Source organism: Miniopterus schreibersii (genome assembly GCF_964146895.1).
Source record: "Miniopterus schreibersii genome assembly, chromosome: X".
NCBI lineage: Eukaryota > Metazoa > Chordata > Mammalia > Chiroptera > Miniopteridae > Miniopterus > Miniopterus schreibersii.
Window position 1 is genome coordinate 88,718,928 of NC_138104.1, and position 144,179 is coordinate 88,863,106.

The 144,179-nt window shown below is 40.4% G+C and overlaps 1 protein-coding gene and 1 pseudogene across 5 annotated transcripts; both read left to right on the plus strand.

The window, feature by feature from the left end:
* Positions 1 to 28,384: 28,384 nt before the first annotated feature.
* On the plus strand, positions 28,385 to 28,805 carry LOC308551061 (large ribosomal subunit protein eL32 pseudogene; annotated as a pseudogene). Its single transcript has one exon. The product of its transcript is annotated as a large ribosomal subunit protein eL32 pseudogene (transcript).
* A 5,221-nt stretch (positions 28,806 to 34,026) lies between these two features.
* Positions 34,027 to 98,355, plus strand: TAB3 (TGF-beta activated kinase 1 (MAP3K7) binding protein 3). 4 transcript variants are annotated; one of them, XM_081124984.1, is made up of 11 exons: positions 34,027 to 34,144; positions 49,544 to 49,646; positions 53,420 to 53,505; positions 61,051 to 61,119; positions 65,060 to 65,250; positions 69,892 to 71,332; positions 72,172 to 72,332; positions 77,699 to 77,792; positions 80,864 to 80,947; positions 88,521 to 88,622; positions 94,382 to 98,355. In XM_081124984.1, exons 5-11 carry the CDS (start codon positions 65,149 to 65,151, stop codon positions 94,522 to 94,524), a joined length of 2,127 nt encoding a protein of 708 aa, XP_080981110.1. In that variant the 5' UTR covers positions 34,027 to 34,144; positions 49,544 to 49,646; positions 53,420 to 53,505; positions 61,051 to 61,119; positions 65,060 to 65,148; the 3' UTR covers positions 94,525 to 98,355. The 4 variants fall into 4 exon arrangements, with proteins under 4 accessions (XP_080981110.1, XP_080981109.1, XP_080981111.1 ...); XM_081124983.1 differs by lacking the exon at positions 61,051 to 61,119; XM_081124985.1 differs by lacking the exons at positions 53,420 to 53,505; positions 61,051 to 61,119.
* Positions 98,356 to 144,179: the final 45,824 nt, after the last annotated feature.

Sequence of the window (144,179 nt, forward strand, 5' to 3'; positions counted from 1 at the left end):
TTATCTTCATTGTGGGCAGGGTGACATGCTGAGAGTTTATGCTGTTTTGCATCATAGTAACTATTGTTGCCTGACAAGATGCTGGAATTCCTTCTTCTGCTCCTAAAACACAGAAATGCTGGATAAGATATGAAAAAAAAATATTTTTAAAACATAGTTCAGCTCAAAAGCAAATCCCCAGGTGACAGAAGAACAAGGGATGTTAGAATCAAAGCAGTGAGGAGGAATTGAAGCCATGCAACTTTTGGAGTCTTGGCCCCAGAGACATAACTCAGGGGCTGTGCAACTGATTGGCACAAGCACAAGAGTGGGATCCAGGCTAAAGGAGCAAGTAAAACCAGGAAACCAGACCTAAGCTGTCTAAATAAAGGTGGGCACTAGGAAGAGTTTCCCTGTCTTTAGGCAGAAAGTAGAAGTAGAATGTATACAAGCACAGTGCCTATTGTGGACCACTGCAGGAAACAAAGCTACTATCAGAAACTGGAACTCCAAGCAGGATCTCTGCCTGGGAGCAAGTGTAAGTTTGCACTTCCTTAGAGTATGAGTTTCCTCTGCGGGGAAACTTGCTTGGAACTGATCTTAAATTTATGAATTTTGCAAGGCCAGAGAAGAGGCAAATGCTAAACCATCCAACTGAGACATCTCCTCAGCCTAGTGCACACAAAAGACTCTCATGGAAGATAGTACACACTGAAAATGAGCTCACAACACAAAAATTACAAAACACATGAGGACACTTTCTTCCATGAATGTCTGCCCTGAGTGATGCTATTAATCAGAGAATCCATTGCAAGGGACCACAGAGAAACCTAATAGGTGTAGGGGAACCATACTCTCCTTTCCCTTATTCTTTTTTTAATTTTATTTTATTTAGAATTAATTTGAGAGAGAGAGAAAGAGAGAGGGAGAGAGAAACATCGATTTATTGTTCCATTTATTTATGCATTCATTGGTTGCTTCTTGTATGTGCCCTGACTGGGAATCAAACCCACAACTTTGGCATATTGGGACGATGCTCTAACCAACTGAGCTATGTGGGGCCAGAGCTTCCCTTATTCGTAATGAACCTATAAAAAGGAACATTTGCCTCTTTAAGCAATGGAAAGAGTTGTGCCTTAGTGTGGGCACCCCCAGAAGCCAACTCTGAGACAGGATTCAAGTGCAAGCACTTGGGCTATATAAAGAAATCACCTTGGTGTTGGGAGTGATGCAGAGAAGGCAAGGCAGATAAGATGCATTATTAAGCCAACTGCTGTGGTGGATACCTGGAACTTAACCCCATGGTGCAACCCTGATGAAATGGTCTAAAATACACAGCTCCAAATTATCCCACCCAAGGGGCGGGGCCAGAGCTAGGGCATTAATCATAGATATAATTTATAATGGGGGATAATTATTATAATAAGAGTTTTGGCTAAAGGCTGTTCTCAGAAATTTGACTCCTGGGCACTTCTGTACTGCTATACCAAGCAGAGTAGTCCCAGGGGAAAAAACCTTAGGCACAAAATGCAGCTACTGGCCAGTAATTCAGAGGGAGTGCACTGGACTGATTAAGATGGGACAGCTGTGGATGGGGCACTAGTGTCAACTACAAGCAACTTTTGACTATGTCTCTACCTTTTCAATCTCTTTGACTAGGTAGAGATCAGGCAGAGTATAGAACCTCTTTTCGGGAACACATTCGTACGTTTCTTTTTCCCCTCTGACCCTTTCCTCTCCTAGTCCTGGGATGCCTTTATATAGCTTTAGGTGGTTCTGATTGATCTGATCTTCTTCCAGATCTTTCCGTGTCGACCCTGAAGCCTTCAGGGCCTTCGATTTTGATACCCAAACCACTCAGGCTCTTGCAATCCAAAAACCTCTCCTCTCATAAACAGTTTGCAAAGAGCTTCAACCTCTCAACAGTTCACAGAGAGCTTCAAAAGCATATTTCGTAGCACAAAAGTAAATGATTCTCTTTTTTCTCTTTCTGCTCATTTTAATAAGGAAAGAGATGTGGATGTATAAAGGGATTAGCAACAATGGAAAAACACATTAGTTTCATTTTCAAAATACTATTGTTACAGGAAATACGGCATTGCCTTGTTTTCTATAAATCACCTTAAATTCTGCTTTTAATCACCATTCCCAGCGTGTAGATGATCTCAATCATTCTCGGGACAATTCCCCTGTCACTGTTATATCAGAATGCAGGAGTCCTACAGAAGAAAGGAGAACGGGCCCTATGTATTAAAGAACTTGGCCTTGCCAAGAGTGGTCTGCTCTCCGTCCCTGCTCTCGGAGGTAATTTCTAAACATTTGGAAATTCCCAAATGCTAGGAGTAGCTCTGTTATTCATACTGAGCTCCGTTGACCACACCTGAGAGTTTATGTTAATGAGATGACTCAGGGTGGAGCCAGCCACATGCCACCACAATTCAATCAATCATACCTACATAACAAAGCTCCCCCCAAATCTCTGACCACCGAAGCTTGGGCGAGCTTCCTGACTTGGTAATATGCATGGAATATTGTTGGCAATACTCTGTGCATCGCTCCACATCAGTGTCAGGAGGGTAATCCATCCTGAGAACTGGGAGCTTTGAGGTTGGAACCCCGTGGAGGCCTCCCAGACTATGCCCTATGCATCTCTGGCTAATTTTAATGTATCTTTTTCCTGTAATAAATGTGAGTATAATAGGTTTCAGTGAGTTCTATGAATCTTTGTAGGGGATTATCCAACCTGAAGGTGGTTTTGAGAAACCCCTGCTTCTGCACAGTTGGTAGGAATATAAGTTGGTGTAGCCGTGGTGGAAAACAGTATGGAGGTTCCTCAAAAAATTTAAAATAGAATTGCCATGTGATCCAGCAATTCCACCTCTGGGTATATATCTAAAGGAAATGAAATCACTATTTTGAAGAGATATCTGCACCCCCATGTTCACTACAGCATTATTTACAATAGCCAAGACATGGAAACAACCTAAATGTCCATCAATGGATGAATGAATAAGGAAAATGTTATATATATGCCACCCTTATCTGCAGGGGATACATTCAAAGACTCCCAGTGGCTACCTGAAATCGCAATGGATAGTACTGGACCTATATATAGTATGTTTTTTGTCCTATACATACATACATACCTATGATATATTAATTTATAAATTAACAAAATAGAACAATTATAACATGTTGTAATAAAACTTATGTGGAAGTGGCTCTCTTTCTCTCTCTTAATATATCTGATAACCATTATGATAACCTAGACAGCTACTAAGTGACTAATGGGCAGGTAGAATATGTAGAGTGGATACGTTAGACAAAGGGATGATTCACATCCTGGGCAGGATGAAACGGGATGGCACAAGATTTCAGAGTGGCACACACAAAAAAAGTTGTTTATTTCTGGAATTTCCCATTTAATATTTTCAGAGCATGGTTTCAAACTGTGGATAACTGAAACCGTGGAAAGTAAAATCACAGATAAGGGGGACTACAGTATATATAATAAAATATCATGCAGCCATAAAAAAGAAGGAAATCTTGCCACTTGTGACAACGTGGATGGACCATGAGGGCACTATGCTACCTGAAATAAGTCAGACAGAAAAAGACTAATACTGTATGATCTCACTTACATGCAGAATCTTGAAAAAACAAACAAACTCATAAAAACAGAGATCAGGTTTGTGGTTACCAGAGGTGGGGGGTAGGGGATGGGGGGATTGGATGAAGGTGGTCAAAAGGTACAAGCTTCCAGTTAAAAGCTAAATGTTGGGGGCAGGGTTGTTGATCATGCTTTGTTAACCGTGATTGTGAAAGGGGCGAGGGCACCTAATAGGAACAGGCCCATAGTTGTCTAATGATTATTCATCTTACTAACTATAGATAAGAAGTTTTCCTACAGACCTTGGGAAACTGGAGGCTGCGCGGCAAGAAGAAAAACAGAGCTGTAAAAAGATAAGAGACACCTTGGGGCCTGGATGGGTCCATTGCACAGAAAAGAAAATGTATTTTGAGAACAGACAGAGGACAGGATCCACTTTGATTAGGTTGTTGTGTCTGGAGCCCAAACCCCCGTCCAGGAGTTTACCTCAGGAATGCTGACCATTCACAGGTACCAGGAACTGGAGGAATTGGGTTTTAACACCATTGAAAATTAACTACCTTGTTATCAGACTTCAAGATCTTGGAAGGAATCCAGCCAGGCGTGGCTCAGTGGTTGAGCATTGACCTAGGATCCAGGCGATCGGGGTTCGATCCCCGGTCAGGGCACAGGCCCGGGTTTCGGGCTCAATCCCCAGCAGGGGGCGTGCGGGAGGCAGCCGATCAATGACTCTCTCATCATTGATGTTTCTCTCTCTCTCTCCCTCTCCCTTCCTCTCTCTGAAATCAATAAAAAGATATATTTAAATTTAAAAAAAAAAAAAGATCTTGGAAGGAGACACATGGACCACAGACCCTGCAGACATCCTCCCACTCCCCCAGACCTTCTTCCTGGCATGCAGGCCCACATAACCAACCAAGTAATAAGGGAAGGGGAGAGCAGATTTTATATGGACAAATCCTACTGCTCTTCCATTTTGCCGACAAAAACGGAATAAATGCTCAAATGATTCAACCTTGTCTCTGCCTAATTGGCTGAAGTAGTGACAGGCAGCCCAGACTCATTGTGTTTGGTTTCATAAGTACTGGGGATGTAATGCACAACATGAGGACTACAGTTAATGCTACTAGATAGTACATTAACAGAGTAAATCCCAAAGCCCTGGCCAGGTAGCTCAATTGATTAGAGCGTCAACCCGATATGCCAAGGTTGTGGGTTTGAGTTCTGGTCAGAGCACATATAGGAATCAAGCAATGAATGCATGAATGAGTGGAGCAACAAATCAATGTTTCTCTCTCTCTAAAAATAAATTTTTTTTAAAAAGAGAGTAAATCTTAAAAGTTCTCATCACAAAAGAAAAAAAATTTTTTGCCTTTGTAAATATAGGAAGTGATGATATTAACTAAACTTACTGTGCTAATCATTTCACAGTATATGTATGTCAAGTTATTATACTGTATACCTTAAACTTACACGGTACTGTATGCCAATTATATCTCAATAAAACTGAAAAAAGAAAAGAGAAGAAACCCCTGCATTAGTAATTGGTGTCAGAATTCTTGGGCAGACTTGGCAGTCTGGAGGACTCTACTCTTTTTTTTTTTTTTAAATATATCTTTATTGATTTCAGAGAGAGGAAGGGAGAGGGAAAGAGAGAGAGAAACATCAATGGTGAGAGAGTCGTCATTGATCGGCTGCCCCCTGCACACCCTCAACTGGGGATCGAGCCCGAAACCTGGGCATGTGCCCTGACCGGGAATCGAACTTCGATCTCCTGGATCCTAGGTCGATGCTCAACCACTGAGCCACACCCAGCTGGGCTGGAGGACTCTACTCTTAACCTGGAAGTTTGACTAACTCCATGCAGGTCCCCAACCTTCATTTCATCCTACCTAATTATTCTGTTGTTAAAAACTAAGTTTTCCTTGAAGTATGGCAGTCCTCTGCTTTTTGTACCCTGCAGAGTTGGGTCACAGAATTTGCAGAGGTGTGGAACCCCCATGGATAGGGTTTATGTCCATTTTGCACCAATTCCTTTGAATGTTGCTGCTCCCTGAGATTCTGCCAAATCACTGCCCCCTGTAAATCCTTACCATCAAAAGTACTCATAGTAACACTGTTCATTAGGGCCCCAAACTGGAAAAAACCCAAATGTCAATCAAAAGTAGAATGGGTAAGTATATCGATAGTGGTATGGCATATTATACGGCAACAAGAATGAACAAACTAAATGACACACAACAATATGAATAAATCTCACAAACTTACTGTTGAATGAAAGAACCTACAAACAAGAATATAAACTGTATGGTTCCATTGATACAGATTTTAAAAACAGGTAAAACTAATCGAAAGTATTTTAAATAAGGATATTAATGAAGAGTAACAGAATATGACACCTTAAAATATGCCTCTTTGGCATGAGGATTGTTTCGAGGTGGCATATTTTTGAGAAAAAGCAGGCACAAGTGAAGCTCTAAAAACAGAGTTGAATTTACCCTTTTGTGAGGGAAACTTACATTTATAATGTTAATCTCCCTTTGTAAGGGTGTCTCCCCCTCTCTACCAAGAAAGGAAGGGTGACTCTAAATCACAAGAAACTCTTATCAACTGAGAAGGTGTGGACTACAATCTGCATAACAATCTAACTGTGTTTTTCCTGATAACTTCCCATGATGGACCTCCCCACTCTAACATTTTTCTTTTGTCTTTAGCTGAAGATGGTATTTAAGGTGGTATTGGGCCATTTCAGAGAGTTTTATACAGATCTCCTGGGCTATCTCCCATATATACAGGAGGTATACACGTTATTAAACTTTTTTCCTCCTGTTAATTTGTCTTTTATTACAGGGGGTTTCAGCCAAAGCTCAGAAGGGTAGAGGAAAAATTCCTCTCTTAGAAGGTTATTCAAGTGGGTCATGACTAAAAGGATACAGAGGGAGGCTTCTGGAATTCTGGAAATAATCTCTTTCTTTATCTAGGTACATATGTGTGTTCACTTGGAGAAATTTTGTAGAGCTACACACTTATGATTTGTGCATTATATATGTTATATTTCAATTAAAAGTTTACAATAATATGGTAACCTGCTCTCTTTTTTCCCTTAGGGACACTTCTCTTCAGTGAATTGAGGATTTAGAAAAAAATTCCAGAATGGGAGATGTTTGTATATGACTTCTGCCTAGGGTGACCAGCTTGTCCTGGTTTGCCCAAGACTTCGGTTTTTGTATTGAAAGGTCCATGTGCCAGGAACCCCCACTCTCCGTCTTCAAGTCCTGGGCAAACTGGGACAATTGGTTACCTTATTTATTTATTTATTTATTTTAAATTGATTTTAAAGAGAGAGAGAAAGAGAAACATTGATTTGTTGTTCTGTTACTGTAGTTAGCTAGATATTAAGGAAGTGTTATCATCATAATTAGCTAGCTAATATTAATAATAGAAAAGGAGCAAAGGGGAGGCCAGACATTATAAGCATGGCCATCTGGGCAGCTTCACCAGGAAGCTGCAGCTTCACACTCTCCAAGCAACCACCGGTCCATTCCCTGCAGATCACTGGGGGAAGGGATCAAACAAAGGGGAAAATGGGCACATGCACAGTGAAGATGGGGTGACATAGGGAAGGTGCTTGCCTGTCAGTCTAGCCTAGGGAACAAAGATAATTGGTTAAGGGGGGGTGAAGCCACTGTAAGCATGCGAAATCCTGTAGAGTTCAGTGGTTAAGCTCCTGGTTCTAATCCCCGAGACAAAGAGTTCTCTCTCTTGTGCTTCCATTTCTTGCCTGCTCTGTGCCCTGCACTCGCATGTGCTCTAGCCCACCATGTGGCCTTAGCAGTCACGTGGCCCATGGCCATGCAGACTCCACACGCAATGAACTGGAGCTGGGAACACAAGCTAACCTAGCCAGATGCTGGACTGGCCTGGGCTTTAATACGGAACAGAAACTCTGGGCAGTGGCTTTGATCTTAGCCCTGCCGAAGACAGGATTTGACTTTTTTCATGGCCAGGTGGAGGGAGAAGGGACCTTGGAAGGGAATCCCCTCAATCTTACGTCATCAATAAAGCTTTCCACAATACTTCATCTTCCCATGGGGGGCCTCAGGAAATTCTCTTCCCAGTGGCACCCCAAGAACCCCACTTCCACCAGTAACCCGTGGGGACAGGGAGGGCACCCCACCACCAATAACAGAGGCAAAGGGAATTGGACATTGTTGAGCCTAATGGGCTGGGTGGCATGAGCCTGTCTGCTTGCCTCCTCAAGGATTAACACCCCTCCCTTCCTCCCTCCAGTACTGGACTGTCAGTGGGGGGAGCAGGGGGAGGTAAGCACATTGGAAATAGATGTCAAAATGGCACAGGGGGAGGTGCTCGACCATAGAGGCCTGTCAGGGGGTAGACCCATCAAAAGCCTGAGAAAGCTTGGGAAGTTGATTGGCTATTTTGAAAAAGCTCCTGGTTCTCCCCAAACCTGAGAATACATAATCCCAGGGAACAAAGAGCTCCTCCCCTCCCCCCGCAGCGGGTAACGCACTCCCACTCGCGGTTCATTGCGCGCGCGCTCTCACCCGGGAACAGGCGACCACGAAGATCTAGCGGCCAACTGGGGCCTGCAGCAGACGGCACAGGCTCCAAAGGACTAAGCTTTAATATGAAAGAGAAATTCTGGACACTAGCCTTTGGTTTGGTCTTGATGAAGACAAGGTGGAATTTTTCCATGGCAGGACAAACGGAGATGGGACATTGGGAATCCAGGAGGGGAACTCCTTTGATTTTGCGTCACGAATAAATATTGCCACACCAGTCTCCCGTGTGTGGGCCCTTGGAATGTTTTCCTTGCGATCCCATGGAAGAACCCCATTTCCATGGGCAACATTTCCACTTAGTTATGAATCATCAGTTGATTCTTATATGTGCCCTGACCAGGGGTCCAAACGGCAACCTTGGCATATCAGGAGTATGCTCTAACTAAGCTACCAGGCCAGGGCTGGTCACTATATTTCTGCCTACAAATACAGGGTGGAGCAAAAGTAGGTTTACAGTTGTGAGTACAGGAAACATAGTTTATTCTTGTATTATTATTTTTAAAAGGGTTTATTAGGTCACTGCTAGCAAAAAAAAAAAAAGAGGATGGGCCTTAGGGCCTGGGGTCTAAACCCCCAGCAGTGTGTCCATGGTCCTGGAGTTTTGCAAGCGTTTTTCATCTATCAAGGAGGGGGAGAAATATGTAAGCCCAATATGTAAGCCCTTTTGACAAGTTTCCATTAGCTGTAGACAAAGGGGTGGGAGAAAGTGAATCAGGGGTAGTTCTGGGATAGGCCAGCAGAGTCCCTAAAGCTCATGTATAAGCAAGAGGCAGAGTCCTGGGGTTCAATGGTGCCTGGCTAGCCTCTCCTTTTAGATAATCTCGGAAATAGCCACCTGGAAGTTAAGTTAATAATTACAACCTACACTAAGGAGTATGAGCAGTCTTTTGTTGGTTTTGCACTGCAGTCAACTGATTGGCCCGTTTTTGCCTCTCTTTTCCACCCTCTGGCCTGCTGTAATTTAATTTAGGACATCTCAGAATTTTCTCCGTGTCACCCTCAATAAATCATCCCACCGCAATACTTAATAGTTTACTCATGGTCACAATCAACGCAAGATCTCTCTGCTTGGGAAATCAAAGACACTATATCACTTTAAAAGTCAGAATCTACATTAAGCTAAAAGCTCAAGAAACATGAGTGCACACACAGAACCATCTGAACCTAGATCCAGAGGGAGATATTCAGTTGGAAAGTTTACTTTTAAAAAGGTCAAGTTTTTCTCCCTGAAGTTACTGTAGACAAGTGATTTTAGAGATAGAGGCCCCTAGAGGTCTAAAGGAAATGCTATTACAATGCAAATAAACCTTCCTGCAACCCGAGGGGTGACTTTTGATACCAGAGAGCATATGACTGAAAATACACAGCAGCACTCTGGCTTTTCTCAAAGGAGGAGGGAATTGTCAGAGACAACAATAACTTGCAAGGACAAACCCCAAAACATGTGAATTTCCATTTATAGTTCATAAGATGAGGACACTGGGGGCGGGGGTGGGGGGTGGAGGGGCTGCAGAAAAGCTACCAAACAGATACTGGGTTCAGTTTTGGCCAAACAGCTCCCAAATGGGAAGCCAGAGAAGAGAGAACCCAGTTTAAATGAACTTCTCAGTCAATAAGCGCCTTAAACAACGCGTCATTCCTTTAACGTCTTCTATTGCACAGTGATTAAATGGGTGCCCACACAGCCCTGATTAAAAACATTTTCTAGGGCCCGCTTCTCCAATTCCAGCTCTATAGCACTTAATGTTCCCTCCAAAATTGCTTTGGGGAGAGCAATCTCATGTCAGGGAAATGAATTCAAAAGTGCTTCTTACCAGGGCTGAGGGAAATGCGTACCTTCAATCCACAGCTCGGAAAATATCAGGCTTTAGATTGCTTTGGGAAGTTTGCGAAATAAATTCAAGAATCCTGGTATTGAGTGAGGTAACCTTTAGACAGTCTACATACACATTTAGTCTTTCAAACTATCATTTTAAAAATAGGTGATTACCAATATTCTTCAGCAGAATGTACTTATTTACCCAAGTAAACTATTCAAACAGCATGTTTCGTAAGCATTAGCTTTTCTAAATATCTCCTTTTCAGAGGCCTTCATGACTTGGGGGCACACTATGTATTTAACCCCTGCACATGCACAGCTTAGTATTCAGGCACAGACTTCAAAGGGACCTCTATGTGGGTTTCTGTGTGTTTTCTGTCTACTCCCCTCCTCTCCAGTACTTTGCCTGGCATACACATCTCCCTCCACTGGACAATCTTCCTGGACTCATGGGTGAAGAGAAGCAGAATATGACACCCCAAAGTATGCTTCTTTGGATTATTGATTATTTTGATTATTTGATTATTTTGGGCTGATTATTTTTGAGAGGCTTCAGACACAGGAGAATCTCTGAAAACAGAGTAGAAGTCGCCCTTTTGTAAGAGACATACATTTTTTTTAGAGCAGCATATATTCACCAAATCACAATTTTTTTCCCCCAAATATGTTTTTATTGATTTTCTTTTTAGATAGAGAAAGGGAGAGGGAGAGCTAGAAACATCAATGAGACAGAAATATTGATCAGCTGCCTCCTGCACACCCCCTACAGGGGATTGAAACCCACAACCTGGGTATGTGCCCTGACCGGGAATCGAACCGGCAATCTTTTGGTGCACAGGATGACACTCAACCATCTGAGCCACAAGGGCCAGAGCTGTCCAGGCTTTTTTGATTATTTGCCCCATCAATAAAGTATTTTTAATCACACTCTCATATATACATGCACATATACTTTATTTATAAAATATATACATGTGCCAACACAGACACACACACAAAATAAAGAATTTTTATTTATTTTTAAGATTTTATTTATTTTTATTTTTTTTAATCTTCACCCGAGGATATTTTTTCCATTGCTTTTCAGAGAGAGTGAAAGATAGAGAGAGAAAGAGAAAGAAACATAGATGTGAGAGAGACACATTGATTGCTTGCCTCCTGCAGGGGATTGAGCCTGCAACGGAGGTACATGCTCTTGGCCAGAATCAAACCCAGGACCTTTCAGTCCCTGGGCCAATGCTCTAACCACTGAGAAAAACTGGCTAGGGCAAAATAAAGAATTTTCGAAAGTGGGAAACACTGCCTGGTTGACGTGGCTCAATGGTTGAGCGTTGACCTTTGATCCAGGAGATTTCGGTTCAATTCCCAGTCGGGGCACATACCCGGGTTGTGGGCTTGATCCCCAGCAGGGGGCATGCAAGAGGTAGCCGATCAATGACTCTCATCACTGATGTTTTTATTTCTCTTCCTCTTTCTTCCTCTCCCGGAAATCAATAAAGATATATATATATTTTAAAAGTGTGAAACACTAAATATGTATATACAACTTCTAATAATTTTTGAGATCATCAGATTGACTGGAAAAGCAAGAACCACAAATGCTGCCTATAAGAAACCCACTTTGAATTTAGAGATGGAAATAGATTAAAGGTAAAAGCATGGGAAAATATATACAATGCTAACACTAATCAAAATAAAGCTGAACTGGTTATATTAATATTGAAGTAAATTTCAGAGCAAAAAATAATACTAGGGATAAAGAGGGTCATTTAGTAATGATATGGGAGTCAATTCATCAAGAGAATATAACAATCATAATTGTTTATGAACTTAATCACAGAACTTCGAAATACTTGAAGCAAAAGAAACATAGAACTGAAAGGTGAAGTAGATAGTTCCATAATTAGTCAGATATTTAAATACAGAAAAATCAGCATACTTGAACAACACTATCAACTAATGTGACCTAATGAGCATCCACCAAGAACACAATATGCATCCTTTTTTTTTCTTTTAAAATGTTTTTATTGATTTCAGGGAGAGGGAGGGAGAAGGAGGGAAAAGGAGAGAGAAACATCAATGATAAGAGAGAGTCATTGATCCGCTGCCTCCTGTACACCCCTTACTGAGGATCAAGCCTGAAACCTGGGATGTGCCCTAGACCGAGAATCGAACCATGACCTCCTGGTTCACAGGTTGATACAGGGGAAGTTTTCTGTCATTATTTTTTCAAATAGGTTTTCAATTTCTTGCTGTTTCTTCTCCTCCTGGCACCCCAATAATACAAATGTTGGGCCTGTTGAAGTTGTCCTGGAGACTCCTTACACTATCTTCATTTTCTGGATTCTTTTTTCTTTTTGCTCTTCTGGTTGGGTGTTTTTTGTTTCCTCATGTTCCAAATTGCTGATTTGATTCTCGGTGTCCTCTACTCTACTGTTGATTCCCTGTAAATTAGTCTTCATTTCAGTTCGTGTAGCCTTCACTTCAAATTGGTACTTTATTATGTCATCGATTTTCTCAGTGGTTTCTGTAATATGATTCTGAACTCTGTATCTAGTAGCTTGCTTGGTTCTATTTCATTTCGTTCCTCTTCTAGAGATTTCTTCTGTTCTTTCCTTTGTGACATGTTTCTTTGCCTCCACATTTTGGCTGCTTCCAGGTGTTTGTGTCTATGTATTAGGTAGAGCTGCTATGCCTCCTGGAATCTGTAGAGTGGCTTTGTGTAGTAGGTGTCCTGTGGGCTCCAGGGGCTCAGCCTCCCCAGTCCCCTGAGCTGGGCCCTCTAGGTGCTCCCCTGTGTGGGCTGTGTGCACTGTCCTGTTGTAGTTGAGCCTTGGTTGCTGTTGGCGTCACTGGGAGGAATTGACCCCCAGGCCAATTGGCTGTGAGGACCAGCTGCAACTACAGCCAGAGAGCTGCTGTGCTGGAGACACCCCTGTGGAGCAGGATTTTCTTCAGTGGGGCTTTGGTGTTCACCAAGTGCACCCCTTGAGTGTCACTCGTGGATGTGGTAGGGTTGTCATCCAGCGTGGTCGAGTCTGACCACCAGGTGCACTGTCTCTGGGGCCTCCCTTCCCGGGAGGTGCAAAGTCAGCCTGTGCCAGTGCCTTGCCCAGGGCCACCCAGCATGAGCTGCACAGCAAACCGTAGTTGGCTGCTCCTTGTGCTGGGCTTGGCGGTGCCCAGGAGAGGCCAAGCCATGAGCCAGTGCAGCTGCCGCTAGTGCCAGGCCTGGGGCCGCTGATCAAGCCGTGTGGGGCCCGTTGCTGCTTGTTTGAGAGATTTTAGGAAAGTCCCAAGCATGAGGCTCGAGAGGCCACTTGCACAGAAAAGCCCCTGGAAATGGCCTGGATGAGCTGCAGGTGGGGAGGGGCGGGGCCTCTGGGAGTCACGGGGCGGGGCCAAAGGTGAGTCAGGTGCTGGCGACTCAAACATGGCGCCTGCCTGCCGGCTGTGCGGGGAGGACTCGCCACAGGAGCCATGGCCTCCCCAGCCCTTCTGCCCGGGAGGAAGCCGCCCTCCGCCTCTCGCCCGGATCTCAGACAGGTTAGTTCCCCCCCGAGTGTCCCGGGTCCCTTCAGTCCGCTGCCCGGCGCTGGGCTCAGAGGGAGCGTCCGAGTGAGTCCGCGCGCGGCCCTTTAGAGGAGCTGCTGGGGCTCCCGCGGCCTCCGCGACCCTCAGGGACAGTCCCCGCTGGGTTCACAGCCCAAAGCTGTGGGGACGTCTCTTCCCGGCCTGGAGCCCTGGGCTGAGGGCCTGCTGTGGGGCTGGGACCCCTCTCTCCTCCGGGAATCCTCCGCCGCCGAGATTCCCTCCCTGGTTTCCCCGCGGCACCGGGTGTGGGCCCGCGGCCGCGTCTCCGGGATCCAGCCCCGCCCCGCCCGCGTCTCCCCCTCCTCCTGGTCTCGGTGCTGCCTCAGCTCCCTGGTTGCGGGGCTTCTGTGCAGCCGGGTCTCAGGAGGCTCTGAGCGATGGTGGGTCTGTGTTTTAGTTGTGATTTTGATGTGGCTGTGGAGGCGGGTGCAGCTGTTATCTGCGCCGCCATCTTGTTTCCTCTCTCCAATGTGATGTTGACTGTCAAAGACCTTAAGGTCTTGGCTCTACCAATCATCAGCTGTGGGACTTCCACAAATGACCTCTCCGGAGTTCAATTTCCACGTGTGTAAAATGAGAATAGTAATAGAAACCACTTCTCAAGTTTGTTGTGAGACCAGGAGACTGTGAAGAACACTTGAAAATGTTGATTTCAATATTAATGTTGCCCATCATTTCGGTCAGTGTCTTCTCAGCTATCATCTACCACCAGAGAAGCACATCTGAGACACTATATCACAAAATTGTGTTCTCAGAGTTTGAGCCCCTCTTCCTCTCTCTCGGTGTGAATATTCAGAGACATTAAACTGAGGTTCAGTGTCTTTTCACCCAGTCTGCATGCTTCTACAAATTTGAATAGTCTAAATTATATAATCCCACTGTGCCGTCTAGTTCAAATAGAAAAGATCCAACTCTCTTGCAACTACTTTAGTTAAATATTTTCCAGTGGAATTTAGGATTATTTAAAAGAAAAATATCCAGCCTTGGCTGCTTTGGCTCAGTGGTTAGATCACTGGCCCATGGACTGAAGGGTCCCGGGTTCGATTCCGACGAAGGGCACATGCCTTGGTTGCAGACTCAATCCCTGACCCCAGTTGTGTATGTGTGAGGCAACCAATCAGTCTCTCTCTCTCTCTCTCTCTCTCTCTCTCTCTCTCTCTCTCTCTTCCTCTTCCACTCTCTCTGAAAAGCAATGGAAAAAAATATCCTCGGGCGAGGATTAAAAATAAAAAATCCAGCCCCTGGATTTTTGGTTAGAGTGTTGTCCTGATATGCCAAGGTTGCGGGTTCAATCTCCATTCAGGGTACATACAAGAAGCGATCAATGAGTACATAAATAAGTGGAACAAATGAATGTTTCACATTCTCTCTCTCTCCTTAAAAACAATTTTAAAAAATAAAAATGAAAAAATATTTTAAAAATCCATTAATACATTAATCCAATAAATATTTATTGAGTGCCCACTAAGTATTGTTCTATGTACCAGGTATACAGCAGGGAACAAAATAGACTAAGGTCCCTTATATTTCATACCAGTATAAATAACTACAATAATATAAACTTCTCAAAGTCTGCTGATTTTGTTCCAGAACTTCTGTTTAGAATGGTAACTGTCTCCATTCTCAAATAAAGTTGATATTTAATTTGTATTTTGACGGTGCAAATAAAGAAATCTTTAGTGTTAGAGATGAAGTAATCTGGAGTTTACCTGATAAAATGAACATCAAGAAAATGACACATAATAAAGAAAATGAGCATGCTAAGGAGAGAAAGAAAAATCTCTCTGTGACATTCATTAATTTTTCTCTTTCATTCTCTTTAAAGGCTTATATTATCATGTAAGGGAGGAAACATCATGAGATATTTATAATATATTAGAAGCTCCAAATCCACAATAAAAATATCTAAAACAAAATAAAAGAATTTTAGAAGTAACTACAGCAATCTGACCACCATATTGAAAGATTATAACAGTGCCTATGTTTTCTAATTTTTACAGTTTTAAAAGTCACTGTGTAGTTGTTTTACTATACTTTCAAAATCAAGTTTTTGATGGCCCAGAAAGCCAGCTTCATTGCTAGTTATGAGATAATCTTTGAACATTTATACCAATCAGATAAAAACTAGCAAAAGTTTAGCTGCAGTGCAGAGGAGGGGGGAGCTGTCTGGGTTTCCTTTTTCAAATGAGTCCTTTGATACTAATCTGAGGGTGCCAGTTTTCTATTTCTCTGGCCCCATGCCTCCTACAAGTTGCTGACTCATATGATGGAGTGGAATTAAGAACGTGTCTGAATCAATAGGCATTTGTAGCACAGAGTGCTAATTCTCCCCCAACATCCATTTCCTATTTCATTTGAGGAAATAGAAATTTCAGCTAGGCACAACATTACTAAAGGTCGGCAAGATCTTGGAAAGCAGCTCACAGGCATCAAAAGCAATAGCATTGGGGTAAATAAGAAAGATTTATAACATTCAGCAGTGTCTGCTGCTTCTTGCTACTTTTAGCAGCATCCTACAGAGGGATGGACTCCAGTCTGAACTAGCTAGATAGCAACCAAAAATGGAAGAGAGCATAACTCTGTCAAGAGTCATTTTTGTCCGTGGCCTGCAATTTCAGAGCCCCACACAATTGCAACTGCTTTCTGTAACTGCACAGTGCAGTTCAAAGAGGCTACAAAAAAGGAAGACTTGGAAAGAGATAATACTGGGCTCCCCAAGTACCCTCCTTCTTGACCTGAGAGCCAGAGCAGAGGTAAAGAGTATATTAAGAATGTCAACCTCCCACCCAAACCTATTAAGAAGAGCTTAAGGAAGGAACTATCAAGTTGAATGACAGGAAGGTGAGTCAGCGCAGAGCACAGAGAAAATGCAAGAGAATGTGCCTGGGAGAGACCGTGGGCTATAGTTATTTCTCTTTGTTTGTCTGTTTCCAAACTAGAGCTTTTGTCATCTTTTTACAGTAAAAAAAAAAAAAAATCTTATTGTTGGATCATCGTTCCTCTGCAGCTGTGTTTGGGGCCACTCTGACACTCAGTCTCTTCATTACCAGTTGAGGAGAGGGTCTCTTGGGTATGGCATAGCTGCAGGGCCTCCTTGAAGTGCTTGGGAGGCAGGAAGCTCTCAGCATTCCCTGCTGTCGGGATCACCCCATTGGCAGAGCAGAAGGCAACGTCAGGTGTCAATGAATTCAGCCACTTAGCAAATTGGCGAAGCAGATTAGGAAGGAAAGAAGTCTATTAAAGACAAGTGAGAAAGCTGAGTACACCGAGGCAGTGCACACTAGATGGAAAATAGTATGGCTCCCCAATTTACTTCTGGGGTCTAGCTTATATGGTCACGCGTTTCCTCCTCCCCCTTTCATGGGCTGGCACTCGACTCAGGCAGGTGAAGGACAGATCACTTTGTTCTTCAGTTTCCCACCAGCAGGCTGACGCTGGTTTGCGCAGGCAGGGTGGATTTCTTTGCTCTCCAGGTCCTTCTTTTGGCTGGCTGGCTCTGATTCGAGCAGGCGCAGAAGAGCTACATGCTCTAACACGCAACGTATGCTTCATTAACATCTTAGGTCTCCACTCAAGGGTGTGTCTTTTCCCTAGATTTGACTTGGGGTTAAGTGGCCTCCTACACAGGGAGTAACTTTGATTGGCCTGGGTGGCAGGGCCAGTGCTGGGGTCCCTCTGCTGCAGGGCAAACTGCTGCTTCCCATTGTTGTCCACCATGCACTGCACATCTTCAGCTGAAAATCTGCAAAACTGGGTCAGCTGCAGGAGGGCACCTAAGGACACAAAGCTGTTGACCCCCATGGGAAGTCCCAGCTTCAAAGCCCATGGTGCAGGGCTTGGTCAGGTTCTTGGGGTTTGTGAGCCCTTCTACCTCTGGGCCTTGCTCTTCCTGCCTCCTTCCACGAGAGGAGTTCATGGCCAAGACAGATTCCCACTGCCTGGCCGCTGGTCCTGCCGGATGGTTACTTCTACATGTAATTGAGAAGCAGCATATAGACCGGAAGCCTATTAAATGTTAGAGGGAGTCTGAAAGCCCAAGAAACTAAAACTTGGTTAGCAAATGCCTATGATGATTAGAGCTTCTGGAGGGAAGAAAAACTAATTTCCCCTCTACATTTCTAGGTTCCTGCCTGAGACTCCCCTGTAATAAAAGACAGACTAACAGGAGAAAAACAAACAGAAGTTTAATAACATGTATACCTCCTGTATACATGGGAGAGACTCAGGCAAACTGAGAGACTCTTGGAAATGATCCAAGCCACCACCTTAAATACCGCTTCCAGCTAAAGACCAGGAAGATGTTGCCTGTGGGGAGTTGGTTATGAGAGGGTGTCAGGCAAAGCACAGTAAATAAGGGTAAGGTTGTTATGCAGATTGAAGTGATTGCCTTCACCTTTGATAAGAGTTTCTCAAAATTTAGTCATCCATCTCTTCCTGCTATACAGAGGGAGACACCCTTACAAATGGAGATTTCTTTTACAAATGTAAATGTCTCTTGCAAAAGGATAACTTCTACTTGGTTTTTAGAGCTTACCCAGTATCTGCTGTTTCTTTAAAATAATTAGCTCAACATAATCCTTTTGTCAAAGACATATTTTGGGGTGGCAAATTCTGCTCCCCTTCACCATCAAGCAGTGTTAGTAAAACCAGACACAAGGGTTCCAGGCTGCCTGTCACTTCCTGAGCCAAATTAAGCAGAGACAGGGTTGAATCATAGGTGAGCATTTATTCCATTATTGCCAGCAAAAATGGGAGAGCAGTTGGTCACACTGGAAATTCTGCTCTGACTCCCCTCTCCAGTTGGCTGCTATATACCAGTGAGGGAGAAGATAACTACGTGCAGCTGTGAGCTACAAGTGTAACAGGGAAAGGGGAGGGGAGGGTCTGCAGTCCAGCCTTCAGGAGCTCAAAGTCTGATAACCAGGTGGCTAATCTTATATAATGTTACAAAGAGCTCAGCCTGTTTCTGGGACCAGAGAATGGAGTCAGGGAGTCAGAGCATAATTTCCAGGGTGACGGACTACTCTCCCATTTTTGCTGGCAATAATGGAATAAATGCTCACCTACAATTCCTGAGGGAAACTACCAGAGGGGGTCAGGGTCCCGGCACAGCAACCAAACAAACCATGTCCTGTCCTTGGTCTGTTCTCAAAATCTATTTCTTTACTGAGTAATGGGCCCACCGAGGCATCTTATCTTTTTACAGCCTTGTTTCATCCCCCAGTTTCCCAGGGTCTGTGAGAAAACTTCTTATCTGTAGTCAGTAGGGTGAATGATTATTAAGCAACTGTGGCTCTATTCTTATTATGTGCCCTTCTCCACTATCATTAGGACACCCAAACTGTTCAGCAGGAAACTGGCTGTGAAAGCTGAACAATTCTCAAGAAATGTCCCCTGCAGATGAGGCCATAATAATCACTGGAAATGAACCTTCCAGAGAGAGAGCAGAGACTAGGGCCATAGAGGACAATGGACAAGGGCTACCTTTAAGAGACCAGAGCTCAGGGCTGTCTGATGAGCTAAGGAATTTAATCAAATGCTAGCACAAGGAGCTTTTGCATTTCCAAGCCACTAGGACTCAATAATTGCCAAGAACAGATGACTGCTGAGTGGTTCTGTTGCTGGCAGAATGAATGGGCCAGATCTCCCAGACACAAGTGGGTGTGAGGTTGAGGTTCTTGGGGTAAGACTGAAATAAGAATTTTCAGAAGCCCCCCCCCACAGGAAAATGAGATGTGGTAAAAGGCTTTATTTGCGTGGAGTTACGTTTCTTGGGTTCCAAAGTCCCATGTCCCTGTAAACCAGCCCTGAAAGAGGGGTAGCTGGGGTTCCAGCAGAGCCCAAAAGCAAGGCCAGTGTCCAGAGCGTCCGTTGCGTGTGTGTGTGTGTGTGTGTGTGTGTGTGAGTGAGAGAGAGAGAGAGAGAGAGAGAGAGAGAGAGAGAGAGAGAGAGAACTTCCTTTGTTTAGATATGTAAATGTTCATGTTCCGCTTGCAGTGCCATGCCTATTCTGGCCAGGAATTTGTTTCCAGGTATGACTGACAGACACGTAGGCACCTTCCCACATCACTTAGACCTTACTGGGCATGTGTCCAAAATGCCTTTGTCTAGTCCCTTCCCCCATTAAACAGCAGGGAACAGACTTGGAGAGTGTTAAATTAGCAAAGCTGTGTAAATGGCAATGCCTATATTATCTAGCCTTCCCTTTACTCCTTTCCAGTTAAATAATAACCAGATTATTATAACAGTATTGGTTCCAATTCTCCCTTTTCAGTATCAGCATTTCTTGTCACCTTGCTCCTACTACACTATTACATTGTGGATGGGTCACATCACTTGTCTTTTTTTTATATATATATCTTTATTGATTTTAGAGAGAAGAGAGAGATAGAAACATCAATGATGAGAGAGAATCATTGATTGGCTGCCTCCTGCACGGCCCCTATTGGGAATCGAGCCTGAAACCCCCAGGCATGTGCCCTGACTGGGAATCAAACCAGGGACCTCTTAGTTAATGGGTTGACGCTCAACCACTGATCCACACCAGCCGGGCATGCCTTCTTTTTTATAGATTTCAGGACCACAAGGAGACACATCTAAACCTGACATAGGGGATCACATATCACTAAGAGATTCTGAACTTTGAGAGTATGTGGTATAGGAGAGGAAAAATAATTTTCCCTCTGTCCTTCTCTGCTCTTGGCTGAGACCTGACCCTCCCACCCCCCATAATAAAAGACAGATTAACAGGAGGGAAAAAAAAGTTTAAGTATATGTATACCTCCTCTATAATGAGAGCTCCCTAAGAAAACTGACTAACTCCCCCAAATTGTCCCAGACACCAACTTAATTTCTTTCAGTTAAGGACAAAAGAAGATGTTGGGGGTGGGGGAGGCCAGTTATGCTGGTTATCAGGAAAGCCCAGTAAACAAGGGTAAGATTGTTATGCAGATTTAAGTCCTAGCCTCTTCCATTGATAAGACTTTCTAGAGATCTAGTCTCTCCTCTTCCGAGTAAGCTCCATTTACAAATGGAGATTCCCCTTATAAATGTAAATGTCTCTTAGCCAAGGGTAACCTCCACTCCTCCACTTAGTTTCAGAGCTTCTTCTATCTCTTAAAAACAAGCAGATCAAGATAATCAATAGGCCAAAAAGGCATATTTTTGGAATGGTAAATTCTGCTTCCTTTCTGTAGTAACAGGATTGTACTTGGGAGTCCTCTCCCCTGGCAACAGGTATATTCTATGTGTGGGAAGGAGGGCATGCATAGATGTTTGTGTGGCCAGAATAATAGCATGGCAAAGGCTAACAGTTTCCCACTAATGTGTCTTTGTTCCTTCTCATAAAAGAATTCTGAGCTGAGTGTGTGTCCACCGAAAATACAAGCTTTATTTCCTAGTCTCCCTTATAGATAGATGTGGTCATGAGACTTAGTTCTGGCCAATGGCATGTGAGAGGGAGTGATGTGTGCAACTTCTAGATTATGCCGTTTAAGACTAAGCACACATCTTTCGCTTCCCTCCTTCCCACTAGTTAGACTCTGGAGGTGATAGAGAGCCATCTGGAATCAATAGACTATGGAAGCATTCTAAGGATGGCAGAACAAAACAGGAGCCTGGTTTTCTGATACTATACAGCACCATACTACCCTAGACTTTCATAGGAGAGATTTTATTTACCTTTTATACAGTCATAGCTTAATTAATAAGTAATTATATATCATAATCTAATTCTAGATACCACAAAGAAAATAGAGTACTTTTCAGCTTTGTATAAGAATGACAACTTCTTTAGCTTCAAGCCATATGAAATACAAAATGTGATAGAAAAAGGATTTATAACTATACCATACTAACAACTCATTCAAATTTATAAGAAAGACACCTAAAGCCTGTAGTTAAAAGAGAATAGTCAATTTATTCTTGAGGAAATACATACAAGTGAAGGAAAATTACTTGGAAAATGTTTTTCCTACACAGACATCAAAGAAGTGAAAATTAAACTCATTGAAGATTTTAGGTTACACCTAATAATTATATTAGCTAATGCTTATTGAGGAACTGTTTCATGGTAGGCACCATGCTAAGTGTTTTACATCATTTAATCTTCACAACATTTTATATATGAGAAACTGAGACTCGAAGAGGTTAAGCAAATCACCCAAGGTCACTAATTAAGAAGTGTTCAGAGCAGGATTTCAAACCCAGCGGTGTTTGACTTCAGTCAGTACTCTCAGCTACTAAACTGTGTTGCTTCCCATGCCAAAAGAACATTTGTAATAACACACAGTGCTGGAAAGACTGGTAAGGTGGCTTACCAGTTTGCTCTCAGATACCTCACTGCTCTTCTCTGCCTCTGTTTTGTATCAGAGGAAACTAAATTGTCCAGGTTCCTTTGTTCTTTGGCTGCTGTGTAGTTTTTGCCCAATGAACAGTACTTGCAGAAGATTGGTGAGCAGGAAGAAAAACGTTTCTAAGTATTTCTCTCTTTTTCTGCTTCTTACAACATCTTCTCCGTGGGTCCAGCTTTTGCCAGACCAAACCTCCCCTGATGGTCCCAGCTAGTACTAGACAGTTCTGACCAGGCAGACCCAGTCATGGTTCTAGTTCCCTCCAGATGGCCCTGGTTTCTCATGTAAGTGTCCCTCCATCCCTGGGGGCAACAGCATCTGTCTGCTGTTGCCAGTCTCTGAGTTATTTTACCACTGACTTCTCAGCTTCTCCATTACTTTTAACGTCAATTTCCTGTTTTTAGTTTCCCTCTGCTAAAGGTACCAGAGTGATTTCTGTGGGTTTTGGTGGAACTTGACTTAATATACAGACAACACACCCCTTTGCGGAATAATAGCAACAATGATGATCATGATCATTCATTTTGACCCAGTTTTCTACCCTTAAAAATGTAGCTTAAGGTTCCCTGGCCAAGTAGCTCAGTTGGTTAGAGCGTCGTCCCCATATGCCAAGGTTGTGGGTTCGATCTCTAGTCAGGGCACATACAGGAATTAATCAATGAGTGCATAAATAAGTGGAACAACAAATCCGTGTTTCTCTCTTTCTCTCCCTTCCTCTCTTGCTCTAAATATCAATAAAAATATTCTTTAAAAAATGTAGCTTGAGGAAATAATTTAACAAAAACAACAAAAATCTGCACATAGATATACATTTTGGCATTATTTATGATAGCAGAAAATTGAGAACTACCTAAATGTTTAATATTAGGAGAATGAACTAAAAATTTCAGGGTACATAACACAAGGGAATACATGCAGCCATTATAATTATTGTATTGATATTGTTGTAATTAACCTAGTTATTAATAACAGGAAAGGAGCAAAAGGAAGGCCAAATATTATAGGCATATCATTTGGGCAGCTTTGCCAGGAAGCTACAACTTCACACTCCCCAGGGAGCCACCGGTCTATTCCCCCAGACAGCTGGGGGAAGGGACAGGACAAGAGAGAACAGAAGCATGGCAAGTAAAGCTGGGGTGACTTCGGGAAGGTACTTGACTCTCAGTCACATCTGGGAACAGGTCATTAGTCAGAAAGGGCATGGCCACTGAAAGCACTTGGAATTTTGGGATATTTAATCCCCTAAACAAAGGAGATCGCTCTCTTGGCATGTTGCACTTGACTCCTGGCTTGTGGGGCTCTCTTGCCCTTACTTCCTGGCATTCTCCAGTGTGGCCTACAGCCATGTGGACCCCCCGAAACAGAGGGCTAATAGACTGCTGCTAGCTTGATGCCAAACTGGACACAGCTGCAACATGGAACACCAACTTGATATTGGCTTTGCTTCTAGCTTTATTAAAACTTTAGCTATACTTCTGTCTGGAATGGGACTTTGGAAACACAGGGATGTAACTCCACGCCAAAAAAAATCACTCATCCTCCTGTGTGAGTCTCATACAATTCTTTTTCTCAAGATATTGTAAGGACCCCGCTCCCAACACCCAGTGAAGAAGAGGATACCCCAATTTATCCAATAACAGTATCAGCTTTTGCTAGATTATGTTGCAGTAACAGCTGATCCCCAAATCTCTGATTTATCACAGGTTTATTTCTCAGTTACCTATCCTTTGCAGGTTAGCTGCAGCTCTGCTTCACCCCAGGACCTGGTTGGAAAGACTAGCCCCATGTTGGTCTCAAGGCAGTGAAAAAAAGAGCAAGGATAGAATTATACAATAGCTCTTAAAGCTTAGGCTCAGATGTGGGATATGTCACTTCTGCTCCAATTCCACTGGCCAAAGCAAGCCATATGACTAAGCTTGATATCAGTGAGGCAGATACTGCTCCTACAGGGAGGCCCACCAGGAATTGGCTCTGTAAAAATGGTCCCAGACGAAAGGGGCAGCAAATATTTTCAACAATCATAACATCTACCACAATAATCAAGACTATAAAGTAAGGGTGGGGAATGTCTGGCCCACGGGCCTTATAGGGCCCGTAAATCATTTGGTCTGGCCCTGCCAAGGCAACTGCAGGCAGGACTCGAAATTCAATAAATCTAGGAGCTTTTTTCATAGCTAATTTTTAAGTTGCTAATTTTGTGTGGCCCAGCAAATGTTATAAATATCCAAATGGCCCTTGGCAGAAAAAAGATTCCCCGCCCCTGCTATAAAGAAACATGAAAAATGTTTGATATAATGAATCTACAAAAAGATTTTACATATATTATTGTGGTTGAGTCTGCTAGTGGTCCACCAAAATCCATTCTAATGTATTTCCTGGGTATATGAAGTTACATATAGTCATATGACTAAGTTCTAGTCAATGACGGTATCTATCTGAAGATAGTATCAGAGCCCATAGGTGAAGGGCTCAGTCCTTCAGGACTGCCCCTTCCCTCTTGACTTCAGATACCAGCTGCAAGTCCAGTTTGTTACCTGATCTTCTGATTAGCTGGCCATAAATTGGAGGTTCCTATGAGCCTTCCTTGTGCTTGATTTATTTACTAGAGCAGCTCACAGAATTTAGGTAAACAGTTTACTTGCTGGTGAGTTTATTATAAAAGGATATAGCTAAGGAACAGCCAGACAAAGGGAATGCCTAGAGCAAAGTAAGGCACACCACCTTCCTGGTACCTCCACCTGCTCACCAACCCAGAAGCTCTCTGAACCCCCTCCTTTTGCACTTTTATGGAGGGTTCATTAGAAGGCCCAATTGATTAAATCATTGGCCATTGCTGATTTTTATTTTATTATTTATTAGAGAGAGGGAAACACTGATGTGAGAGAGAAATATCAATCGGTTGCCTCCTGTACCTGTCCAACCAGGGATGGTACCCACAACCTGGATATGTGCCCTGACCAGGAGCCTAACCCACTACCTTTCGGTATATGGGATGATGTTCACGATGCTCCAACCAACTGAACCACCTTGGCAACCAGCCCCCATCCTTAGGGGCTTTCCAAAAGTCACCTCATTAACCTAACCTCAGGTGTGCTTGAAAGGGGCTTGTTATGAGTAAAAAAAGGCACTTTTATAACTCGTATCACTTCAGAAATTCCAAGGGTTTTATGAGCCTGAGGCTAGAATGGAAACAAAAACCAAATGTATATATTTCTTATTATAAATAACAATATTATAAGGACCTACTCTCATGCACCCTGATTTACCATCTCCCAGCTTTTCCCTCCCACATCACTAGGCTCAGGACAATGGGTCAGAAGATTATAGAATGAGAAGTTTAGAAAGAATTCTTGTGATGCTACCACTCTCTGATTGGGAGCATGAGATTTGAAAGGAAACAAATTATGTTTTTTAGGTACTAAAGGGGGATGAATAACTGCGTGCAGAAGGTTTATTGATAAATTCTCTTACGAAACACACCTGTAAGGAACTAAGGAAAACAACGTTGGGCAGAGGGAGACACTGACCCAGAATGAAGCTGCAACTAAAGCTTCAGCCTATCTCACATGAAGCTCTGAAACTGCAATGGTCCTTCAGAGTTGTCCCAAATTAATGCAAGGATAGCAAGACTGTGTATTTCCACAGCAGCCAGTCACTAGCTGTGGGTCACCTACTGAGAGAGTGCCTAATCTTTGTGAGCCAATTGCTAGTGAGGAATATAGATGTAAACTGTCAGGAAACAACAGCTCCAGCAACTCAGGGACAGGTGTATTGCCCTGAAGAGGGGATCTTGGTGGAGCACCACAATTTCCACTACAAATGCTCTCTACCTTTGTTATAATCCTTTTTTTTAAAAAATATGTCTTTATTGATTTCAGAGAGAGGAAGGGAGAGAGAGAGGAAGAAACATCAATGATGAGAGTCATTGATCGGCTGCCTCCTGCACGCCCCCCCACTGGGGATGAGCCTGCAACCCGGGCATGTGCCCTGACCAGGAATTGAACCTTGATCTCCTGGATCATAGGTCGATGCTCAACCTCTGAGCCATGCCAGCCAGACCTTTGCTATAATCTTAATGAAGTCACTCCATATAAACTCTTTTTAATTCACCTACCCACTCATTCTCTTCTGTTTGCTTAGCCAAAAACAGTGTTTTCCTCTCCTGTCTTCTCCTACCACTGTTGTCCACCCAGTGGATCTATAGCAAACCTACCTTGCTGCCTTACTAGACAAGAGATTTTTCTGAAGAAATCTCTTTGTGATTCTCTCAACTTGAGAGTTGAGGAAGGTGGGCAACTGTCAGCCTCTGTATGAGGATTCTCTTAGAGCATCACTGAGCTGACCTAGCATTAAGGAAAGATAAATTGAGAGTCAAAATTAATTTACTTAGAAGAAGATATTGAGCATGTTTTCTATTTGAAATGTACTTTTTGGGAAAATAAATTAGAGATTACTTTGTACTGGTTTAAGAGAATTGGCCCCTTAAATGTTTTTATACCTATTATTAAACTTTGAGTCCAAACAAGGAAAAGATGTTGAACCAATTTTAATTAAGCTCTTTCTTCTGAGAAAGGTTACCACTCCCAAGATAACAGCTTTGGTAGAGATGGGCCAGTTGGGAATTGGCCACTTGGTGGAGGCACTTGGTGTTTAGGAGTAGGGAACTAGCAGGGAAAGGGTTGATCCTGGTCACCAGCTGGAGTTACGGAGATTAGTATACTGTTTTCATCCAGTTCAGATGATGGCCCAAGACCCAACCCAACTCCTCTGGCTTGTCCCAAAAAGAGTCCTGGTGAGTACAGGTGAGTCATGTTCCAGTAGGAGTACTAACCCATTATCTATCACCAGAAACACAATTCCCAAGTCAGAGAAAGCTGAACCAAGAGACAATGAGTATGTCCCCACGGGTGAAAGGGCAACTGGTGTCTCTTCCTTCTTTATCCTTTGCACTTAATTAATAATTTTATTTCCACTTTGTAAGTGTCTTGGTATAAGACAGCTCAATTCCTTTGTTGCTTGTAGTTATAAAAGGGAAAATTAAAATAGTCTGCCTTTAGTTCTTCTAGCAAACTCAGTAGGCATTCTGACACACTCATTATTTAGGGTATTGTCCAGTACAGGGACAAGTGCTGAATGAAGGCTGTTAGGTGGGGAGTATAGAATACAGGAAAAAATTTAGATTGTAAGGAACCCCTTTCCCATTGAGAATCATCGAATCACAAGGTAAAAATCAATCAAAGGGTCTACGCAGAAGTGAAAATTAACGTCATTTAAACAGAGTATTTTAGTACAAAGAGCACATTTGTCTGACAGTGATCCTAAGAACTCATGCTGGGTTGCAGGCAAAAAGCTAACTGGAAGCAGGGATCTGCTCTTCCCCCAGAGGGATGGTCTGCACCCAAGCTTAGCTTCCCATGGGATTTCCTCCCCTTACAGGAGGACAGTAATATCCATTCAGTCTCAGGGTCCCAGACAATGCCTATAAATAGCTGGCACCCTAAATCCAGATTGCCTGGCACCAAGCAGCCCAAGTAGTCCATCTCCCACAAGGTTCCTCGTAGGCTTGCTCTATAAGAAGGGAGAACCCAGGATCACCCTTTAGGCCAGACAAGGGCTCCCTCTCACCAAAGTTCAATTAGCTACTACTTGCCCAACCTACCACCCGCAGAAACCAACACTGAGCCACAGTATGGCATAATTCCTCAAGGAAACCAGCCAGCCACTTGGGTAAATTGATTACTTTGGATGCCTTCCACATGGGGTGTGTGTGACCGTGGGGCAGCAATTCATTCTTTCCAGAACTGATTCATACTCTCATTATGAGTTCGCCTTTCCTATCCACAGCTCCACCAGCAGCTCCACCATTGAAGAGTTTACAAGATGGTCATCTATTAATGTGGTATCCCATACAGTATTGCCTAAAACCAATGGACCCCTGTTACTGCAAAGGAGTTGCGCGTGACCATAAAAACCACTGGTGTCATCATTATACCTCATCACTCAGAAGCAGGCAGCCTACTGAAATGGCCCATTAAAGGCTCAGCTAATTTTTTAGCTTTTAGACCATACCCTGTGCAGTTGGGGTGACTTGCAAAGAGGGAGCTCTTGTTGGTCTCATGAATAGCTTCAATTCTTGTGACCATGAGTGACCCTGGGTGAGACCAGAAGAAGAGCTGCCCAGCTGAGCCCAAATCAAATTGCTAACCTTCTCCATAATGAGCAAAAACAATGGTTATTATTTTAGACTATTATGTCTTTGTTATGTGGCAATAGATTATTGATACAACAAGTAAGCCCAAAATATCTGAAATGGTACATAAGATGTATCTGATACAGCTGAAGAAAATACAGGCTAAGTTCTATCACATTCTAAAGAGAGCTTCACCAAAAGGCAGCAAAACCGGTTCTATGACTATCACCTAAACACCTCCTCTAGCCTGAATAAAAGATGACTAGCTCTGCCTACGGAGCTGGCAGCCATCTCCTACTCAGAATCACGGCTGCCCTCAGACCCCTCATAAAACCCAAGATTGTAAAAAAGAACCAAGAAGTTCATCCGGCACCAGTCAGACCCATCTGTTAAAATTAAGAGTAACTGGTATGGAACATTCAAGGGCCAGATCTTCATGCCCAATGTTGGTAATGGGAGCAACAAGAAAAAAAAGCACATGCTGCCCAATGGTTTTAGGAAGTTCCTGGTCCACAGAGTCAAGGAGCTTGAAGTGCTGCTGATGTGCAGCAAATCTTACTGTGCTGAGATTGCTCACATTTCCTGAAAGAACCGCAAAGCCACTGTGCAAAGAGCAGCCCAGCTGGCCATCAGAGTCACCAATCCCAATGCCAGGCTGTGCAGTGAAGAATATGAATAGACAGTTTGTGTGCAAACTGCATCTGTGTTAATAAAACCATAAAATTCTGCTCCCCCTCCCCAAAAAGACTAGAAGGGAGATTTTTACTACTTACTACTTTTGAGGAAACGTAGATTTTCTCTCCCACTAGGGAGGGCAAAGCCAAGTGAGGGGGCCTCCGAGAGCTGAGTGAGGAGTGTCTTCAAGATGTATCACCTTGCCCGGCTGGCATGGCTCAGTAGTTGAGTGTCGACCCATGAACCAAGAGGTCACGGGTTTGATTCCTGGGCAGGGCACATGCCCAGGTTACAGCTAGATCCCAAGCAGGGGGTGTGCAGGAGGCAGCCAATCGATGTTTCTTTCTCTTTCTCTCCCTTCCTCTCTCTTTCTAAAAAAATTAATAAAAACATTAAAAAAAAAAAAAGACATATCACCTTCCAGCAGCTTGGTTACTGAACAGCAGCTATCTGTAGGTTGAACCCAGGCAGAGAATTTTAGAGAGAGCTGGCCACATATCCTTGGAGTTTGGAGACCAGAGTCAGCAGAGACGCTGGTGGCTGCCTATTGCCATCAGAATTATGAAGACAGGAAGATTGCTGGAGCAGCAGGACAGGGTGGTATGTCTCTTCAGCATAGCAAGGGCATATGAGTTTCCCATGGATCAAGCGAACATCAAAAAAAGCAAACAAGCTTGTGCCTTGCCAGTGGATGAGGGGATCCTGGCAGTAAGAAGTTGTGATTATTCCGCAACAGGCAGGGACTGAGAAGTTAGAAAAGGCTGAGTCCATGCCAAAGAACCGTACCTTGAGGAAGGTGCTAAAGAATCACGCTCACCCCATGAGAGAGCCAGCATTTGGGGGCCAGTCGCATAGAAGGCATTCCCAACTAAGAGAGGACTTATAGCAGTATCAAAAAGTGGAAGAGACCAGGGGCTGAGGAAAGAGAGGCCAGACAGAGGAAAGAGCATTATTTGTGTCCTCAAATGTGTTATCGAACCTTCCCAGGGGAAACCTAAGAACCCCTAAATGAAACCAAGAGAGAAAGAGCCAATTTTAGGCATCTGCCATGTGCAGAGAAGACAAAGGCATCTTTTTTTTTTTTTTTTTTTTAAATCCTCACCCGAGGATATTTTTTCCATTGCTTTTCAGAGAGAGTGGAAAGGAGAGAGAGAGAAGCATCGATGTGAGAGAGACACATCGATTGGTTGTCTCCCACAAGAGCCCCGATCGGGGCTGGGGATAGAGTCTGCAACTGAGGTAGGTGCCCTTAGCTGGAATCGAACCTGGGACCCTTTGGTCCGCAGGGCAATGCTCTAACCACTGAGCCAACCCAGCCAGGGCGACAAAGGCATCTTAGGACTGCACCTGTAAAACAGTAACTTGCCCACCTCCATCCCCACCCTCTTCATCCTTGCAGGAGAAGAAACTGTGGTTAGCAATCTGGGAGAGGAGATGTAGAAGCCTATGGCACAGAAAGAGAAGGCTTATACCTCCTCCTTTGACCTTAAACTCCTCACTGGTGAGAGAGAACAAGGTATAACTTTATTTTTACTTTTAAAATTTTTTTATCTTTATAGTTGAGAATATTACAGATGTCCCCTTTTTACCCCCATTGATCCCCTCCACCCCGCATCCACCCCCTGTCCAGGCCTTCCCCAGACCAGTGTCTCTGTCCATAGGTTATGCTTATAAACATGTAAGTACTTTGATTAATCTCTCCACACACACTTCCCCCTCCCCACCTTCCCTCTGAGATCCCTCAGTCTGTTCCATGCGTCTATGTCTCTGGATCTCTTTTGTTCATTGGTTTATTTTGTTTATTACATTCCACATATAAGTGAGATCATGTGGTACTTGTCTATCTCTGACTGGCTTATTTCACTTAGCATAATACTTTCCAGGTGCCTCCATGCTGTTCCAAAGGGTAAGAGATCCTTCTTCTTTACAGCTGCATAGTATTCCATGGTGTGAATGTCCCACAGCTGTTTTATCCACTCATCTACTGATGGGCACTTGGGCTGTTTCCAGATCTTAGCTATTGTAAATTGTGCTGCTATGAACATAGGGGTGCATAGACTCTTTCTGATTGGTGTTTTGGGTTTCTTAGAAGTGGGATCACTGGGTGAAATGGAAATTCAATTTTTAATTTTTTGAGGAAACTCCATATTGTTTTCCATAGTGGCTGCACCAGTCTGCATTCCCACCAGCAGTGCACTAGGGTTCCCTTTTCTCCACACCCTCGCCAGCACTTGTACATTGATTTGTTGATGGAGCCATTCTGACAGGGGTGAAGTGATACCTCATTGTGGTTTTAATTTGCATCTCTGATGATTAGTGACTTTGAGCATTTTTTCATATGTCCCTTGGCCATCTGTATGTCCTCTTTGGAGAAGTGTGTATTTAGGTCCTTCGCCCATTTTTTAATTGGATTGTCTTCCTTTTGTTGAGTTGTATGAGTTCCTTATATATTTCAGATATTAACCCTTTATCAGATGTGTTGTTGGCAAATATGTGCTCCCATACAGTGGGCTCCCTTTTTGTTTTGTTGATGGTTTCTTTTGCTGTGCAGAAGCTTTTTATTTTGATGTAGTCCCATTTGTTTATTTTCTCTTTTGTTTCCCTTGACCTAGGAGACGTATCAGCAAACATATTGCTCCGAGAGATGTCTGAGATTTTGTTGCCTACGTGTTCTTCTAGGATTTTTATGGTTTCACGTCTTACATTTAAGTCTTTTATCCATTTTGAGTTTATTTTTTGTATGGAGTAAGTTGGTGGTCTGGTTTCATTTTTTTGCATGTACCTGTCCAATTTTCCCAACATCATGTATTGAAGAGACTCTCTTTACTCCACTGTATGTTCTTGCCTCCTTTGTCAAATATTAATTGACCATAATGGCATGGGTCAATTTCTGGGTTCTCTGTTCTGTTCCATTGATCTATACCCCTGTTTTTGTGCCAGTACCGGGCCGTTTTGATTACAGTGGCTTCACAGTATAACTTGATATCTGGTATTGTGATCCCTCCAACTTTGTTCTTGTTTCTCAAGATTGCAGTGGCTATTTGGTGTCTTTTTTGGTTCTATATAAATTTTTGAAGTGATATAACTTTATATTAAGTTCTCAGTTTTGATTATTTTATGGGGCTGCTAGTTCTCTCCCCAACCTTTTTTCTAAAGTCATAGATTTTAGCTAGGTACAAGACTGCTTAGAAGAGGAACACATTCCCCAGTCTCCCTTGCAGGTAAATACAGTAATGTGATTAAGTTTTTGCCAAAGGGCTGTGAACACAAGTGATGTTAACAACTTCTGGGTTGTGCCCTTGAAGGAAATGGGTAGGACTTCTCCTTCCCGCTGACTGGAATGTGATGTGGTCCTGAGCCATTCTGGACCAAATATACTAGGACAACACTCTAGGGATGGCTGAGCAAGAAAACAGGAGGAGACTGACTCCTGCTCACTTTGTGGAACAGAACTGCTATATTATCCACTTTTGCCATGTAATAGGCAAAAGTTTCATTGCCATATTACAATGCACATTTGTTTTTCACTCATGGCTTTGTGAGTTGGCTGGAGCAGTTCTGTTTGATATGAAACCCTGAACCTGAAGCAGGTTTTCTACAAATGTTTTAACACGATGGTCCCCACTATGTGGGATGTGCAACAGGAGCGAATGGCCCCCTTTCTGACCACATCCAGCTTCCAAAATGAGTGGCTCTTAACACCCAAACTGCTCTGCTTCAGGATGTGGGTCAAATTCAGCTCTGCTCTATATGTTTCATTCTCATCAGCAGGCTGAAGGGAGATTAGAAGCTCTCAGAAGGACAGTGGCAGTTTCTTCCCATAGCATCACTTGGATCCCGTTTGCACACACTAGTGGAAACAGCATCTTGAGCCCCTTCAGAGACAGCAGTACCAGAAGATGCTGCTCTGTCCTCACAGGTCTGAGTTTCAGTTCTACAAGCCCCCTCCTCTAAATTGTAATAATCAAAACCTCTTCCCTTAGTTCCCCAAGCTCTAGGCATAGTAGCTGCTTCCTGTAGTTGCTATCTCCGTGATATATTGAGTTCTCTTCTTGTTTTTCCAGTTACCCAATTGCCAATTCTTTATTTAAAATTCTTTGTTAAAATGATCGGGGTGGTTTGTTTCCTGACAGCACCCTAATCCTATGCCTGTGAGACTCCCCTCAATATATTTTCTCAATGATATATTTCATGACAGCCCACCCCCAGTATCTGTCACTCCCCTGTACTCATTTTTATCACGAAATTATCTGTGAACTGTCATTATTGTTGTTTTTTTTTTCTCTCATCCAACTCCATCTCGGGCTAATAGCTCCCTGAGGTCAGAGCACATGGGTTTCCTCAGCACCTGGCACATAGGAAACTGAATGACACACGTTTGAATGAATGAATAAATGAATGAGCAAGGAAAAATAAAACAGGACCAGAAGCAGTAAATAGTATGAGATTTGGAAGGTTCACACAGCGCCAAAATGAAAGAGAAAGTTAGACGGTGCTGTGAGAAACAGGAGGGCTGTGGCTGCGAGCCCAGCTCTGAATACACATTAAGCTCGCAATAAATAAGCAACAGCGGCATGAAGGGACAGCTGAGGCTTTGCAAAGAATGCTCGGTGACAGGGAGGGTGAGAAGGGTAAGGCTGGAGAACTCCCGGGGACGCCCTTTGGGCTCTAGAGGGACGACCCAGCGCTAAGGGACGCCTCTCACTTAGCCAACGGGTCGTGCCCAGCCCTTTCCGGAGTTTCATTGTGGTTCCTCCGCCCCCTCCTTCTCCGCTCCGCGCCTCCAGAGGAAACAGGTAAAACACGGAGTACCGGGGTGCTATTTAAGGGGCCTTTCCGGGCATGCGTGATCGCCCGCGACCCGCCCCTGCGCAGGCGCATTAACCTCCTGCGAGGAGCACTGCCCCTCGCCGATTTGGGGGAGCGTACGCTCCGAAGTCGGCTCAGCTAACTCTGACCACCTTTCCAGGGGGCCCCCGCCCTCGGGTTGCTTTAGGGAAAGGCTCGCGAGATCGCCCTCGGCAGTCCCCGACGGCGCCATCTTTGTGCCTGGCGAGCGACGGCGCCCGAAGGGAGACCTGAAGCCGGCGGTTCGCACGCCGAGTTCTCGCTGAGAGCGGATCCAGGAAATACGAGGCGGGCCTCGGTGGGAGGGACGCGCTGAGGGAGGAGGGAGGAAAGGGGGCGGTGGCGGCGGCTCTCACCGTATCCGGGCTCCGCGCGGCGCGCACCCGAGGGGGGGTCGGGCGGGGAAGCAGCGCCGGCCCGGACCCCCCGCGGGAACAGGCGGCGGGAGTGACTGCGAGGCGGCGGCCGCGGCGAACCGGGAGCAGCGGCTGCCGGGTGAGTGTCCGTGAGGAGGCGCGGCACCTGCCGGGACTGGGGCATAGGGGTGGCCCCGGGGTCCCCACGGTGACCCCGCGTCCGGGCGGTGGGCGTGTGCGCGGCTGCTTGTGGCCCGGGGGCTCGGCTCGGCCTGGGACTGTGGGGCTGCGGGAGGTCTGCTCAGGGCCTGGCGCGCCCGCCCGGGACGCCCGGGGAGGCCGAGGAGAGGGAGTGGCCGGGGGCCTGGGTTAGCCCTGGCCCCCCGAACGGAGGGGATGATGTCCTTCCTCGCCGGACCCCGGACTTTGAAGCCCCGGCAAAGCGTTTGGGGAGGGGAATTAACGCACCAAGGTTGGAGTTGTTGAGAATCGTGGGGAAGGTTAATAGTAATTGTTCTGAAAGAGGTTTGCAAATGATTGTGGGCAGGTGTAGAGTAAGGAGAAAACATCGTCTGCGTTCAATTAAAGATCACACAAGCAGCCCTCTGAGGTCCAACACAGAGTTATTACCAGTGGAGTTCTATACTTAGTCCTGTGTGCCAGCTCATTAAAGTTCATAAAAGCAGGATTTTGGGGGGTGTCATGGGGGACAAGGCAGATTATAAAGTAAGCTGCATATAAAAGTTCATACTGTTGATGAAAAGCATTTTTGCCCTTTCTGAAACGAAATTTAAAAAAATTGCTTAAGGAAACTTGTCACCTTTGCTCCAGACAGGGCTTGTCAATTCCATGTGTTCTTCAGTGAGGTTTGTCGAACAGACAATAATTTTGGCATGTGATGTATTTACTTCTGGTTTGTGAAAACAAGACTGAATGGGAAAGAAGAACAATTTGACAAGCTTCTTTTACACACTTTTTTTGTTTTGAAAGTATAAGGGGATTTATTTTTTCGTTGCAAATTTTTTGCAGTAGTATGCAAGAACATTTGTAAGAAGAAAAAAACATTTAGATCAAAAAAGGGCTTTTGAGATGAGAGTTTGATTTTTTTTACAGTATTAAATTTTAAAGGGTATCGTTGCTCATGGTATGTTGTGTGATGGTGTCTTTTTATGAACACGAAGATGGCAAGCATGTACACATACATAATTTTAAATCAGTGTATGAGATGAAGTTTTTCAACTTTAACTCTCCTCCCATTTGCTTACAACTGGTTTAATCCAGGGAAAGACTTTAGGGAAGGTAAATATTAAATGTGATTTTCATCTTTACATTTGACAGAATATAATAATCTATGTTTTGTCACTCTGAATTTTCTTCCACATATTTGACCGTTTTCTTGATTATAGATACCACACTCTGTACACTTTGTGTTGGAGCAAAGGGAGTTAACATTTATTCAAGCACTGGGCTTGGTGAATTATGTACTTTTGCATTTAGACCTCATTGCTACCCGGTGCCAAAGATAATGTTGTTATCCCTGTTGCACAGATAACGACACTTTCGTCTAGTCTTCAGTAACTTTCCTGAGGAGGTCGTTATAGCTGGTAAATTGCAGAGCTAGAACTCACACTCATGTGTGTCTGATTCTAGAATGTGTTTTTTCTTTTCTACTATGCATAAGTGTATGTGCTGACTGATACAAATTTTATGAAAATGGAAATTTTTGTCACAAAGGGACCTTTCAATTCTGTTGCTAATCTTGAAAGCTTTCAGTGTTCTTGGCTGAAGATTATCTCAAGATTTTCCCCCCCAGATGTCTTCGTTTTCTAGCCAGAGGTAACATTTTAGCAGGTCTGCTGATTAGTAAGGATTCCTAGTAGCCGTAATGACCTATCTGAAATTCAGATGTTTTCATTAACTTTGCCTCCAGTTTCAGCATGCCCAAGATGCTTCAAATATTTTGTTTATTCTGGTCCTGAATAGTTTTTCAAGTTATATTATTAAAATAAAATACCAGCTATTTATAGGGGTTTGAATTTGCTTTATCATAGCTTGGAGGTATACAGACACGTACCCACCCACCTACTCCCTTACCCAGCTCTACCCTCTCTAGCAAGTGGAGTACTTGATAACGGGCGCTGGTTTTCTTCTCGTTAATTTAGTACAGAAGTTTTGGACCTAGTTAGTTCGTGGTTTGCAGAAAATACAGTAGCTATTCTGGGATCCAACATAATCTTCTATGGGGCTAGGGAGTGAAAGACTTTGGAGGTTCCCAGGCAGTATCTTAGATGAAGTGAAACAGCAGGAATATCTTGCTAGTGCCATTGGTTACTTTTATCCCTCACTGGTCTCTGCCTTTGCATTTTTGATGTGCTGCTGAGCTTGCCATCCTGGTCATTATCTCTGCGTAAGAGAGTTTAACTGGAAGAGTAGCTGCTGAAATATAAAAATAAAAAGGATGCTAGGTGCTGGCGCTCATCCTCCAGCAGTTCCTTTGGTTAGGTTTACCTGTCCAATTAATTTTCCCTGGATGGAAGTTCTGGAGAAGTTATTATGGAAATTGGGATTTGCTGCTCCATCTTTTAAGAAGTAAATTGGGGGTCTTCAGTTAAGAGCCATGTCTCATGGAAACATGGGCATTAGAGGCAGAGAGGAAAAAGAAGTCCTGTGCTCCTCTGGATGCATCTGTGTGTGTGTTATATGGAGTTTGGAGCTTTGCTTGAAATAAAACCTTGGAATCCTGATGGGCAGTGTTTGGTCTGAATGAGCAAGTTTTTCGTTAGAGTTAGAATTCCAAGAAAGAGTTAAGTATACTTCCTTATTTGTGAAGGTAATTACTCGTGGTATTTGGGCTATTGGAGTGAAAAAATCGAGAAATGATAATGTAACTGAGTACTCATCAAGTAAATAAAGCCTTTCTGAAATGATTTATATTGCTGCTATATAAATAAAAGACACCAGGAAATTGTCTCCGATGTTTTTAGAAGCTTATCTTCATGCCTTCTCCATAATAAACCTCAATTTATTACCATGGCCACAAATATTCATTTGTCAAAAAGTGAAATGGAGCTGATGAAATACTTGGAACTGTCAAAATGAATTAATCCTAAATACTTAAGAACATTTATTATAGTTTAATTCATTGGCAGGTCTATTAATTTGTTCGGCTCTGCAACATCCCACTTCTTCCTGCTTCAAATTTCTTTCCTTACTTTCCCTCCTCTCTTTCTGACATTGTTCCTGCTGGTATCTGGAACCTTCCCATAGTTCTTAGTTGTCACTGAAGTCTGGCAGAGTGGATGCTGACAGGGAGGGCAACAAAACTTGAAGTCCACTCCTCTTCTTCAAATCACTGTGATCTAGGAGTTCAAGAGGGACCTGGACAAGACCCCGTAACTCACTTCATTCTTTTTTTTTTTTTTAATATATCTTTATTGATTTCAGAGAGAGGAAAGGAGGGGGCGAGAGAGAGATAGAAACATCAATGATGAGAGAGTCATTGATTGGCTGCCTAGCCCACAACCCAGGCATGTGCCCTGACAGGGAATCAAACCCCAATCTCCTGGATCCTAGGTCGATGCGCAACCGCTGAGCCATGCCCGACCGGGCTCATTCTTGTTTTTTGTTTGTGTTTTTTTTTTACTTTACTGAGAGAGAGACAGAGACAGAGACATGGACTTGCTGCTCCACCTATTTCTGCATTCACCAGTTGACTCTTGTAGGTACCCTGACGGGGACCAAACCTGAAACCTTGGTGTATCGGGAGAACTCTAACCAACTGACCTACCTGGCCAGGGCTCCATTCTTTCTTTCTCTCTCTTTTTTTAATCTTCACCCTAGGACATTTTTTCCATTGCCTTTTTTTTTTTTTTTTTTAATATATCTTTATTGATTTCAGAGAGAGGAAAGGAGAAGGATAGAGAGATAGAAACATCAATGATGAGAGTCATTGATCGGCTGCAGCCCTCAACCCCGGGCATGTGCCCTGACCGGGAGTCGAACCCCGATCGCCTGGATCCTAGGTGGACGCACAACTGCTGAGCCATGCCCGGCTGGGCTTCCATTGCTTTTCAGAGAGAGTGGGGGGGGGAGGGGGGGAGAGAGAAACGTCTATGTGAAAGAGGCACATCAATTGATTGCTTTCCGCATGCACCCCAACTGGGGCCAGGGATCCAGCCTGCAACCGAGGTACATGCCCTTGGCCGGAATCAAACCAGGGACCCTTCAGTCCCAGAGCCTAACCAATGAGCTAAACTGGTTAGGGCTTCATTCTTTTTTGAAAGTAGCCAGAGTGAGGGAGCCAGTGTCAAGACCCTTCCCACGGTTTCTCTCTCTCTTTTCCTTCCCTCTGCTAAGTGTTAGAGGAAAGTTTGTAAAAGCCTGTCTGCTTCAGGAGCAGGCACTGTTCCCTTGTCCTCTTTTGCAGCCCACCCCAACTCCCACACTTTTTCTTTGTTTTTTTTAGCGGCTATCCCCACCCTTCATCCTTCTATCCCAAGTAGGTCTTGCCTTCCTCATCCCAGGATCTCCCTCTGCAACTCTGCCTTTTTGTCCTAACCCTGAGGCCTAATGCACTGCCCGCCACCCTCCTTGCCTTTCCTTCATGCCTCTGCTTTGATCATGGAAGCCTGGGCCTTTAGTCCTAGGGGAGTCCAGACTCCCATTTGGGAGAGGGAAGAATTCTACTTCCAGGGCTGAGTGGGGCAGGGGTAGATGCTTTTATTCTTAAGTTGAATGCTAAATGGGTTTTCCTATAGGTTTGGTAATTTATTATACTTCTGTAACCTTATGGGTGTTTAAGTTTTTGCGGGTTGGCTTGGAAGCCTGGCATATAGACCTTTGTTTCCTGGGAAAGCAAGTTCTGAGGTTCAAATAGATGATTTTAAAAATCAGCTTGTGCTCCAGAAGTTTGGGGTTGCGTGCTTTTTGTTAATTACTCAGTGGGATGGTAGGGAGCACACCTTTAGCTCTCCAAAATTAGATGTGTTATGTGGCTTAGATGGCTCTTCTGGGAGATAAACTGATAGCCTTTTTAGATTGTCAGTGAAGAATTTCTTAATTCTTCTGAGAATTCAGGGACATGTTTTGAGTTCAGTCCATCCCAGGTTAATGTTTGTCATTAAAGCAGATGTTAGTGTTGTGGAAAGAACAGTTTTTCTTTGTCATAAAAGGAATATCTTGTTCCCACTATATTTTGCTGCTGTTTTGAAACTTTTCAAGGGTATTGGAATTCTTAGTTATTTTACCCTAGTTTACTTAGTGGTAAACATTGACAGTGGATTTTACCTGAAGATTTTAAAATAAAGTTTTATTTGTCTGTTGAAGTTACATGCAGTTACAGCTGTTTGTAGTGTTCAATTAAGTGAAGGATTTCAAAGTGATAAAAGCAAAGCAAAATATATTTTAAGTTTATTCGCCATAAATGTGCTCAGTTTTAGCTTGGTTGAAGGACATATTCCTAATAAAAGGCAAGATGGGGGGGAGTCTCCAAACCACTTTTGTTTTATAAATGAATTTGAGTCAGCCCCCTTTATGTTGAGAGTTTACCAAATTATTTAATTACACATAGAGCGCAATGGTTAAAAACATGATCTCCAAGGGTAAAATGCTCAAATATTCAAATCTTACTTTTGACACTAACTAGCTTGGTGATCTTGGGCAAGTTGCTTAATCTCTGACCTGTTTCCTCATTTTTGAAAATGGGATAGTGTAATATCTACTACCTCACAGGATCTTTGTAATGATTAAAGGAGCCAGAGGATGTATAGTATTTAGAACAAGCCTAGCAATGGTAAATGCTCAGTTCTTTTTGTTGTTATTACTTTGTCATCGTCGTTATTGCTGCTACTATTACTACTTTGGCTACGTTCTGAGATGACACACACCCCTTCTGTTATGGGTGTGTGTGTGAAAGATATTTATTTGGTGGTAAGTTTTAAATGTAAAGTTTATTGCGGGTCCAGGCAGAGGAGTATAGTAACTGTTGGATACGTCCAAAATTGGCCATAGTGAAGAAAATCCATAAAATACTCAGCTAATTTTCCCCCCAGTAACACCATTCCTATTATGTTGGGTATAAGGAACTGTGCCACTTTGAGCAAAACTGGCGTATTTGAGTAAATGCAGTGTCTTCATTAAAATTTATTTATATTATCTTGGGATTTGGGAACTGGGTAGAGGGATCCTCAATTTCTAAATGGTCCAATTATAAGAATTTCTTTTTGGAAATCAACTCCATTTTCCCACCGGAATGTCACATATGGCCTTCAGATTCCCAGGCCAGCCCAACATATCTAAACTTGAAAACTGATAATACTGTAAAAACTAGCTTCTATGTATAACAGTGTCTCAGCAAGAATGGCACTGAGTGCATCAGGTACTGAAAGACTATGAACACAATGTGGTGGAGTCACATTCCTTCACGATCCTAGCAAGGACTCCCAAGCTTTGGGCAGAGGGATTTTTTCCCTAATGGAGGCTGAGGACAGGGTGAGCAGTGTGACCTGGTCTCTAGAAGGCAGGAGCATTTTCCTGGGCTGGCTCCTCAGAGGCTGTATAGTATAGTGGTTGCCTTCAAATCTCTGTTCTATCAGTTATAGAACTTCTCATCTGTAAAATTTATTTATAAGTACTGCCTACCTTACAGGGTTCTTGGGAGGGTTAAAGGTGTTTATATAAAGCACTTTAAAAAGCACCTGGCCCATAGGTGAATGCATAGGAAATGTTATATATTTATATTTAGCTTTACTGTTCTAATATCTCTAGAATACCCCTCTCTACTTGGTGGCCCACTGTCCGTATCTATTGTACTTAAATAGGATTGATTGTTCTTCTTTCCCACTGAGAAATGGTTTCATAGTTTTTCATGTTCATCCCTCCCTAAAGTAAGGATATTTTTTGGGGGAGGCTTTTCTGGGGTTTATTTTATTTAGTAATACTGGAGAAATAGGTAACATTTAGAGTCCTTTCTGTGAACCTGTCCCCATCCCCTTTTGGCTTTGTGGGGATGGAGATACTTTACTTGAAGATACTTGAATGTGGACATTTAATTGGGTTAGAATTTTGAGGTACAAACCTACTGACTTTTGGTGGAAATTCACTTTTTTGGAATAATTTTAGATTTGCAGAAAAGTTGCAAAGATACTACAGAATTTCTGTACACCCTTCACCCAGGTATACATAACCATGGTACATTTGTCACTAGCATTGGTACATTACTATTAGCTAAACTGCAATTTTATTCAGTTTCACCAGTTTTCCCACTAATACCCTTTTTCTGTTCTAGGATCTAATCTAGGATACCATATTGTATTTAGTTTTTAAGTTTTAATTGTTTGTGTTTATATCATTGACACCTCTAGTTCTTTAGTAAATGAATTTCTGTGGCCGTAAAACCATTTTCTGATTTAAGTTTTCTTTGGGTCCTCAAAAGGCCAGGTATTTCCCCTGGGGATGGAAGTCCAGGGATTCATCTTGGCACTGAACTTTATAGTTTGAAATAAAAGGAGAGAGTCCTGTGATAGAGGCAAAGATCTTGGTACTGAACTTTATAGTGTGAAATAAAAAGAGAGAGGCTTATGATAGAGGAAAGAATGGTATGGGAATAGAGTGGAAACAAAAGCATTTTTATAACTTAAAAATGTTTTCACAGAGCTAAATGAGCTGTTTTATGTAGTGTTCACTTTTGATGGATTTTGCTTCAAAATGACATCATTCTTTAAAAAATGTTAAAGTTAGTAGAAAGCATACTTCGTGCTGGAGATCGAAGCTAACTGGAGTGAAATGGGGAAATTGGTTTTTAGTACTTATGATTGATTTAGTAAGGAATTAATACTGTTAGTACATATAATAATTTATTGTCCCTAATTAGCACACTTGTTTGTTTATGTGTACTGGTTGGTTTGTGGTCATGATTGATTTTTTTAAGTCTTTTTTTCAAGGGTACCATATGCTGTAGGTGCCATTGTCATTCTAAATTATCACGTATAGCTAAGTTTGATGTCAAAGTTGTCATTTAGTGTAAACAGAAAGTTATCAGTTGGGTTGCACATCATGAACTTTACTTTTAAAAGTCTTATCTTTTCTGCCCCAGAAATAGCTTTTGGCTATTAGTCATGGATGACAAAGAAATTAATTTTGAGTTCGTAACATTTGGATGAAAATATTTCATTGAATATGGTATGTATTGAGGGACACTGCCAGTAAACTAACTCTCTTGGTGGGTGGAAATCCCCTAGAACTTCCAGAAAATTGGTAGAGGGGTGAAGTTAAATGACTTCAGTTGTTTCTACTTATCAGGAGTTGCTTATGACCTTGGACAAATCACCCAACTGCAAAGGACCTTGGTTTCTTCATTAGTAAAATTAGATTTGACTAGATATGTGAATCTATAAGTTCATTTCTGAGCAACTTTAATAAAAACCTGTAAGACCAAGTTGCTTGTTTTAGACCTTTATAAATCAACACTAGTCACTAAATCGAGATATAAATAAATTTATTTGGTGGGGGGAAATTTCTTTCAAATCAATGTTACTGTGAGTTTGAGTCACTAGTTGGCTTGACACCTGTGAATACTTTTTTGTAATTAGCATGTTGTGTAATATACCTGCTTTTAAGTTTTTGTTGATTTATTTCTATGCTTTCACCTGAAGCAGTGTGGAATTGAAACCTTGTTGCTCTCATATCTCCTAACCAATTTTTAAAAATAGGTACTCTTTCACGCTTAAAAGAATTTATTGAAGCTTAATAGCTTAAAATACATGCATAGAGTGCACATCAGTAGTGAACAGTTTGGTGTATTTTCACCAACTGAGCACACCTGTATATCAGCACCCACATCAAGAAAGTGAACATTACCAGCCACTTAGAAGCTCCTTTGTTTGCTCTTCTGGTCACCTATCCTATCTCACAACCATCACCCCGACTTAACATCACAGATTTGTTTTGCCTGCTTTTGTACTTTATACAAATGGAATCCTCCTCTACTCCCTTGTGCAGCATTATGAATGTGAGATTTATCAATAGTGTGTGTAGTTGTACACTATTCTTTCTCATTACTATATATTCTGTTGTGTGAATATATCACTATGTATCATTCTGTTGTTGATGGGTATGTAGGTAGGTCTCAGGTTTTGGAGAATGTGATCTTGGCATAGGCAAAGATTTCTTAAACAGGACTTTTAAATTTGTTCTAGAGTTTTAAGTAGAGAAAGAATGGGGGAACTGGTTTATTTTAATATAGGCATCTAAATTTTTTAAAAATGTTAATATATAGTAAAGTCTTTTACTCTGTAAATCTCAGGGAAAGGGTCAGTATTTATAACTAAATCTTCTAGGTGACAAAGTTTGTGCTTTCGTAACTATATTGGGTGGAATTCCTTAAAAAGCGTCAGGTAGTTCCTTGCCTATTTTGACTAGTACTAATGTTAAATCAACTTTGCGTTCTAGGAATAAACCCAGTTTTGTTAATACCACATTTTCATTTTATTTGCTTAGAAAATTTGGATCTTTGTTCTTGAGTGATATTGGCCTTTATTTTGTTTTCTTGTACTGTCCTTGTCAAGCGAGACAAGGCCTTGTAAAATAAGTTAAGGAATATACCTGTTATTTCTTGTTTTTTAGATAGTACATATAATAGAGATCATACAGTATTTGTCTTTCTGTCTTTTTTTACTTAGCATAATGCTCTCCAGGTCCATCCGTGTTGTCACAGATGGCAAGATCTCGTTCTTTTTTATGGCTGAATAGCCCACTGTATATGTATACTACATTTTCTTTATCCATTCATCCATTGATGGACTCTTAGGTTGTTTCCATAACTTGACTGTTGTAAATAATGCTTCAGTGAACATGGTGTGTATTAATCTTTCTGAATTTGTGTTTTCCTTTTCTTCGGATAAATACCCAGAAGTGGAATTGCTGGGTCATATGGTAGTTCTATTTTTAATTTTTGAAGAACTTCCATACTGTTTTCCGTAGTGGCTGCACTTGTTTATATTCCCACCAGCAGTGCACAAGGGTTCCCTTTTCTTCATATCCTCACCAGCAATTGTAATGCTGGCCTTGTAAAATGAGTTTGGAAGCCTTCTCTCCTCTTCTATTTTTTGGAAGAGTCTGAGAAGGATTGGTATTGGTCATTCTTTCTCCTCACTAGTAATCTGTCCAGATTTTCTATTTCTTCAAAATTCAGTCTTAGTGGGTTGTATATTTCTAGGAATTGGCATATAATTGTTCATTGTAGTCTCATGATTATATTTCTGTGAAATCTTTGTAATGTCTTCTGTTTTATTTCTAATTTTGAGTCCTCTCTTTTTTCTTGATGAGTCTAAAATTTTGTCTATTTTGTTTATCCTTTCAAAGAACCAGCTCTTAGTGTTGTTGTTCTTTTCAGTTGTCTTTTTCATCTCTTTTATTTCCTCTCAGGTTTTTGTTATTTCCTTCCTTCTGCTCACTTGGGGCTTTGTTCTTTTTTCTAGTTCCTTGAGGTTTAATGCTTTGTTGTTTGAAATGGTTGTTTCTTGAGATGAGCATTTATCGCTATGAACTTTCCTCCTTAGACTTGCTTTTGCTGAATATATAAATTTTGGTATGTTGTATTTTCATTTTCATTTGTCTCAAGGTATTTTTAAAAAATTTGTCTTGATTTTTTCATTGACATTAGTTTTTCAGCAGCTTTTTGTTGAATCTCCACATATTTGTGAATTTTACAGTTTTCTTCTTGTAATTGCTTTTTAGTTTTATACCATTGTGGTCAGAAAAGATGCTTGATTTTTAAATTTTTTTTACAACTGTTTGATAAATTATATTTTTATAAAAATTTGTCCGTTATATATTTTGGATATTAACCACATGTTGGAGCTGTTGTTTGCAAATATCTTCTCCCATTTGGTTGGTTGCCTCTTTGTTTTGTTGGTGGTTTCTTTCGCTGTGCAGAAGCTTTATAGTTTGACATAGTCCCATTCACTTATTTTTGCCTTTACTTTCCTTGCCTTTGGAGTCAATTCATAAAATTTCTCTAAGAACAAGGTCCATAAGTTTAGTACCTGTGTTTTCTATGTAATTTATTGTTTCAGATCTTATATTTAAGTCTGTGATCCATTTTGACTTAATTTTTGTATATAGGGACAAAGAGTATAGTTTCATTCTTTTGCATTTGGCTTTCCAATTTTCCCAGCACCGTTGATTGACATGGCTTTCTCTTCTCCATTGTATGTTTTTGGCTTTTTTGTGAAAAATTATTTGCCCATATAAATGTGGGTTTAATTCTGGGCTCTCATTTTATTCATTTATCAGTTGATGGACATTTGGATTGTTTTCACTTTTTGACTATTAGGATGAATAATGCTGCCATGAACATTCATGTACAAATTTTTGTGCAGACATGTTTTCATTTCTCATGAACCTTTTTTATTCTTTTTAAAAAAAAAAAAGTTTTTTTATTTCAGAGAGAGGAAGGGAGGGGGGAGAGAGCGAGAAACATCACTGGTGAGAGAGAGTCATTGATTGGCTGCCTCCTGCACGCCCCCTGCTGGGGATTGAGCCTGCAACCCTGGTATGTACCCTTACTGGGAATCGAACTGGGATCTCCTGGATCCTAGGTCGATGCTCAACCGGTGAGCCACGCTGGCTGGGACCCTTTTTCATTCTTGATGCTGGGTTTATGTATCTTTTTCCTCTCTTTTAAAAAAAATTTTTACTAGAAGTTTAGCAATTGTAGTAATTTTTCCAAAGAACCAATTGTATGGATGTTTTTCTATTTTGTTAATATGTGCTTTTATATTCATTATTTCCTTTTACTTCTTTAGGGTTTATTTTGCTTTTATTTTTCTAACTTTGTAACGGGTAGTTAGGTATTCATTTGCACCCTTATTGCCTTCTCAACATGCATGTAAAACCACACCTTTCAATTTGAAGTATTGTTTTACCAGCATCCCATAATTAAAAAAATTAAAAATATGTTTTTATTGATTTTTTTTTTTTAAGAGAGAGGAGAGGGAGAGAAACATCAATTGGCTGCCTCCTGCATGCCCCCCCTGTGAATCGAACCCACAACCTCTCGCTGCATAGGACCACTCTCAACCAACCAAGCCACACCAGCCAGGCGTAATTTTTGATATATAATATTTTCATTATTAATTTTACATTTTCTAGTTTTCATTGTAATTTTTTCTTTGATCAATGGGTTATTTATTTATTTTTAAAATATATCTATTGATTTCAGAGAGAGGAAGGGAGAGGAAGAGAGAAATAGAAACATCAATGATAAGAGAGACATCATCAGTCCCCCCACTGGGGATTGAGCCCGCAACCTGGGCATGTGCCCTGACTGGGAATCAAACCACAATCTCCTGGATCATAGGTCAAAGCTCAACTGCTGAGCCATGCCGGCCGGGCGGATTATTTAAAAATGTATTTAATTTCCAATAATATGAGAATTTTCTGACTCTGCATATTTGATAATTGCTGTCTGGTTTTATCAGTTTCCTTAGAGAACTTTCTTTGAGTGATTTCAGTCTTTCAAAATTTCTTGAGATTTACTTTTGTGGCTCAGCATGTGGTCAGTCTTTTGTAAGTATGTAAGTACTTGAAAAGCATATATTCTTCAGCTGTTGGATATCGTGTTATATATATGCCTATTGACCAAGTTTGTTATTTGTGTGTATCTGTGTCCTCACTGATTATTTTATCTGCTTATTCTTTCACCTACTGAGAGATATCTTAAAATCTGCCACTATGATACTGATGTTTCTCTGTTTCTCCTAGTAGTTCTGTCATCTTTTGCTGTATATATAATTTGAGGCCATGCTATCAAGTGCAGGCAAATTTAGTTAATTATATTATTCTGGTGAAGTAAACATTTTATCATTCTCAATATGACTCCTTTAACTCTAGTGATGCTTTTCTATTTTGTCTGAAAATAATTTAGCTATACCATCTTTATTTTGGCTAATGTTTACATGATGTATTTATCCTTTTACTTTTTTTAAAAATATATATCTTTATTGATTTCAGAGAGACGAAAGGAGGGGGAGAGAGAGATAGAGAAACATCAATGATGAGAGAGTCATTGATAGGCTGCTTAGCCCGTAACCCGGGCATGTGCTCTTACCAGGAATCCAACCCCAATCTCCTGTATCCTAGGTCGATGCTCATCCGCTGAGCCATGCCCGGCCAGGCTATCCTTTTACTTTCAACCTTTCTGTATTATGTTTTACATGAGTCTTTAGAAAGCAACATATATTTGTAGATATTTAAAAATCTAGCCTGATAATCTTTTTCTTTTTTGGAACATTTAATGTAACTACTAGTATTTTGAGATTATATACAGCACCACATTGTCGTCCCACTCATTCTTTATTTCTTTTTCTCTTCCTTTCATCATTTTCTTTATTGGTTCAGATATCACATATTCATTTTAATTTTTTTTATGATTACCTTAGCATTTATGAAAGTCTAGTGTTAATTGATATGTTTACCTTCCTCCTGGTTGAAGCAAGAACATTAAAAATACCTTAATTCCATTTACTTACCTCCTGACATACATGCTGTTGTCTTATAATTCAATTTTCTATATGTATATATGTGTGTGTATAAATATATACATTCAAAAGCTATACAGATTTATTGTATATAACTTAATAAGTTTAGAGATAAGTTTCTGTACATATTTTAACTCCCTTAAGAAATTATTATACAGTGTTCCATTAGATTTCTCATGTTTACTTACATTTTATGGTTCTTCATTTCTTTCTGCATCTGTAACCTTCCATTTTGCTTCAGTTTTCATTGCTTTATGATTTCTTGGTGGGGATGTGCTGGATGTGAACTCTTTTTATTTGAGAATATTTCATTTTCATTCTTGATGGATATTTTCTCTGCAGTACAATACTAGGTTGGCAGTTTTTCTTCTCTCTCTCTCTTTTTTTTTAAATATGCCTTTATTGATTTTAGAGAGAGGGAGATCGAAACATCAATGATGAGAGAGTCATTGACCAGCTGCCTCCTGCACGCCCCCCCACTGGGGATGGAGCCTGCAACCTGGGCATGTGCCCTGTCCGGGAATCAAACTGCAATCTCCTGGATCATAGGTCGATGCTCAACTACTGAGCCACGCCGGTTGGGCTCTTTCTGCTCTTTAGAGATACCATTACACAGTCTTTCAGCTTTCATTTTTGTTGTTGAGAATTATGCTATCCATCTAACTGTTGCTTTGAAAGTAATATTTTCTACCCTGGGGATGCTTTTAAGTTTTTCTTTGTTGATTTGAACCTAGGAATTCATAGAGATTCTTAAGTTTATTGTTTGATATCTTTCATCGTTTTTGGAAAATTTCTGTCATTCAAATAATCCTGTCTCTCTTTTCCTTCTGGGATTCCAATTAACTGCGTTGGATGTAAGACCTCACTGTATCCTCATATTTCTTACCCTCTCTTCGTTCTGATCTTTCTCCCCTGACCTATCTTCTGATTCACCGTCTCAACTGTGTCTATTGGCTGTTAAAACTGTTCATTGAATTCTTAATTTGAGTTTTTGTATTTTTCAGTTACAGAATTAGTCTTTGCTTCTTTTAAAAATCTGCTATGTCACTTTCTATGGTTTCTACTTAATTGCTGAGATCAAGTTTGGTTTTCACCTCCTTGAGCATAGTAAACATAATTTAAATTCTATATTTGATAATTCTAATATTTGGAGTACTGGTGAGCCTCTTTGTGTTGTTTATATAGCTTTGAATTTTGTTGTGTTGTCTCCTCATGTGCCTGGTTGTCTTTAATTTTGTGCTGAAAAATTGTTTAAGAAATCTTCTGAGACCAAGGATGATGTCTTCCAGAAAGGATTTTAAATTCTGTGTGTGTGTGTGTGTGGCATCTCTGAGGGAATCCAGGATTACTTAATTTCTGCTTTCGAGATTTTTTTTGGCCAACCAGATAACTCAAGGCCAAGCTGCGTTCTGTGTATGGCCTGATTAATTTTTGGTTTACCCCTATTTCTGAGGTGCAGCCCTTCCAGTTCCTAACCTGAAGGTGGGGGAAGAGGATTTTCCTTTTGTCCCCCTCGGCCTATCAGGCTGTCAGTTTAACCTCTAGTTTTTCTAGATTACTTGGCTCTCTGAATTCCAGTCCTTTAATGGCTTTGGCACAGTTTCATAATCAAACCCATTAAAATTTAATAACTAGTACATCATGGGGAGCTGTGGGGACCCCTAATGGTTTGCCAGGGATGCAACTAAAGTTCCTCTTGCTAGCTTTCTCTAAAGCCAAAACCTCAGAAAAGCTTTAGCTGTCCACTCTGCTGTTGCCAGCTCTGCCTTAGGTACTAGAGGTGAGTGACTGGGAAGTGGAGCAGGGTGGTTCAGGCAGTCAGGTGAACTTTCTGTTAGTATCTAGCAACATAAACTTCATTCACTGAAATTTCAGATAGTAAAGATGAACAAATGGCTGCGTTCTTTTTTGTCATCTGTTTGTATACTGTAACACTTGCTCATGCTGTCTTCTTTAAACCTTTCACGGTTTGAATCTTACCTCTTTGGTCTTTTTTTTAGGACACTGTTTTCAGCCTTTTCGTCAAGGTTTTTATTGTGAATTATCGCATGTCAAACTGGACAAAGTATCATAGTTGAAGTTGCACCAGTTGACAAATTGGAGGTAAGGAGTGTATGTTTGTGGCTGGTATTCCTGTAATATATTAGAGTAAAAACTTTTTTGAAAACAAATCCATGTTGCTGTTAATATCACCCCACCCCTTCACCCTCATCCCTTTTGTGCATTTGAGAGCAAGGAAAAGATGTTCAGGTGATTTCATGTGTTTAGATTTACGCCCTAAATCAGGACCCTAAGCAAGTTTTTTTGTACAATTCATTTGCTATTAGAAAGCTCAGCACCAAAAGGAAGGGTAACTCAGCAGTTGATTTTGAATAAAAGGTGCTAATCTATCCTACCTAGTTCCCAGATCCCCAGTGGTTGGAGCTGGTAGAGCTTGAAAGACTTGCCCTATGGAGTAATTGGGTGTGCAAGCATATTCTGATCTTCTAACTTCTTAGTTTTTATTGTAATTTTTCTTATTCTAAGATATGTGTTCAGTAACTAAATCGTATAGGTGATAAATCTAGTATTATGAACAAATCAGGGTATAATTTTAAAAATGTAGCATAATTCTTGCTTTGAGCCATTGGTAGATTTGTATCAAGAAAAGTTATTTAACAATATCAGCTTTGATTTTTAGATAGTTTGTTTTTCCATCTTACAAAGATGTTACCACTCTTTTTAACAGCTATTTCCTAGTATAATAACATATGTGGGTGGATGTTTTGACTTCAAACTGGACAAGATGTTATGAAGTCTGTTTTTAAATCCCTCTACACAGTTACCGTGTTGTATAAAACAAGGTTGGGTTCAGGGTTTCTTAGCTTTGGCACTATTGATATTGGGGCCACATAATTTGTTGTCAGGGGCTGTCTTTTGCACTGTAGGTTATTTAGCATTGTCCCTGGCCTCTGCCCACTAAATGCCAATAGTGCCCCTCCCCAGTATGATGACCAAAAATGCCACCAAATTTGCCTTGCAGGGCAGAATCATCTCCATTTCAGAACCACTGAGTTAGATGATGTATAGAGTTCCCTCCATCTTTATACTTTCATTATTTTTTAATTCTATTTTCCTTTGCACCCCAGCTTAAATATCATCTCTTCCATGAAGCTTTCCTCAGTGCCCCTTTTCCTTGTCCTACCTTAATTGTTTCTTTTCCTTACAACTTATAGGTCTTGGTCTTGTTTTTGTTTTTTTAAATATATCTAGTGATTTCAGAGAGAGGAAAGGAGAGGGAGAGAGAGAGAGATAGAAACATCAATGATGAGAAAGTCATTGATCGAGCCCGCAACCCGGGCATGTGCCCTGACTGGGAATCGAACCCCGATCGCCTGGATCCCAGGTCGACACTCAACCCCTGAGCCACGCCCAGCCGGGCTAGGTCTTGGTCTTAACTTCACTCCATTATAGCTATCGGTGTTTCTCTCACTTGGAGGACATGAATCTTCTGTGTCTCTAAGTGGAATGCTCAGATTTTATTAACTGAACAAGGCAGGAGTATTGTCAGGCTAGACGTTGTTAAATAAATGATTATCAATGGCATTTTTGTAAATCTTTCAAACCCTTACAATAGGAAATTCCCACAACTTGTCATCTTGAATTTCTAGGTTAATGAGACTGGTAACTCATTTTTTAAAAAATCTTTTATTTTTATTTAAAATATATCCTTATTGATTTCAGAGAGAGGAAAGGAGAGGGAGAGAGAGATAGAAACATCAATGATGAGAGAGTCATTGATCAAGCCCGCAACTGGGCATGTGCCCTGACCGGGAATCGAACTCCGATCGCCTGGATCCTAGGTCGATGCTCAACCGCTGAGCCACGCCTGGCCGGGCAAAAAAAAAAATCTTTTAGAAGGCAGGAGCCTCCAATAGAATGTGAGGGAGTTGCACAAAACACATCGAGGCTGTATTTAAAGAAAAGTCACATTAAAATTTATAACAGTTTCAACTTTCACATCCAGAAGTTTCTCAAATAACTCCATTTTATAAATTCAAAAACTGCCAGATAAAAATGAAAAGAAAAGGTGCTAAATATTTTTCTTACATAACCTAAAATACCTCATTATATTCTAGTCAGTATTTCTCAAAGCAACCCACAGTAAGAAATACATTTTAATCATTATCTAGAACATATACATCCCTCAGACAAGTTTTTGGAATCAGTATTTACCATTACTATGTGCGAAGCACTGACATATTTTCTGTTATGTTTCTTTCTTTTTCTTAAATACTTGTCATTACCCGATAAATTTATTGTACAATTCACTAAGAGGTTACAACCCATCATTTGAAAAACACTTTTCTAAATAATCTATTAAGTAATCAAATGTGGAGATGATCTTCCTGTGGCATATGTTATGAATATGTTGTCCTGTCTTTTTAAATAATGCCATTTAATAATTGACCCAACTGCCCTAGCCGGTTTGGCTCAGTGGTTAGAGCGTCAACCCGTGGACTGAAGGGTTCTGGGTTCGATTCTGGCCAAGGGCACATACCTCTGTTGCAGGCTTAATTCCCGGCCCCAGCCAGGGCATGTGCAGGAGGCATCCAATCAATGTGTCTGTCTGTCTGTCTGTCTGTCTGTCTGTCTCCCTCCCTCTCCCTCTTCTTCTTTCCGTCTCCCTCCCCCCCCCCTGAAAAGCAATGGAAAAAAATATCCTCAGGTGAGGATTAAAAAAATAATTGACCCAACAAAGACCTCAGAACATCTCAACCAGAGAGAATTAGTTTTTTAATTACTTAAAAGTCCTACAAAGTATTTAGTGTGCACAAGGCACTATAGCTACAAGAGTATGTTTGGTTTTCATTCTCAAGATGTATAGTGATAAACTCTAGAGGAGAATTAAAAATTAATAAACATTATTTCAAGGGCTGAAAGTGATACTACACAATGACTTTTAATAGGCCTTTAGAAAGGGTAGAAAGCTATGCTGATTGAAGTTGATAGGAGAAGGTTAACATGAATGTGGTGTGGATTTTGCATTGTCATGCCAGGAGATTGGAAGCAGCAATTATACATGGTAGAAGAGAGCATGTATGTAGGTGCACAGTACTTCTTGCTCATACTTGAAGTTCATTTTTGGGGTAATGTTTAAGATAAAGTAACAGAAATTAAGATAAAGTGCTGAAATTATACAGTATAAGCAAGGTATGTTATTTTAGCTCTACTGTGGTTTATAAAATGAAGTTGAGTCAGGAGATTAATTAGAAACCTGTGTGCATGATGATTCTGATATAAGCCAATATTTGCCCTAAAATGGTAAAGTTAACATTAAATTAGTAGGTTTACGGGGAATGAAGATAGCTTCTAAATGATGGGGGGAGAGAATGCTCATTTGTCAAAATAAGCCAATAAAGCCACTACTATTCTATATACTATATAATTGTTCTTCCTAGAACAGAAATGGGTTATATAATAGTATTTTTAGAAAAGTTATGTTATTTTGGCTATGCAATCAAAAATTTTATACATGCTTGATAGGCCCAGGCTCATCCTTTCTTCTCTAAATAGAATGGGGGGGCTTAGGATGGCAAGTCACAACCAGGTATGTTGCGAAAGCCTTAAGAAAATGAGCGGTGGACTATCCTTTTGTCTTTCTGAACTGCTGCTCTCTTCTGTGGGATAATGTATAATTTAATTACTGTAGAAGAGATTTGTGACCTAAAGGAAAAGAGGACAATTCAGCTTGTGATGATACTTGGGAAAGAACCACCTGCCCTAAAAGTGTGGTCTAGCCTTCTGTTACTATGTCACCAGAAGGCTATGAGTTTTTGTCATTCTTCCATTTGAGTTCTGAAGTTAGCAGAAGGATAACTGTCTCATTTTGTCAGACTTCCAGACTACTGAAAAGGTGCTTGCTTACAGAGCTGGAGATGTGAATAAGACTCCTATGCCAGGGCTCCTGAACCACTTTGAGGTAATTAAAAAAATTTTTACATAGATTTTATTTTTCAGAGCAGTTTTAATGTTATAGAAAAATTGAGAAGATAATACAGGGAGTTCCCATATACCCTGCACCCACTCTATTACTAATAGCTTACATTAGTATGATACATTTGTTAAAATTAATTAACCAATATCGAAACATTGTTATTAACTAAAGTTCAGATTTCCTTAGTTTTTACCTAATGTATGTTTTCTGTTTCAGAATCCCATATTACATTTAGTCTTCATGTCTCCTTAGGTTCCTCTTAGCTGTGATAGTTTCTTAGACTTTCCTTGTTTTGATGACAATGACAGTTTTGAGGAGAACTGATCAGGTATTTTATAAAATGTCCCTCAATTGGGATTTGTATGATGTTTTTCTTATGATTAGACTGGGGTTATGGGTTTTGGGGAGGAAGACCACAGAGGTAAAGTGTCATTCTCACATTCTCATCACATCAGGAGTACACACTATCAACATGATTTATCACTGTTCGTGTTGATTTTGGTCACTTGGCTGAGAAGGTATTTATCAGGTTTCTCCACTGTAATGTTACTCTTTTTTTAAAATTTCTTTCCATACTGTGCTGTTTAGAAAGAAGTCACTATGTATATAGCCCACACTTGAGTAGAAAGTCATGTTCCATCTCCTTGAGGGTGTTCTGCATAAATTATTGGGAATTCTTTTGCCACTTATTTGTTTATGGGCTAATAGATATTTATTTTATACTTGTGTTATAATCTAATACTACTTTATTTTGTTGTCTAAATATTTCCAGCTTTGGCCCTGGCTGGTGTGGCTCAGTTGGTTGAGTGTTGTCCTGTGCACTGAAAGGTTGCTGGTTTAATTCCCGGTCAGGGCACGTGCCCAGGATTCGGGTGCATTTGGGAGGCAGCCAATCGATGTTTCTCTCTTTTTCCCTCTCTTCCTCTCTCTCTAAAGTCAATAAAAAAAATTTTTTCCCCCCACCTTTGGTCATTGAAAGTACTTTTGGTTGGCTCCTGTATCACTTTGACATGCCCCCATTCTCATAGAGTTGTTTTGTTTGTTTGTTTTTGAGCACTTCCTTACTTGCACTACCATACATTCCAAGCTCATCCTGTATATCCCCTGTTCCAGTTCTAGAATCAGCAGTTTCTCCACAAAGCCCTGTTTCCTTTTATTAGAGAATACTTTTGGTAATCAATATCCGGGTGCTAGGTGTGCTCATTGCTACTGGAGTATTGCTGCTTCTGGGCCCTCATAGCTGGAATCTTGTGTATATACTATCTGTATATTTATGCATGTCTATATTTCTATGTATCCATTTCTATAAATCTCTGTTATATATAAATATGTATCTGCATTTATCTGCTAAATATGAGTTTATACTGATGTCTCCATCTCTGATGCATTACCACATGGATCGTTCTAGTCTTCTCCCCTTGCTTATCTATAACCTCCCACTCCAACAATGAGAAACATGGCTCCTGCCATTCACCATCATTTACTTAATTGTTCAATCCCAGTATACATTTATAGATGTATATCAGTTTTGTTAGCCTAATACTCCGTATCTGAATTGTTAACCTGTACTCCCACGGGAAACAACTTTATCAACTGTTTATTTTTTAATATCCTACCTCCTTGTTATTAACCTCAGAATTGGGAAGCGAACCCAAGTACCTTTATTTTTATTTTGGGGGGAGGTTGATAGGGGAAGGCAGAGAGTGGCACATATGATAAGTCCTGTATAGGTGGTAGCTGGCAAATATTCACTTGTGGAGAGGAGCATTACATTTAAATTTAATCTGAGTATACTTCTATTTGTTTCTAGGGGCTATATTTAACTTGACAGTGCTTGTTTATATTTATTGATTTCAGAGAGAGGAAGGGAGAGGGAGAGATAGAAGAACATCAATGATTATTGATCGGCTGCCTCCTGCATGCCCCCTACTGGGGATTGAGGCCCCAACTCGGGCATGTGCCCTGACTGGGAATCGAACCGTGACATCCTGGTTCATGCATCAACGCTTAATCACTGAGCCATGCCGGCTGGGCCTGACAGTGTTTTTGATGATTCTTTTTTAATGTGAATAGTATTTTGGTCCATAGTATATCTCTTGAGAATATAACAGAATGTGAAATAGTCACATATTTGCTGCATCTATTTCTAAATGGTTTCCACTGTAATTAAAATCCTATACGACAATTGTTTTAGAAATTATTTGGAAGGCTCATTTAGGGGAAATAACTTATATTCTTATCTTTCCCTTGTTATTTGGTAGCACCTTTATATATATGCATGAAAAAACTTGAAGTTAGGACCCTTACCTCTGCCAGTAAAAGATTATTTGTTGTGGTTCAATATTAGCCATTTCTTGTTGCCGTTTATCTTGAAGAATTCACATACTGGTACAAAAACTCTTCTGTTTTAAAGCAATTTTGGGGTTAAACTTTACACTGTCTTTAAGAGTTATGACATCAGGCCTGGCTGGAATGGCTCAATGGTTGAGCATCGACCTAGGATCCAGGCGATCGTGGTTCGATTCCTGGTCAGGGCACATGCCCGGGTTGCAGGCCCCATCCCCAGTAGGGGTCGTGGAGGAGGTAGCCGATCAGTGACTCTCTCATCATTGATGTTTCTATCTCCCTGACTCTCTCTGAAATCAGTAAAGATATATTAAAAAAAAACCAAAAAGTTATGACATCATCAAAGACTTACCATGTATCCAACAATACAGGAGAATAAAGGTTAAAGCATAGACTTCAAGTTTGTATCCTCTTTGCTGCTTAAACTGTGTGACCCACGGGCAAATTATTTACCCTCTCTGAGCCTCACATTTCCTTATTGGTAAAATATGGATGATATTACCTCTCCTATGGGATGATAGTACAGATTAAATGTGATTAAGCCTATAGCACAGTGCCTGGTAGTTAGGATCAGCTCAATAAATATGATCTAAAACCAAAACCTTCAAAGCAGCAAGAAAATGGATAAAAGTTCCAAAGATTTATACTAGTATACATCTCTTTGTTCAACAATTATTATTTGGACCAGACCATTCAGAAAAATGGTCAAAATGAATGATTCTTTTATTTTTTAATCTTAAAAGTCCTCTCAAGAGAAGGCTGACTCTTCTTCAAACCTGGGAAATGCTCACCTCACCAAACTTAGCATGCTAATAGTGGTTGTCAGCATGAGATACTGTTGTCTCCCTAGGCCCCACTTTGTGGGGTGTTCCTGGGATCTTACAGGAGGGGCCAGGATGCTAAAAACCTTGTGACACATGGAACAGGCTTGCATGATGAAGAATTGTGTTTCAAACTACCACAATAATAGTATACTATTAAGACACACTAGACTAGACTGATACAGTACTATCTTTAAGCTTCTCTTTCAAACACATTTAGGTGTCACAGATCAGCAAATGTGTCAATGAATAAAGCACGGCCAGGCCTTAGTGTCCGGGACACAGTAGAAATTAAGCAAGATGGAGAGTATATGTCCTTTCTAAACCAGAGAGTGACTCCTCACCTTCAACCAGTTGTTGCCTACTGTTGCTAGATCTTCTGATTTTTCAGAGGAAAGCTAGATATTCACATTTTTAACTCTGCCAAAGCAGATGGGTGGGTTGGATTCAGCTCACAGACCATTGGTTTGTGATATAATTACTTGAGTAAGTTAGCTAAAATGCTGGCAGAGGAAAACAGTCAGGGCCATTACAGCCTCAGAAGAGTTTGTGGAAAGAAAGCACTAGGTGTCAAGGTCATTTTCTAGGGGTTTGAGAGTTGTAGCATCAGACCAGAGCTCTTGGGGAGCTTCCTCTGGGAGGAGGAATTCTGTTGGGAGAAATCCCAGCAGCTGCTGTGTCCTGTGATGCCGCCACTACTGAATTGGGGGGGGGGGGGGGGTAGCTGCACTACTGGAGGAAGCTTGAGTGATTCCACTGCTAAGCATGCTATCCCAAACACCCACTCTTCATCTTGCCTTCAGAAATTAGGAGTCCCTGCAAAGCTCACAGGCAATAAAGGCTTGACCCCACAGAATCTCCTGGGTTTTGTGGCTTTGAAACTGTGATTTATGCCTTCACTATTTCTTCTTTCTTGATCTAGGGTTACCACCTACACAGCTGTGTCCATCTGTGCTTTAGTGGGGGTGTCTCAAGGGCCTAGGAATTTGGTCACATCCTAGCCTAGCCAGTACAGGTCAGATACTGCTTGAGTCCTCTGCCTGTTTTTGTTTTGTTTTTTAAAATATGTTTTTTATTGATTGCAGAGAGAGCAAGGGAGAGGGAGAGGGAGAGGGAGATAGAAACATCAATAATGAGTCATTGATCGGCTGCCTCCTGCATGCCTCCTACCGGGGATTGAGCCTGCAACCTGGGCATGTGCCCGAACCTGGAATCGAACTGTGACCTTCTGGTTCATGGGTCAACACTGAACCACTGAGCCACATCGGCCAGGCTCTGCCTGGTTTTAAGGTATCAAATCATTATTCATCACTTTAATATTGTATAAAAACTAGCATCCCAGTATAATGTTAGACAAACTCCATGTGTACTTTGCATAGTTGTTGCATACATTGATATACAGTTGACCCTTGAATTATGTGGGGGTTTAGGGGTGCTGACCCCCATGCAGTCAAATATCTGTATAACTTTTGATTCTCCCAAAACTTAATTGCAGTTGTCTTTCAGTATCCGTGGGGGATTGGTTCCAGGATGACCCCCCCCCCCCCCCGCAGATACCAAAATCTGCAGGCGTTCTAATATCTTATATAAAATGGCATAGAATAGTGGATACTGTTGGCCCTCTGGATCTGTGGATTCCCAACCAAAGATCAAAATAACTGGTTTTGATCCGCAGTTGGTTGAATTCGCAGATGCGAAAGTCAAGATTACACATGGCCAACCGTACATTTATTGAAAAAATCTGCATAAAAATGGACTTGCGTGGTTTAAACCCATGTTGTTCTAGGGCCAACTATATATGGACAAGAATAGATTGTTATGTTTTGATCTGTATCATATCCAAATATAAGATACTATATGACAGTGCTTCATTTTTGTTGTATTCCGTGGGCTTAAATACAAAAATATAGTGTAGGACATTATTGTAAAATTAAGTTTTGTGGGGTTTTTGAAAAGATTTTTTTTGAGAGAGGGAGAAACATCAATGTGAAAGTGAAACATCAATTGGTTGCCTCTTGCACACCCCCTACCAGGGATCGAGGCCTCAACCTGGGCATGTGCCTTGACTTGGAATCAAACCAGCAACCTTTCAGTGCATGAGACAATGCTCAACCAACTTAGCCACACTTGCCCGGGCTAATTTTAGCTTTCTTAATGTGGCTACTAGAACATTTAAAATGACTCGCATTATATTTTTATTGAAAATGCTGCCTTAGAGTTTCAGTGACTTGCCAAGGTAGGACTCCTGTGACTCTAGTTAGGACTCCTATGACTGCTGTAAAATTATAGATTGCCTTATTGGGAAAAATGGAAGTAATGTTTGATCAAAAAGGTGGGTAATTCAAACACTAAGAACTTTGAAATAATTTAGTTTTTATTTTTATTTTTATATCTTCATTGATTTCAGAGAGAGGAAAGGAGAGGGGGAGAGAGAGAGAAAGAGAGAAACATCAACGATGAGAGAGTCATTGATCAGCTGCCTCCTGCACGCCCCCGATTGGGGATCGAGCCCACAACTCGGGCATGTGCCCTGACCGGGAATCGAACCCCGATCGCCTGGATCCTAGGTCAACGCTTAACCGCTGAGCCGGGCAATAATTTACATTTTAAATTAAAGCCTATATTGTTAATCTGGTAGAATCTCTCAGCATTTCGGACTTGGGATGTTTTTAAAGGGGCAAACTGGAAAAATATACCCACTGATTAAGTAGCCTAAACTCATTTTTCTTTTTTCCTAAGCATTCACAAATTGTTCTATATAGGTGATCCCTGATAACCCAGTATTTTATTGGGATGGGTGTGCAGGAGGTGGGGGGCAAGGTTCATCTAAAGGTTCATCTATAAATTTTTCTATCTTTCTTGCTAGATTGGTTTAGTATAGTAAAATTAATTCTTGTCTGGCTGGGTATGGCTCAACAGTTGAGCATCCGGGTTCAATTCCTGGTCAGGGCACATGCCCAGGTTGTGGGCTCAATCCCCAGTTGGGGGCGTGCAGGAGGCATCCAATCAATGACGACTCTTTCATCATAGTTGTTTGTATCTCTCTCCCTTCCTCTCTCTGAAATCAATAAAGATATATTTTTTAAAAATTTAATTCTTTTTCATTTAATAAACATTTGAGCAGATACTAGGTAAGGCTCTGGAAATGTAATGGTGAACAAGGCATAGCCCCTGATAGAACTACAGGCTTTCTGTTTGCTTTTTGTTTTGTTTTGACTTTTAATTTGGAAATATTTCCAAACTTACAGAAATTACAGGAATATAGTACAAAAGAACACTGTATACCCTTTACCCAGATTCACCTACTGTTAACATTTTTTCTTATTTGCTTTATAATGTACCACCTCTCTGTGTGCATGTATGTGCATACATATTTGTGCATACACACATACATACATTTGAGAGTAAGGTACAGATGTCATTCCCTTTACCCCTAAATGTTGCATTGCATAATTCCTAAAAAGTAGGGATATTCTCATCTATAAGGACAGCACAGTTATCAAGTCAGTAAACTTAGTAAATTCAATAAATTTAACATTAGTAGAATACTTTTTGTAATCTACCATCTACATTTCAATTTTTTCAGTTGATCCTTTCATTTATTAAAATATTTTCCCCATTTAGTATAAGATTCAGTCTAGGATTGGGTATTCAATTCAGTTGTCATAGCTCTATCTCCTTTAATCGCTGATATTTTTCTAGCCTTAATCTTTTATGACACTGGCATTTTTAAGATGACATTCCCACCCCCTCCTACCTTCTGCTTTTTAAAAAATCTTTGAGGTTCATCTCTCTCTGTTTTTTATTTCAAAGAGAGGAAGGGCGATAGAAACATCAATGATGAGTCATCATTGATCAGCTGCCTCCTGCACGCCCCCTGCTGGGGATCGAGCCTGCAACCTGGGCATGTGTCCTGACGGAATTGAACCGTGACCTCCTGATTCATAGGTCGACACTTAAATACTGAGCTACACTGGCCGGGGCTGCTCTTTTTTTTTTTTTTAAATAGAACATGTCTCATATGGGATTTGTCTTTCCTTATGAGTCGTTTCAGGTTATGCATTCATGACTGGAATACTATAAAGTGGTATGTTCTCTGGTTATCACATCTGGAGGCATACGTTGTCCATCTGTCCTTCATTGATGGTGTTATTTTATTCACCCAGTCAAGATGTTTCTCAATTTATCCACTGTATAGTTAAATTTTTTCCCCTGCAACTAATAAGCAATTCTTTGGGGAGATACTTTAAGACCATTTATATATCCCTCATTCAGATTCCCCCCTAGATTTAGTATCTATTGATGATTGTTGCTTAAAGCAGAGTCTGTATACTGTGATGGCTACAAGTGATGATTTTTTCAGTTCCAGCACTCTCTGCATGTTTACCAGTTGGATTCTACTGTAAGCAAAAGCTCTCCCTTCTCCACCTATGTAAGTGTGTATTTCACTATTATTGATATGGACTCATGGGCTCCTTTTTTCTACAGGCCTATAATCCGTTACTGTCCTTAATTATTTTGGTGCTTAAATTGTCACAGATTTGGCCAGTGGGACCCTCTTTAGGCTGACCCATAGGTCCTGTGACCAGCTCCCATTATTTTTTGAGCTCTTCCTCACTCTCTGGCATAGCAGCACATTTCAAGTAGAGCTACAGTTTTATATGAGACCCTCTGGTACACAAGTGGCTTCAGTATAGTGTGTTCGGTACTCCCGTGAGGAGCACAGCCTGACGTGGTAGCACAGTGTAAGGTCCTCTAGCCTAGTGTAGGAAGAGAGGCAAGGCAGTAGGACTAAGGCCGAGGGTGGGGTGGAGGGAGTGTCAGTGGAAGGTGCCACCAGTGCCAACATGTAGGGTATCAGTATGGCTTGGAAAAGCAGAAGGGAGGGAGGAAGATAGAAAAGTGCCTCAGGCAGATTATGATCATGGGCTGATGCCCTGAGAAAAGGTGGCACAAGGACATCCATGCAAAGGATCACACATGCTGTTTGGTTTGGAAAGAGAATGTACGAGACATGATCAGATTTGCATGTTAGAAAACAAATATTCCGTCTGTGATGTGGAGGAAGGCAAGACCTATAGAGAGATGAGCAGGAAGTTGATTAGAATAATATTCAGACATGCCCTGAATAATAGTAACTAATGTTTCCTGACTTACTACTGTTTTCCATTTAAATTCTACTGTTATTTCCATTTTATAGATGAAGCTTCAAAGGCCTAAGGATTGAATATCTTTTCTTGAGACTAATAAATGCCCGAACCAGGGTGTAAACCATGACCCACTTGATTTCACACAGTTTAGTTGGTTATGCAAGAACGGGAAGTCACACCCTGGTTTCTAATTTTGTTAACTGAGGGGTAACATTCATGGAGAGAACAGAGAGTGTTTGTGATAGAGTTCCTTTTTGGATATAGTGACTGATATCTTTGGGCACATTCTTATGGTGCTGTGTTTTAGGCAGTTGGTTATTATGTGTCTGGAGTCTTGGAGAGAGTATGATGCTTAAGATACCAATTTGGGAATCATCAGCCTTTAACTGTTTTTGAAACCTTAGTAGTGGGTGTGATCACTGGGAAAAAACAGCTAGAATGAGAAGAGGCAATTTAGGGCAGAAACAAGGGGAACATTACTGTGATGAGAAGTGGGAAGAAACCAGGCTACTAAGATGTCACAGAGGCTGCAAAAAGGAAGGAGTGGCCTGGCTGGGCGTGGCTCAGCGGTTGAGCGTCAACCTAGGATCCAGGCAATCGGGGTTCGATTCCTGGTCAGGGCACATGCCCGGGTTGCGGACTCGATCAATGACTCTCTCATCATTGATGTTTCTCTCTCTCTCCCTTTCCTTTCCTCTCTCTGAAATCAATAAAGGTATATTAAGACAAAAGAAATGAATTGCAGGGATCAGAATAGTACAAGGTGGCCAGAAGGCCCATGTATGTGCACACTGGAAGTGATCTATATTCTTCATCCACATTTTACATTTTCCTCATGTTTCTCAGACATCTTTCGTGTTGGTGGCTGGAAATCATTAAGCAGTCCTTAACAGTTCTTTTTACCTATGGTTAGGTAGAGTCTTATACATAGGAGCTTTGTTGCCACCTTATAGATACAAAGGGTGCATAACTCTTGATAGTCTTGGCTCAGAAGGAAGAAGAGAGACATCTAGATGCTCAGTAAAAGTCAGCAGATTGCATACAAAATGAAATTCTTTTTTTATTTTTTAATATATCTTTATTGATTTCAGAGAGAGGAAAGGAGCGGGAGAGAGAGAGATGGAAACATCAATGATGAGAGTCATTGATTGGCTGCAGCCCACAACCCGGGCATGTTCCCTGACCAGGAATCGAACCCCGATCGCCTGGATCCTAGGTCGACGCTCAGCCGCTGAGCCACGCCCGGCCGGGCACAAAATGAAATTCTATGCCTATAATGAAATTCAAATTAGAGATTCCATAGTATTTTAAAAAATTACCCACTTAGTTATAAACCAGCAAAAGTAATTCAATATTTTCCTTAAATACTTTTAAATTTTCTCTAACTTTAAAAAAAAATTGATTTCAGAGAAAGGGGAAGAAGGGGGGGAGAGATTGATGTGAGGGAGAAACATCAATTAGTTGCCTCCTGCAAGCATCCTGACCAGGAATCAAACCGGCTACCTTTCACTGCATAGGACAACGATCAGGCAGCTGAACCCCACTGGCTGGGGCAATACTTTTTCTTTGTAAAGCATTCTCTGTAGTTGTCTACATTGCTCTAAGTAATACTTTGCTTTAAAGTTTTGGGGCCTGTTTGTAAGAAATAGAAGATTTGGTGTGGGATGACTCTCCCTTATGTGTGTGGTTTAAACATGTGTCTTATAATTATTGTTTCCATGGAGTCCTATGAAGATGTAGGTGATTACATCTCATTCTTAAAAATATTTGACTATCTAGTGACTGAGCACAGCAGAAATATTATGAGATTGTATGGTATACACTGTATTTTTTTTTTGCCTTTAAAAATGGAAAATAGTAAGCCCTAGCCATTGTGGTTCAGTTGGTTGGAGCGTCGTTTCATATACCAAAAGGTGGTGGGTTCGATTCCCAGTTGCAGCCTGTGCGGGAGGCAACTGATCTGTTTCTCACATCGATGTTTCTCTCTCTCTTCCTCTCAGAATCAATTTTTTAAAAACGGAAATAAAGATTATAAAGCGGATTGGTTAATTGCCCTTTGATGCTGCCAGTTGATTTATGATTTCATTATTACTGCATGAGTTACCTTATTTACATGGGTGCTTAACTCAACTAATGCCAGTAAGATTCTAGTGCTAGTGTCAGTTTCCTCTACTTAAAATGGCAGGATTTGGGAGTACAGTTTAACATGTGGGCCAGCGGCATCACAATTAGGTGAAAACTTAGCTGGGCAGGTCTGGCTAATGATGGGCCACCAGCATCATTTTTGAAAACAAAAGATTCCACGTTTCCATTTTTGTTTGCCCGGTTATTTCATTTAGATATTGGGTTTCCTTCACTCAGGCTTCAAATTCAAACCTTTTGGCTTCAAAATACAGGGAGAGCCTGGCCGGCGTAGCTCAGTGGTTGAGCATTGACCTAGGATCCAGGCGATCATGGTTAGATTCCCGGTCAGGGCACATGCCCAGGTTGCAGGCTCCATCCCCAGTTGGGGTTGTGCAGGAGGCAGCCGATCAATGACTCTCTCATCATTGATGTTTCTCTCTCCCTCCCTCTCCCTTGCTCTCTCTGAAATCAAAAACATATTAAAAAAAAACTGTAAACAACTCAAAGAATTCTAACAAACTCACGTCTTTCTCCTACTCCCAAAAATAAGAACTATTCCTAATATGCACTTGACAAGTTTTCACTTGCTCAAACTATACAAATTTTAAGAAACACTGTGCCAGATGTAAAAGATAGCTATTTAAAAAAACAACAACGGGAGAATATAAGGCAAACAGGACAAGCATGCTTTGTGGTGATATTATCAAGTCTTGTTTCCTTATTTTATTACTTCAGACATCAAAATAATTATGCTGCTTTAGAGAAGTGCTGTGATGATAGCCCTTGGGAAAATGAGTGATTTTATATAAGTATGATTTTTCAAGGCTAGAAAAGTATAGTTGCCAAATAATACTACTATGTATTTTTAATGTAGTTGCCTTTGTTTGTTTGTGTTTTTTTTTTAAATGATTAAATGAAATTGAAGTTTGAGGGGTTTTGGCTTTTTTTGTAATATGTGGCTATATTACATCAGAAAAGTCTTTGGCTAAGTTGAATTTGTCAGTTTTCCAACTTTCCATTTTAATATATTAATGGTTTCTATTTGAATAAAGTGACATACGTAATTAAAGTTAACCATACCTTGATTTCTTTTCATAGAAAATGACTGCGGTGTTGGAAGACCATTGCTATTGGAAGGCCGGTTAGCATCCATTTCCTAGAGAAACTTGACCACCATTTGCTCTGGCATGGCGCAAAGCGGTCCACAGCTTGATATGCAGGTTCTCCTTGACCTCCGACAACGTTTCCCTGAGATTCCAGAGGGCGTGGTGTCTCAGTGCATGTTACAGGTAGATTAACCACCAGTGATAGTGATTAAGCTACATATTTCCTTACTAGAGGAGCTAGCTTTGTGTGTGGCGACCAGAACTCGGTTAAATTTTCTTGTGTAGGGGGAAGGAATGACATTTGGAGCAAGATTTCTCAGCTTTGGCACCATCAACATTTTAGGCCGGATAATCTTTGTTGTGGTGGTCTGCCTTGTACATTGTAGGATGTTTAGCAGCATCCCTGACCTCCACCCACTAGATGCCAATAGTATCCCCACACTTGTGACAGCCAAAAATGTCTCATTGACATTTGCAAATGTCGAATGGAAGGCAAAATCTTCCCCATTGAGAACCACTGATTTATTAGAGAAAAAAGCAAATGTAGCCCCGCCGAAAAGGTAGTAAAAAAGATTCTCCTCACATTTCAATTGCTTGGGCTGTCATCAGACCCCAAAACTGTAGAATTGAATTTTGAATCTCAGATTTATAACTTGTTGGACTATATACTTTTGAGTCTATTTTTAAAAGTTTGTAGAGTTCACTCCCTTTCTTAATGTTTTTCTACTTGGTAAATGCCACTAAGGCCACTTTCTTTAGTTTAATCACATTCCTTTTGTCTTGTCTTCTAGTGGAATAAAGGTCTTTCATCTCTGGTAGACCATGCCTTCTGCTCAAGGCAGCAGACTTATATCATCCTTCGGAGGATCTTGGGGTTTTGGGTTATAGTGTTTCCCTATTTGGTTGACATTTGGGAGCAGCACTTCTTGCCTACTGGATTCCCTCACACAGTCAGTTCAAACTCTACCTTATTGCAGTATGAGTGGCTCAGGATATAGCCTAGACCTGTATACAGTTGAGATTAATTACGAATAGAGAGACTCACAGAAGAGTGGTGGTAACAGAGGTGCTTTCTTTGTTTGCAAGCCCTTCTACTAGGTGTAGAACTTTGGGCTTCTGGTTTTAGCGTTATAGTTTCTTTGTTTTCTCTCACACACATTCCCAGTCTGAATTTCTGCTCTTTAGCCTCTTATTTTGGCCTCTGGTAGAGTAAAGGTGATACCAGACAAAGTGGGGGTTCCTCTTCTCCACTGGGCGCTGCTGGGGGTAGACTTCTTACTCCTGTGCAAGTCTCAGAAAATTCCTTTTCTCGGGAATTTTCTGAGACTTGCACAGGAGGATGAGTGGTTTTTATTTGCGTGGAATTAAGTCCCCGCGTTTCCAAATTCCCATTTCCTTCAGTCAGTCATAGAAGTGTAGCTGGGGTTTCAGTAAATCCAGAAGCAAAGCCAGTGTCCAGAGTTTCCTTTCTATGTTGGAGACAGGTCTAGTTCAGCATCAGGCTAGTTGCAGTCCATTAGTCCATTGTGTGGGGGCAGGGAAGCAGGAGCAACAGAGCCCCACAAGCCTACAGTCACATACGTCCCAAGCCAGCCAAGAGCATAAGAGAGTGAACGTCTTTGTTCAGGGAATTAAGTATCCCAAATCTTCATGCACTTGTGTGGCCACGCCCATTCAGGCCAAAGACCTCTGTTCCCAGGTGTGACTGATGAAAAGCACCTTCCCTAGACATCCCAATTTTACTGGACGTGTGGCTACCTTCCTTTTGTCCAGTCCCTGAGTGTTTTGCAGGGAACATGCCTGTAATGTCTGGCTTTCCCTTTCTCCTTTCCTATTATTAATAATTAGCTAATTACAATGGTATCACTTATTTTCCACTGGAGTGAAATCAAATGAGGCTCTGGTTTAAAGCACTAGTTCTGGTCTTTTTATTTTATTTAGTCCTTTATTACCTGTATTTTTTCATGGCTTAGTGTCTTCATGTAATGGAACTATAAATTCAACTCAGTGAACATTTGGTGATAACTTACATTGTCCTTAGTCTTACTTTTTTGTTCCTTTGGGATTAATAGAGTTAACTGATATGGAACTTACCTCCTACTGGGTCTGGAAATACATGATACTCAGTAGTTTTCATTTAATACATAAGCCTTACAGCCTCTCTCTGGGCTATCATCCCTCAATTTAGGATCACTTTTTGAGAGTATGATCCTTTTTTGCATTGATGCTTTCAAGAGTATTCATATATTTCTTCATAAAAATTCTGACCTCTTTAAACAGTTTTGATTTTTTCATGTTTATTGTTTGAAAAGTTTTTTTATCCATTTTTTTTCTTTTTAAGACATTTATCAGGTTAAATATGACATTTGAATCTATTAAAATATCTTTTTTATGTGATTTAAAATTTTTCTTCATAGGAAGATTTACTCAACTTGTCACTGTAGACACATTTGAAATAGGCTGACAAATCCAACTTTGTATCATTTTTAGTTTGGATCCTTTGTGCAAGAGTACTAATTAGGCTACCTGATTCAATGTAGAAAACATGAAATTTCAGGATCATTAATAAAAATGTCAGATAGTAAAGTGTTCATGACTGCTTTAGGTTTCAAATAAAACTCTTAAGTTTGTGTTCTTCCCTTAATCCATTGGTTTATAAAAATACTTTAAGGAGATAGTTTTATTTTCACTTTTCATATTTTTCCCCCTTCAGTTATGTCAGTGAAATTTCTAGTTGGCAATCAGTTTGAATCCTTTGGCTCCAAATTTGCGTAATATCTAGCTTTTCTCCCTTGACCAGTGCGATTTCCAAGAAAGATAAGAAAAAACCCAGACTTTGAGTTCTAATTATTTTCTTCTTAAATTTCAACATTATGGTTTTCCTATGGCTGAGAAAGTATTTTTAAACGTATTTGAATTTGAGTATCAAAAGTTTTATATAAGGAAAAAGATAAAAGTTACCTATGGAATTTTCATAACACCAGTTTAAATTTCTGAGAATTCATTTTGCAAAAGTTTGCTTGACCAAATCTTTGTACTTCCTAAAGCTTTATAGTAATGTACTTTTGGCCTAGCATCCTCTCCCTTGAAGTTTTTGTTTTAGGGGAAAGAGCACTGGAAGTCAGGAGACCAAGAATCTAGCCCTGGCTCTCTTGTTAACTAGTTAAGTGCTTGTTGGCAAGCCGTGCAATTTTCTAGGCATCACTTTTTTTATCTGTAGATGAATTGCATTGGAGTAGATGAACCCTAAGAGTTCTCCCAGCTCTAAAATTGCAGCATCGTATGTCCTATCTTAGATTTAACCTTATTTGGTTCTCGGTAGAAGTATACTTTTCCGTAAAATAAATATATGGTGATAGGTATGTGTATATATTTATGAACTACCGAGAAGGTGATGATAATTGAGGGATGTTAATAGATTATTTCTTTTCTTTAAAACTTTTGAAAAAAAATTTTTAAATTGATTTTGTGGAGCCCTGGCCACTGTGCCTCAGTGGTTAGAGCATTGGCCTGCGCACTGAAGAGTCATGAGTTCGATCCCCACCCCTGGTCAGGGAGCGTGCAGGAGGTAACCAGTTGACGTGCCTCTCTCACATCAATGTTTCTCTCTCTTCCCCCGCCATCCTCTCTCCCTCCCACTCTCTCTGAAAAGCAATGGAAAAAATATCCTCGGGTGAGAATTAACAACAAGAAATTTGATTGGGTAGGGGAGAAACATTGATAGGAGAGAGATACATCTATTGGTTGCCTCCTGTACATGGCCTGACCGGGGATTGAACCCTCAACCTTCCAGTGCAAGGGATGACACTTCAACCAGCTGAGCCACACCGGCCCGGGCAAGAAACGTTATTAGATTATTTTAAAGACAATGAATAATAGTGTTTTAAGCTAATAAAATAGTTGTGAATTTGTTATTTTAATGAAAAAACTAACTTATATCTTAAAATTTTTAAAAAAGGAGGAATCCTGTTAGTATTTTCATTACCGTCGATTGGAACATCTGAAATGTTTGTGTGCTATTACCATCTGTGTGTGTGTGTAACTCAAATGATTTTGAAAGTTTACCAAGTTGCCTTTCATTGGGTAAAAACTCAAAGACTAGACTGTAGGAGTGTGAAGAATTTCATTAAGTCAGTCAAGACCTGGTTTTGTGTTAAATTGCCATAACTTTGGCGAAGTTATGGAGCCATAGTTCAAAAAGTGGACTTTTCTTTTTTACTTATTTCTTTGTTTAGTTTAATCTTTCACAATGATACAGACAGTTGAAGTTATAGAGGGATACCTTTGGTTAAAAGAAAAGAGTGTTTTAGAATTTTTATTGTTTTTACTCTAGGAATTTTTATTATAATTTTTTTCTCCTTTCGTTCAGCTCCTTTAGAAAACTAAAGCATGGTTATTTTCATGTTTATCAGTTTAAATATTAATGATGGCTATTACTTACACTTGTATATTTGCAGCAATTGTGGTGAAGCCAAGATTAGCCCAACATTTTAATTTGTTGAGATGCAACAAGTATAAAATGAGTCCTGGAATTGGAGTCAGAAAAGTTGGGCTTGAGTCACAGTGTTCATTAGTAGGTACTTTATTTTTCTGTAGCAGTAGCAGTAGCGGTAGTACTAGTCATGTGAGCGAAATGTCTATAAAATAATATGAATCATTTGAGATATCCTTTTCAGGATAGATAACCATGAAGCTTTTTGTGCTTAAAATACTGTTCTGTTTATTCTGTAACAATCATATTTGCATAAGTTGGGCAAAGCTTGACTTCCACTATTAGGATTTGTTAATTTTGCTAATGTTACTTTTACCATTTTTCTCCCCTAGAATAACAACAACCTTGAAGCCTGTTGCCAAGCCCTTTCCCAGGAGAGTAGCAAATACTTATATATGGAATACCATAGTCCAGATGACAACAGGATGAATAGAAATCGCCTTTTGCATATTAACCTGGGTATCCATTCTCCTGGTAGCTACCACCCAGGAGATGGAGCGCAACTTAATGGTGGTCGAACACTGGTACATAGCTCAAGTGATGGACATATTGATCCACAACATGCAGCAGGTAAACAGCTGATATATTTAGTTCCGGAACCTCACTCGGCCCCAGCTGTTGTGGCTGCTACTCCCAACTACAATCCATTTTTTATGAATGAACAGAACAGAAGTGCAGCCACTCCTCCTTCACAGCCACCTCAACAACCATCTTCCATGCAAACAGGATTGACTCCATCTGCTATGCAAGGGCCTTCACCACCACCGCCGCCACCTCCTTCATACATGCACATACCTCGGTATAGTACAAATCCAATTACTGTTACAGTATCCCAAAACCTCCCTTCTGGACAGACTGTACCAAGAGCTTTACAAATTCTTCCACAAATTCCAAGCAATCCCTATGGGTCTCCTGGTTCTATTTATATTAGACAGACATCTCAGAGTCCATCAGGAAGACGAACTCCTCAGAGTACCCCATGGCAGTCCTCACCACAGGGCCCAGTGTCTCATTATAGCCAGCGTCCTCTACCTGTTTATCCGCATCAACAGAACTATCAGCCTTGTCAGTATTCTCCCAAACAACAGCAGATCCCTCAACCTGCTTACCATTCGCCGCCTCCTTCTCAGTGTCCTTCACCCTTCAGCTCTCCACAGCATCAAGTGCAGCCTTCACAATTGGGCCACCCAAGTTCCCACGTCTTTATGCCACCTAGTCCTTCAACTACTCCACCTCATCTGTATCAGCAAGGACCTCCTAACTATCACAAACAGGGAAACCATTCAGTAGCTTATCTCCCATACACAACATCTAGCTTACCCAAAGGACCCATGAAGAAGATAGAAATCACAGTTGAACCCTCTCAAAGGAGTCCTTCACCTATCAGTAATCAGCCGTCTCCACGGAATCAGCACTCACTGTACACGGCCACCACTCCACCTTCAAGTTCTCCTTCAAGAGGGATATCCAGTCAACCAAAACCTCCCTTTAGTGTCAATCCTTTGTATATTACATACACACAGCCAACTGGACCTTCATGCGCTCCATCACCATCTCCTCGGGTGATACCAAACCCAACTACAGTTTTTAAAATTACCGTAGGCCGAGCAACGACTGAAAATCTTTTAAATCTAGTGGACCAAGAAGAACCTTCTGCAGCCCCAGAACCTATTCAGCCCATTTCAGTGATACCAGGCTCGGGGGGAGAAAAGGGAAGCCATAAGTATCACAGGAGCTCTAGTTCTGGATCAGATGACTATGCCTATACACAAGGTAATTCTATCCCTTCTATGAAATTTAATCTTTGTGGTGGGGTGACAATCTCCTATTCAAAATGAAGTCATTTATATTAGCTGTTCAGTTTTAATTAAATGTTTAGTAGCATTCATTAAATATTGGGCAGTAGCACTGCTATTAAGAATAGGGTTAGTGCTTGAGGGCCATCTACAGACTTAATTTTAAAATAGGAAAATGTAGAATAGTGACCTAATAAGACATTTTTTTTAGGAACAACAGGCATTGGGAGAAAAATATAGACAAGTGAAATCGATACTGTCAAGAATACAAACTACAGAGTGGGGAAAAAGAGGTTTATAGAGGGTCAAGCTCCTCAAGGTGAAAGAATTGGAACCTTTTCTGTAGAGGATGGCTTAAAGGATGTGATGATATTTATAAGTTGGCTTGGTAATAAAGAACACTGTTAGATTAGTTAAAAATGGACCCAACTAAACGTACAGGAGAAAAGAGTTTTTTAAAGGCCTGTTCAGATTGTTTGAAGACATCTGAGAATTTAGCATTCTTTTAGTATGTAAGAAGGGAAGTAATTGATTGTAATTCAGTATGCCTGGTATTTAAAATGAGGAGAATCTTAGGGAAACTTTGGATGTCAGAGCAAGAGGGATGTGTAGATGATGTCATTTTGGCAGCAGTTACAAGCTAAATTAAAGCAGATATGGAGGTAGAATAGCATCAGAAAGACATGAAAGTAAATGCCAGCTCAAGTTGGATGACAGGGTTCCTCACAGGTATTCTGTACGTTAGCTGTGCATACGGAACTTTCCCGGTCACTTGTTCAATGTTATTCTCTGCAATTTATCTGTAACGCTATATAGCTTTGCTGTTACACCAGCGAGCAAGGATGGAGAGGTTAGCAAAGCAATTGAAACTTGAGAAAGAGGAGTTAGAGCGATTGAAGGCTGAAGTTAACGGTATGGAGCATGACCTAATGCAGAGACGGCTCAGAAGGGTCAGCTGCACCACTCCGATTCCAACGGTAAGTGATCTCTTGGGATGTGTTGGATAGGCAGGGGGTGGGGGGTGTACCTTGCAGTTTTTTGTTTTTAAACAATGGATGAAGAACTTTTGCCTTCAATGATTCTCATCAAAATAATTTCGTGCTTTATTTTTTTTCATATGTATGAGTTCCATAGGCTTATTAGTATTTTCAAATACTGACAATTATAATCAAGCTATAGATCTCATTTACAAAAGTTGCTTTCTGTCAAAATAGAAATGAAGAGTGCACCCTTAGCAAATATTTTATAAATTGTTCTCATGTATTCATAGCACATTACATATATTTTTCCAAACATTTAAAAATTATTTTTCTAAGTATATTAATTCAGATGAGGTATGATGAGATCAATATGAATTTTGGGAGTGTTGACTATAGACTATTTTAAGGCAGAGCAATTTTGTTAATTAAGTGTAAATAAATGTAGAAACTAAGATAGCAGTATTGACAACAGTCTTAACAGGAACTGCTCTAATGAAAAGATTTGGATAATATTTTTAACGTGTTGGTTAATATTTAATAAAGATCTTAAACAATTCTGAAAAATTTGAACAAACCTCTAAAATCTTATGATATCACAAACTTTCTCTGATCCAACCACTTATCATTTCACCTTTTAACATTCAGTCAACGATCATATTTTAGTTTGTGAATGTGGTCCAGTGCTAGGTTCTTAGTGCATACCTGCTAGTGGAGAAATAGGTATCAACAGATAATACAGTGGTAAGTGCTCTGTATGCTCATGGTTAGTGATAAGAGAATTCGTACGTTAACTAGTGTCTGTACGTACTCAATGCACTTCTCTGCTCTCTCATATTCCTCCTGCTGGAATGCCATTCTAAAGCTCTGCATGTACAATCCTGTTTTTCAGGGCTCAACTCGATCTCTACTTTTTTCAGAGCCATTCCTCATTTTCTTAGCCCCTCTAAACTAAGGATAATCTCTCTCTCAAAGTTTACAAGTTTAGAGAAGTGGGCATATATGTCAGGCCTCTTGCAGACAGATTGAAGGAAAAAGGGGTGAGGAACCACTGCCCTAAACAGTATAATATTGCTGTGTAAGCAGAGAGGAAAGGGGGAAGGCATTTTAGAAGGGAAAAGAACATGAGGCAATGATGACTTGAAGTCGAGACAGAGACTTTCAGGAAGCAGCAATTACAGTTCCCTCCCTTTAAGCTGAGATTTCTGATGTCTTAACAGGGTCATGTGCATAGGTGGAATGGGGCTTACGCCTTGAACTCCAGGTTGAGGTGTTTGACCTTTATTCTGCTGGTCATGTGAAACTAGTGGATGTTTTTGAGAAACAGGCAGTTTTTGTTTTTAAATTTTTATTTTTTTAATCCTCACCTGAGGACATACTTAGAGAAAGGGAGAGGGCGAGGAAGAGAAACATCTATCAGCTGCCTTTCGTACTTGCCCTGACTGGGGATCAAACCCACAACCCAGGTATGTGCCCTGATCCGCAATCAAACTGGCAACCTTTGAGTGCACAGGGGGATGTTCAGCCAACTGAGTCACACCAGCCAGGACTGAGAAACGGACATATTTAATAATTTAGTGAAATTTTTTCTAATGTTGAAAACTTGGAATATTACTAAGTTATCTTTAACTGAAAGGTGATATTTCTGTCTTATTTTTTCTCACTTGAAGTCTTAATTGAATCCTCTGATGAGGGGAGATACTGAAGAATGTAACACATAGGGAAACTACCTATGGTGGTTGGGCACAAGTCTTTTAGGTACTTGTAGGGCATAAACAAATTTTCATAGCATATGTTATTTTCTCTAACAAAACCATATAAGCTTTAAATAGCAGCCCTTTACTGTGTGATAATCCCTGCTAAAAATAAAGCCCTATTGGTTTTTTGTTGTTGGAAGTAGAGAACTATATAATGTAGCACAGGTTGGTGCTTTAAAAAACCCAGATTTTAGATGAGAGCTTGTATTGATGAGACTTCTTTAGAAAAAGTGGGAAGTTGTTAAAACTGCTGACCTGGGTTGTAATTTATTTTATAAAAAAAGTTAAGAGAATTTCAAAGATAAATAAAATAATGAACTCCCATGTAGCCATCACCCAGTTTCAGAAATTGATAATATTTGAGGAGTGAGAAATTTGAATGTGTGATTCCCCTGTGTTTCTGCTGCCAGGCCTAGAGTAAAATGGAGGACTATTAGGAGTGCATGGTTGAGGGACAATTACAGTTAAGACAGTGAGCTCTCAATTCAGGTGTGAATTTGAATCCTACTTCTGCTGCTCTCCTATCACTCATATATCCTTGGATAAGTAACCTTCTCTGTGCTTCTTATCTATAATATATGTCAGTACCCATCTGATGAGATTGTTGTTATGATTAAATAACACATTAAACAACTTCTATAATGCTCAACAAATAGTATAAAATTAGGGTTGGTTGCAAGATACTGTAAAAATCTGCTTGAGATATATACAAAAATCTGAAGCATTTTATAAAAATGATTTCCTTTTAACTTTGGGAACATATATAACACAAGAGTATATTATATGTAGGAAATTAATCAGAAAACAAAGGATTTTGTCAGAATTTCCTTTTTGTTCATAGGGGCTTATTTGAGGCACATGACATAGTTGAAAGAGTGCCCTCATAGGCTCTGGAGCTGGAACAGCTCTGGCACTTACTGGTTATATCTAATTTCTCTACAGTTGATTTTCCCTAACTAGAAAAGGGAATTATAACAAGTACATTTTAATAAAGAGACAGTGTATGTAAAGTGGCTGGCATGTTGTAGGTACTCAATAAATGGCTATCCTTATTTATCATTATGTAGGATTACATAATAGAGAATTGACTTTTTTGCTATTGAGCACATATTGCTACCTTCATGTTTTCAAACAAATTTATTTCTTACCAAGCAGTGTATAAAAAATTGGTTAGAAGTGTGACTAGTGAGATGGAACACACATCTCTGATCAGCTTGTGTATAATTGCAAACTTAGAGGAACTAAGGAGGGTGAATGTGCAAGATGCACGACCGCCAACATTTTTCTCAATATACTATTTGTAAAGCATTGTATTCAATACTGTAGATGTCTTCTCTTAAAGAGGTCTGTATGTAAAGTCTGTATGTATTTGTGTGCGTGCATGTGTGTGAGAAGAGATAATGCAAGGCAGTAAGTCAGAAGTGCTTGCCAACCTAATGGTAGTGATATTAAATGCCTTCAGAGTTCAGAGATAGAAATGTTTGTTTGCTGGTAGGGTTCAAAGGTGAGACAGTTTCAAGGAGAAGGGGGAAATTAAGATTTTAATAGGCAGAGAGCTGATACACACATACCTGTGCCCAAGTTTTTCCTCCCGTTCATCTTGTTCTGACTACTTGGGGTTTTGGACTAACCCACAGCACTGAGTCCCAGATGAATAATTGGGGCCAAGCCACGAAAGAACTTCAGTGGTCTTCAACCTTGGTCTCTGTGAGACAGCTTCTTAAAGTGCTGAAATAGTTGGCTGAAGGGATTTCTGTCACCTTTTGAAAAAAGTTTAGATATAAACATCTTGGTAGTTTACGAACAACTAAATTACGCATAGCGAATCTTGAAACCCCTTCATGAAAAACTGTGCTTTTTTGACAAATGATAGTGACTTCCAGAAACAGCTTTTTCCCCTCAACCAGAAGCTGTGAAAAAGGACAGGAATCTTACAGATAAACTGTTTAGTGAGTTCCAGTGGTTCTGCTGTCTTTGGAAATGAGCCTGTTGACAGCTTTTTTTGTTGTTGTTACTAGCAAATGTGTAGTAGCCTCTTGAGTATAAAGTGTAATACAGTATTTGCAGACTTAGTTACAGAGCTTCACTATTCAGGGACACTATGGCGGAAACATTCCCCCCCCCAATATATAGGAAGGATCAGCTCCTTTAGGTACTTGACTTTGCTGATATGATCCTACAAAGAAAACAGGTTCTTTCACATAGTCCTAGGAAGACAGCATCACTCTTTGAAATCCTTGAACAAGTGCTTTATCTTTAAAACATACCAGAGCATTTACGTTAAACTCTTAATATTGCCTGTTTGGTAGACAAGGTATAAGCACTTTACATGTTAATGTCACATAGGAATGAGAAAAGAAAAGCAATCCCTAATAAATATTTCTAAATGACTTTTATGTTCCCCTGGCATTCTAAGGGATTTGTAGCTCTTACTATATTTTGCCTGTAATAGCACTTATTTTAAACTCTTGATACCTGCTGATTTAGTGGGCATTCTCAGTTATTCTAGTAATACCTCCTAACAGCATAAGATCTTGCATTATTGTGAATTAAAGTAACCCTTTTTGCTCATTTTTCTTCACCCTTATCATAACATATTTAGCTTTTAGCAAAACACACGTTTTTAATAGAATGGGATTTTATTTTGTCTTCCTATCATAGCAGATTTTTATCTTGTACTTTGTAGAGTCACTTTAGAAACCAAGTTAATATCTAGGCTGTGCTGAAAGCTTCGGTACTCATGCCTCTGGTGTCTAAACCCTAACCTCTTTACATACATGTAAAATAGTAAAGGCATTCAGAATGACAGGAAATAAAGTCTTCCAAAAAGCCTTACATAACTGAAGAATAAGGCGCTTTTCATATTTCAGTGTCACATATCTGCCCTGAAAGGCCTGGGGAGTCGGCTGGGCTAGAAAGGTTGAGGGGGAAGGAAATAAAGTTGGAGGAAGAATGGAACCCATTTGTTCCTGAAATTTTCATGTACTAGGTTAATTGCTTCTATATAAGTTCATATAGATGACTTATATAAATTCTGTCTCTTTTATAACCTTGGGAAAATTATATAACCTCTGCGCTTCAGCTATCCTCATGTGTAAATTAGGGGTGATATTAGTATTTACCTTGAAAGATTGTTTTGAGGAAAGAATGAGAGAATTCTGATGAACACAGTGCCTGCCACTCAGTAAGTGTCAATTAAAATTAGTACTATTGTAATTTTAACTACCCTGGACAAAACTACAATCATGGATGTTGCTTGTTTAAAAGGTTCATACTTAATAGTTTCCCTTATAATGAAAACGTAGAAATAAAATATTCTCAGTGTTCTGTGATTAAAATGGTAGTATTTTGTATGATAGAACCGTCTAGTATTGTAGCCTGCCACATTATATGCAGATTGTTTATATGTGGCCATACTGATGTCCCCATTTTACCTGACAGTTCCTTGAAAAATACAACACATACGACTTCTTAATCATGCCCTCTTATGGACTAAGGCCATATTCTTGGTAATAAGCAATCAGAATGATTAACATGAATAGCAGTTCTTAAATGTTGGGCTTGATAATGACTTTCCCACAATTGCTATTTTGGGTCCTTTCTTACTAGCCTGAGGAAATGACAAGATTGAGAAGCATGAACAGACAACTCCAGATAAATGTTGACTGTACACTGAAAGAAGTTGACCTCCTTCAATCTAGAGGTATAGACTTGATTATTTGGTAAACCATAAGTAATAGTGTGGTGTTTTAAGCTGCTTAAATAGCAATCATTTTGGTTTTATAGACTTAAGAGGTAGTTTTTATCCATTATAAGATTACCATCTTGGTAAAGAGATCGCTCCACCCCATTGTCATAGATCAGATTGGGGGATCAGAAAACAGTTTTACTTTGGTAATTTCATCATTATTCTCTTTTAGTCATTTATTGTAAATATTTTATAAGTTGATGGGTTTTAATTCTAAAACTTAGTAGGTTCGTATTATGTGAGTCATCTAAAATATTTGTCAAAATAGGGATCCCAAATTAGAGTATCAGATTTCTTGGTTTTAAAGTTAAGTTCCATGTGCCATTTTTTATAAGTTTTCTGTTATATGAAAACATCCAACTATATCTTAGAGTTTTTGGTTTGTTTTTTGTTTTTGTTTTTTTACTTTCTTAGAGATGTATACTACAGTAGAAGCTTTTTTAACTGACTTTTGTTTACCCAGCTCACCAGGGTCAAGGTGTTCTTATTATTGCTCCCATCAGTATAATTGTCTGCTTACCAAGAGCCAGTTGTGCTATTTCCTAAACCTGTTTATGCCAGTTACTAAACAGACATGAAGGCAGGAGAAGTTGCTTTTCCTATAAAAATCAAAGGCAAATCAAATAGAGACTGTGAATTAGACATGGGTGAAAGTAAGTAACTGTAAAGGGTCAAGGAGGAAATTAAAAATCTAAGGGGATTCTGCCTTCAAATTAAATGTTCTTACAGTATCTTTCTTGCTCCATTCTAAATAAATGAAAACACAAAATTATAGATCAGGGTTCAGCAAATTAGCCTGCTGTTTAAATAAAATTTTAATGTAACATAGCCACACCCATTTGTTTATATATTGCCTTGGACTGCTTTTGTGCTTCAGCGGCACAGTTGAGGGCTTGCAACAGAGACCTGCATTACAGGTTCACAATGACTAAAGTGTTTATTATCTCCTTTACAGAAAAAGTTTGCCCACCATATTTTTAGCTAATCACAGATGTAGTTTATATAAGAAAGGCAATATAGAACCTTTAGTCAACAGGTAAAGAAAAGGTCTTGGCCTGACATTAAAATATTGCCATGTCTATGTTTTGTTACATTAAAGTTGACTTGTAATTTTTCTTAACAGTTCTATGTTTTAATCAGCCACCCTCCCCTTACTGTTCTTAATTATGGCAGCTAAGAGAGCTTCTACTGTATTTTAAGAGTTACATATAAAAGTACCCCATTGCCATTTTTAGGCAAGGTTAAACAGTAGAAGCAAGGAAACCTAAAAAGATATGGAACTATCTGAATAGAAGTAAATTTGAATGTGAAAGTTGAACGATCTAGTTAGGTGCCCTTAAAGTTACTTTCAGAAGTCTAGTTACTCTACAGCCTACTAGGTTTAAGCAGTGAAAGAATTACTATGCATAATGTGGGGTCTATACAAACTGTTGCTACTATATTAGAAGATAGCACTGATATTTTTCGTTTTGCTTATATGTTCTTTGAGGCAAAACAAACACTTAAACATCTGGTTAGAATATTTATAGTAAGCCTAATGGGATCTAGAAATTAGAATATCAGCTGTAACTTAAGTAATTGAAGAAATACATATACAGCATCTTAAAGCATAAAAAGATCCAATTAATATGTCAAATAGCATTGTGGCTTCCATGAGCTGTCATAGGAATTATTTTCAGAAAATATCTTAAAATAGCACAGCCAGATGGATAAAAGTATTTGTAATAGGACCTGCAAGGGAAACCATTATTAAGATTTTATAAGCAAATAGCTGTATTTTTGGTCTCCACTGAGCAACAAAGAGCTCTTTTTGGTGCTTAAACATTTCTAAATCTTTTCTATTCTCTGGAAAAATTTTATATGAATTTTCAATCTAAACTTCTTAGTGAGAGGAATCTAGACATTTGGGGGTAATTAGATTAGATGTAAATCAGTGCATGATTATTTTTTGAACTTTTTTAAAATTGATTTTTAGAATAAGAAGGGGGAGAGAGAAATATTGATCGGCTGCCTCCTGCACACCCCCTACTGGGGATCAGGGAATTAAGCCCTCAACCCAGGCACGTGCCCTGACCTGGAATCAAACTGGCAACCGTTCAGTGTTTGGGATGATGCCCAACTAACTGAACCACACCAGCCGGGGCAGTGCATGATTTGATGAAAAGCAGCTTTATTATTGGTTTTGGTGAGAAAAACTTTTGTTGGGGGAAAAATTAGGTCTAGAAATCAAGAGATCCAGTATTTGAATTTTATCCTCTGGAAATAAGCATGGGTACAGATAAAGCTTAATTGGAATTGTGCAGAACAAGCAGATTGTAGTGTTAGGGTCAATAGCTGGCCCTGGATCAAAACTGACCTTGGAGGAGTTCTGGCAGGAGATGGGGCTGAAATAGACACTAGACTGGGGAGTGAACATTTTAAGAGGGATGAAAATTTTGTGGCAAGGCAACATTCTTAGGGATTATTCTGTTACTCTGAAATTGGCACCATATCATCTTTTATCATTGATAAATCTGTAGGTGACATTTAAGATTCTCCTTTTCTTGAAGATAGGAATCTATGAGCTGCCCATCTCATAACACCTGAAAAATCTTTTAAAATTTATATATTTGGGTTCTTTGACAGTTTAATTTATAATAGATTAAATTTTAAGGTAAATTAAATCTTCATTTTGTTCATTAAAATCAAAACAGTTCAGCCATCCTTTCATTTCTCTCCTTCACTGACCTCCCTAAATGCGCCAAATGCTTAATCCTGCCTAAAGAGACTAGCTTTACTGTTAGAAAAATATTCCTTTGTATGAACACTGTAGATACACACTGGTGTGTTAGTCTGCTTGGGTCTTTTCTCACAATGATACAGAAAACAATTTCAGGGGGAAGAGAGTAGGATAATATAATGAGTTTTGAAACCCTGGAAAACAGTTTCCCTTCTTACATGTTTTATTTCCGTATTTTCCTTAACAAAATATTGAAATAACAGGAGAAAGAACTCTAAATGACCCGGTGATTTTATTTTATTTATAGGAAACTTTGATCCAAAAGCCATGAATAATTTTTATGACAACATAGCACCTGGCCCAGTGGTACCACCCAAGCCATCTAAAAAAGGTGAGTAGTGCCTGGCTTAGTGGTTGAGCATCGACCTGTGATCCAGATCTAGGTTGATTCTGGGTCAGGGCCATGTCCCAGTTGTAGGCTCCATCCCCAGCAGGGGGCATGCAGGAGGCAGCCAATCACTGACTCTCTCTCATCATTGATCTTTCTATCTCTCTCCCTCTCCCTTCCTCTCTCTCTAAAATTAATAAAAACATTTTTTTTTAAAAAGGTCAATAGGGAAATACCAAAAACATCATACAATAAATATAAATTTTTTGGTAGTTCACATTTATAGGTGAAGAAATTTCCACTAGAGATATTCATTAACTTGTTCAACATAAAAAAGTTAGCATATTGATGTTATTGTGGCAATAGTAAAACATCCCCAAACTTTAAAATTAACTCCTAGAATTACTGTCAAACGTAATTAAATGGGATATGTAGTTTAAATAAAAATAAATAAGGAAATAAATATATCTTGATTGATTGAAGGGAGAGGAAGAGAGAAACATCAATGACGAATCATTGATCAGCTGCCTCCTACTGGAGATCGAGCCCGAAACCCGGGCATGTGCCCTGACCGGGAATCAAACTGCAATCTTCTGGATCCTAGGTCAACGCTCAACTGCTGAGCCACGCCTGGGCATATAATTTATTTTTTTACGCTGAAGCTGTATTATATAGTTAAAATTTACCCAGCACTGTAAAAACTATAATCCTAAAAAATAATTCTTGCAAAATAATGAGAATTATAAAGGTCTTGTGTTAGAATGGAAAGTTTGATCTGTAGTAGAGCTAAGATTATGTGACAGGCCATAAAAGAATCCTTGTGTGCCCAACAGGGGAGCATAACAGTTAGATCCTATATAAATCCACGATTTAGGGAAATCACTTTTGAATAATTGTTAAATCATTCTCATGTAATATTAAAGGTATCAAATCTCTTTTCCTTACTTTTATGTACCAGATGTTTAACTGGCATTTCAGTTATCTTAAAAAATTAATTTGAATTAAATTTAAATGAGTCATTAAGTTTAACCTTTTTCTGCCCCAATCTTATGAATAACCCATGTTATTTTATAAATATAATTCTCAAGACTGAACTAAAGTATGCATTTCAGATTTTTTTTTTTTAATTGATTTCAAAGAGAGGAAGGGAGAGGGATAGAGAGATAGAAACATCAATGACGAGAGAGTCATTGACTGGCTGCCTCCTGCACACCCCCTGCTGGGGATCGAGCCCAAAACCCAGGCATGTGCCCTGACCAGGAATCGAACCTCAATATCCTGGATCATAGGTCGATGCTCAACTGTTGAACCACACCAGCCAGACTGCATTTCAGATCTTAATCCTTAAGGCTTTAAGCAACTCAAAATAGATTGATCATGAAGACATATACAATAGTGGAGAATGTCTTGGAGGGGATCAATGGGGGGAAAAAGGGGACATCTGTAATACTTTCAACAACAACAAAATTACCTAAGGGTGTAACATTTAAAAATCTCATTAGAATTATTATTAATCAGGGAGTGTGTAAATGTTACCTGACCTAAATTACTTAAATTTTGGTTGAATAACTTTCAGTGTACTTTAAAGCTCAGTACAGAGTTTTGTGTTTCATTTATAGGTTACAAGACAGTACCTGTTGTTCCTTTTATTGTTTAATACTATCATGGATGTTTCATCTAAAAATGGCACAAAGAAGAATCTTAGTGGATGACTACCCAGTACCAGATTTGGTGCTGTGGCAACATTATATACAGCTTCAAGTTGAAAGTCACTGGGTTATATATCACTGATCGCTTTAACCATTTGGATTAGTAATATATGAGTCTGTATTTTTTTGCCTGAATAGGTCTACTAAGGAAACATTACTCACTGGTAATCCAACAGATAAACTTAATTGATTCAAGGGCTGCCATGGAGCAATCACCCTATTTAAGGGAGTACGTTAGAAAATTGTGATCTGGGCCCTGGCCAGTGTGGCTCAGTTGGTTTGGCGTCGTTCCATGCGCATGTCCAGTTTGCAGGCTCAATCCCTGGTAGGGCGCATGCAGGAGGCAGCTGATCTATGTTTCCCTCTATCTCCCTTCTCCCTCCCTCTTTTTCTCTACAAAAAGAAAGAAAAAAACCCCAACTTCAATAAAATAAAATCTTAAAAAAAGTTGAACAAGGACGAAGTTGGTAAGAAATGGTGCATGGACAGTATGTCTGCCTTGAGCCACCTCATTAGCATAAACTTTCAGGTATGGTCTGAGGGTCCCACCATAAATAACAAGGACACTTCTATCACTTGGTAAACTTCAAGATTTTAGAGGTTATCTCCCAGGAGCTGGGGACAAAGCTAGACCCCTCTTTGGGCAACGTCAAATTCTTGAGTACACAATGGTTAAAGCAGTGTTTAGAAGGAAATTTATAGCTTTTAATGCTAGTACAAGAAGATCTGAAATCAGTGACCTAACATTCCACCTTAAGAAACTAAAAACTAGAAGGGAAGATAACAAAGCCAAAAGTTTGATCTCTGAAAGACGAAAATCAATATGCTCTAAAGTCAACTGATTATGAACATTTTTATGTCAAACTCAACACCTAAGAGGAAACTGACACATTCATTGAAAAATGTAACCTACAAAACTGAAAACAAGATGAAAATAGGAAATATTCATAGCTTTACATCTATAAAAATGGAATCTGTTTAAAAAAATTTTTCCACAAAGAAAACTCCAGACACTTAAGGAAGAGATAATACTAGTCTTACACAAACTCTGAGAAAATAGAGGAAAAAGTAAAGCTTCCCCATAACCTGGTAAAGACATTACCTACCCACCACTCCCAAAAGAAAACAAAATTATAGATTAATACCACTCATGGATGTAAAAGAAAAAATTCTTCATAAAGTATTTACAATGTATAAAAAAGATGATACATCATGACCAAGTTGGATTTAATGCAATATTAAAGTAAAGGGAAAAAGCCCATGATCCTTGCACTAGATGCAGCTAACTAAAAAACATCTGACATTTTTAGCAGTGATTGCAGATGACATAATTATTTGAAAAGAAAATCTAAGGGTACTGAAAAACAACTGTTAAAACTAATAAGGGAATTTAACAAGGTCTTGGGATATAAGTTCAGTATACAGAAACCATTTTTATCTATTTTATTTTCCAATGGTTTGCTAATACATATTCACAGTACCATCAAAAAACATGACCCATGAGTAAATTTAACCAGAGATATGTACATTGGAAACTATAAAACATTGCCAAAAGAAAATTAAAGACCTAAGTAGAGTAATATAACATTATTTCATGATTAAATCAGTATTGTTAAGGCTACGTATTCTTCCCATGGTGATTCATAGGTATAATGCAATACCAATTGTAATTCCACTAGGCTTTTCCTTTTTTGGGGGGTAGAAATTAATAAACTGATTCTGAAATTTATGTGGAAATGCAGAGGACTTAGAATATTAAAAACGATCTCAAAAAAGAGCAAAGTTGGAAGTATTATGCTAACCAAATTTAGGACTTACTATAAAGCTATTCTCACATAGGGATAAAAAAAATAACTGCAACAGAATAGAGAACCCAGGTGCAGACCCTCACTTACACTGCCATTTGTCTCTTTGACAAAAGCACCAAAGCAACCAATGGAGAAAGGAAAGTCTTCTCAATAATCAGTGCTGGAAGGACTGGATACCCTTGTGGCGGGGGGGGATTTTGATCCTTATACTATACATAAAAATTTGAGATAGGTCATATACACCTCACTGTAAGAGCTAAACTATAAAGCTTCTAGAACATAGAATATCTTTGCAACTTAGATGTAGAGAAAGATTTTTGGACAGGACACAGAAAGCAATGGAAAAAAATTGGTAAGTTAGCCTTTATTGAAGCCTCCTGCTCATTAAGAGACACTACACTAAGAAAGTGAAAAAGGGTTGCCCTGGCTGGTGTGGTTCAGTGGTTAGTGTTGCGCGCCCCCCCCCCCCCCGAAAGGTCGCAGGTTCAATTCCCTGTCAAGGGCATGTACCTGGGTTGCAGGTTCACTCCCAACCCCCAATCGAGGCTCATGCAGGAGGCAACCAGTCCATGTCTCTCTCACATTGATGTTTCTCTGTCTCCAAAAGAGCAATGGAAAAAAATATCCTCATGTGAGGATTAACAAAACAAAACAAAAAAGTGAAAAGGCAAGCCACAGATTTGGAGAAAACATCTATTGGGTAAAGAACTGGCATCAAGAATATATAAAGAACTTCTATGACAATAATAACCCAATAAAAAAGAGGGCAAAACATTTGAGCAGACACTTCACAAAAGAATGTATATAAATGGCCAAAAAGCACATGAAAATGTTCAACTTGAGTAGGCATTAGGGAAATGCAAATTAAAATATTGAGATACCACCTCACCCACCAGAATGACTTAAAATCCCAAATTTTGGAAAACAGTTCAGCCATTTCTTGTAAAACCATTCACCTGCTCTAGAACCCGTCAATAATCCCATCTAAAGATTTAGCCAACAGAATCTAAAGCATATGTCTACAAATGATTTGTTTTTTAGAAGATTCATACCATTCTTATTCACAATAACTCCAAACTAGAAATAGCTCAAGTGTCCACCAAACTGTGAATGGACAGACAAATTGATATAGGCGTACCAAATAATACTCAACAAAAAAACTGAATTACTGATACAGGAATCTCAACAACATAATGCTGAATGAAAGAGATAAAATACGAAAGAATATATACTACATGATTCTGTTTATATGAAATTCTAGCTAGAACAAGCTAAATTAATTTATGGTAAAAAATGTATGTGTCAGAACTGTGGTTGTCTCTGGAAGCTGAGGTTGGGGCATAACTGAGAAAGGTATGGATTGATTTTCTGGGCTGATGGTAGTGTTCTAAATCTTGGTAGGAATTTGAATTATCCAGGTGCGTTTGTTAAAACTCCTCAAATGGTACACTTAAGGTTTCTGTATTTCACTGTATACATTTTACCTCAAAAATTCACAAAGAAATAAGGAACATTTCTTAGAAGTAAGGAGCCCATATACTCAGAGTTTTCTAGCAATGGTGATAGAATTTTTGCAGATGTCATTTGGCCTCTGTCTTTGAGACCCACACCATGTATTTGAGGTAGGAGGTTCTTGTTTGGTATATGTCTCAGCTGGGAATTGTGCAGGAATTGCATTAATATTCCATTAATATCTAGCTTCATCTAGCTCTCCTACAAGTACCTTTATACTAAAAAGGCTCTTTTCCATAGAACTTTTAATTCTAACAAAATTTGCTACAATTGATAGTGGATAGTCCTTTAGAGTTAGTTGTAATGCGATTCCAATGACAGTCTCTTAAATATGCAGCTGGATTTTGTAGATAGATGCTTGATGCTACAAAGACATGACTCCTACCCCAAGCAGCTTATACTCTACATACACTGTTTTAATAAAAAGTATACTAGAAAGCCCTCTAAAAATATCTTTACTATAAACAGATCTCTGCATTAGAAATCTAATTGAACTTTATATAATATATACTGTGCGTGAGAGTATAAAATGATGCTGTTATATACACCCTCTAGTTTTTAAACTTTTCACCTTTTTCTATTAAAATTTATAAATAGAATTTGATTAAATTCTGTAGTTCTTTAGGAAGCCTTTTCATGACAGATTTATAAAAGCTATTCGATTTTTTGCTATAAAGTCAAATTTGTTTTCTTTTAAACACAGATTCTCTCTTTTATTTTAAATATATTTTTTTAAATTTCAGAGAGAGAGGAAGGGAGGGGGAGACAGAAACATCAATGACGGGAGAGTCATTGATTTGCTGCCTCCTGCATGTCCCCTGCCTGGGACTGAGCCCTAAACCTGGGCATGTGCCCTGCCCGGGAATCGAACCTCGATCTCCTGGATCTTAGGTCAATGCTCAACTGCCAAGCCATGCCGGCAGGGTCAGATTCTCTCTCTCAACTAAATTGGCCTTTTATGTTTACCTAGTTTGATGCAAATCATCTTGCGTACCACTTCAATTTAAAAAGCAAGTAAAATGTAAATAACGGTTAGAATAAATGTCTTGGGGTTATTACAGTTACATACTAGAAATCCAAATGGAATATAGACATTTTCCATCTGATTATCTGAATAATAAGTGTGATAATTAAGGAGAGAGAATGAAAGATAGAAAGGGAGACAAATTTGCACTGGATATTGTAGTTAAACAGTACAGTGTGCATGTAAGCTCCTGTGCTGATTCAGAAAGCCCCGCTACCCCCACCCTGTCATTGGTAACTCATAGTGGTGAGAGCACTGACCTTGGTGTCCCATCAGTTGAGTGCTGTTCCTGGTTGTCTTGGCCACCTGACCTTGTTCTAATCCAGTTTGTGCACCAGAGGTGATCAGTGCTGTAAAATACACAAGCTAAGTAAAGGTCAGTAAGAAGGAGGCATGGGATGCTATAAATGCTTTACAAATCTAAGAAGTAGAACTTTACCTTAGTCTTTGGAGCCTAAGGAGAAAATTTACTCTGCTTTTGTTTACTCTGACAATGGAGTGCTTTAGTGCCTAAGCATCACACTGAGGATTCTGGAGCATTGATTTTCCAAAGGTGGGCTGTACTAGGGGAACTGCTTATAGGCTAAGAACTGATTAGAAAATGCAGGATATTTTTTTGGTTCTTAAATTTCTTGTTTGTACTTACTACAAAGGACTACTTACTAATAAACTATAAATTAATAGACAGTATTCTAGCAAGAAATTGGGATGTCTGCAGTCCATTATTGGAAAGTATCTGCTGGGCTTTTGTACAGGTAGGTAATTGGAATTTATGAAATGACTGGGGAGCATGTATTGTCAGTACATAGGATTATTTTGAATTGGTTCTGATTTTTTAAGTACTGCTATTCCTGTTCCTTAATTATACAATGCTGTAGTTTAATGTTATTATTTTTTAATATATCTTTATTGATTTCAGAGAGAGGAAGGGAGAGAGAGAGATGGAAACATCAATGATGAGAGAGTCGTTGACTGGCTGCCTCCTGCACACACCCCACTGGGGATGGAGCCCGCAACCCAGGCATGTGCCCTGACTGGGTATCAAACCACGATCTCCCGGATCCTAGGTTGGTGCTCAACCACATAGTCACGCTAGCTGGGCTGTTATTATAATGGGTTCTTTGGTTAGCCTTAAATGGGCAGTTTGCTTTCAACCCATAATTTTCTAATAACTATTGCTTAATCAGGGAATTGCTAAAATATACTATCCCAGATTTTGCTTTCACTTTGACATTTCATTCCTGAGTTTGTACCCCGAACCCACTAGAAAGTGGGCAGTAGTAAAATAGGGCACGTGTCCCATGCAGTTAGAAAGGATGAAAGAGTCCTAAGAGCCACGACTCTGTATAGGCTGTAAAAGTAGCATTAAACATGGCACTTGCCCTCAAAGGGGACTTACGGGAATATGAGGTAGCAGAAGGATAACACTTAACTTGCATGCCCTGTGAAAATTTCTGAGCCTGACCATTCTTCTAAATGACTGGCTTGATCCCTTCTAACTGGCTTCACTTTTTCTCATGCAGATTCATTAGACCCCTGCACAGTTGAGAGGAAAGCCCGAAGAATTAGCGTGACCTCCAAAGTACAGGCAGACGTCCATGACACCCAGGCAGCAGCTGCAAATGGTTTGTACTTGTGTGTCTAGAGTTTGTGCAAAATGCCCAAAGACATGTAGAGCTATCATAAGTAAAGACTCACTTTTTTTTTTTTCATTTAAAAAAAATTACTCTCTACTGAGTTTCTAAGGCTGTGCTGTCCAACAGAAATGTTAGCCACATAATTTAAAATATTCTAGTAAACACATTTAGAAAGTAAACAAGTAAAATTAATATATATTTAAATCTAGTATATACAAGGTGTTATTTCAATATGAAATCAGTATAAATTGTGAGACATTTTACATCAAGATTTTTTTTTTTTTTTTAAATCCTCACCGAGGACAAGTTTTTTACTGATTTGGGGGGGGGGGGGGGGGGGACATCGATGTGAGAGAGGAACATCGGTCACCTGCCTCCCATACGGGCCCTGAACAGGGATCAAACCCACGACCTTTCGGTGCACGAGACCATGCTCCAACCAACAGCCATACCATCAGGGCTACCTTTTTTATTTTATACTAAATCTTCCAAATCTGGTGTATATTTTACACTTATAGAGCATCTCAATTTAGGGCAGCCACATTTCAAGTGGCCACCACTTTGGACACAGTACTCTAAGATAATAGTATCTAGAAAGCAAAGCCAAGTAAATAAAACTTAAAATCTCTGGACTTTATAACTTTTCACTGAACTTTTATAATGTTTCTTGAAATTTATCCTGTGATTCAGTGAAAATAAGGTTTCTAAAAATATTGTACATGTTTAGGTTTGTATTAGTATTCTACTTGATATTTCTTTTTTTTTTTTGTATACAAGGCTTAAAAAAAAATTTTTTTTTAATGTTTATTGTTGAGACCATTACAGATGTTCTCTTTAACCCCACTGATCCCCTCCCCAGACCAATGTCCGCATCCATACCAATAAACATACAAGTTCCCTGATTAATCTCTCCCACCCACACCCCCCTCCCCACCTTCCCACCTTCCCTCTGAGATCCCTTAGTTTGTTCCAAGATTCTATGTCTCTGGATCCACTTTGTTCATCAGTTTGTTTATTACATTCCACATATAAGTGAGATCGTTTGATACTTGTCTTTCTCTGACTGGCTTATTTCACTTAGCATAATACCCCCCATAGGGGTGCATAAGTTCTTTACAATTGGTGTTTGGGGTTCCTTAGGATATATTCCTAGAAGTGTGATCACAGGGTCAAATGGCAGGTCAATTTTTAATCTTTTGAGGAAACTCCATACTGCTTTCCATAGTGGCTGCACCAGTCTGCATTCCCACCAGCAGTGTACTAGGATGCCCTTTTCTCTACACCCTCGCCAGCACTTGTAGTTCGTTGACTTGTTTGTTGATGGTAGCCATTCTGACAGGGGTGAAGTGATACCTCATTGTGGTTTTAATTTGCATCTCTCTGATGATTAGCCACATTGAGTATTTTTTCATATGTCTCTTAGCCATTTGTATGTCCTCTTTGGAAGTGTCTATTTAGGTCCTTTGCCCATTTTTTAATTGGATTGTCTTTCTTTTGTTAAATTGTATAAGTTCCTTATATATTTTGGATATTAACCCTTTATCCGATGTGTCGTTGGCAAATATGTTCTCCCATACAGTGGGCTCCCTTTTCGTTTTGTTAATGATTTCTTTTGCTGTGCAGAAGCTTTTTATTTTGATGCAGTCCCATTTGTTTATTTTCTCCTTAGTTTCTCTTGCCCTAGGAGATGTATCAGCAAACATATCGCTATGAGAGATGTCTGAGATTTTACTGCCTGTTTTCCTTTAGGATTTTTATGGTTTCATGCCTTAACAGTTAAGTCTTTTATCCATTTTGTGTATGGTGTAAGTTGGTGGTCTAGTTTCATCTAGTTTCATTTTTTTGCATGTATTTGTCCAATTTTTCCAACACAATTTATTGAAGACTGTCTTTACTCCATTGTATGTTCTTGCCTCCTTTATCAAATATTAATTGACCATAATGGCATGGGTCAATTTCTGGGTTCTCTGTTCTGTTACACTGATCGATATGTCTGTTCTTGTGCCAGTACCAGGCCGTTTTGATTACAGTGGCTTTGTAGTATATAACTTGATATCTGGTGTTGTGATCCCTCCAACTTTGTTCTTTTCTCAGGATTGCCTTGGCTATTCGGGGTGTTTTTTGGTTCCATATAAATTTTTAAAGTGTTTTTTCTACATCTGTGAAATATGCTGTTGGTATTTTAATACGGATTGCATTGAATTTATAGATTGCTTTGGGTAGTATGGATGTTTTAATGATGTTAATTCTTCCAATCCATGAACATGGTATATTTTTCCATTTGTTTATATCTCCCTCTATTTCTTTTTGTTTTAGTGTCCTGTAGCTTTCTGAATAAAGATCTTTTACAAAAAAACTTTGGTTAAGTTTATTCCTAGGTATCTTAATTTTTTAGTTGCAGTGGTACATGGGATTGTTTTTTTAGTTTCTGTTTCTGAGAGTTCATTATTGGTGTATAAGAATGACATCAATTTCTGGATGTTAATTTTATATCCTGCAACCTTGCTTAATTTATTTATTAAATCTAGTAGTTGTCTGGTGGAGGCTTTAGGATTCTCTATGTACAATATGTCATCTGCAAAGAACGACGGTTTTATTTCCTTCTTTCCAATTTGGATGCCTTTTATGTTTTCTTCTTGTCTGATCGCTGTGGCTAGGACTTCCAGTACTGTATTGAATAAGAGTGGTGACAGTGGACACCCCTGTCTTGTTCCTGTTCTTAGGGGAAATGGTTTTAGTTTTTGCCCATTGAGTATGATGTTGGCTGTAGGTTTGTCATATATGGCCTTCATTATGTTGAGATATGATGCCTCTATTCCCACTTTGCTGAGAGTTTTTATCAAAAATGGGTGTTGGATTTTATCAAATGCTTTTTCTATATCTATTGATATGATCATGTGATTTTTATCTTTCAATTTGTTTATGTGATGTATCATGTTTATTGATTTGCGAATATTGTACCAGCTTTGCATCCCTGGAATAAATCCCACTTGGTCATGTTATATGATCTTTTTAATATATTGCTGGATCCGATTTGCTAATATTTTGTTGAGGATTTTAGCATCTAACAATTTAAACACTACTTCCTTATAATGAAATGAGCAGTGTCTTTTTTTTTTTTTAGGACCAACAATATTTCTAAATTAGGTGTCTTTTGAATATATTTGTTGAGATGTTACTTCAGAGTGCTTTATTTTTCCCAAATAGTTAGGGTATTGAAGGGCAGCAAATATGCCACCCCAAAATATGCCTCTGGCATTAGGATTATTTTGAGAAACTGCAGGTGCAAGAGAAGCTCTGAAAACAGAAGTTACCCTTTTGTAAGGGACATTTACATTTATAAAGGTAATCTTCATTTGCAAGAGTCCAGTGACTAAATCTTAAGGGAATTTTAGCAATTGAGAAAGGCAACTACTTAAATCTACATAACAGACCTTACCCTTGTGACTTTGCCATTCGGTCATTACCTTTCACAACTGGCCTCCCCCACCCCCAACATCTTCTTTTGTCTTTTGCTGGAGGTGTTATTTAAGGTGGTGGCTTGGGTCATTTGGGGGAGTTGCTCAGTTTTCCTAGGTGTCTCCCCTGTATACAGGAGGTATACATGTTAGTGAGCTTCTGTTTGTCTTTCTCTAACTTCCTAATCTATCTTTTATTACAGAAGGGTCTCAGCTAAGAACTCAGAAAGGTAGAGGGGAAAATGTTTCCTCTTTTACAGTACTGAACAGGGAAGCAAATCCCCAGGTAGCCTGGATTAGTTAGGTTCATGTAGTTTAGAGAAAAGAGGAATTTGAAAAACCTTTTCATATTAAACATTTGCACTGCTACAGTCTAAAATTGAAGGCTACATTTGTAGTTAGCATAAAAAGATGTGACAGTCACATCTTAAATTTTAACAGTTCAGTTTTCAGGGCATTTTGTTCTTTTAAAAGGTCAAGATTACTATAGGAGAGAGGATCTTTTCTAAAAATGAATGGCATGTAGAACATTTTTCCTCTAACAGAAAGCTTTGACAGTGTGCTTAATGTGCTTTTTATTCCTCCATGAGACCAAAAAAAAAAAAAAAGACTATTAAAAGGTGGTAATCACAGGTAAAAGCAACAGTTGAGGCTAGAGAAACAAGCCCATCTCCTTTTTACAGATAGGAAGAGGCTAGAGAACCCAGTGGTTTTCTCTTCTGTTGTGAGGCTATAAGATCACCTCCTGATTAAAGCCTGAGCCTTAAGTTTGTGGTAAGGTCCAGAGTCTAACACTCAGTTCTCTGCCTCTTGGAGAACGTTCAGATGAGCATTAAAGACAAATTGGTAAACCACCGTCAGCTCATTAACTTCCAACGGAACATATGCTTAACCCCAAATGGTAACTGATTAAAACTTCCAGATCTCAGTTTCTTTTGTTACCTGCTTAGGAAGGCTCCTTACCTTAGGTCATATGTCATCTCCAGTTCATAGTGAGGAATTTCCAGTGTTTTATGGTGGATTTTCACAGCCTCCTGACCTTGCTCCAGATTCCAGGGGAATTCAGTCTGGAGATCTTTAGCCTCTAGTTGCTGGTAGGGACTGTTCCTAAAAGGCAGGATTTACAAATTAACTGTAGAAGCACAAAGCCAGAGAATGAGGACCTAGGAAGAGTATAAGTTAAGTTTCAAGGTGTGGTTTTTCTTTGGTCTTAATTTTTTTTTAAGAGAGGGAAGGAGAGAGAGGGAGAAAAAGAAACATCGATTTGTTGTTCCAATTATTTATGCATTCATTGGTTGATTCTTGTATGTCCCCTGATGGGGGATTGAACACACAACCTTGGCGTATGGGGACGATGCTCTAACTAAACAACCCAGCCAGGGCCTAGTTTTGAGGTGTTTTTTTTTAATATATCTTTATTGATTTCAGAGAGAGGAAAGGAGAGGGAGAAGCATCAATGATGAGAGAGTCATTGATCGAGCCCACAACTCGGGCATGTGCCCTGACCGGGAATCGAACCCGGATCGCCTGTATCCTAGGTCGATGTTCAACCGCTGAGCCACGCCCGGCCGGGCCTGGTTTTGAGGTTTTAAAAAAAATATCCCAAGGACTAACATAAGGTTGCCGGCATTTTATATTGCTAGGTATAGACATTTAAAAAAATTAATAGGTAGGGAAGCATCAGAATAAAAGATAATTGTTTATAGTGAATGAATTTAGCTTTATGAAAATCTAACTGTAGGGTCTTTATCTTTCTCTTTTTACCATTTTGGGGAAAACTTTGTTATGAACTCTTACTGCCATGTATGAACCATTATTATTAAACGTGCATATTGTGAAAATGAAGGTCTCCTGGAAGAAGGCACACATTTAATCAGATGTTTAATGTCGTGTGGCTAGTATAAGAGGGAGTCCCAGAGGGCTGAAGATGGCAGGAGGTGGCAGAATTAATTTGAACATGCTATGTAGCACCTCACTTTTCATTTGGCTGGAATAACTACCCACTCTCTGTGGATAATGAGCTGGGAAGGTAATCTGTGCTGGACTTCTATCGTACAACAAAACAGTAAATCATTTAGAACAAAGTAGAATATATATCAGAAACTTCCTGTTTGGTTGTGCATTTCTAGTAGCTGTGTATACATTACTAATGTGAAAGCCAAAGCCAATTAGTAAAGTAGGAAGCTCCCTCCCTTTTTTTTTTGTTTTTTGGGTAGTTTTTAATTTCAGTTTGGATTATACTTGGGAAAAAGTCAATCTCTTTTCTTTCTCCGTCCTCACTTCCCTCAGAGCGTCTACCTGGCTCCAAACACAATCCTCACACACAACCCCGAGATGAAGACTATGAAGGGGCGCCATGGAATTGTGACAGCTGCACCTTTCTGAACCACCCAGCACTAAATCGCTGTGAGCAGTGCGAGATGCCCCGGTAAACCTGAGTTCAGAAGAGTCTGCACCAAGTTGACAGTGAAACGGAGTGACCATTAGAAGAGAAGGAAGTGCGGGGGTCTCCACCTGTCCAGCCTTTCCATTTCAGATTACATAGGGGGAGGAGGGATGGCACTGTAGCTGCCGGTGCTCACTACAGGAAACATGGGGAGGGGTTTTTTCTCTTTCTTAACTCATTATAGAGTGAGACAGAAAGGGATACTTGAAACTGGGAAAGGATTTATTCCTGAAAGAATGTACACAGAGAAGCCAAGAGCTCTTCTGTGGAATCCCAATTGTTCAAGTTACTGCTGAGTGGCCCTTATTTTATAAACTAGAACTTCGAATCATAGTGTGACATGTTACAGTTTATGCAGGCAAACTGTGAATCCCCAGAGCAGACTTACCTGGTCAAAGCTCTGGAAAACCAAGGCTTCCCATGCTTTTTCCTGTTGCTTCCTACTGAAGAGAAGGACAGGAAAAAGCACTCAGAATATGATTGGGAGGGTGGGGGCAATAATAAGGGTATTTGTAATTGCTGCTTTTTTTCAGGGGCAATTTCCAACACACAAACAAGATGTTTTAAAATGTGATTTGCATTAGTCAGGAATTAAGCATATTGTGCCCTTTGTCAAAAGTACAATCAGAAGTGATGAGATCCCTTTTGCTTGTGCAATGATTCATCAAGGTATATCAACACTGGTAACTAAGACCTAATTGCGCCACATAATAGATATATTTTTTAAGTTACTGCATGCTTTTATTAGGTCATTGGTTTTAAAAATAAACAAGTCCTTACAAAGTATGATTTTATGAATGACCTTCTCGTAAATCTGTGCTTTGCCAGTAGCACAGTGAATGTATGCCAAATGTAAACCCATTCCAGAATCCATTTGGAAATCTTGGGCTCAGCTGTGGTTCTACAAGAAATACTTGCAATGCGTAGGGCCTTTTTTGCCCCCTCCTTTCAGTTTTGTGAGGAATTCATGATGTTTACAGCACAGATAATACTTTGTGCCATAATCCTAACTTAGGTTAAAAAAAAATATTAGTTCGATAAATATTTATTTGCACATACATTAATGAACCCAGTGAGGGAAATTGCAGTTGGTCAGCATCATAAAGTTGCACGCTGCATTACGTGGGGAGGGCGAGAGGGCTGGTCAAGAAATGTGATTAAGAGCAAGGTGAGTACAGAGGACTTCAAAACTAAGAACGTCTCAGATTTAACATCCTGTACTCAGAAATAACACTGACTTTGTTCCAGGTAGCTCAGGTGATACTGAAGCACTCTTTATTTATGAAACTAGAACTTTAGGGTGTGCGTAACTGAAGAGAGAGAAAATCGTGATTCACTAGAATGCACCACTGGAAAATTATTAGTAAGACATTTAATTAAGGACTACCATCGTGGAGAATTGGATTTTGGAATCTTCCCCTTATTTGGGTAAATATAACAGCAGTAAAATCGGTAGGCTTTCTAATCCTTAAGGATTTTTCCTGAGGTTATAACTTTAGGAATATCCACACGCACCCCCCCACACACACACTTCGAGCTGTTGTATTCTAATTTGGCAGTGATCTCTGGCAGACCTGGAAAAATAAGCTGCACTTACTAGCATAATGAAACCAAAGGCATAACAACTCATCATAGTTTTCCATCAAAATCATACTTTCACACTCTACAAAGCGTGGCTATGTAATTACACTGATAAAACATCTCATACAACAACTGTGGCAAAACTGTGAAAATAATGGTGAGAAAGCAGATGGACTTAAAAGCATTGACCTGAAAACAGCATTCTTTAAAGGCTTTTGTAACACTGGTAATCTGTCAGTCTCCAATAACAGTCTATCAGTCCTGTTTTGTAATATGCCATTGCCTTTGCCTTTGTATGGTTACATATCTCTTTAGTGATGGTGGACCCCACTTGGTATTTAGTAACAGTTTAGGGGGAAATATATGTACTGCTTGGTGTTCTAGCTAAAGGTTTCCCAGTATTCTTAGTGATATGCTCAAGTGGCAGCAACTAACTTAGCCGTTGTCAGTTGAGAATGAAAGTAGCATGTATGGAAACAGTTTGATGCTTTATTAAAGCCATGTAGATGACTTTGAAACGATTGCATGAGCATCCATCCAGGTTACTAAGCTGCTATCATACAGTAGATGCATGGTTCCAGTCCTTTGGTGATATATCTAGTCAGTCATTGTTTTCACCTGCCAGGGAAAAGGAGAAACCAGTCTATCTGATAGGTGTAGACAGTGGGGTATGAGGCATCAGATTGATTTTAAGGAAGTTCTTTTGTATGTGTTCATTTCTGATTGCGCACAAGTTTCATACACCAACATAGGCTGTATTCAGTTTTTGAAATAAGCAAAATCATGACACCGATAAATTTGATACATTTAACTGTCCCATATATCCACTACTTCTTGCCTGTGACCAGTTTGGACAAGAATTCAGGCAACTTTCAAGGTAAAGGATCTCCTTCGGTATGTACAGACAGTCGGCATATAAATGGCAAGATACAAAATGGACGGTGTCCGCTTGCTGAGGGGTGCCTATGCTCTTTGGATCAATTGGTGCACTTCTTTCTATTAAAAAGGTTTTTTTTCTTAACACAGACCTAACTACACATTTTAAATATTTCACTGTTTTGTAAACTTGGTTTTTAGAAAGCACATTTACCATTTTGTTACAGTGCATGGCCCCTAAATTTTGGAGTAGGTCTTAAAGGTTTATAGAGGTAATAGAGGAGCCACAAACTTTCTAAGCATTGTAAAAATGGTTTAAATTGATAATGACCTTGTTTGGAAGAGGGTAGAGGCAGGGAGTTTTAAAGAAACAAAGAAATGCATTGTAAAAAAGTAGTTTTTAGAGCAGATTAACGATGGTGGGGAAAGTGTTGCTAATTTGTTTATTTCCCTGAAAGAAATGGGATGTGTGATGAGCAGTTTAATAATTTTTAAGGAGCTGGTCTCAATTTCAGTACTTTAATTATTTCCTTCAATTTTGTCATTGCTTTGTCCCAGTTATCTAGGGTTCGTATTCAACTTTCTGTGGCAACTCAAGTTTTATAGGATTTTAAAAGGTAATTGTAATGTCTGACAGTATAAACAAAAAGAATATAAGGTATAGGGAGATTGCTCTTTGAAAATATCAACAATATATCCTGGAATGTGAAGATGTCCCTTTATAGTTAAAATTGATTTCTCTTAATACTGTAGTCATTGTTCAGACTTTGAATGAGTTCATGTTACAGTGTGTCTGTATATCTGTAGAGAAGGAAAAATGATAATTGAAATGTTACTTTAAAAATTAAAAAATTGGGCACTGTCTGTGTTGCACCACTACTGTATCTTTCTGAAAGAATTAACAGTATTTTCTTATTAAAGTTAATTCTGATGATGTTTTCACATTGAGCAGAAACGCATTTTTTCCTACATTATGTGCAACCCCAAGTACTTAAAACAAGTAGGTTTTGCATGGCATGGGCATTCAGAGATTAATAGAATGGCTCAGTTTTCATTTTTAAAGCCATGAAAAGTTACTTTGATACTGAACAATTATGAATTCTTACAATGATACCCAGTGTCCATGTTTCCCTACTGTAAAAGAATTGATCAGTTCCTTTATTAAAACAGCAAGAACTTATTAAATCTTGTAAATACCATGTCTCTTAGATTTCTGTGTATGCTGTGAATCAAATTATTTTGGAGTGAAATTGTACAAAGGCATTTTAAAAGGCTATGCATGCATTGTACCTCCAAACAGTACATATTCGGAAAGTCAATGATTCCTGCAAAATAAATTAATAAACTAAAAGTAAACATTACATTCTGCATCTTTTCTGTGTAGTTAGAAATTACTTACGGTATCAAACTTATCCTAGTTCCACACTTACATGCTGTCTCAGAAACCTATTCTTTGATCACATTTCTCTTCTATTAAGAACATGTAGTAGTGTTAAGTTTGAGGTATTAAGTGTACATTACTCTAATTTTAAAATTGGTATATATAAGTATATGTAAGTAAATATAAAGTATTTAAAGTAAATATAAGTATATATAAGTAAATTTTATATAAAAGTTGGAATGTTAGGAACTTACATTATTTATTCCACTTCAGTATTACTTACAAAAGATAGTAATTTTCTTTTTTTATCTTTATATCATTTGTAGCTAGTTTTTCAAAGACAAATAATCACAGAAGCCCTGAACCTCATTTTGCTAGGGTCTAGAGTCAACCTTTCCAGCTTTTGCACAGAAATCACCACAAATGAATTATAGTAGATAGGCTTCCCAGTGATTAAAAATATGTATTTAAAGTCAAAATAATTTCTACTACATTTTTTACATAAAACATGTCAAACACAGGCAAGTACAGAAGAATCATATAATGACCCCTCATTTACTCATTACTCAACTTCCAAAATTATCCATATCTAAGCAATCTTATTTTATCTGTATTCTCATCCACCGCCCTGATTATTTTGAAACAAATCTCAGACACAGGAAGTCATTTACATTTAACCTAAGCACCATGTACTCATACCACACCTTACAAAATAATGTATTACTACCTATCCAGCGTTAAGTTACCCAAGTAGCCTCACGAATATTTTTTACAAGCAGTCTAAGGGAGTAAATGGGACACTTGATACTGTTACGTCTCCTGCATCTTTAATCTGCTTATATATTTCCCCTCCGTCTTTGTTAGAAATCATAAGGATAGTTGACATCAACTATTCGGTTATATCCATCACTGCCTCATACAGTAAATGCATAGGAAGAACATCAAAGATAACTTCTAAAAAAGTATCTTTCTTACTCCCCATGCCATCATTTCCCACATCCTGGGTTGTCTCTTGTAAGAATAATTTATTGATTTTTCGAGAGAGAGCAAGGGAGAAGGGGAGAGAGAAACATCCGTCAGCTGCCTCCCGCACACCCCCTCCTGGGGACCGAGCGGACACCTCGGACACCTCGGCCACGTGCCCCAACCAGGAATCCAACTGCAGCCTTTCGGGTACACGGGGCGACGCCCCACCAACTGAGCCACACTAGCCAGGGCTTGTCTCTCAAACGACTTACTTAGAAATAGAAAATTACTTCCAAAAGGAACAATAAATAAAAAATTACTTCAGATCGTTTGGTTACAGTAGTGATTCATCGTGGTGCTCATTTGGGTAACTAGGCATCTGTGAGCACATGATCTGTAATCTACCTGTATGATGATTTCTCTAGGTACTGACTAGCTCGGTTTCCCACCCAGAAGAGTGGGGGGCTGTTTGGTGCGGGATGCCCAGTGGGGAGAAAAAAGGACATCCGTAATACTTTGAACAAAAATTTTTAAAAAATGCAGGTGGGAGACAAACACTGGGCATCCCGCACCAAACAGCCCCCCCCCCACTCTTCTGGGTGGAAAGGGTTAGCATTCTGGAAGGAGGACATTATTCTACAGAATCAGAGCAGAAGAGCAAGCTTTAATTTCTAATTTTAATTCTAAACAAAATTTGCAGTAATGCCAATCTCAAAAAGGAGCAACCAGAAGGAATGGTTGCTTTCAAATGAAAAGTCATTTTTAGGACATTCTAAACTACGAATTCAGGCAGTAAAACTTCAGAAAACCGAGTCAACGGAGAACTTATTCAAGAATTAAGAAGTGTGACTTCTAGAGCCAAGAGATGCAATACGGGCCACCAGGAAGAGCAAACACAGCAGCTGGAGAGAGCAGCAAAGGCGGCACCGGAATTCTACACCTTTGTGTGAAACCTGAGCACACCTCCGACTTGAACACGCAAAGCAGACAAAACCGCGAGCTTAGCTGAATCTCCATACAATAAAATTTTGTATTTCACATGAACTAAATCTTTCAAATGTCTACCGAACTTTTTTTTTTCATTGACTTTAGAGAGGGAGGGAGGGAGGGAGGGAGAGAAACATCAATCGGTTGCCTGCCATACATGCCCTTATTGGGGATCGAACCCCCAACCTTCTGGTGTACTGGATGATGCTGAACCAACTCAGCCACACTGGCCAGGGCTACCAAACATTTACAAACATATATATGTATGTATGTGTGTATGTATAAATATATAAAACCTCAAGTTTTAAAACAATTATACAGGCCACATTTTTCTTTTTTTAATTTTTTTTTTTTTTAATATATCTTTATTGATTTCAGAGAGGAAAGGAGAGGGAAAGAGAGAGAGAAACATCAATGAGAGAGTCATTGATCGAGCCCACAACCCGGGCATGTGCCCTGATCGGAAATCGAACCCTGATCGCCTGGATCCTAGGTCGACGCTTAACCACTGAGCCACACCCGGCTAGGCTTTTAATATATCTTTATTGGTTTCAGAGAGAGGAAAGGAGATGGAGAGAGAATGATAGAAACAGTGATGAGAGAGTCATTGATCGGCTGCCTCCTGCACGCCCCCTGCTGGGGATCGAGCCCGCAGCCCGGGCCTGTGCCTTGACCGGGAATCGAACCGCGATCTCCTGGATCCTAGGTCGAAGCTCAACCGCTGAGCCACACCCGGCCAGGCCAGGCCAGGCCAGGCCAGGCCAGATTTTTCTGACTGCAATACATTAAACCCAAAAATTACTGAAACAAACCACAAGTAGTAAGAAGTCTGAGAAAAAATGAAGAGGTGCTTAATGGGAGCATCTTGAATTTGAAATCCATGAGAGACCATTACAGGATCCACACAGGTAATTGAGTGTGTATCTTTCCTAGCTCATCAAGTCTTGTCAATTTTATTCATATTTTAAAAGAATACATGTCTTTCTAACCCATCAATATGCTAGATTCCAATAGCAAATATGAATTACTCTCAGGATTAATGTATAGCTACAAAGAACAAAAGTTTACCTTCTAAATAGCCACAGTGAAGGAAGCAGAATATTAACCCCTCCATTTGTGTTCATTCTCTAAAATAAATATATTCCTCCAATTACAAGCACATGCATGCGCGCACGCGCGCGCACACACACACACACACACCCTTTTTTTTTTTTAATGCCACACAACTTCTTATGAGAGTGTTTTGTCTGTTTTAGGTGTGAGAAGTGCCTGACTATTAACTGTTAAGGATTCCAGCCGTGGAGGTAGACTACCTGACCTACCTACAACCTACTTGTTGCAGGACCTTCTATTGCCTGCTTGCTTTCTCTCAAACTCAGTCACCTCATCTGTGAAAGGTGGACAATAATAGCACTCTATCTCACTGGGTTGTGAAGATAAATTATTATATTTAAAGCACATAGAATAGTTCCTAGCATATTCTAAATGCTCAAAAACTGTTAGCTATTATGATTATGTTATTACTATTTTTGAACTATCACTATTATTACAAAATATATAAAGCAAACTGTCAATTGAAGGCAGAGGTAGTTCTAAAATAGTTGGAGATTTCAAAATAACACCTTAATGGATAAAACATCTAGACAGAAGATCAATAAAGAAACAGAACTGGAACAACACTATAAACATCTACACCTAACAGACACACAGAAGGCTCCAACAACAGCAGATTACACATTCCTCTCAAATGTACATGGAACATTCTCCAAAATAGGCCACATGTTAGGCCACACAAGTCTCAATAAATTTTAAAAGGCTGAAATCATGCCAAGTATTTTCTCCAACCATAACAGAATGAAAGTAGAATCAATAAAAGGAAAACTGAAAAATGCACAAATACGTGCAAATTGAACAACACAGTCTTAACCAATGAACCAAAGAAGCAATTACAAGAGAAATTAGAAAATACTAAGAGATAAATGGAAAACAACATACCAAAACTTTTGGGGTGGAATGAAGGCAGTGCTCAGAGGGAATTTTAGAGCTACGAATGCATGTATTTAAAAAAAAACAAAACAAGCCCGGCCGGCGTGGCTCAGCGGTTGAGCATCGACCTAGAATCCAGGAGATCATGGTTCGATTCCCGGTCAGGGCGCAGGCCCGGGTTGCGGGCTCCATCCCCAGCAGGGGGCGTGCAGGAGGCGGCCTATTGATGTTTTTCTCTCCCATTGATGTTTCTCTCTCTTCCTCTCCCTTCCTCTCTCTCTAAAATCAATTAAAAGGATACACAAATAAATATATGAGAATGTAATTTATTTTAAAAAATGGTTAACATGGCAATTTTGTTATATATATGTTACTATTAAAAATGGAAAAGATGACAATATGGGACATCTATTTTAAAAATGTAGATGATCACATCCCACCCTGAAGAATTCTGATTCAGTAGATCCCAAGAGGGGCCCGGCATCTTCACTGTAATAAGCCACCTAGCTCTTCCCTCAAGTGATTCTGATATAGGGAGTCCAAAGATCTCACTTTGAAAAACACTGGTACTGTTCCTCTGGTGTAAATATCACATGGGCCCTTTCCTCCACGGGGCTCTGACACCTAAAATTCTTATCTGGATCTTAGATAGAGGGAAAACTTTATTTTTATAAAAGATAATTCATCACCATTGTATCTAGTTCTATTTGTTCAGAAGGGTGGCAAGTGGCAAGTAAAGGTCCTTTGATGCCCTATTTCCACTCCCCAAAGACCACCAGTTATAATACAGTGGCAAAAGTAGGTTTATAGTAGTTCATATGGATAATAATACAATAGTTAATAAATAATACAAGAATAAACTGTGTTTCACATATGCATAACAAAAACCTACTTTTGCCCCACCCTGTAAATATACAGGGTGCACTCTGCAGAAAGGAAAAGAGGGCTGGCTTTTCTGTTGCATACCTTCTCAGAGCCTTTAATATGCTAATATGTACCAAGACTCTCCAAAATACTTTTTTTTTCTTCTTTTTTTTAAAAAATATATCTTTATTGATTTCAGAGAGAGGAAAGGAGAGAGAGAGAGAGAGAGAGAGATAGAAACATCAATGATGAGAGTCATTGATTGGCTGCAGCCCGCAACCCGGGCCTGTGCCCTGACCCGGAATCGAACCCCAATCGCCTGGATCCCAGGTCGACGCTCAACCGCTGAGCCACGCCTGGCCGGGCCAAAATATTTTTTCTTGATCCAGACTATATCCCAAGTCCCAGCTAGATGCGTTGGGGCACCACGTCCACAAGCTGCCAAAATCAGCTCAGTGCAAATCGCCCGTATAAAGACTATTTCTTAAAAAACATGGTTGGAATTATCTAACCTTGTTTTAGATATTAAAAGGTAAAGCAAATGATGGGCTCTGAATTGGGGGCTTTTCCTGCAAAATATTGTTTTTCTTCCTCCCCTTGAAAACCAGATGTACAGATCAGACCAGCATGCTTAAAGGTTCAGTTATGGAAACTGTTCTGTTTTAAAAATGCAAAATATGCTTCCCGGGGACCAGGTGTGTGGTTGAATTAGTTCTTTACATCTTGGCCTCGATGGCTCTCAGCTTCTCTTCCACGTTGCTAGTCCATGTCACTGAGCTCTCAGCATGCCTGGAAGGCAAATTTTTAGATGCCTACAGAATAGATTAGAAACCTAAAGATACAGGAAATCTTAGCTCTGTTCATCCATCCGCATGGATGGGCTGCTTTGCCAAAATATTTGTATATATTTCAATTAAAGCAGATAAGTAGTGAATATAATGATTATTTATAACTGAGATATTAACGTGCAGGAGTATCATTAGGTTTTTAAACTGCCATGTTATCTCTTAGAATAGCATAATTTATTCTGCAGAGTTAAATATCTTATGACATGACTTAAGAATTGTCGCATTGCCCTGGCCAGGTAGCTCGGGTGGTTAGAGCGCTGTCCCAATACGCGGGGCTGCAGGTTCGATCCCCCGCCAGGGCACAGGCAGGGAGCAACCACTGGTGCATGAATAAGTGGAGCAACAGATCAGTTTCTCTCTCTCCCTTCCTCTGTCTCTAAAAGTCAATAAAGAAAATTTTTAAAAAGAAAAGAAAGAATTGTCACATTAATTATAGAAAATTAATGAGGATAAAATTTTGAGGATATATGAATTTGGAAAGAATCAAAGGCTGACCCACTAATCATTATGCACCGTGCTCAATTTAGAGCAGATGAAGCTCAAACAGAACATGCTCTGCATTCTCTCGCATAGAATTACCACCTCTTACAGAATGAAAGGTTATCTTAAAAGAGCATGCCGCCGCTCCTTTTCTATGCAATCGTCAGTAGAACCAGATGAAATTACATCTGAGAGAAAATTATTTTGGCCAATCGGTTTGTTTTCTCTGCTGTAAATACTGACTCAACTCAAAACCATTAATATAAAACGCTGTCATGATATTACACCACAGTTATGTATGTCACCACTTAGGGGAAGCCGGGTGATGGGTTCATGGGACTCGTACTAATTTGCTACTTCCTGTGAATCCATAATTATTTCAAAGTAAAAAACAGTTTTAAAAATGATATCAAAGGCCCAGCCGGTGTGGCTCAGCGGTTGAGCAGCAACCTAGGATCGAGGAGATCGGGGTTCAATTCCCGGTCAGGGCACAGGCCCGGGTTGTGGGCTCGATCCCCAGCAGGGGGCGTGCGGGAGGCAGCCGATCAATGACTCTCATCATGGATGTTTCTCTCTCTCTCCCTTTCCCTTCCTCTCTCTGAAATCAATAAAAACATATATTTTTAAAAAACCACAGTACAGTATTGGCATAAAAACAAGCACAGAGATCAATGGAGCAGAATAGAGAGCCAAGAAATAAGCCCACTCCTATAGTCAATTAATTTCTGACAAAGGAGCCAAGAATATACAATAAAGACAGTCTCTTCAATAAATATTTTGGGAAAACTGAACCATCACATGGAAAAGAATAAAACTGGCCCACTACCTTACACCATACACAAAAATTAACTCTAAATGGATTAAAAACTTGAACACAAGACCCGAAACCATAAAACTCCTTGAAGAAGACATAGGTGGTAATTTCCCTGACATTGGTCATGGCGATGACTTTTCGGATTTGGCAACAAAAGCAAAAATAAACAAGCGAGACTGATAGTGGGGAAGGGCAGGTAATAAAAATAGGACCACAGTTGTTTAATAATTATTCACCTTACTAACTATAGATAAGAGGTTTTCTTACAGACCCTGGGAAACCGGAGGATGTGTTGCAAGAAGGAAAACAGGGCTGTAGAAAGTACATTTTGAGAACAGACCAAGGTCAGGGCATGCTTTGATTTGGTTGCCGTGCCCGGACCTTGACCCCCTGGGCCCCTCTGGGAGTTTGCCTCAGGAACGCTGACCACTCTCCAGTCCCAGGAACGGGCCGAGCTGTTTGCAGTGTCATAGGTTAGCCACCTGGTTATCAGACTTTGAGCTCCTGAAGGCTGGACTGCAGACCCTCCCCTCCCTTTCCCTGTGACACTTGTAGCTCACAGCTGCACGTGGTTATCTTCTCCCTCACTGGTATATAGCAGCCAACTGGAGAGGGGAGTCGGAGCAGAATTTCCAGGGTGACTGTCTGCTCTCCCCATACTGCTGGCATTAGTGGAAGAAATGCTCATATATGATTCAACCCTGTCTCTGCTTAATTTGGCTCAACTAGTGACAGGCAGCCTGGACCCCTTGGGTCCGGTTTCAGGACTACATCAAACTAAAAAGCTTCTGCACGGCAAAGGAAACCATCAACAAAAGAAAAGGCAATCTACAGAATGGGAGGAAATATTTGCAAATCCTGTCTGACAAGGAGTTAATATCCAAAATAAACATTTTAAAAACCTCATACAATTCAATAGCAAAAAAAAAAAAAAAAAAAAAATCCAATTTAAAAATGGGTAGATCTGAATAGACGTGTTCTCGAAGACACAGAGACGGCCAACAGGTACAGAAAAGACCCCCAACGTTAGTTACCAGGGAAATGGAAATCCAAATCACAAAGAGCTATCACCTCATACCTTTCAGAATGGCTGTTATAAATAAAAAAGACAGTAATTGGAAGAGATATCTGCATCCCCATGTTCGCTGCAGCATTATTTACGATAGCCGAGATATGCAAGCAACCCAAGTATTCATTAACAGATGAATGGATAAAGGAGATGCGGAGAACACAGCCTTCACCATTGGCCCAGACACCACATGCTGTCGCCAAAGCAGAGTCTCTGCTGTCCTGCTGCTTGGTCACCAGCCCCCAGCAAACTTCAGGGAGGTTCTATCTGATGAGCTGGGCCCCCGCCCTTGGGGAAGTGAGTGGTGGCATTTCTGCCTTCTGAGACCAAAGGGGCCCAGGCCCTGGGTGGACAGAGCTGTCAAGGGCCCTGACAGGGTTCTATGTCCCCATTCACTTGTGGCTCTGTGGGCCAGCCCTGGGCGCGTGGGAAGCCTCTGAGCCCTGTCCCCCACACCCTGTCCTGCACTGGGCTTTCTGGGCATCCCTGGGTATTGCTTAGCCAGCCAGCCCCAGGCAGAATTTGCCTACAGCCTGACCCCAGGCTGTATGTGAAAGTCGCAGGCGAAAATAGTCATTTTTATTAAACTGGGTATTTGAGGAGAGAGTTCAGTAAAGGGGCCGTTTGCAGAACTGCAGGTTAGGTTCAGGGGGCCACCTAGGCTTGGTGCAGCCACGCGGTGCTAGCATCGGTGGGAGTCCTTTCTGTCCCTAGGCCTGTAGGGGCAAGGCAGGGAAGGGTTACTAGAACGTGGTGGGACCACTGCCCCCAACCTCTTACTGGCCCCCCACCGCCAGTTTCAACTCCTGTCCACCAGAGGGCTCTCTCAAGTCAGTTATTCTAGGACCTCAAGATAGAAGCTAACAGCTCCTGCTACAGATCCGCTAATCAGCTACAGAAATTCTGCCAGAGGCTTTAGCTGACCCCAGGTTGAGAAGAGGTAGGGAAACATGTACAAAGTAACGACTCCAGAACCGGACGCAGGGGGTGGGAATCAACCATTAGAAATTCTGACACTTTTCCTTGGACCCCCTTTGTCACCTCTTTGCCTCACTCATTTGCCCTTCCCCTGATCTATAAGACGCCTGAATTTTGAGTTCTCTTAAGATGGATTTGAGAATTAGTTCTCTCAGCTTCTGGAGCTAGGCCTTTTACATCAAGAAACCTTTCCTTACTCAAAAAAAAGAAAAGAAAATATGGGGTATATATACAATGGAGTATTATTCAACCCTAAAAAAGAAAATCTTGCCATTTGTAACAGCATGGAAGGACCTTGAGGGCATTATGCTAAGCGAAATAAGTCAGTCACAGAAAGACAAATACTGTATGATCTCACACGTGGAATCTTAAAAAAAACTAACCAACCAAATAAAAACTCAAGCTCATAGCTAGAGATTGGTGGTTGGCGGGGGAGGGGGTAAGAGGTAGGCAAATGGGTGAAGGTAATAAAAATGTACAAACTTTCAGTTTTAAACAGTTAAAAGAAATAAGTCATGGGGATGTAATGTACAGCATGGTGACTACAGTTAATACTGTATTGTGTATTTGAAAGTTGCTAAGAGAATAGGTCTTAATTCTTATCACAAGAAAAAATTCTGTAACTGTATGGTGACAGATATTAACTAGACTTATTACGGTGATCATTTTACAATATAGACAAATACTGAATCATTATGCCGTACACCAGAAGCTATTATGTTGTATGTCAATTATGTCAATAAAAAAAATTGCACGTACTTGTGCTGTTGGGGATGTGAACCTATTCCATAGAAAAATATAGGACATTAGAAAGATGAACCCTGCCTGCTTAGATTTCTGCTTTCCTCCAGAATCACTGTGTGCTCCCCGATGAAAATTCTTACAGACCATGCCTTATTCCCCAATTGAACATTAATTCTCCCACAAACTCTTTCCAGGGAGCTGAAATAAAATAAATGAAGCCATATGTATTCTAGGTATAAAAGTCTGTGAGTGTACGTTTGTGTATCTCGAATGTTATCCCATCAAATGTGTCTCATTTTTAGGGTTTTTTGAATTGTGTCACACAAAAATAGGTTTACAATTCTAAGCCGAGGCTAAAGTGCACGGTTCGAAAACCCAGCTAAAAAGGACTATGATCGTTTCCAGAAGGAAGATTGAGGAAGCTTTGGCAGAACTTCGGCCTCTCCAATGGACTGCTTTTTTTAATATTCCCGAGTTCAATGTAACTCTCTCTGGGTATTTTGACAAAAGCATCTGCTGGTCTCATTTCTGGTTTCTCCTGTGGACCATGTCTCATCTCCAACAATAGGGCAGAACTTGCCCATCTCTGCAGAGATAAGTTTTGTATCCCAGCTTTGAGCAGATAACCTTTGTCCTTGGTTTAGTCTTTAAGGATATTTGCCATGATACATGAATTGGGTCCCCGAAGATTGCTGGAGTTAAGGAATTTCAGTTAATGGATGAATTGCTATCTTACTCCCTTTATTATCTTTTTATTTTTTCAAATATATCTTTATTGATTTCAGAGAGAGGAAGGGAGATAGAAACATCAATGATGAGAGTGTCATTGATCAGCATGTGCCCCGACTGGGAATCGAACCCCAATCGCCTGGATCCTAGGTCAATGCTCACCCACTGAGCCACACCCAGCCAGGCCCTTTATTATCTTTTTAAGCCAATGTGGACCAGTATTTATTCCCCCGACCTTCTAAAGCACAGTGACGCTCTACAGCATCAGCTCTTGCTCAGGGTCTGCCTGGATTAGGGATGGATGGATGGTGGGGCCCAGGAATCAACATTTTTAACACAGCTCTCTAGGTGATTTTAACCCAGCCAAGGGTTAGAGTCACTGGACTAGCCTAGCCTGTTTCGCGTGCATGAGCACTAGGATTTTGTCCACCGACTTCAGGGGAACACCCGAGATCCTGAAAGAGCTGAAGCAATGAATTGCCTCGACAACTTGACTGCCAATCCCACGGGAGTGGGGTTCTTTCCCTGTGAGACTTTAATGTGTATCCTCATTGGAAGTGACTCACAGGTTTGGTTGAATCACATATTCATCAAACTACATTTGGCCTGAAGCACCCTTACATCATGAACTCTTTTTGTCAACTCTGACAAATTCTGTGCCGCTCTTGTTGGCACCAGAAAGTCAAATGAAAAGGGAGCCCTCCCCCATCCTCCCATCACTTATTTTTAAATTCTAGCTTCAGAATTCTGGCTTGTTTTCTGATAACCACTTATTGGGATTGCTATAAATACATCACCTTTGGGTAATGGGCAGGCTTCCCCCGTGGAACAAGTTTTTTCTCTCTCTCTCATACACACACACACACACACACACACACACACACACACACACACATATACACACACACACACGTAACAACATTTTGGCTGACTTGGGGCTGGGATTTGAATCTTCTGGTACGGAGATTTAAGCACCATCTTTCTATCACCTAATTCCATCCCTTGATTTACACACTGTTCAAAAGCAACTTTAGAGCAAAAGAAAAACTTAATGCATCTCCCCATCACCTCGGGTTTGATTAATTTGCTAGCGCAGCCACAGGACCCAAAGGAACATTTTACTCACTAGATCACTGGTGTTTTATAAAAGGATTAACTCACGAACAGCCCAATGGAAGAGACGCAGGGCGAGGCCTGGGGAAAAGGCACGAAGCTTCCAGTCCCCTCCCCGAATCTCCACGTGCTCACCAACTCCGAACCCGGGCCTTCTGGCTTTTTAGAGTCTTCATTACACAAGCACAACTGACTCAACTCACCCTCCAGCCCCTCTCCCCTCCCTGGGGCCAGGAGGTGGGACTGAAAATTGCAGCCCTCTAATCACGTGGTTGGTTCCCCAGGCAACCAGACCCCCACCCTTAGGTGACTTAGGGGCTCCCCCAAGTCACCTCATTAACATAACAAAGGCACCTTTATCTCTCACCGCTAGAAATTCCCAGGGTTGTAGGAGCTCTGTGCCAGGAAAGTGACAAAATCAAATTTATATGTCTCATTATCAATCATAATATCAATCAGATAGCAAGAAAATAATTATTTTAATGAGAGAGGACAATAAGGGTCTGTTTCCTTTATATAAGTTATTGGTAGTATAAAAATGTACATAAATCTTAAGCACACAGCCTGAAAAATTTTACAATATGTACCTACTTATATAAAAGCATGAAGACATGGAGCATTACCAGCTCTTACACGGTTTGTCAACGTAAGAAACATTCAAACCTGTGAAGAATTTCTGTAAGTTTATTTGAGCCAAACTGTGGACAATTGACATGCTAACCTGACTAGCTCAGGGCAGGCCTGCGTGGCGGCCTAGCAAACTCAGAGACCTAAAGTAACCACAAAGGATGGTCTGAAACGAAAACTTTTTCAACTAAAAGCAGTTCATGGTGGGTAGTCATGTCCTAAGGCAGTATTTTTCCCTAACAAAGGTTAATTTTCACCTTAACTAAGTCTGTCCTTGTGTCTTTATCTGAGATAACATGCCCGATTAACATACTCTGCAAAATCAAAGTAATTTCCAGAGAATGGCAGTTTTGCCCTTATTTTTATACATTATAATCAAAAGAGAAGAAGTGTAAGTGGGTTACATAAAATTCATTGGTGATAGATTAGGGAGACAGGAGAAAGCAAATGGGGGGGGGGGGGAGTCTCCGGGATTGGATAAAAAGTAAAATGATACATCTTTTACATAACTGGGTACAGAAGAGTTAAGTCAATTAATATGATAAAAATAACAATGAGAGGATTTGTAGTCTCCTCCCCGGAGGGCGTCTGGAAAAAATAAGGGAAGTTACCCTGACATTCCAAAAGTGTTAATAGATGCAGAAGACAACAGTCAGTTAACATAAAGATTGACTTCAACTGACTGTCTAGGCTAGGCTACGACTACCTGCCATAAACTGCTTTTAGTTAAAAAGTTTTAATTTCAGACCATCCTTCGTGGTTATTTTACGTCTCTGAATTTGTAAGGCCATCATGCAGACCTTCCCAGAGCTTGTCAGGTTAGCATGTGGCCCCTTTTTGTACACAGGTTTAGTTCTCCCCAAAGGATAACCATTATTTTATCATTATAGATCAGTTTTGCCCATTTTGAACGTCATATAAAGAAATCACACAGTTTGTGTGTGGGGCGGTTGGTGGGCAGGACAGTTTTTTGAGGCTTTTTTGGACTAAGACTGCTGTAGCCTAGAGGACATTTGATGGTGGGATTCAGAAAGACAAACATACACTATAAGGAGTTCCTTTGTTGGGGGCAGAGATGTTGATCATGCTCTCCTGACCGTGATTGTTAGCTATGGTTACAAGAAATATTAATCACGTTCTGTTAACTGTGATTGTTGTTCTAATAAGAGAGAGCACATTCTAACCTGGCTGGGAGTTGTAGGCCCTGGGACATGGGAGTTGACCTTGGAGTGTGGTCCATTCCTTTTATCAGGGAAAGATAACAACCTTATTGGAGAAACAAAGGGGTCCCAGAGGGCCCCACCTTTTTGCAAACCGCAGCCAGCATTTCCGGTAACCTGTAAACCATTACACCCATTCTTATTCCTTTTTGCCCACTTCCCCATGTAATCTTTGTCCTTCTACCCAATATAAGGAACTGGCTTAAGGGGGGCGGGTTAGAGCAGATTTTATGTGGATGAATCCCTCTGCTCTCCCATGTTGGTGGCATTATTGGGATAAACACTCAAATATGATTCAACTTTCTCTGCTTAATTGGCTGAAGTAGTGACAGGCAGCCTGGACCCATTATAAAATGATTCCAAGATGCCATATTGTCATTAATCCAATAGTAAGCAACAGCTTATTTCTTAATACTATTTTTATATTCTAATTTCCTGACATTGCCATCTGTCACATTAATGATCCAGATTATCAGATTTTACTTAATTTTCCTCTAGCTCTCAGATTTGTCCTTTCTTTTCTAAAATCCTCTTTGGTCCACTGACAACATAAACTGAATCTTCCCTAAATACTCGGTCTGAAATGTTTTATATTATGCAAGGGTAGTTTTTACTTCATAGTGAAAAGGAAAGAAATAAAACACATAATGAGCTACCTGTCCGGGACCCCTCTCACTGCAGTGGAAGCTTTTGTCTCTCCTCTCCTTCAATAAACTTTTGCTTTCCCTTACCTCAAAAAAAAGAAAAGAAAGAAAAAGAAAAAAGAAGGAAAGAAGGAAAGAAGGAAAGAAGGAAAGAAGGAAGGAAGGAAGGAAGGAAGGAAGGAAGGAAGGAAAGGAAGGAAAGGAAGGAAAGGAAGGAAGGAAGGAAGGAAGGAAGGAAGGAAGGAAGGAAGGAAGGAAGGAAGGGAAGGAAGGAAGGAAGGAAGGAAGGAAGGAAGGAAGGAAGGAAGGAAGGAAGGAAGGAAGGAAGGGAGGGAAGGAAGGGAAGGAAGGAAGGGAAGGAAGGAAGGAAGGAAGGAAGGAAGGAAGGAAGGAAGGAAGGAAGGAAGGAAGGAAGGAAGGAAGGAAGAGAGAGAGAGAGAGAGAGAGAAAGAGAGAAAGAGAGAAAGAGAGAAAGAGAGAAAGAGAGAAAGAGAGAAAGAGAGAAAGAGAGAAAGAGAGAAAGAGAGAAAGAGAGAAAGAAAGAAAGAAAGAAAGAAAGAAAGAAAGAAAGAAAGAAAGAAAGAAAGAAAGAAAGAAAGAAAGAAAGAAAGAAAGAAAGAAAAAGAAAGAAAGAAAGAAAACACCTAATGAAAAATACTTATTCTAAATTGGGTGCAATTGAATAACCTTTGATTAGCATATACATGTTTCTGGTAGGATTTGAGTGTATTTGTTTGTTTTTGAGGTTGTCACAGTAACTTACTTTTTTTCAGCCAAACTAGAAGTGTTCTGTTTGGCCTAATTAGAACTGAAGCATTTGGTTTTCATCAAATATAAAATGACACTGTTCAGTGTTTTTCTTTTTTTTTAAAATATTTAAAATATGTTTTTATTAATTTGAGGGAGGGAGAGAAAGAGAGAAACATCAATGAGAGAGAAACATGATCAGCTGCCTCCTGCACGCCCCCTACTGGGGATGGAGCCTACAACCCTGACTGGGAATTGAACTGGTGACCTCCTGGTGCATGCTCAACCAACTGAGCCACCCCGGCCAGGGCTACTGCTCAGTGTTTTTCAACTTAAGTTTTAAAAAATCACTTTCTGTCCTGGCCGGGGTGGCTCAGTTAGTTGGAGCATCACCCCGCACACCAAAAGGTGGTGGGTTTGATTCCTGGTCAGGGGACATACCCAGGTTGTGGGTCCCATTACCAGTCGGGGCGTGTAGGGAAGGCAACCAATCAATGTTTCTCTCTCCCAATTTCTCTCTCCCTTCCTCTCTTCTAAAAAAACACTTCCAATTTTGTAGATCATATATCTGAAAACAACAGCAGCAAAAACTACCACCACCACCAGCAACAATCAAACAACTCACAGCCATTACTGAGGCATATACGAGTTGATTGAAGGTCCCCTTTGAGATCATCCATGCAAAATGCTATCTGTGGGTATCAATGTCTGCTTAAGAGAATGACTACATTGTAGACTAGTCCCAATACATTTAGTCCAATTAATGAATGGATGAGTGAAATGTAAAATAGAATAGTGAAGAGGCAGATTCATATACTAGTAAAGGCACATGAATTAAGATCAGTGAGTTCAAGGCTTAGTTCTTCAATTAACTGCATATGTGACTTTAGTCACAGATCTAAAAGGTACCCTAAAGTTTATCACATTGGTTAAATGAATTTGGCTGAAAAAGAGCCCCAAACCAGAGGTGTCTGCCTGCCTAAAGGCTTATGGCTTAATGATTGTGATATGGCTGCCAGGGCTCAGGCACTGCTCGCCTTAGATGCCTTGCTCCTTTCATAGGGGGAAGGGAGCCTTTCCCAGAACCTCCTAGAATTCCCCTGCTATTTCATTGGCCAGCAATGAGTCATAAGGCCAATTCTGACTTCAAAGTTGGCTGGATCAGTGAGGATGTGGCATAATCAGCCTCCTGGGGAGATAGGCAAGGAAGGGGGCTGGTGGGAACGGCTCTCAGCTAGGCAGCCAACAGAGTCAGCTGTAATCCAGCTTTCTGGTTTTACAGGCGATGAAGAGGGGTTCAGAGACGGAAAGGGACTTGCAGCAACTCGGTGTGAGGGCCAGAATCAGAATTGAAACCTCTGCCTTCTCAGCGTGCAGTTCTGAGCATCGCCTGCTGGCCATGCAGAGCTTCTTCAAAGGCACCATAGCCTCACCTCTGAAACACGGCGCTTGACTAGATGCAATTAACTCAGCAATTTATAAAGAACATTAACCTAGCATTTAATATACTCTATGCACAAAGTACAGGAGGTACAAGGTTGAATAGGGTATGGTTTCTTTCCTTAAAATTGCAACGATCTCTAATATTCCAGATTCACAGATAATGTAAAATTTTTTAAAAACATTAAAGTGCTCATTAAAAAAAAAAAAAGGTTTAGAATGTACACGTAAATTTTTTAAAATATCACTATTAGCTTACATAATTATCTAAGGCTGAGGTTAACAAACTGTAGCCTGTGGGCCAAATATAGCCCACTGTCTGGACATAAATAAAGTTTTATTGAAACACAGCCATACTCATTTGTTTATATATTATCTATGGCTGCGTTCCTGCTACAGTGGCTGAATTGAGTAGCTGCAACAGAATTCAATAGTTGTAATGGAAACTGTATAGCCTGCAAAGCCTAAAATATTTACTATCTGGGCCTTTACAGAAAAAGTTTGCCAACCCTTTGTCTAAGGGGGGAAAAGAAGAATGTTTATATAGAATATAGATAACTTATTTATTTCATCATGTCCTCCAAATGTTTTACCTGCATTTGACTCTCGATTTTGGCTTCCTGCAAATTCAGGAGACAGTAAATCAACATCAGTAATATAAGACCTTGATTACTTGTGCCACTGTTGCCTTGAAAACATTAAAAAATACTTCAACTAACATGTATTATTTTTGGTTCAGAGAGCATGAACTTACTCTGTTCAAGGTGATAAAGATTTGACTCGGCTGGCATAGACAAACTTTTTGGATAACTTCCCTAGAATCCAAAATGATATGCGTGATTTTACTTAGAAATTTTAATTTGTTTAAGAAGAATACATCAGTGTATGTATGGGGATATTATGTGAGGCAAGTCCTATGCAGCCAACCCCAATTTGCTTCCTGGCCTCTCCCAAGACCCTCAGGAGTGCCTGTTCCTTCTGGTGGCTGGAAGTTCATACCTGAATGCTCGCCCATGTCTCAGATGCAGCAGATCTCAAGTTCAACTCAACTCTTCCCTCTACATTGTTCCATGTTCATGATGCCACTATTGCCCTACCCAACCAGGTGTTACAAAGGCTTGGGTTCAAATTCTCACTTGAAATGGGGCACATTTGTCAAACTATCTCAAGCTTGGGTTTTCTCTTTTGCACAGCAAGAATAACAACATTCACCTCATTCAGGGTTGGTGTAAAAACTAAAGGAGACGTTGAGTGTGAAGTGCGCGGCACACAGCAGATATCAAAATTACTTCCCCTTCCATACACTTTTCAAAATGTTAGTCACCCATATTTCTTCCCTGGATTTCACCCTCCACATCCACTTAGTCACTAAGTCCTGACAATTCAGCTTCTGCAAGAGGCTTCGAACCTGGTGCATCCTTTCCATCAATGTGGCCATCACCCTGATTCTTCCCTAAAAGGCCGCAACTATCCCCCACCTCTACTTTTCTTCTGATCACTTGATCTTCAAGCCATCTTACTACAGCTTTGCTTAGAAATCTATATGTTTGTTTTTCTATTGAATCAAATACCATTCTTAGTGTGTTGATCAAGCCCATTCAACCACGATCTCCAAGCCCATCTTCCACCTCTCACAGCGCCTTTGTCTTCTTTACTAGTGTCCCATTGGACAGAGCAGGTGACACGGCCTAGAGTCAGTGTGGACAAAAGGGTATGTATACAAGCTGTACTTTTGGGGGGCCATTACTGTAACAACCTAGCCCAGCCACCTCCTGCTTCTGTGACAATGGACAAGTCACCCCACCGAGTTTTAGTTTCTTTAATCTGTAAAATGCAGATACTGTTTATATCATCAGGTCCTTGGAGAGATACATAATTTTAATTCTTTATATGTATTCACATATTAATTCTTTGCATCACTTGTAGTGTATCTGTTGTGCCTTACACTTAAACCTTTTGTTATATTACCTTACCAGGAACTGTGGAGGCCATAGAGATAAATAAACAAAGGGTGTCTGTAAATATCTACTACTTATATAAATGAAATAATTGCCCTGAGAAATGAACTGGTCTTAACATGGCCTTTGTCAGAGATGTTTTCCATTTTAATGCCTATGTTCCTCTTGATTTTGAAATATCTCTTCATGGTAGGAAAATATAGGAAAGCACAAAGATTAAAATAAAATTAACTAAAATTCCATTCCTAAGAGAAAACCACTTCAGCCTTGTTTTCTATGGAATTTTTCCTATGGATTTCAATCTTGTTAATAGCTTACAACTAAATGTACAATATCTCCTGAAAAGAATGGATTTAACTAACCCCTCCTCCGCTTTGAAATAAGTATTAAAAACATTTGTGTGTTGCCCTGGCCGGGGTTCTCGGTGGTTAGAGCATCGTCTCATACACCAAAAGTTCTCGGGTTCGGTTCCCGGTCAGGGCAGGTGCCCAGGTTGCAGGTTCGATCCCCAGTCGGGGTACATCCGGGGGTGGGTGGGGAATTGATGTTTCACTCTCTCTCTTCTCTCTCTAAAATCAACAAAAGCATGCTTAGGATGAGGCTTTAAAAAAACACACCCATTTGTGTGTTGAAAGAAAACCCAACTTAACTTACATACCACTTCATTTTTGTTAATAGGGCACAAGGAATGGTGGCTGCGAGATGGCCGGGACACACAAAACATTCACGTGCTTGTTTGGCAGCAAACAAGACGTCACGGCCATAAAACTAACAATTCCTGACAAGCTATAAATAAATATGCTTTATTTTCCTTCTTAAAAAAAAAATCCTCATCGAATCAAAAACATTTCCTTTACTTGACTCATGACAAGGGCCTTGTGCCAAGAGCACCGGCTCCACGCAAGAGTGAAAGGCAACTCCCCTTTTTAAAGCAGGTTTGTTTTTTACAAAGACTATATTCTGTTCTTTCAGCAGCTTCTGGTTTTTCGTGTGCTCCTTCCTTAGCTCTTGGCTGCCCGACCAATTTCCCATCGACTTTCTCGTTGAACTTGCGGCAGGTGTATTGGGGCGTCCTTGGGGTCTTTCCCATTCAAAATTGTTACAAATGCACATGAGCCACGTGAATGCCGTTTCAACTGTTTCAATTTACCAGGTTTCTACTTCGTTAGTGAGACTTGACACATGGTCAAAAAAGTAATATGGGCAAAGAGAAAGAACTTTACCCCGATTACAAACCCATCACTGACTTAGTGACCTGCTACTAATCTAAACAGATGATTTCAGAGGCATTACATTCCTTACTAACTTACTGAAAGGGAAAGAAGAGAGGGAAGGAGAGGAGGCAGAAGGACTAGTAAATGAATTCTAACTTCCCATCATGAAGGTTTAGGTCATCTCTCTTCGTCTATATATGTAAATAGTCATCTTTTTGGACTGAATTTTCAAAGGTAATGCAGTGAACTAGTTGTACTATCACAGTTATGATGGAATAGGTTCAGAGAGTCCACATAGCCAAAGGGGTAGGGTCATAGACAAGAACTGATTTTAGGGAAAACTTTCATTTTTTTTGGCCAGCCGTTTGGAATTATTTGGTTGCGGCCAGGTTAGGCACGTACTTTCATAATAAAAAGACATCTGCCAAGTAGTTACTGGATCTCTACTTCAAATTAATCAATTTCACTCAGAAACAATCTGAATAAGTGAGGGACACTGCCAGAAACAATTTTTAAGAAATTTATCCTTATTGTTGAAAGTATTACAGATGTCCCCCATTTTCCCCCACTGATCCCCTCCACCTTGCATCCGCCCCACCCCTAGGCCTTCCCCATATAATTGCCTGTGTCCACAGGGTATGCACTTACGCATATAAATTGTTTGGTTAATCTCTCCCACCCACTCCCCCACCCCCTTCCCTCTGAGATCCCTCAGTCTGTTCCATGCTTCTATGTCTCTGAATCTATTTTGTTCATCAGTTTATTTTGTTCATTATATTCCACATATGAGTGAGATCATGTGATGTTTGTCTTTCTCTCCTGGCTTGTTTCCCTTAGCATAATACTCTCCAGGTCCCTCCATGCTGTCCCAAAGGGTATGATGTCCTTTTTCACAGCTGCATAGTACTCCATGGTGTAAATGTCCCACAGCTTTTTTATCTACTCATCTACTGACAGGCACATGGGCTGTTTCCAGATCTTAGCTATTGTAAATTGCACTCAATTGCCAAATATTTTTGTGCATTGTTTAGTTTTTTTTTAGAAAGTATTTTAGCAATCTACAGATGGTAGAAAATATTTGCAGATCACATATCTGATAAGAGTTGATAACCAAAATATATAAAGAACTTATTAGCAAAAAACCAACAATCCAATGAAATGTCCAGAGGAACTAAGACATTTCTCCAAAGACATGCAAATGGCCAACAGGTACATGAAAAGATGCTCAACATCATTAATCATCAGGGAGATGCAAATCAAAACCTCAAGGAGATATTACCTCACAACAATGAGAATGGCGATTATCAAAAAGACAAGATGAGTGCTGGCGAGGAAGTATAGAAAAAGGAACCCTTGTGCATTTTTGGTGGGAATGTAAATTGGTGCAGCCACTGTGGAAAACAGTTTGGAGGTTCCTCAAAAAATTAAAAGTACAAACAAGTATCACATGATGCTGCAATTCCATTTCTGAGTATATATCCAAATAAAATGAAATCACTAATTTGAAAAGATACATGGTGGTGCAAAGGTAGATTTACAGTTGTGAGTATGCAAAACAGAGTTCATTCTTGTATTATTTATTATTATATTATTTTTATACAAATAACTGTAAACCTACTTTTGTCCGACCATTTATATTATGTAATATATTGAATATATATAGTTTATTATATTGGACTACATTATATTGGATTATATTTGTGTTAGTGTGTAAAATGTATTATTTGTTATAATTTCTTGGCAAATTGAAACTGTATATTATGTTTATCATAATATAGTGATAATTTTTTTAATATGTCTTTATTGATTTCAGAGAGAGGAAAGGAGAGGAGGAGAGAGAGAGAAACATCAATGATGAGAGAGTCACCGATCAGCCGCCCCCTGCTGGGGATGGAGCCCGCAACCCGGGCCTGTGCCCTGACCGGGAATCGAACCCCGATCTCCTGGATCCCAGGTCAATGCTCAACCGCTGAGCCATGCCCGGCCAGGCAATATATTGCTAATTTAAAAATAATCTTTGGTTAGGCTTTCTGCAGTGCATTCTGTTCTCTGTGCTTACATCTATTGGCTCACAGCTGGATTGCAGACTTTATTTGGAGAATATTATTTATCTCATCAGAACAACGATCTCCTTTATGGAGCTGCTCCTTCCCCACTTCATCTGGGCGTTTCTGGAACTGCCAACCATAGTTCCTCCTTTCCCTTATCTGTAATAAGTGGCCCAGGGGGTGGGTGAATGGCCCCAGCTGGGCCCAAGTTCTTCCCCAGACTTTTCTGGATTGCAGCTCCAGAGGAAGGTTTCCTTCCTCAGTCAGAACACAGTAGAGAAGAGGAGGGTGCCCAGGGCTTCCCTGTCCCATGCCAGCTACTCTCTCTGGAGAATTCTCTCTGCTGCGGGACAGCAAAAATAATATAGTCTGTGCAAGTGTGTGTTGGGGGGGACCTGGGCATCACTGATACCTCTGTGTTCATGAATATAGCTCCACTGCTGGTTGGCTCCAAGAGATGATAAATTTCTGCTCCATCTTTTCCCCCCCTAAGGTAGCTTGATTTATAAATACCCACAACTGACATATTCGTGAAGTATTAACATATTCATGAAATACTTTAAACAGTACTCTGGAATTCTGGCCACAGAAGATAGTGTGCCAGCTAATAGCTGTCCTCACCATTATAATTTTTTCCCAAAACATTATTTGGAAAGAAAGGAGTGCTTTTCTATTTAGTAACAAAAGTATACATGCTTACAGAAACACACTGATAAAATCCTTAGAATATTAATGTATCTGAATATGTGAGTACATATAACTTATACTTTTGGAATATACTGGACAATGACTTGAAGACAAAATATGCTGATTTAACCAAGAAGACAGTTATAAGCTATTTTGAAAATAATATTTATAGGCCTTTATGTAGGTAGTAAAGCAGTGATGTCATTTACAAACACAAAAGTAGAAAAGCAAGGCGGCCCGGATACACCAAGCTTGTGGGTTTGATCTCCAGTTGGGCACATATAAGAAACAACCAATGAATGCATAAATAAGTGAAACAACAAATCAATGTTTCTATCAATAAAAAATAAAAAATAAAAAGCACAGTCTGACAGTAATAAATTCTAGGTGATCTGAAACAAGTCTCCCATAAGTAAACTCTAATCAGCGTATCATCAAAGAGGCCAAAGTTTAATTTACTGGTAGCATCATGTATGCAAATAAAAATTATGAAAATGCCACCCTGGCGTGGCTCAGTGGTTGAGCGTCGACCTATGAACCAGGAGGTCACAGTTCAGTTCCCGGTCAGGGCACAGGCCCGGGTTTCAGGCTCGACCCCCAACAGGGGGCGAGCAGGAGGCAGCTGTTCAACGTTTCTCTCTCATTGATGTTTCTCTCTGTCTCTATCTCCCTTCCTCTCTTTGAAATCAATAAAAACGTATTTTTTAAAATGAAAAAAAATTATGAAAATTCCCTTTGAAGCCAAATTGCCTGTTTTAAAAAGGACATGGACTTTAAGTGGAATCAGAATCACTACTTTTAAACTATATTCAAAATTTGCAGATACAGATACTTTTCGCATAATATCGAGAGCAAATACTATTTTACGCAAAACACCTCTTCAGCACACTAAACTTCACGGTATGCTATGCTTTTTCATAACAATCAGATTTCTCTCTTTTAGCACACAATATTTAATTCAAGAATAATTACTAAAGAAAATAAACAAAAAGGCTTTTTGGCCAACTTCTGATAAAAAAAAACAAACCACAAAAACATTTTCTTGTTCTCTTGTCTATGGTCATGGTGCATGACCAAAGATTTATGGACCCAGATTTGGCATCGAGTGATTCTTGCTTCCAATCGCAGTCTCCCTGTCCTTTATTTTTGGCTTTCCAAATGAGATAAAGAGAAGCAGGTTGCAGACTAGCCCACACCAGAGCACTGCTTTGAACTTGGCAGTCAAACATATGAACTTAAGTGCTTCTAAGCCTGGTCCCTTCCATCCATTCAGTTTCTACTACAGGAGTGATATTAGGTAAATCCAAACCACTGAAATATATACCTAAAATTGCTATTTATTATGTATTTAAAACAACACCTGTGTTAAGCTATTCAAATCTTGATTTTTGAAGCGAATCAAGCTTTTGACAGTGATTTTTTCTTTTTGCATGCAGCTTTTAAATACTGTTGTATACTAGTAGGCAAGAATATGCCCTAAAAATAATATTCTGTAACCAACGAGCAAATATTTCCTAGGAGAGGTCATTTTTAGCAGTTTTTAGCTAGTTGTACTTACAGATTTGATATTCAGAACATTAAGATAACTAGGAATGCAAGCCTTGGTATAGAGGGACAGCAATTAGTTTTCTGCATGAGATCTCTTTTCCAGAATTGCCTAGGTATTTCTGTCATGGACGGATATGAAGAAAATCTGCCAAGGCCCTGACCATGAAGAACCTTCTATTAGCAAGGATAGGTTAGGCTACGCTGCGATAACAACTCCCAAATCTCAGTGGCTAAATACAACAAAAGTTCATTTCCAGTCTCTGCTCAAAGAAGTCCTCTGGGGCTAGGCTGAGAGCAGTTCCATCATGACACTTGGTCCTACAATCACTATAGCAGGGACAAGAGTGAGGCAGTGTCTCCCACCGACCGCTACATGTAACATAACACTTGGGCGGTTGTGGCAGTTATAATTTGCACCCTGTGAGTTAGAAACAGATAATGCTGGTCTACAGGGTCAGAGAATAAGGCCCTCTGCCTGCAGAGAGATGAAAGAGTGACAGGGAAGATGATCTAGTTTTTGAGTACAATGTAACTCTAAGGCTGAGCTACCTTCCTGCCCTTGGGGTCCAAGATATACTCTAAGGTCTATCCAATAAATGCATTTCTTTCCTTTGGCTAGAGCTAGTTTCTGTTGCTTACAACCAAAAGCTTTCCTACAAAATCAACACCGTGTTTAATCCAAGTGTCCCCTTACTAAGTAGAGTGAGCTCCCATCACAGGCTCAGGCCTGTGCACTACTGAGGTATACACTGTCATCTCATTCCAAAAGAAATAAGTTATGTAGAGACGTTGACACTTTCTCCTCTGAATTATCTTAACACATACTCTTGGAGACTATGAGCTTTTTTTCTCACTTCATTTCAGAGACTAAAGCTTCCTTTATTGATGCTGTAACGAATACAATAGCTGAATGTACTGAGTATTTACTGTTAGACATTATGCTAAATATCTTCTTTTTAAAAAGATTTTTTTTTTAATTGATTTTTAGAGAGAGAGGAAAGGAGAGGGAGAGAAACATCGGTGTGAGAGCAGAGCATCGATCAGCTGCCTCCTGCACGCCAGCTATCAGGATGGAGCCGCCACCCGGGCTTGTGCCCAGACCAGAAATCAAATTGTCAAGTTTTCAGTGCACGGGCCAGCACCCAACTGACTGAGCCACACTGGCCAGGGCTGTGCTAAATATATCATAGTTTAAAAAAACTGTAGCTTGGCTAAACTAAGTACAATGCCCAGTGTCACAGAGTGACCTTCAACATTATCTGTCAGACCCCAGAGCCTACACTTTTCCTATTGTCCTCTGAACCTCAACCTAATCCAAACACCTATACCTCAACACCATGGACACAGATACATTTATATTTTTCCCAGGAAAACTTATTTTTATTAAGAAATTATAGGAGCATTAAGCTGGCATAAGATGTTCCTCCTTTCTGTTCTCACTTTTAACAAAGAATTAGACATCTATCCCTGAACAAAAGCGCTTTTGTAGGAGTTGTGGGAACCGACACCTGTACACGAAGGGACCTGGGGAGGATTCCTGCCCACCTGTGCGTCTGGAAATAGGTACACAGACATTGGTACATGCCACAGAACAACTGGAGCAGCAAACCTGCCCTAACCTCTCTCGCTGCAGTTGAGAAAAAACCTGCAGAGCGCTCACCTGGGCAGATACCCGTGGAAGAAAGAGAAACTGCAGAAGTGCAGCCTTTCAAAGGGGAGATGCCACCAGGCCACTGGAGCAAAAATATATATACAAGTTTGGACACAGTAAGAATTGTACTGGCAGGCGGTGCCAGCCTCTCTTGCAGTGGAAAAGGGGGGCAGTGAGTGAGTGCCCAGCTGCTCCAGCGGTGTGGGAGGCAGCTGGAGCAGCACCCAGAGCACAGCCAAGGGACCCCCATGGCTGGGAGTGTAGCGAAGAAAACAGGAAAGGGGCAGATAAGCACATAACGCGGCATTCAAGGGACACTGTTCTGCTCACTGCACTCGGCAGGAAGTCCCACCAAGGGCCTCTGGGAGTAGCACACCCAGGGAGCTCCCCTACAAGATCCCCTGGCACCCCCAACCCTGTAAGCACACACCTCCCAGAGCAGCATCCAGAGCAAGATCTGGTAGGTAGATGGGAGTGTGCTCAGAAAACAGGGCCTGTGGCAAGGGAGAAACCACAAACTTGGACTGCAGCACCACCTTCTGGAAAACGAAAGAGGTTTCTAGTAGCCGGTCTGGTAACTTGTAAGAACCAGAAAAATACATAAAAGCTTAAGGATTCTGCCACGAGAGGGAGCAAGAAGAGTGGAGCCGGTGGACTGAGAGGAAAGCAGAGAAAACCTCAGGAAAGAAGGCCAAGGAACAGAATCCCCCATCTGAAGGTAGCTAACAGATTTAAGGAGGTGTCTGTTGCTTCAAGTGTGAAAGCAGTGATGCAAAACCATAAAGAACATGAAAAAAAATCAAGGAAACAAGCCATCGCCAAAAGCATAATAATTCTTCAATAACCTAAAAGGAACAACATTTTGCTATCTAGCTAATAAAGAATTCAAAAGAGCTGTTTTGAAGAAACTCAGGGAGCTACGAGGAAATACAGACAAGTCAATGAAATCACACACACAAAAATACATGTTCAAAATGAGATATTTACCAAAAAGATAGAATCATAAAAAAGAACCAAGCAAGAAATCTGAAGCTAAGGAAATCAATGAATAAAAACTTTTAAAAATGCAATAGAGCACATCTGCAGTGGAGAAGAGCAAATGAAAGACAGGATGAGGGAGAGTGTAGGAATTTAAGTAATCCGGTTAGAGAACAACAACGAAAACAATAAGAGAAGAAAGCCTATGTGATCTGTGTGATTCCATCACGAAAACACATAAATATTAGAATAATCAGGCTTCCAGAAGGAAAAGAGATGGAAAAGGGGGCAAAGCTTATGTAAAGATATAATAGCTAGAAAGTAAAAGCAAAAATAAATAAATGGAACTACATCAAACTAAAAAACTTCTGCACAGCAAAAGAAACCATTAACAAAAAGGTAAGCAACCTAATGGGAGGTACTGCAAACAACACCTCCAATAAGGGGCTAATATCCAGAATATACAAAGAACTCATACAACTCAACAACAAAAAACCTCCAAACCAGCCAATTAAAAAATGGACAGAAGCCCAGCAAGTCATGACTCGGCGGTTGAGCACCGACCTAGGATCCAGGAGATCAGGGTTCGATTCCCATCAGGGCACAGGCCCGGGTTTCGGGCTCGATCCCCAGCAGGGGGCGTGCGGGAGGCAGCCGGTCAATGACTCTCATCATTGATGTTTCTCTCTCTCCTTTGCTCTCTCTGAAATCAATAAAGATATATTTTTTAAAAAAATGGACAGAAAACCTGAATAGACACTTTTCCAAGGAAGACATATACCTAGACAACAGATATATGAAAAGATGCTCAATTTCACCAGTTCTAAGGGAAATGTAAATCAAAACTACAACGAGAGACCACCTCACACCTGTCGGAATGGCTATAATCAATAAATCAACCAACAAAAAGTGTTGGTGAGGATGTGGGGAAAAGGGAGCTTTTTTGCACTGTGTGTGTTAACCACTTAACTAGAATGTAAAGGTAAAAAGGAAAAAATATTAAAAATTATAGCTACTACAACTTGTTAATGAATATACAATTGAAAAGAGGTCAAAAATGACATCAAGAATATAAAAGGGGGAGAGTAGAAGGACAGTTTTAGTAGGCAAAGTTAAGTTGCTATCAGCTTAAAACCGACTGTTTTATCTATGAGGTGTCTTATGTAAGCTTTATGGTAACCACAAAGCAAAAACCTAGAGTAGATGCACAAAAGATAAAGAAAGGGGAGATAGAACTTACCACCATGAAAAATCATCAGTTTACAAAGGTAAGCAGAAACAGGTAAAAAGAAATAATAGAAATATAAAACAACCGGAAAATAAGATGGCATTTATAAGTTCTTACATATCAATAAAAACTCTATAGGAAACTCACTCCAGCTCTGAAGACACACATGGGCTCAATGGGAGGGGATGGGAAAAGATAGTTCCATGCAAGTGGAAACCAAGGGAGCGGAGGCAACATAGGCTTTAAGCCAAAAACAGTAACAAGAGACAGAAAAGGTCATTACATAAAGATAAAGGGGTAAGTTTATCACAAGAAGTTTACCAAGAGGCTACATCAATCAAATATCTATGCACCCAACATTGTAAATATGTCAAGCAAATACTAACAGATCTGAATGGAGAAAGAGACAATAGAGTAATAGAAGGGGCCTTCAGTGCCTCACTTCAGCAGTGGGTAGGTCATCCAGACAGAAAAGTCAAGAAGGAAACACTGGACGTGAACCATACATTAGACCAAATGGACCTAACACACGCCTAGATCATTCCACCCAACAGCAGAATACACATCTCAAGTGCACAAGGAACACTATCCAGGATGGACCATATGATAAGACAAAACGAGTCTTACAAATTTAAGAAGACTGAAATCATACCAAGTACCAACCACAATGGTACGAAGCGAAGTATTATGAGAGGAAAGCTAGGAAATCTACAAATATGTGGCAATAAAACAACACACTCCTGAACAACCAATCAAAGAAGAAATCGAAAGGGAAATTTTTAAAAATCTTGAAACAGCCCGGCCGGTGTGGCTCAGTGGTTGAGCATCAACTCATGAGCCAAGAGGCCCTTGGTTCGATTCTGGAACCAGCAGGGCACAGGCCCGGGCTGCGGGTTCGATCCCCAGCAGGGGGCGTGCGGGAGGCAGCTGATCAATGACTCTCATCATCGATGTTTCTCTCTCTCCCTGGACTCCCTCTCCCTTCCTCTCTCTGAAATCAATAAAGACTTTTTTTTTTTTAATTAATAAAAGAGACCAAGAAAACAATTTAAAAAAAGATAATCAGGTGGCTCAGGAGATAGTATTTTGTCATACATGGATTTTTCTTAAAATAGATTTAACATGTCATTTGGTCTGTATTATGAAAGCAACTAATTATTTTGGTGTTTGTAATTTATAGCTCAACCATTAGCACTTCAAAGCCTCTTTTTGCTGCTATAAAGGAACATTTTTAAGAGGAAGGAATGCAGCTATATTTAGGCAAAGTAGTATTGAAGTGTGGCCCTCAAGCTTATGAGATTAATGGCTTTTCCTTCTCCATCTTGACTAAAGGTAAAGTAAAAACAGAAAATACAAAAAACTTAATTCACTCAGTATGACCCCCACCTAGAGACTTAGAATACCATTTCAGCGAAATTATCTACGTGAAACTGTTCTTTTTGCCACTGATAAAGCCATCACACGTAAATCCCTGCTTTTAAAAATAGAAAGTTACAAGAAAATAGGGTGTATGTGAGCTTTGGAGAATAGGTGTTTATGGATCACAGATTCTTAAAGTGGCTTTTTAATCAATAAAAAATATAGGCCTTTAATTGGTTAAAAAATGGTTTACTGAAGCCATGGAAAAACTTTCTTACTCATTTGGACCCTAACAGATTAATTCATAATAAATCACTAAGAGTATTATATTATGGAAATACAAAGTCTGGAAGAATCTCTGGAGGCAGGAGATATGGGGCTAGTAATAAATCAAATACATTTTTCTTCTATTCAGTTTTTAAAGATTAAAAATATTAATGTTTTATGTTGGGAAAGGTTGAACAGGGAGGACACTCATGAATTGCTGAGGGCCTTATACACAGTGGGAAAACCTCAGTGTTCCTTCCCTACAACTTAGAAGTATTTCTTTTATAAGCACTTTATCATTAGAAGGGGAAATGGAAAAATGCCCAAAGGCCTCAACAGAAGAATGTTCCCATAGTCTGGCTTATCACAGCAGCATTTTATTTTAAAGGAAATAACCCCAAATGTTCAACCACAGAAGAGTTAAATAAGTAAGGATACATCTATGTAATAAAAGGTTAGACAATAAACAGCCATGGTCAGAAAAATGTTCACCACCTGTTATTAAGTGAAAAAAGTATGTTTACAAATATGTAAAATATAATGCCATGTTTCAGAAGGATAAATGTTATTTGAATATGTAGGTAAAATATGAATGATATATATAGAATTATAAATAGTGATCAATTTAATGTGATAGGACTGCAGTATTCTTTTCCCCCCTCTATTTTTAATTATCTGTAATTTCTATATTTTTGCATTGACAATCTATTCTTTCCATAATAAAGGGAAAATAAAAGTTAAAAAAATAATAATAAAAATATATCAATGAGCCTGGGCAGGTGTGGCTCAGTGGTTGAGCGTTGACCCACGAACCAGGAGGTCACGGTTCGATTCCACTCAGGGCACAGACCCGGGTTGCGGGCTCAATCCCCAGCAGGGGGCGTGCGGGAGGCAGCTGATCAAGGACCCTCATCATTGATGTTTCTCTCTCTCTCCCTCTCCCTTCCTCTCTCTGAAATCAATAAAAATATATTTTTTTAAAAAGAGAGACATTACAACTGATACTACAGAGATACAAAGAATCGAAAAGGACCACTATGAAAAATTATATGCCAACAAATCAGATAACCTAGAGATGAATAAATTCCTAGAAACATATAATCTACCAATATTAAAAATGAAGAAATAGAAACTCTGAACAGACTAATAATGAGTAAGGAGATTGAATCAGTAATCAGAAACCTTCCAACATGGGAAACCTCAGGATCAGATAGATTCACTGGTAAATTCTACCAAACATTTAAAAAGGAATACCAATTCTTCTCAAACTCTTTCAAAAAACTGAATGAACACTTTCAAACTCATTTTACCGGAGCAGCATTACCTTGGTATCAAAGTCAGATGAGGATACCAAAAAAAAACTATGGACCAATATCCCTGATAAATATAGATGCAAAAATTCTCAACAAAAATATTAGCAAACTGAAATCAACAACACATAGAAAGGATATTACACCATGACCAAGTTGGATTGATTCCTGGGATGCAGGGATGGTTCAATATACACAAATCAATAAATGTAACATACCACATTAATAGAATGAAAGGTAAAAATCATGATCTCATGAGGTGCAAAAAATAGCATTTAACAAAGTAAGACATCTTTTCATGATAAAAAACCCTCAACAAATGAGGTATATATCTCAACATAATAAAGAACATATATGATGCCCAGCTGGTGTGGCTCAGCGGTTGAGCATCAGCCTAGGATCCAGGAGATCTCGGTTCAATTCCCTGTCAGGGCCCATGCCCGGGTTGTGGGCTCGATCCCCAATAGGGGGCGTGCAGGAGGCAGCCGGTCAATGACTCTCATCATTGATGTTTCTCTCTCCCCCCCCCCCACTCCTTGCCTCTCTCTGAAATCAATAAAGATAGATATTTTTTTAAAAAAGAACATATATGACAAATCCACAGCTAACATTACATTCAAGGGTGAAAAATTGAAAGCTTTTTCTGTAAGATTAGAAACAAAACAAGGGTGCCCACTTTCACCACTCTTATTCAACAGAGTACTTGAAATTCTAGCCACAGCGATCAGACAGGAAGAAGAAATAAAAGGCATCCAAGTTGGAAAGGAGGAAGTAAAACTGTCATTATTTGCAGATGACATGATACACAACCCTAAAGGCTCAACCAAAAAAAAAAAGGTTGGAAGTATCAATGAATTCAGTAACGTTGCAGGATATATAAAAATCAGCACACAGTAATCAGTTGTATTTCTCTATAACAACAAAACACCTGAAAAAGAAAGAAAGAAAACTATCCCATTCACAATAGCTTCAAAAACAATACTTCGGAATAGATTTAACCAAGGAAGTAAAAGATCTGTACAATGAGCCCTGGCGTGTTGGCTGAGCGATGTCCCTTGCACCAAAACGTCCCTGGTCGGGGTGCAAGGGGACCGATGGATGTTTCTCTTTCTCCCTCCCCCTTCCTCTCTCTCTAAAATCAATAAAAACATTTTTTAAAAAGTGTTCATGTGGAATAATGTTTATAACCATAGCTCGTTGGCACAGCAGCCACATAATTAATCAGGCAAACTTTACAAGACATATATTTGAAGTTTATAAATCAATGGTGACTTCAAAGCAACCTCTGGCTGGCATTTTCACAGGGTAAAATCCCATTTTCAAGGACGCTGGAGAGGATATTTAATGATTTCAGAGACACATGTTGTATATATGCATATGTATATATGTATATATATTTCTGTTGTATATATACATATGTATATATGTATATATATTTATTTTGTCCTGAAACGACTTCCTTTGGAAACTTAGCTGGTAATGCTCCAGAGGGACAGTTCTATAGATTGTTGTTCGTGGCCAAGACAGTAACAACCCCCTCGTCCTGAGCAGTCGGGACGGCGGCGTCGCACTCGGGGCGCGTTTCGCAGAAACGCCGCAGGCCTGCATCTCAAGCCCCGCCAAGGCGGCTCCACGCACGTTACCCTCCCAGCTCCTGTTTCCTCGGCACTGAGGCCACCTGGAGCCCACAGGGACCAGGCGAATGCGCAGCGCTGGTTGCTGCTGCTTCTCCTCGAGGAACGGCAGCTAAATGTCCTTTGCATGTGAAGCGCCTGGACCCGTTTATCTCCGTGTAACAACGTGCAGGGGGCCGCATCCTGACCCGGGAGCCGCAGGAAGGCAAAGGAACCCAGCAAGGACAAGTGACTGCCAACGTCTCTCCCTCCCTGCGACTCTCAGTCGGTGCCGCGTGTGGCGAAAAATCCCCAGTCCGTGTTTCCATATTCTAGGCTCTTCAAATTTTCAAAATAAGGTGAAAAAGTTGCCCCTGAATTAGAATCTACAGACACATAGGTAATTTCATGGACACTGAGCCTTTCCCTGACCCACTCAATGACACGGGTGTGACCAAACTACTGAATAAATCTTGGCTTCTCTTCTGAGAGATGTCCTCAGGCAGCCCCTGACCCCTCAGGGTGGAGGGTGCCTTCCCCAGGGCCACTACTGAAGCTCGAAGGTCTGTAAGTAGTGGGCTGACACATCAGGCTGATGTTTAGAAAACTCGGGGGGGGGGGGGCAAGATTGGCCTGTTAGTTTCATTGGGCCATCTATGAGTTACTTTAGAAGTTGTGTGTGGCCCTAGACAGTGTGGCTCAGTGGTTAGAGCGTTGGCCCACGGACTGAAGGGTCCGGGGTTTGATTCTGACCAAGGGCATGTACCTCGGTTGCAGGCTCCATCCCTGGCTGACCAGGGCACATATGGGAGGCAACCAATCGATGTCTCTGTCTCTCTCTCTGTCTCTCTCTCTCTCTCCCTTCCACTCTCTCTGAAAACCAATGGAAAAAATATTCTCAGGTGAGGATTTAAAAAGAAAAAGAACTTATGTGTGGATTTTTCTGCGGCCCCGGTGATGCTGATACTAAGATACACATACATATATATATCTCTCACCTGTGTACATGTGCGAGCTGATGAGGCTTTAACCAAGGTAATAAAGGGGAGGATCACGGGACAGGATAATAGGTTCTGTTTTGATTTCTATTTATTTAAGAAAATTCACTTCAACTTTTGCTCATTTTTCCACTAGGAAATTTTAGTGTTCTACAAAGCAAGAAAATTCACCTTGTAGACTAGAGAAATGTTAAGTAATTATGATCACAAGGTATTTTCCCACAGAACCACACCATTGTTTATAGATCCCCATCCAGAAGTCCCCATTTAAGTTTATTTTTTGTTTACAAATTAGTTCCATGTCTACGCAAAAGACCATTTAATGCACTAGTTCAAATAGAAAGGAAACAAATTCTTGTTCTTTTTGTCCATGTTCCTTTTTTAAAAAATATATCTTTATTGATCTCAGAGGAAGGGAGAGAAAGAGAGAAAGAGAGAGAGAGAGAGAGAGAGAGAGAGAGAGAGAGAGAGAGAGAGAGAGAGAAACATCAATGATGAGAGTCATTGATCGGCTGCCTCCCGCACGCCCCCTGCTGGGGATCGAGCCCGCAACCCGGGCATGCGCCCTGACCGGGAATCGCACCCCGATCGCCTGGATCCTAGGTCGACGCTCAACCGCTGAGCCACACCGGCCGGGCTATGTTTTTATTTATCCCTTCAAAAGCCTCCAGTTAGATTATTCATCCATTCCAATAACAGTTACTTAGCTTTTTCTGTGCAAGGAATACAAGGCCACGTAAGATACTGTTTTTCCTTTTGCTGTGCCCTCTCCCCCGAGCTGATTCATTCATCCCTCGTTCGTTCAGCAGCTACCCACTGGGTATATTCTATATATGCCAAGCGCAAGTGCAGCTCTGCGTAGCAAACTCATTCATCCAGTCACCCAATACATGCTGCCGGTTTTGTGCCAGGCAGTATGCTCGACATTAGAGCTCCCGGGGTAAGCAGAGCTTGGCATTCTGGACTTTCCGGAGCTTAGAGTGCAGTTTGGTGTACTGCCGTTAACCTTAAAATCACACGAACATGAGTATACTCAGTCACAAAATGAAGTAAGAAAAGAAGAAGGACCTTGTACCCTTTGGGACAGCATGGATGGACCTGGAGAATATTATGTTAAGTGAAATAAGCCAGGCAGAGAAAGACAAATATCACAGGATCTCGCTTATATATGGAATTTAAAGAACTTAATAAACTGATGAACAGAATAGATTCAATGACGTGGAAGCATGGACCAGACTGAGGAATGTCAGAGGGACGGAGGAGGGCGGGGGTGGGGTGGAGGGGGAGAGAGTAACCAAAGAATTTATGTGCATATATGCACAACCCAAGGACACGGACCATGGTGGGGAGAGGGACCGGGGAGGGGGAGGGGACGGGGTGGAACGGGGCATTGGGGGGGGAAAGGGACATCTGTAATATTTTAAACAAAAATAAAATTAAGAAAAAAGAAAAAGAAATAAGAGATAAGTACAATAAAAGAAAAGAATATGACCTGTGCTAGGGGCCCAGAAAAGGCTTTCCTAAGCAAGTGATGCCTAAGGTAATATGGGAAGGTTGGGAAGGGCGGGGGGGAAGAAGAGTGGAATCAAAAGCGATAGCTTTCGGGACACAGAAAGGCTCTGGCAGGAGGAGCAGGGCCACTGCCCAAGGACAGAGCAGGAGGAAGGGCGGGGGCAGAGATGGCTGTGGGGTGGGGGTGGCTCATGCTGTGAGGGACTGTAGGTCCTGGGAAATACAGGGGATAAATGGAAGTGGCTGAAGGGTTTTAAGTGAGAGGGGAGCATATTCAGATTGGTTTTTAAAATGACTGCTGTTACCTTGGGGTACAAATGTGAGTGGGGCCAGGGCGGATGCAGGGAGATGGGTAGGAGGGTTCCCTTAGTCCACGAGATGGATTTCAGATTTATAGGGGGCAAAACCAGACTTTGGTGGTGGGTATATGTAGGCTGAGGGAGAGGGGGGTCTCAAAGCTGACTCCTAGGTCTCCAGACGGTTCCAGAATACCTTTAGTAAGGTTTCTACCAATGACCATGCGCCCAATTCCAATGTGTGGGTTTTCCCACCCCCACCACGCAAGGCTCTCCCACACCAGCTGGGTGCAGTTTAACTCAATTGTGACTCTATCTACCTGGAGCTAGCGACAGATCCCACAGGTTAGGGGTCCAGACCTACAAGACTGCCCCCTCGCCCCCCAGTTCAGACGCCAATCACAAGTCCAAGCGGTTTCTGTGCTTTGACCCACTGGCTATAGCTCCGAAATTTCCAAAACCCCCTCCTCAATGTTCAATTAACTCGCTAGAGCGACCACAGAGCACAGAGAAACATTTTACTCACCAGATCGCCGGTGTATCAGAAAAAGATGCAACTCAGGAACAGCCAGACGGAGGGGACGCGCGCGGCCAGGCCCTGCCGTCGGAGGCCGCGGGCTGCGCACCTCCGCGCGGCCCTCCACCCGCCCGCCAGCCGCCCAGAGGCCCGCCGCCTGGGCCTTAAGAGAGGCCCCATCACCCAGGCACCGGCGCTTAAGTCATTAGCGGTTGGTGACTGCTTCAACCTCCAACCCTAAACCAGCCCGAAGACCTGGGGGTGGGACTGAAAGTTCCAGACCTCTCATCAAGCAGTTGGTTGCCCTGGCAACCAGGCCCCATCCCTAGGCGACCTAGGACTTTCCAAAAGTTCCCGTCGTTAACATAACAAAAGACACCTTTAGCTCTCCACGCTGGAAATTCCAAGGGTTTTAGGAGCCCTGTGCCAGGAACCCAGACGAAGATTCAATATCCCGTATATATTTCTTCTTCGAAGTCGCAATATCACACTACCAGCTTGTTAGAGGTGGAGACAAGGAACACTTTCTTTTGGATAAGAACTGCAAAGGCGCCAGGCCAGTGTGGCTCAGAGGTCGAGCATCGACCTAGGATCCAGGAGATCTCGGTTCAGTTCTGGATCAGGGCACATGCCCGGGTTGCAGGCTCGATCCCCAGTCCGGGGCCTGCAGGAGGCAGGCAATCCATGTTTCTCTCTCATCATTGACGTTTCTATCTCTCTCTCTCCCTCTCTCTGAAATCAATAAAGATATATTAAAAAAAAAAAAAAAAAGGAAAAGAATTGCAAAGGCAATTCATGAGGTTGTTCACATGGCCCATCAGTTAGCTTTTCCCCTGTCATAAACCATCCACAAAATGTAATGGCTTAAAACAACCACCATTTGTCGCCTGGGGGGTTCCTCTGCTCCCAGCCGCTGGGCTCGGACACGTGAGTGCAGTCAGCTGCCTAAGAGCCCTCAGCTGATAACGTATTGACTGGTCCACATAATCCTCTCATCTCCTGGGGGGAAGCCAAACGTCTACACCTGGTGGGCTCAGAGCTCCAGAGACTGACAAGAGCAGCAATTCCCTAGGTGCTATCTCTTTTCCAGCTTTTGCTTGCAGCTGATTTGGTTTTGTCTCATTGGACAAAGCAAGCCACCTCGCCTCTCCCAGAGTGACTGCACAAGAGGATCTCCCAGGGCCATGGATATAGGGAGCTGTGGCCAAACTGGAGACGATTACTGAAGCAACCTGTCACACATGGTTTCATTTTTGTAACTATGAGTGGCTTTGAAACTCATGAGAGGATTTCCTATGATCTCAGGGATTTATTTACATTACATACAAACAATAGGTTATTATCTAGGCACAATCACTATTTGACCTAGTGTTCTTTTGTATTCTTGAATAATTTTCTATTCTTTATCAATTTTTATCATTTTTTAAAAAAAATATATCTCTTTTTTCAGAGAGAGGAAGAGAGAGGGAGAGAGATAGAAACATCAGTGATGAGAGAGTCATGGATCAGCTGCCTCCTGCACGCCCCCAACTGGGGATTGAGCCCGCAACCCCAGCATGTGCCCTGACCAGGAATCGAACCCCGATCGCCTGGATCCTAGGTCGACGCTCAACCGCTGAGCCACACTGGCTGGGCTGCTTGTTCTTTTTAAAATTTGCCTCTCTCTCTCTCCCTTCCTCTCTCTGAAATCAATAAAGATTTTTTTTTTTAAAGTTTTAGGACACAGTAGATTATTTCTTCGACTTTTTATTTTCAATTTTCCCCTAAATGATGGTTATTTATCTGAGGTGCCTTTTCTTTTATCCATTTTATTTATGAAGTTAACAGAAACATTTTAGTTTGTCTATTATTTCTACACCTGTCAGTTGACAGAACAGGTGGGTAAGAAATTTGTCCACTGAACTAAGTTATCAAGTGTATCACTCACTGTGCCCTTTTTATCCTCAGTATGTGAAGACAGTCTTTCCTTTTCTGGTATTATTAGTCACAGAGGAAGATCACCTTCTGTCCTCAACTTTAAATGGAAGTTCTAGACATTTATCAAACATCCAGCACTTTCAAAGGCTGCTCAGGCTATTTTGCCAGTTATCTGAGAGGCAATGGCCATGAAAAGAAGCTCTGAAATCCCCCCAGAGAATCAATGATGAAAAAAATGAATTACTCCTGAACAGATAAATCTTCTGTGGTTGACGGGATAGGAATTTGCTAATTTAGGGTCACCTACTTAGGTATAATTACGTATGCTTTATGGATTAATAATAAATATTAATGGCAGAGGTTACTGAAGTAGAAAATAAAGACTTGCAAGTAAATATACCTGCAAATATTCATCATAGCAACTTTGAGTGAAAGCAGGCCACACTTCTAGGAAGTGTCATACACTAAAATGTGGAATCAAAGCTAACACAGTAGGGTTTCAGGGCAGGTGGCTGAATTCCAATTACCATCTACTGTCCCACTACCATTTCTTGGTAACATTTCTAAAACTGTACATTATTCAGCTTTTGGCCCCAGGAATGCATATGGCAGAACAACAGTTAATCATGATCAGAAGAGAGTCAATGATGCTAAGAAGTCTGGCTAAGAGCATTGGCTTTGGAGTCTTACACACTTGGGCTTGAGTCTCAGTTCTGCTACTAACTTGCTCTTTGACCCTGGGCCAGTCACTCGACTTCTCTGAGAGTCCTCTATGGATTCAGGGAGCTTGTCTGTTCCTGGGGAAGATTCTAGTCCTAGGATCAGCTTCCTTGACACCAACCGCTCCGTCGTCTGCTCCTCCCACTCCTGTCCACCTGAGAGGTCTCTGAAGTTCCCTGTCCAAGTTTCTGTAGGGAGAAGAGCCCCAGTCTCCCCTGTGGTGGAAACTCTGGGCTTTGTCTCCTTTCTTTCCTCACTCACTGCCCTTGGAAGCATTTACCTCTTTCTCCCCCTTCAAGGGACAAAAGGAAAAAAACACACATTGATTGGTTGCTTCCTACATGCACCCCGACCAGGGCCAGGGATCAAGCCTGCAACCAAGTTATGTGCCCTTGGTTGGTATCGAACCCAGGACCCTTCAGTCAGCGGGCAGACACTCTAACCACTGAGCCAAACCAGCTGAGGCGAAACAAACATATTGTAATAGCTCAATAAATTATCTAGGCAGAGTGGAAATAGTATTAACTAATTTAAAGGGTATTTATGAGAATTAAATGTGATCATTTGTGAGAAAGTATGTAAAGCAGTTCACCTGGATATATAGAAACAACTCAATAAATATTATTATTTTTGCCTACCTATCACCTCACATGAGCAACATTTTATAAACCAGAGGGTCAGTACTTTCTATTAACCTTCACAGGCATTTTGCCCTGGAGACAGATCTAGATTCAAATTCTGGCTCCTCCTTGTTAAGGACATGCAATATTTTTTAGACTTTGGTAACCTGTCTCCCAAGAGCTTCCGAATTTAGTGTAGCCTATTCTTATTTCCCAAATGTCTACTTTATATGAGTAGGATTGTGCTAATTAACATATGGGAACAGGGGCCTACATTCCCCACGGCAACAATCCCCATCCATAAGGGTATGCGGTCTGTTTCTACAGAGTCCCGGGTCTCCCTGTTTTCTTTACTTTCTCTCTTAACTCTACATTTCTTGTCTGGCCTCTGCGGGCATTTGACATTTTGACCTGGGCATAGGGCATGAAGGGACCAGGGGCATCCAGAAGGAAGAACAAAAACCCCAGTAGACCCTCTTCCTTTTGTAACACCTTATCTTATCATGATTATTTTTCCTAGCTATTAAATAATAATAGTGCCCGGGGGCCGTGGCTCAGCAGTTGAGCTTCACCTAGGATCCAGACGATCAGGGTTCGATTCCCGGTCAGGGCACATGCCCGGGTTGTGGGCTCGATCCCCAGCAGGGGGCGTGCGGGAGGCAGCCGATCAATGACTCTCTCATCACTGATGTTTCTCTTTCTCTCCCTCTCCCCCTTCCTCTCTGAAAATCAATAAAAAGACATTAAAAATAAATAAATAAATAAATAATAGTTAATATTTATTGAGCAGTTGCCCATGACACTCGTTCCAAGCAATTTGTATGTATTGTTTCTCTTAATCCTCACAACTCTAAGAGGCAGAGATCCGTTATCTTTATTTTCTACAGGGAAGGATGGAAACAAATTAAACTAGACCAAGGCTGCAAAACTAATCCCTGTGTCAAACCCAGGCAGAGCCCAAGATCATCAGTTCTTTTCACTCTGGCCGTGCTTAGAGTCCAGGAGCCTTCCCTGCAGCCTCCCGGGCTAGGACCAGTCCTGGAGGCGTCGTCTTTTCGGGTCCTTCTGTAATGCTGGAGAACTGCCTGCAAGACTCCCTTTGCTTCGACTGTGCCCCGATTCTGGACTCCTGGATCCCGGGTGTGAAGCTCATTCATCTTTGGTGCTCTGATAGCTTATATCTCTGATTATGGGCTATGGTTCCCAAATGAAAAATCCGCCTGGAGGTTCACTAATGTCTTTTCAGCTCTTCAATACTTTTGAGGCATTATTTTGACATTAAAAAAAAGAGTTTTCAAATCGATTTTGAGAGAGAGAAACATCAATGAGAGAGAACCATCGATTGGCAGCCTCCTGCATGTCCCCTGCAGGGGACTGAGCCTGCCACCTGGCATGTGCCCCGACCCGAATTGAACCAGCAACCTTTGCATTCACAGGACGAAGTCCAGCCGACTGAGCCACACCAACCAGAGCTATGATTTTGACATTTTGAATGAGCAGGTTGATCTAAATAACCTAGTATGATAAATGTGGCCACAGACTATCTGCAGTTCTTCCTATGAAGGGGTGGAGTCGAGTTTCCCTTCCCTTGAATCTCGGCCAGCCTTATGGTTTGCTCTGACCAACAGAAAGCAGTGGAAGCGACACTGTGAAAATGGTCAAGCCAAGGCCTCAAGAGGCCTTACAGCTTCCACTCTTGCCCTCTTGGACCCATGGGGAAAAGCCTGAGCTACCCTGCTCGGGAGGCAACATGGAAAACAACTTAGGTGCTCTGGCCAACAGCCTCGGCTCACTGCCAGATGTGTGAGTGAGGTCAAGTGGGGCCAGCCAGTCCCCAGCCAACTTGTCATCTGACTGTAGGCCCATGAGCGATCCAAACAAGACACACAGAAGAACTGCCCCCACTGAGGTCAGGCCAAATTGACGGTCCACAGAATTGTGAGCAATGAAATGGTTATGGATTAAAAGCATGACATTTTGGAGTAGCCTCCTAGGCAACAATAGATAATCGGTACCCCCAGCTGACTGTTTATAAAAAACTCCAACTACCCTAAACTGAAATTTTTATGCTAAAAACTTCACTAACTTATTTTTTTTGTTATTATTTTGAGAAGCTATTTACAGTAAGCTCACAACCTAAGTAATTTTACTTTAGTAACCAAACATTTGATGGCAGAGTTGGATTTTAATCCATTTTTCCTTTTGATTTCAGAAAATCTTTATGCATACTTGGTTAGAATGGCCAAGTTCATTTGCATATACTAAAGTCAATTCATCACTAAAGCATGTAAGAAAAACTCCACCTTCCTTTCTCCAACCCCTTCCCCAAGGGGACTAAAATTAGCTCCACTAAAGGCAATTTTAGAAACAAAGCTCATTATTCCTTAACCTAGAAACCGGAAGGCAGAGAAAGGAACAGTAGAACTCTAAGGCCATTCACTTTATTGCAAGTTAACATCCTACTCACGGTTCTGCATAAAAACCCTTTTAATGTCTTTCTACAGAAGAGCTCCAAGAAGAGTTTGGAAGCAAGGCAGTGTTTCACCATGCCTTCTTCCTTGTGTGTTTTTAGCATCTATACATCTACAGTTACATTTCTCACTAATAGTACAATGCAAAACAAAATATCATTGCTTCTCAGATAAAATTAATTCAGATTATTCAATTGCAAAGTAGTCTATATTGTTGTTTTTTTTAAAAATATTTCTTTATTGATTTCAGAGAGAAGGGAGAGGGAGACAGAGAGAAACATCAATGATGAGAGTCATTGATCGGCTGCCTCCCGCACGCCCCCTGCTGGGGATCGAGCCCGCAACCCGGGCCTGTGCCCTGACCGGGAATCGAACCTCGATCTCCTGGATCCTAGGCTGATGCTCAACCACTGAGCCACGCCTGGCTGGGCGTTTATGATTTTTTAAGAGTAGCATATTCAAATAAATTTCTTTTAAAAACTGTCCTACTTTATATAAAAAGAATTCCACTTAAAATACACTTTACCCAAAAGATACCTAAAGAATTCGAGTATTAAAATTTTTGGCTCAGTAACTGTTTTCTGATTAAAGAAATGTAATCCTACTTGTAGCTTATTAACATTGAAATAGATCTATTGTGATTGTCTCATTCAACCGTATGTGGAAAATGTTTTCACCATAAAATAGTGTTTATAGTAAGTTAGATTACTCACCATGTTCCAAATTAGTTAAGTTTTATTATATTTGGATGCTAAAGTGCTTCGAACATATGATTAAAATACTGATGGACTGTAGCAATAGAGAATATTTTCTTAATAACTTCATAAAGCTCAATATGTAAAAAGCTAAAGACAATGATAATAGAGCTAAAAAAGGTCTACTTGGTATCGAGACAATAATGCTGGTACCAACATAAAGAATAATTAACACAATATGTCTTGTTTTGATCGAGTTTGTGGGTTGTTATAAAAAGAGATTATTTCTTTATAATTTTCTAGTACCAAATAGATAAAAGGCAAAAACAATAAAATAAGAAAGAATGAAAATAACTTGGTTTGTTTGGGGAAAATAATGCAGGCACAATTTTGCCTTGGAATTGATTGTTTGGTTCTACTATGTTATCTCCCCAGAGTTAAAACAGAGATGTTTAAAAATAGGTTGTAACTAAGATCTTCATGATTAAATAAATTTATTAGAAAAGTATAGAATGTGTCATTAGCAAAGATAATGAAGGTTTAAAGTTGTTAAATTCTAGATTATGAAGAAAATTATCTATAAATCTGACTTTTATCATGAGCTGAAAAGCCTAAGGAAAATCAAAGCTGCAGGAAAGTGTAAATGGATTGCTGGCTTCACTTAGGCCTTTGGTTTTCATGACCCAAGCATGAAAGCATTCTGGACATCACCCATGGTCACTGCAGTGCTTTCATTTAATTACAATCCCCAGGAAGCCCGCACCCCAGCAACCTCTGCGGTGCAGCAGCGCCAAGGGAAAGAGGAAAGCCGGAGTGTGGGAAACAGCGCCACCTAGCGTCGGCTTTCTACCAAGAAACGAGCTTTCCAAGCTAGTCGCTACTGGGCCCTATTCCACCCGGCCTTTAGCAAGCAGATCTAAAGAACTTAATAAACTGATGAACAGAATAGGTTCAGTGACATGGAGGCATAGGTCAGACTGACGAATGTCAGAGGGATGGGGGAGGGCGGGTGGGGGGAGGGGGAGGGAGAAACCAAAGAATTTATATGCAAATATGCACAACCCAAGGACACGGACCATGGTGGGGAGAGGGACTGGGGAGGGGGGTGGGACGGGGTGGAACGGGTCATTGGGGAGAAAAAAGGACATCGGTAATATTTTAAACAAAAATAAAATAAATAAATAAAAGATTTTAGACTGCAAGGGATGGGCCTTGATAAGATAGAGGAGTCTTGGATAGTACTGATAGTACTCCTTAATTGTGATTGCATATTTGAGACATTTCCTCAGAAATGGTTCAGCATTTGTTCATGCTATAGTCACTTAATATTGGCTTTACAGTGTGCGCGCAGAGAAGTGAAATACCAAGCCATAATGGGGAAAAAAGCCCAGGATAGGTAAAACTGGGTAATTGTTCAGTTTCAGAGTTCAAATTTCCCTTTCACAGTAGGTGTGAATCATTCTGATTCGCATCCTATCATTGTATTTTTTCTTTGTGGTATTTTAAATATATGTTAAGAAGACAAATTTCATCCAAATTTACTTAATGTGCTTTCTTCAGGTTCTAGTTCTTGTGCCTGACTTAAAATCTAATACAGCCCAGCTGGGTGTGGCTCAGCGGTTGAGCATCGGCCTAGGATCCAGGAGATCGCGGTTCGATTCCTGCTCAGAGCACAGGCCCGGGTTGCGGGCTCGATCCCCAGCAGGGGGCGTGCGGGACTCTCATCACGGATGTTTCTCTCTCTCTCTCTCCCCCTCTCCCTTCCTCTCTCTGAAATCAATAAAGGTATATTTTAAAAAAATCTAATACAATGATGATCATGATTTTTCCCCTTGACATTAAACTTAAGTGTAGAGTTGAGACTTTTCTGTCCAGAAAATTTCTACCCTTTATATGTAATTATAAATGTGGTGAGCTTATAGCAGTGTAATTAAAATTTGTGGAAGGTGCTATATAGGAAATAAGGCAAATGGGTATTTTTTTTTTTTTGGTGTTCTAAATTTGGTTCATAACAAGTGAATGGCTAAACAAGAATATAATTTCTAATACACATTATTTCTCCTGCATATTGATCCTTTATGTACAGTGCTTGAAATAATTGTGCCAGAAGATCAATAAGATTTTAGCCCTTTTAACCGGGAAAGCTCTCAGGTTAAACAGAATTTGCTAATGGGCAGTGAGTAATGGACTTAGATACAATTAGGATGGCAATCTACCTTATCTTTTTATTATGAAGTACTTCAAGCGTACAGAAAAGTAGAGAATATAGTAAATACATGTGTACACCACTCAGTCAGATCTCAAGATTTTGCTATATTTGTTTTAGCTATTTTTAAAGAACCATGGCCTTTCAGATTCCAGCGAGGTCCCTTTCCCTGATGCCATCGTCTCCCTTCCAGAGGTGACCACCACCCTACACTTGGTATCTATCGTTCCTATGCAGGTTTTATACTTCTAGTTCACCTGTACGTGTCCATATATATGACACCTCATATTGTTGCGCATGTTAAATTTTTATATAAAGTTTATGAACATTTAAAATCTATAAAAATACTCCCTTAAAACTTGAGGAAAAACATCAAAATAACTACAGTCATCATTTCAGGACTATGGGTAATTTTCCACTTTTCTTTCTAAACTTTTTTTAACTCAAACCTGAGGATATGGTTTTGATTTTTAGAGAGGAAGGGGAGAGAGAAACATCGATCGGTTGCCTCCCGCACCCGCCCTGACCGGGGATCGAACCTGACACCTTTCTGTCACTGCTCCAACTCACTGAGCCACCCGGCCCGGGCTCACTGTGCTTTAACATCAGCACATTCTACTGGACAAGCCATGAAGGCCCCTGGGAGGGCGAGCGCAACCCTGGATCTTTCGTTGCACCAATCTTTTATGCATTAGTGACTAAAGCATTTTTTCTTATTTCCAATATTAAATGCTTGAAAACAGTGCACGTGGGATAAAAAGGGAGTTAAATTTATTAACCACCATTTTCAAGAAATAGATAAAGTTCATTTGCTCCAGAGGATTCATTTCAGAGTCATATAGCACCCAGAAGAAACTCCACACTCATTAGCAGTCACCCCCCAGCCTCTGACAACCATTAATCTGCTTTCTGCCTCCGGATTTCTGTGTTCTGAACATTTCATATAAATGAAATGATGCGATATGTAGCTTTAGGTGTCTGGCTTTTTCCACTTTGCATAGTTTTCAGGGTTCAACCACACTGTAGCAAGTGTCAGTACTTTATTCATTTTTATAGCTGAGTAATATCCCATCGTGTGGATACACCACCTTTTCTTTATCCAGTCATCGATCGATAAGACATTTGGGTTGTTGCCTCTTTGGCTATGATGAATAATGCTTCGATGGATATTCATGTACAATGAATGACCTCTGAATTTAACTTTAAAAGTTTTAAATTAGCTTTGTAAATAGTTAATGTTAACATGGTTCAATATTATGCAGACTAACAATTAACGTGTTTCAAATATACATGTATACATGTAAAAGCTTTCCCCCACCCGTCCTCACATAGATGATCACTGCTTTCTACATCAAGACAACAAAAATCATCCTGCCCACAGAAGGAAAACATCTTTAACGCAGACAACGCAGACATTGAAACTGTTAAAGATCCTGCTTACCTTGGTTCGATCAATTCAAATGGAGACAGCAGCCAAGAAATGCAGAAGGCTGAGACTGGGAAGGGCAGCAATGGAGGAATTCGGAAAGATCACCAAGAACAAAGATGTGTCATTGGAGACCAAGGCTAGGACCGTCCACACCCTCACTCCCACTTACTCCGTATGGATACTAAAGCTGGACGGTAAGGAAGGCTCGATGGAAAAAAAATTCATGAGAAATACGGTGCTGGAGCTCTGGCTGGGCAGCTCCGTCGGTGAGTGTTGTCCTGGGGTTGGGGGTTGTGATCCTCGGT

Coding starts and splice junctions, on each gene's coding strand:
- TAB3 (XM_081124984.1), top strand. CDS start 65,149: ATGGCGCAAAGCGGTCCACAGCTTGATATGCAGGTTCTCCTTGACCTC. Junction 65,251..69,891: donor TGTCTCAGTGCATGTTACAG/GTAGATTAACCA, acceptor TTTCTCCCCTAG/AATAACAACAACCTTGAAGC. Junction 71,333..72,171: donor TGACTATGCCTATACACAAG/GTAATTCTATCC, acceptor AACGCTATATAG/CTTTGCTGTTACACCAGCGA.